The following is a 144,179-nucleotide window of genomic DNA, read 5'->3' as shown; positions in this document are numbered from 1 at the left end:
TACAAATGTAGAAGAATGGGTCACCCTGTTAGACACAAGTTCTTATCAAGTACAGCTCTTGAGATTGGGCAGTAGTTTACCTGGAGGTAAAAGCCTCACTGACTTCATGTTCAAGAAGAGCTGGTTAGATTGTTGCACTTATGCTCCCTCTGAGAATAATCTAAAATATTGAAAGAATGAAAGAAGAGAAAGAACTTGCATTTATATAGCACCTTTCACATCCTCAGGGCAGTCCAAAGTACTTCACAGCCAATGAAGTACTTTTGAAGTGTAGTCACTGTTGTAATGTAGACAAACTATCTAGGAAAAGAATGGCAAAAAATATCCAAAAATATAACAATTCGTGCTTTACAAATTTCCACTCTTGTGTCTTCAAGTAACCTGGGGTATACTTCATCCATCTGAAATATTTATTGATTTTCAAGATTGTTAGCTAATCGTCAATGCTTCACTGTCAATGTCCTGGAGCACACATGACATGTTTTTCATGTTGGATGGTATATTGTTAGTATCTCCCTGGTTAAAAACCACCAAGAAGCAGACGTTTAGCATGTTGAAGCCAGGCAGTGGTACTAAGGGGTACAACCTGGGAGTGGTGCTGATAGGATGGGGCACCTGGGAGATGGAAGAGGGGAACCAGTGATGGCGATAAAGGCTAGAAACTGCAATGAGGCAAGGTAGGGGGGAGGGAAGAAAGCCTGGGAGTAGTGCTGGATGTAGGGTGGTCAGGGGTTTTACTTAAGGGGTGGGGAGCCAGGAACAGCACTGACATGGGAGGAAGGAGAGATAAGAGTGCTAATGTGAGCTGTAGAAGAAAGAATAGTGACACCATGAATTGGGAGAGAGGGAGAAAAGTGCCAGAATGAACTTCGGGAAGGGGGTGGATGGAGAGACAGATCCTATGTGAACTGGAAAGTTTGGGGAGCAGTGAGTATCCAAACTGGGGGGATGTTGGAGGGAAAGAGTGTGACTGTGAATCGGCGATGATATCGGAAGGGAAAGTGTCTCTGAAATGTTGGGGGGGGGGGGCAGTGAATTTGAGGGATTTATAATGAAAGTGTAACCCTGGGAGGATTTGGAGGGGAAGGGTATCTCTGTGAGTTGTAGGGGGAGGGGTTGGAGGAGTAGATTGCATCTGTGAAAGGGAAGAGTAACTATTAAAGTAGCTTTTAGGGAAGTGATGATCTAGTTGGTGTGTCGAAACCCAACTCACACAATTTTTCCATTGTTATTCTACAAATAGCTTTGGGACGTCCTGAAACCATGAAAAGCGTTCTATAAATGCAAGTTCTTTACTTTAAATCTTTCCCTTTGTCACCACCATTGACATCAATATATAGTCCCATTCATACAAAGGCAAAATAGGCACACTATGGGAGACAGTGGACTGGAATTTGCTGGAAACTTGTGCCATATTAGTGAAGCATCAACAGCGTGTGCCATTACTCAAATGTAAAAGTTCCAGAAAATAACAGAATAAGTGTGTTATGCCATGAGTTACACTGTGCCACAATTTGCTTAGACATTTGTGTCACTCCACCGATATCCTCACCTAAACTGAGCAAAGTCCACTTTCAAAGCTCCGTCCACCATTGCCGTCAATGGCAATCGTGAATTTGCTGGATTTATGTCCGTTTTCGTGCAATGTTTTCTTCAGCAGAGACATGAAGCTGTTAAATTCATCAGCAGCCCACTTTGAAAAGATTGTTTCCCCCAGCAATGGTCTTTTATGATTTTAAATTGCCTTTAAATTACCTTAAATTGGGTTCTGCCCTGAGTAAACAAGCACATCTCAGCCTGAAATCACCTGACCACCCCCCAACATTGAATTAAAAGGACAGACAACTCTTTTTCAGCTCAAGCCTTTCTTTTAAAAAAACTGTTACAGAGATAGACAACTTTTGATTAATTTCTCTATTGCTTTTACTAAAATGCTGTTTTCTGAATTAAAGCTTACCTTGCTTATTGTGGTCAGGTCATTGCACTTCTTCCGGAACTGGTCGCCCGAGTGTGGAATTACCAACGTGGTGCTCGGGTTCTCGATCATCTTCCCCCACGTCACCTGGCTCACCTCGCGGGGGACACTCGCCCATGGTGTCCTCAGCAACCAGTCTCACTGAAGCTCCATCCAGCAGGTCCCCATCCTCAAAGTTTTGGGCTCATTTTTTCATGTCCTCTGGTGACATCTCAGTGGAAAAGGGGATGTGCAGACACTGGAAATGATTTTTTATTGCATTTTACAACATTTTTATAACTGAAATTAACTTTTAAAAATTGATTTAAAGTGATTTCAGAACACTTACCTCCCAGCCAAGCCTCACTCTGAGTTATGGCATCTCTTCTTAGCTTTTTATAGTGCCATGTAGTTGGTCAGTGGTGTCAGCCTTGGCTCAATTGGTAGCACTCATGCCTTGGAGTCAGAAGATCATGAGCTCAAGTCCCTCTCCAGAGACTTAAGCACAAAGCCTATGCTGGCACTTCAGTGCAGTACTGAGGGAGGACTGCACTGCGTACAGTTCTGGTGCCCTTATTTAAGGAAGGACATACTTGCATTGGAGGCAGTTCAGAGAAGGTTCACTAGGTTGATTCTGGGTATGGAAGGGTTGTCTTATGAGGAAAGATTGAACAGGTTGGGTCTATACTCTTTGGAGTTTAGAAGAATGAGAGGAGATCTTATTGAAACACACAAGTTTCTGAGGGGACTCGATAGGGTAGATGCTGAGAGGATGTTACCCCTCATGGGGGAATCTAAAACTAGGGGGCGTAGTCTCAGAATAAGGAGTCGTCTGCTTAAGACGGAAATGAGGAGGAATTTCTTCTCCCAGAGGGTCGTGAATCTTTGGAATTCTTTACCCCAAAAAGCTGTGGAGGCTGAGTCATTGATACATACAAGGCTGAGTTAGACAAATTTTTGATCAGCAAAGGAGTCAAAGGATATGGGGATCGGGTGGGAAAGTAGAGTTGAGGTTGAAGATCAGCCATGATTTGATTCATGATGTGGCGATGCCGGTGATGGACTGGGGTTGACAAATGTAAGGAATCTTACAACACCAGGTTATATTCCAACTGTTTTATTTGAAAATCACAAGCTTTCGGAGGCTTTCTCCTTCGTCAGGTGAAGTGTGGGATTCCTTGAACGTTACCGCATTTATAATCAGAGAACAATACCTGGTGATTACAGATAATCTTTCCAACTGCCCGTTGTCAAGGCAATCAAAGTGTTCAGACAGAGAGATGTTACCTACAGGACCACCGAATATACAAACGGCCAGAACAAAAGACAGAGAGAGAAAAACATCCGAAAGGAAGAGAAAGACAGAGAATGACCCGTTGTATTAAAAACAGATAACATTTGTTCGCTGGTGGGGTTACGTGTAGCGAGACATGAACCCAAGATCCCGGTTGAGGCCGTCCTCATGGGTGCGGAACTTGACTATCAATTTCTGCTCGACGATTTTGCATTGTCGTGTGTCTCGAAGGCCGTCTTGGAGAATGCTTACCCGAAGATCGGTGGCTGAATGTCCTTGACTGCTGAAGTGTTCCCCGACTGGGAGGGATCCCTCCTGTCTGGCGATTGTTGCGCGGTGTCCGTTCACAGTTCGCAGTGTCTGCATGGTCTCGCCAATGTACCATGCTCAGGGGCATCCTTTCCTGCAACGTATGATTTGATTCAATGGCGGAGCAGGCTCGAGGGGCCATGTGGCCTACTCCTGCTCCTATTTCTTACATTCTTATGTAGATGAACGAAGAGCGCAAATGGCCGATTGACAGTTTGGGTCGCACATTGCACAGCACCCATTCCAGCCTGTTTCAATCGCAGGTGCGTTAATTGTTAGTCAAGCTACAGTAAGTGACTCAAGATTACACATTCGAGTTTTTTTAAGCGAAACTGGGCAGGTAAATGTAGCAAAACCAGCACAGGAAACACACACTCATGTGACTGGATGAGTCACTGCACATACCTGCGGTGAACCGAGACTAACCAGGATCAACATTTAGAAACAGTCTGGGTGAGGAATCAAGAGTCAATTACTGCTTGCATTTGTGCTACTGCAGACTGCGAGGTAAGTGTATGCATTGTACCTATTGATCCAGCGATTTTAGTGCTAGTATATGAACAATTTGTGGACACTGTTTTCGTTACTTTCTTGGTGCCTGGACTTTCTCCCCTTACTCTGTTGGTCGGATTTTGGTGCGACAGTGTTTATGTGTATTCGCTGAATCTTTGGTAGTAGCTAGTGTGTTCACCGTATGTTTACACTTTATAATTCCTCGTTTATCCAAGTTTTATTTACTATTTCTTTATTTTAAATCATACGTTTGTGTCTCTGCTGGAAGTTATTTTTCTATGCCAAAATTTTTTGAAATTTGCAATTCATCAATAACCTACTGTAATATATATCGAGAGATTCCTGCGAAAGAGCCTCTGTTTTTCTTTAACATATCATTAGAAATGCTTTATTATTGAACAAAATGTATGTAAATATCTGAAGGAGCTACGATTTTGATCAGGGGATATTATTGTAAACGTGCAACGGGGTATTTGATCGATCTATATTTAAAATCGATGTTTCATTTCAAGGTTTAGATTGGTTTTGGTTCAATATCCAGTGTTTCTGCACGATTCCCTCCTCTCCGCTCCCCTTTCGTATTTACCTGTTTTATTGTCTCTTTTGTGGACTATTTTCAGGTTGTTTCCTTTTCGGAAACCTCGTTCTTTTTGAACTCTTAAAACGTTTAAGAAGCTTTTGTGGCTTTATTGTGTCAGACGTGTTTTCAGTGGTTGTTTATTGTGTCTGACTATTTGACTCCACACAGTCAGACACATCAGTTTATTTTTGTTTATTGGGCTATGCCATGGGTTGTCACATATTTTTGTTAAGTGTTTCTATGTCTCTATTTCTCCATAGTATCTATGAGTTGGGTGCGGTGTTCTCTGGCTCTGACGTAGATTCTACAACAGAAATTTATGGAGAAAGTTAGGGGTGGGGAAACGAAGTTGGTAAAATCCAGACCAACCTCGGGAGACAGACTGCTCTCTCGTTAATCTAGACTTTACCAAATCAGGAACCACCAGAGAACATTTTGGAGACACCGACACCAAACCGTGCGGGCTGAGAACGGTGAAACTGACTTTTTGTGTGTTTCTTGGCTCCATTATTGCAGGAGACGACTCTGTAAAGTAAACATTTCCGGGATCACAAGCTGGAAATCGACGAGAAGGTAAAAGGAATGCGAACTCTTGATCTCGGGGTTTTGACTTGGTGTCATTGCCTTTCTCCCTCCCTCCAGCCCAGAAAGGGGACCGGGTTAAAATCCCGTGCCTGTCCCGATGGGAGAGGGAGAAATTCCCACCCTGTGTTACTCAGCTGGACGTAGGGTGTGTGTTCTCCACCGGTGGGTCCTTGAGTTACTTCCGCTTGATGGATCAAGAAAGGAATTTTCCTCCACACATAACTGTAGATAGTTTTAAGATGATTTCTGTATGGATTTATTGTGCCTCTTAGTTTTGCCCAGGCGTGTCCCGCTGCTATTTCACTGCAGAAATCCGAATTTATTCTCGCCTTTACTTGCCCCTCCCAGCATTTAAAAACCCGTCGTTTAAATCCCCGAGTGTCGATTCTCCTGAACCCTCACTTCAACCTAACAGCGTGTCACCAGTTTAATGTTACACTACTTATTTTATAAAAACATTCGGATGCGTTTTATGCTGCCAAGCGGCTTTCACTCCTCTCTGGCGATAAACCTGTAGTGTGAATCTGGATTTAGGGCCTCACCTGACTCCGGAAGAAAGGAGTGAGACTCCCTGAGGGGGCAGTATCCACTGCTTTCGTTTTGCATGGAACGTAAATGGATGTGGTGTCAGACCCAGTTTACAAAGTGCTTACAGGGTCTCTGGGTCCTTAATCTACCTGATAAATGTTTAGAGACTGAGATTGCTGCCTCTGTACACTACTTAAATGTTAATTGCTGGAGGGGAGGAGCTATGGATGTGTGTAACCAGGTGCTGAGCTTTCTCCTAGATATCACCATTACTGTTCCAGACAAGAGCTAGGCAACTTAATCCAAGTACTGTCTGGGTGGAACTCGCACTGCAGCTACTACTGATCATTAGAAATGCAGCTTTAGTGCTTTAAAACCTCTGGTGTACAGCCTCTGGGCACATTTACACTGCAGGCTTTGCATTGGTGCAAAGCAGTTTCTGCTTCATAACTGTCACCCAAATTGTGCAGTGTGAATGTGGATTTAAGACCTGACCTGATTTCAGAGGGAAGCAGAGCAAGTCTCTCACTTCTATGGAGTCTTGCTCCAGTGTGCAGTAGGTCCCTGACTCTGGATTTAGGCTGCATTAACACTGTAATTATAAAATTGGCATGATGTGTAATTGCAACCTCAGAATATTAATTCCCAACTCAGTTCTCTTAGTGTGCAACAACAATTTTTTTTTGATCTAATGTGTTGCATGTTACACTGCACATTATTGTAAACAAAGAGCATTGAGACCGAACCTTGTTTTGTTTATCCAACCATCCTGTTTTGTGATTTCCTACAATTGGAATTGGTTAGTTTAAAACTGGTGGTGGAAATGCACTCAAACATGTGATTTATTGCCCTGATAAATGTAATTGTAAAAATCTATTTGTTTTTCACTGTGTATTCCTTGGATCAAATCAGTGAAATTAGCAAAACTGGATTGGATGGGAACTGCCCCTAGAACTAAAATGTCTAGCTGTGTGTTTGTAACACTAATTTATCACCTCAGTAGGTTAAAGCAGTGTTTCCACATCTTCACTTACAAATCAGTTTTGTTGAAATCACACCGTGAATCTTGTATTTCACAACATGACCATTTTATTTTTCTTCTTAAATAAGAAGAGTTCTTGTTTCAGATAATGGCGATACATCCACGCAGGGTGCGTCTGAAACCTTGGCTCGTGGCCCAAGTGGACAGTGGCCTTTTTTCAGGTCTAGTTTGGCTCCACCGGGAAAATAAACGATTCCAAATTCCTTGGAAACATGCAACTCGCCACAGTCCTCCTCAAGAGGAAGAAAGCACTATCTTTAAGGTGAAGCCATGGTTTTAACTCATTGTAATTGTATGGGATTTATGACTTAACTTCCGTAACATTGTTTTCCAAATCGTTCTTGTAAACAGACCCGCCACACTAAAGATAGCTGGTTAATTTTGAATGGAAAAGTTGGTTACCTTTAGCACATTTATACACCTTAAACAAACTTGCACTGTTTTATAGATAGGTTGTTTGCTTACATCCCATCACCGCCATTTATTCCTCAGATAACTTATAAAATTGTTTTAATTGGCTTGGAGCATTAATGTAAATCTTACATTTAGTAATATTGCATTTTTACAGCACCTTATCATATTAAAATGTCCTAAAGTACTTCATGGAATGAATTACTATAGAAGTGCCAGCAAACATGGCAGCTATTTTGCACCAGTAGTACCTCAGAAGTAATAATGAGATGAATGACCAATGTTTTCTGTGGTATTGGTTGAGGGAGGAATGTTGGGTAAAACAATAGTGCTCACAACATGACCGTGGCAATACATCCACACAGGGTGCGTCTGAAACCTTGGCTGTTGGCCCAAGTGGACAGTGGCCTTTTCCCAGGTCTGGTTTGATTTTTAATTACTGGAATATGCAGACGGGACCTCAGTCTAACATCTCACCTACAAGATAGCACTGGGACTTTAGCTTGGATTATGTGCTCAAGTTCTGGTTTGTAGTACGGGCCCTAATCTTCTGATCCAGTAGCAAACATGCTACTGACTGAGTGAAGCTGACCTTTGAGATTTAGATGTGTCAAATCTGTATTTGTTCAGAAAGGTAGCTGTGGGCAGAAGACTCAGTGGACTGATCCACTGAACGTAATGTCTCCTAAGTTGAGTTAAAAGATCAAAGATCAGTGGTAACAAGACTTTTCTGCTTGTAAATTTTCAGTCCATTTGTTAGGGTGGAAGTAGATTAACTAAAATGGTAACAAAACAGAGTTGCAAATTATAAATCAAGAATTGATAAAGGAAACAATCTGTTATTCTAATGAGTAATACAAACATAACTCCCACATTTGTAAATGTTTACCATTTATTGTATTTCCCTTAGCATCATAATGAGTGAGAATGGCAAAGTATCCTGTAACTAAAATCTGAAAAGGCAAAGATCGTGCAAAGAGATGAAAAATAATTGTTAGAGCTTTTAACTTTTTTTTTTACAACAGTCCCATAAACGCTAGCAACTGTTGGAAAGGTATGATGTGCACATTTGTACTTCTGATTGGAAACAGGCCCAAGTGCAGGAGCCTGTTAAATGAAAATAACTGATAAGGACCAAGTTATTATAAATGGGTATATTTTCCTCGGTGTAGTAAAGTAAATTTTATTTAACATTGCGTGCAGAAGAAACTATACTCCAGAGGATTTTTACATGGCAAAACTTTCAACTTCAGCTGGGGTATCCGATCGACTGCCTGTTGTACACCCTGTCTGGCTTTTCCTTTCTATTGATTCAATGGTAAGGAAAATCGGGTGGGGTGTATAACTGGGCTGAAGTTGAAAATTCTGGTGATAATTTTCTCTGTGGATAAAGTTAGAGTAAATTGGTTTATAATGACCATGGAAAGTTTTTTTAAAAAAAAATTATTTTATTGAACAGAAACAAAAAATATGCCCAAAAGTCTATGGGGAAATCTTGTATAGTTAATCACTACATGGAACAAGATTAGTCACTGCTCACTGAGTAACAATGGGATCAATTTTTTAATTTGCTGAAATCAGTGTTAATGACCTCAAAATGGGATCCATAGACTTGCCGTCCAGTTAATACCAATGCTGTGCCCGCTGCCAATTTCACGGGCCTACCACTGGGCAGCCAAAGTGCCTGCCAGATTCAGGTGGTAGGTCCCTTTCAATATGCAAATGAAGGTCCTACAACATCATATATTGGACCCCGATTGGCATTTTAGGACAGAAGTGGTCAGAGTGTGCGCCTTGTACTCGCCAACCAGTTTCACCGGCGATGCTGAAAAGGGTACGTTTTTTAAAAAAAATTATTTTTGTGGGACCAGTAGGAGTTGGAGTGGAAGGAGAAAGGAATGATTTGGTCTAAATCTACAAATCAGGGTCACTTAAAATATTAATACCAATGTATTTTATCTGCAGGCATGGGCAGTAGAAACTGGAAAGTATCAGGAAGGGATTGATGACCCAGATCCAGCCAAGTGGAAAGCACAGCTCCGATGTGCGCTTAATAAAAGTCGTGAATTTAACCTAATTTATGATGGAACCAAAGAGGTTCCAATGAATCCTCTTAAGATTTACGAAGTGTGTGATATCCCACAGAGCAATGGCACACACAGTAATCCAGGTAGGAAATTGCTTTGAGTTGTAACAGCTGGTACTGGCAAGGTTTTTTTTAAAAAAGGCCTAAGTGCTTAAAAACAGTTGTCATTTTGGAACTTTGCTGATGTAATTTTTGTTTATGCTTGCAAGTTGTAGCAGACTGGGAGCAGGAATCAGTAATTCAGTAGGTTTTGTATTGGGATAGGAGAAAAAAGCCAATTAAATCACAAGGGGTCAAATTACAATATACTGTAACCGTAAGATCAATTGTCATTGACACTAGGCCTGAGCTTTCAACTGATTGAAGAGCCAAATATTCTCGGGCCTAAAACAAGTAAATTATTTGTTTTCAGTTCAACGTTAGCCTTAAACAAAAAATAAAATCTAGTTATCTGTAAAGAAAGTACAACTTCACAAATTGTAAACAATTTTACAACACCAAGTTATAGTCCAACAAATTTATTTTAAATTCCACAAGCTTTCGGAGGCTTCCTCCGTCAGGTGAACGGTGTAGAAACCTGACGAAGGAGGAAGCCTCCGAAAGCTTGTGGAATTTAAAATAAATTTGTTGGACTATAACTTGGTGTTGTAAAATTGTTTACAATTGTCAACCCCAGTCCATCACCGGCATCTCCACATCACAACTTCACAAAGGCATGAGACTGCTGCCAGGAACCAAGATACACTGCACATATAGTAAATAATAGGTTTTACTTCAGTCATTGTAGAAAAGGCACGACTGAGGGCATTGATTTGCAATTAAATCTGACAACCCATTAGGTCTTTCAATTTATTATATAACAATATAATTTGTATTTTACAGGATCAGTACCTTGGGAAGAAAATGACATAGATTTGGAAGATGAAGAGGATGGTGACGTGAGCTCTTCTCAGCCTCAAGTTAAAGTGAGTGGACAAGCTTTGAAACAGGATTTTCGAGCATGATAAGGGTACTGTGGCAAATTCAAACTGGATGGCTTGGTAGGTGAAGTCACCATCAGGTGCAGAACCAAATCACACAATACAAAGTCCCCAGTTCAATTTGTGGCAAGTACAGCTGTAGGGTCACTACAGTTGCCCTTAGTGGCCGTAGGCTAGAGAGGAAAAAATCAGCCTGGATTCTTGCTCCTGATTGCTGTGTAAGGATCCCTACTGGAAAGTGGATGTGGGTGGAAATTTGTATCTGAACTTGAAATTATAGTCTTCAAATCACTCTTGTATATTTGCTGTTTTTGATGATCTATATTGTTTTCAGGGGTGGTTTATTGCACTTTTCCTGATGCTGGTTTTCACTGTGAATGCCAGCAGAAGCTGTGCTGTGTACCAGCTGATGTGTGGTGATTGTAAAATTTATGATGTAACCAATGCAGTTTTATCCAGTGACAAATCAACCCTTGATTGTCAGGAAATAATGGCATCAGCATATATTCTAAAGGAATTGATGCAGTCGGCCTATATTCTAATTAACACAGTTGGCATATACTCAAATTCTTCAACGATAGACCACTCCACATTTATGAAAATATTGGTCTTTGGTCATTTAGGTAATTTTAAAAGAAGGACTGCTCTCATATTTATGTTCATTTCCTCTCTTATATACAGATGCAAGAAAGCTTTCCATTTCTGAATTTAAATGGTAAGTGAACCCAGAGCTATTATCGGTGTGAATCTAATCTATTATTTTACTATTAGGATCTTGTAATAAAACATTAATGGTGAAGTGGAATAAAATACTTTTTAAAAAATCTCTAGAATCTGTGTTTGAAGTCAACCCAGTTGGTTCTCTGTTGACTATAAGCATCCAGAGTGAAATGGGTCTGGCATTTCCTAGCGCGTACAATTTGGCAGCCTCATGATGAGGACAGAATATTGCTGGTGTGTGAAATGGAGAAAATGATATTGGTGCAGTGGGAGTGCTCTTCTAAGGTCGAGGCAGAATGGAGGCAGCTTTACTGAAGGTGGTGCATCAGGATATGCTTAATGCTGAGACTTGGTCCGTAATTTAATGAACAGAACAAAATAAAAGTAATTAATTAGATTAATGCTTAGTAATCTCATTCAGCATACATTTTTAGATAGGATAAGATTCCTTGTGGGGACTTTTCCCATTTTGTTGTTTGATTTTAAAAATTGGTGCAGAACCAGAAATAATTTTGTTTCTACAAATTTGTTTTAAAATTCGTTCATGGGATGTGGGCGTCGCTGGCAAGGCCAGCATTTATTGCCCATCCCTAATTGCCCTTGAGAAGGTGGTGGTGAGTCCCCTACTTGAACCGCTGCAGTCCGTGTGATGAAGGTTCTCCCACAGTGCTGTTAGGTAGGGAGTTCCAGGATTTTGACCCAGTGACGAAGGAACGGTGAGATAGTTCCAAGTGCGGATGGTGTGTGACTTGGAGGGGAACGTGCAGGTGGTGTTGTTCCCATGTGCCTGCTGCCCTTGTCCTTCTAGGTGGTAGAGGTCGTGGGTTTGGGAGATGCTGTCGAAGAAGCCTTGGCAAGTTGCTGCAGTGCATCCTGTAGATGGTACACACTGCAGCCACGGTGGTGAAAGGAGTGAATGTTTAGGGTGGTGGACGGGATACCAATCAAGCGGGCTGCTTTGTTCTGGAAGGTGAGGAGCTTCTTGAGTGTTGTTGGAGCTGCACTTATCCAAGCAAGTGGAGAGTATTCCCTCACACTCCTGACTTGTGCCTTGTAGATGGTGGAAACGCTTTGGGGAGTCAGGAGGTGAGTCCCTGGCCGCAGAATACCCAGCCTCTGACCTGCTCTTGTAGTCACATTATTTATGTGGCTGGTCCAGTTAAGTTTCTGGTCAATGGTGACCTCCAGGATGTTGATGGTGGGAGATTCGGTGATGGTAATGCCGTTGAATGTCAAGGGGAGGTGGTTAGACTCTCTCTTGTTGGAGATGGTCATTGCCTGGCACTTGTCTGGCGCGGATGTTACTTGTCACTTATCAGCCCAAGCCTGGATGTTGTCCAGGTCTTGTTGCATGCAGGCACAGACTGCTTCATTATCTGAGGGGTTTTGAATGGAACTAAACACTGTGCAATCATCAGCGAACATCCCCATTTCTGACCTTATGATGGAGGGAAGGTCATTGATGAAGCAGCTGAAGATGGTTGGGCCTAGGACACTACCCTGAGAAACTACTGCAGCAATGTCCTGGGGCTGAGATGATTGGCCTTCAGCAGCACGACCATCTTCCTTTGTGCCAGGTATGACTCCAGCCACTGGAGAGTTTTCCCACTGATTCCCATTGACTTCAATTTGACTAGGGCTCCTTGGTGCCACGCTCGGTCAAATGCTGCTTTGATGTCAAAGGCAGTCACTCTCACCTCACCTCTGGAATTCAGCTCTTTTGTCCATGTTTGGACCAAGGCTACAATGAGGCCTGGAGCCGAGTGGTCCTGGTGTAACCCAAACTGAGCATTAGTGAGTAAGTGTCGCTTGATAGCACTGTCGACGACACCTTCCATCACTTTGCTGATGATTGAGAGTAGACTGATGGGGCGGTAATTGGCCGGATTGGATTTGTCCTGCTTTTTGTGGACAGGACATACCTGGGCAATTTTCCATATTGTCGGGTAGATGCCAGTGTTGTAACTGCACTGGAACAGTTTGGCTAGAGGCGCAGCTAGTTCTGGAGTACAAGTCTTCAGCACTACAGCCGTGATTTTTTCGGGGCCCATATCCTTTGTTGTATCCAGTGCACTTGGTCGTTTCTTGATATCATGTGGAGTGAATTGAATTGGCTGAAGACTGGCTTCTGCGATGGTGGGGATATCGGAAGGAGGCCGAGATGGATCATCCACTCGGCACTTCTGGCTGAAGATGGTTGCAAATGCTTCAGCCTTGTCGTTTGCACTCACGTGCTGGACTCTGCCATCATTGAGGATGGGGTTCACAGAGCCGCCTCCTCCTCCCGTTAGTTGTTTAATTGTCCACCACCATTCACGACTGGATATGGCAGGACTGCAGAGCTTTGATCTGATCCGTTGGTTGTGGAATTGCTTAGCTCTGTCTATAGCATGTTGCTTCTGCTGTTTAGCATGCATGTAGAGCTGTGTTGTAGCTTCACCAGGTTGGCACCTCATTTTTAGGTACACCTGGTGCTGCTCCTCATTGAACCAGAGTTGATCCCCTGGCTTGTTGGTAATGGTAGAGTGAGGAATATGCTGGGCCATGAGGTTACAGATTGTGCTGGAATACAATTCTGCTTCTGCTGATGGCCCACAGCGCCTCATGGATGCCCAGTTTTAAGCTGCTAGATCTGTTCTGAATCTATCCCATTTAGCACAGTGGTTTGTGGGTTTTGCTCCTCCCTCCCCATTATCTATACTTGTGGACAAAAGTGCAGGTTGGTACAGTATAGAAAAAAAGAACTTTCATTTATATAGCACCTTTCATGACCTCAGGATGTCCCAAAGCACTTTACAGCCAATGAAGTACTTTTGAAGTGCGGTCAGTGTTGTAATGTAGGAAACACGGCAGCCAATTTGCGCACAGCAAGTTTCCACAAACAGCAAAGTGATAATGACCAGATAATCTATTTTTAGGTATTGGTTGAGGGATAAATATTGGCCAGGACATCAAGGAGAACCCCCCTGCTCTTTGAATAGTGCCATGTGATCTTTTACATCTACATGAGAGGGCAGACGAGGCCTCGGTTTAATGTTGCATCTAAAAGATGGCATCTTTGACAGTGCAGCACTCCCTCAGTTCTGCACTGGTTTGTCATCCTAGATTTTCTGCTCCAGTCTCTGGAGTGGGACTTTAACATGCAACCTTCTGACTCAGCAGTGAGAAAGCTACCACTGAGCCACGACTGACACCAGTATGTGGATCTCTTCACAAGCTGTAGGAATACTACTTGTTTCAGATACTAGGCGACATTCTTGAGAGGCGAGACAAGTAACACCTTGGTGGCTGGTTTTTCCTCTATTCCCAGGTTCAACAGAAACTAGGACTTTGAAGTTGAACCTCCCAATTAAGAATCCAACATTCTGCACTGTAGCGATCACTCTGGCTGGGTTAATTATTTTCAAGAAATAATTGTTTCGCAAGATTAGGACTCATGGGGTTGGGGATAACATGTTAGCAAGGACTGAGGATTGGTTAACGGACAGAAAACAAGAGAGAAGGGATAAATGGGTCATTTTCAAGTTGGCAGGCTGTAACTAATGGGGTACTGCAAGGATCAATGCTTGGATCAGCTATTTACAATCTATATTATTGACTTGGATGAAGGGACTGAGTGTAATGTATCCAAGTTTGATACAAAGCTATGTGGGAAAGTAAGCTGTGAGGAGGACACTGGGTCAGTGAGTGGGCTAGAAGGTGGCAGATGTAGTATAATGTGGGGAAATGTGAGGTTCTTCACTTTGGTAGGAAGAATAGAAATATTAAAAATTTTTAAATGGTGAGAAACTATTAAATGTTGGTGTTCAGAGAGATTTGGGTGTCCTGGTACAGGAAACACAAAAAGTTAACATGCAAGTACAGCAGGCAATTAGGAAGGCAAATGGTATGTTGGCCTTTATTGCAAGGGGGTTGGAGTACAAGAGTAAGGAAGTCTTATTACAATTGTACAAGGCTTTGGTGAGACCTCACCTGGAATAGTGCGTACAGTTTTGGTGTCCTTATCTAAGGAAGGATATACTTGCCTTAGAGGTGGTGCAACGAAGGTTCACTAGATTAATTCCTGGGATGAGAGGGTTGTCCTATGAGGAGAGATTGAGTAGAATGGACCTATACTGTCTGGAGTTTAGAAGAATGGGAGGTGGTCTCATTGAAACATACAAGATTCTGAGGGGGTTCGACAGAGTAGATGTTGAGAGGTTGTTTCCCCTGGCTGGAGAGTCTAGAACTAGAGGGCATGGTCGCAGGATAAGGGGTCGGCCATTTAAGACTGAGATGAGGAATTTCTTTACTCCAGAGGGTTGTGAATCTTTGGAATTCTCTTCCCCAGAGGGCTAGGGATGCTCAGTTGTTGAGTATATTCAAGGCTGAGATAGATAGATTTTTGGTCTCTAGGGGAATCAAGGGATCTGGGGATCGGGCAGGAAAGTGAAGTTGAAGATCAGCCATGATCTGATTGAATGGTGGAGCAGGCTTGAGGGGCCATATGGCCTTCTCCTACTCCGATTTCTTATGTTCATATGTTTCTGTGTAAAATGCACTGTGTAGTAAACTTGTAAATTCTCTCAGCATTCTATTATAACTCAGGTACGATTTTGAATTTGAATAAATCCAGGCACCTTTATTTACAGCGTTAATACAACTTTAAGCTTAATCAAAACCTGTAGATGACTCTAATCCTCCTCTTCGAGATGATTCTTGATTCTCGCTGAAGTGGCCCAGCAAGCCTGTCAGATGTAACACAGTTGCTTCAAGCAGGCAGCTTATCAATGCCTTCTCGGGGCATCTAGGATGGGCAACAAATGTGGCCCTGGCAATGTTGCCCACATCCTGAAATCAAACTTTTTTTTTTAAAAAGCTGATCTAAATTACACAAAAATGAATGTAAATCGTGAATGATGTAATAAAGGATGGTACAAAAATTGTTTAGAAATCAAAGTTGATATTTTATTAAATGGCATCGATGATTACTCTTAATTGTGTAATTTGAACCTTGCAGACTCTCCTATGGCCCCTCCAAGTGTGACCAGCTGTTCTCCCAATGAGTGGATAAAGAACGAGCCAGAACAGATCCTGCAGGTTGATCCACATTTGCCAGCAGAGATATTCAGCACTCCAGAAACCTGGATCAGCTCATTGCCCAGTAAGCAAAAAACCTGTTGCTTGCCAAAACCGAATCCAAGATTGACCTGTCATTCTATATCCATACTGTTTCCCCTCCTGCCCTAATAAGTGAACTTCGTTGCAACCCTTCGCCTCATTCACAGTTAATTGCATTTTCTATCATCTTGCTTAAAAACATGCTAAATACTAATAGTCAACCTAGGTTTACCACAATATCCTTATTAGAAAGACTTGCTTTATATATATATAGCGCCTTATCACATCTTAGAAATCTCAACGAGCTGGATGTACAATGAATGACTTGAAGATGTGATGACTGTTATGTCAGAAAATGCAACAGACACTTTGTGCACAGTGAATTCCCACAAACAACAATGAGATAAATGACTTGTTAACCTGTTTTTAAGTTAGTGGTTACAGTTGAGGGAAGAATGTTATCCAAGATACCAAGAGAACTCCCTGCTCTTCTTTCCATATTGCCATGGGATCCTTAATACACCTGAACTGGCAGATGTGTTGGTTTAATATATAATCTGACAGACAGCACCACCCACAATGCAATTCTTCACACTACTGCCCTGGAATGTCACCCTAGATTATATCATCACATTCCTAAAGAGAGCCTTGAAGGCAGAATGTTCTGACTTTGAGCTGAGAACGTTGCTATCTGAGCCCAGCTGATTCCCCAGGAAATTATTAAGATGAAAGTATATTGGGGGAAAATATATTGGTGTAAAATGTGCAGTTTAATGGGAATTTTAAAGCAAGCTGTGAACGTTTGCATCTGACTGAGACAAAACGATAAACTGCGTACACATGTTAAGGTTAAAGAGCATAAATGAAGGTAGATTGACAACAAAAACCTGCAGTAAAGAGGAATCTGCTTTAAAAAATTTCAATTAAGTAAATGTATATTCACGCATTCACTGTGGGTGTGGATCTAATCATCTTTCAAATTATAAAAATATTGTGAAAGAGTTCTCTTGAATTTCATGAGCTTTAAAATATAGAACTCTTTGATTCATACTTTTTTCCCCCCAAATTCTGTATAGTGACAGACCTCGAAATCCAGTTCCAGTACCGAGGTAAAGAGTTGGGACCAACCTTAAACATCAGCAATCCACAGGGATGCCGTCTCTTTTATGGGGATTTGGGACCAATGCCAAACCAGGAGGAGTTGTTTGGTCCGGTTTCCCTTGAACAAGTGAAATTTCCTGGAACAGAGCATATCTCAAATGAAAAGCAACGTCTCTTCACAAACCGCCTACTGGATGTGATGGACCGAGGACTGATCCTGGAAGTGAGTGGTCATGCAATCTATGCCATTCGCCTGTGTCAGTGTAAGGTGTACTGGTCAGGACCCTGTGCAAATGGAACTGCTACCCCACATGTCATAGAAAGGCAGAAGAAAGTCAAACTCTTTTGTCTGGAAACCTTCTTAAGTGGTGAGTTGTTTAATTCTTCAGTAACATTCTATAAATTAAATAGGTTAAACAAAGTTAGTTTCATTTCTGTACTCTCCAAAGCAAGAAATTCCCTATTGCATTTGGTGTATGATGGTCCTGTCTTCTATCTCACACCCTGCCCCCCACCCCCACCCCCAAAAGTTATTTATCCCCTGTGTTGTTTTCCTTAGATGTGAAATAGTTCAACTTATAGTTGTTCTCTTTCCAGATGAGAGAAATTTGATTCCTTGGTTCTCCCATCGGCCAGCGGAAGCTGGACATGGGGATAAAAGGAGAATATGTGGGAGAGGGGGAAGGAAAAACAATTTTTGTGGTGTCTCTGATCTCATCCATTGATGCAGTGCTCTCCTCCAAGGGCTAGACTAATTATGAGGTTGATGCTGAAATTTGTTGCTTGCTGAGTGTCTCCAACATTGTTTTATTATTAACCATTAATAATATTACTGACCATGTCTGTAAATTGGAACTTTGTGACTTTACACATACAAATCAGCTAACATATTTTAATTTTTAATTGCAGATCTGATTGATCTTCAAAGGGGACAAAGTAATAAAGTACCATCATTTGAGATTTACATGTGCTTTGGGGAAGAGTGGCCAGATGGGAAGCCTAAAGAGAGAAAACTAATAATGGTGCAGGTAACAGACATCCTGGGTTTTGCATCAGTATAAATTATTGGTCATGTTTCCACGCAAAATGCACACTTTATTTGAAGTGTACAATTTTGCAAAGAGAATCTCGGTTTGTGAAATGTATCATCCAAGTTATAAATCTGACTTAATTGTCAATGTGTAACTTCAGATTTCTGCCATTATAAGTATGTAAGATATGTTGTGCATGTAGCTAGATTCTACATATGTACTTACTGTGTAAGTCAATAATAACCAAGTCCCCTATTTTTTTAAAATCTAAAATTGAGAACTGAAAAAACATTCCAAAACTCAGCTTTAATTCTTTAAAATGAATTTCAACAAAATGCATTACAGCTTTTATTGCTTATTTTTAGTAATCATATCCTTTAGTTGCCTCTTGCTTTACAACAGTTCATTTTAAGTGATATTTTCAAATCTAAATCCCCACTTTTTTTTAAAGTCGTAACTGAATTCAAGGTCAGGATGTTTAGCAGTAAAAACAATACTTTCATTTTTTTTGTTCTATTCCATTTGGTAAAAGTCCATTGCATCTAAGTATCTGGGGGCAGGGAACTGTTAAATTTCCTAATTTAAGAAAAAAAATAAACACAATGTATTAGTAGCAACCTGGCCGTACCACAGGGTATCTTTGGGAGTTGTATATTACTGGTATGGGACACGCACCCCATTTGAGCAGTTATCTAGACCAATTAATTCCAGCTCCAACATCATTAAAATTATCTGTTCAATTTTCCGAAACCAGCTCTGCTGTCATTGAGCCAATAGCTTACTCAGTTGACAGCATGCATTTATTTTATATTTGTTCTTGGGATGTGGGCAACACTGGCAAGGCCGCAATTAGTACCCATCCCTAGTTACCTTGAGGAGGTGGTGGTGGGCCTTCTTGAATCACTGCAGTCCTTGGTGATGGTGGTAGGAAGGAAATTCTGGGATATTGACCCAGTAGCAATGAAGGAACAACAAAAAATGTCCAAGTCAGGATGATGGGCGATGGTATTCCCACAACATTGCTGCTCTTATGCTTCACAGTGGTAGAGGTTGCGTGGGAGGGAGGTACAGGACATGCTGTGTTTTATAATAGTAGATTGCACATGACTATGTGGGGATGGGTTTGGGATTTTGAAGCTCGATGCAGCTACATGGTCTGTAGCAAACAGTAAACTGTTTTTTATTTTCCCTGCCTAATTAATAATGTTCTGATTTTATGTCCTGATCTTTCAGGTTGTACCAGTTGTTGCACGGATGATTTACGAGATGTTCAATGGTGAATTTACACGTTCTTTTGACAGTGGCAGCATCAGGCTGCAGATCTCAACCCCAGACATTAAAGATAACATTGTGACTCACCTGAAGCAGCTCTACCACCTCTTACAAACAAACCAAGGACATGAACCATGGCAAATTCAACCTCCGAACCTGCACATGGCACAACCCCTGCCAGCCCAGTAAAAAGACACTTCCTTCCCAATCATTAGAACTGTTAACTCTAGGTGAAAATTCCAAAAAGTGAATGTAAAATAATGATTACTTTTTAATTTATATGGTTAATATGCTTGTCCTACTAGTGATGATGGAATGTTACCATGTTGCAACTTATGAAGTTGACTTTTTTTTGGAAATTGAGCTCCTTAAAGTTTCTATTCTGTGTGGATTTTTTTCCCCATTTGCCCAGTCTCTGCCTATAGTTGTAATCAGGAAAATGTTGAATTCTCCAAGATCTGATATGGTTTATAGCAATTTAATCCCAATGTTCACAATGGGATCTAATTTTGGAATCAATTTCTGGGTTTGTATGAAGTCTTGGTACTCCCATTGTTCAGCTACTGAGACACTGAAGCTGTTCAACAAGGGCTGTTTTGTGCTGTAGACTCTTAATATATGTGACATTTTGAGAAAACATTGGGTGCCAGTGTCCCCAGACAAAGTTCTGTGTTCGGCCTTGGATTTTTGTAAGTCAGGAGTAGAACTTGGAATGTCCTGTGTCAGCTTCAATGGGCTTGGCTTTCAAAAAAAACCTGTCAACTGAAACCGTGTGATAAGATGAAGAGATTGCACTTAACAGAAATGTGTAACCAGAGACTAGGAGAGAGTATTTAATGAAAGGCATCATGGAGCTCTTTTAAAAGGTATATGAATGAACTAAAGTGATTTCAAAAGGCCTGTTAACATGACCCTCGTAGCTTCCAACAGAGTTTGCTCCCTGTTCTATCTTGGATGCAGCTAATTCATAATTGAAATACTTTTCTCATCAAGTTAACTTTTTTGTTTTTTTTAAAAAATATTTGCAAGTGAGATACAAGAATGAAATGGCAAAGAAGCAACAATCATTGTATACTTTGGATGCAAAATACTAAGTTAAGGATTTGCTAATTAATCTGTGTAACTGAAGGATGACACATACTATATAAGATTGCATGATTTAATTTTTTTTTCAGTACACACAGCTGTTAAAAATGCAATGAAACAGTGACTTTTATCATAACTACATTTTATTAATATCCTTTCAATCTAGTGATTAGCTTCTGATCTGCAACACACTCCAGTGTACATAATTCTATATAAAAATGATTTCTTGCTGTTTTTAATGGTGAGGATGTTATCTGGACATCAGAAATCTGCAAATTATGTAATTTGGTGAGCGGTGATGTGGTACCATGGGATTTCAGAAGATTAAAATCAGTTATTTACTGATATAAGGGAATAATCTTGGTTTCTGTGTATTTATAGCAACTTTGCTCATTATATTACAGGTCCATCAGAATTTAAATATTAGTGATATACAAAACGGCTATATACGATTAGCTGATTAACATTCATCTGCTTACTTGAAGTGAATATTCATGATTTGATCTATTTTGACTTTCATACTATACAATCAATGCAGTGTTTCACGCATGTCGTTAGAATGAGTGGTGATGGTCAAAGGTGGAAATATCCATAAATGATTGTCCTATTTCAGTTGCACATCATTTTATTTTTGATCAAACCTTTTATGAAAGCCAACAAAAAGCCTTTTCTATTATAGAAGCAACTTCAAAGAATATTCTGGTAATTCTGACATTTCATTTTCACAAAGCCTGTAACATGTGCCATTTTATATTGATGTATATTTGAGGACACTAAGTCCTGTGCCGTATTAAATAGTAATATAAATGTTTATAATCTTTAAATTATACTGTTTTTAAAAAAAAACGTATTTGAGCATTCATTCATTTGGCCTTATTTTGAATTTTTGTCTATCATGGGCATAGACAGGGGGCGTGTTCAAACACCCCCCAAAATTTGAGTGTTTTAAAAAAAAAATCAAACCACTACTCCTTTCGAAAGAACTTGCCTTAACGTGAACTTGATAGAACACAAAAACAGTGGATGTTCATCCAGAGCTAGTCAGTCCCATAATTCGACCAGTGAAAACTGATTAGTTGGGCTTACGCTTCTAAATGTAACTGGGATAATACGGTAATTAGTAGGGAAGTTATTGATAGACTAGCAACACATAATCAGCACTTGGACTTAGTGCTTTAGAGCTTTTGTCTGACGAGACTGTTCTGTCGTTTTTTGTTTTTTTTTCTTTTCATTTGTTCTATTTGTTTTATTAATTGAATAATGTTTCCATTTGAACATTATTGTGAATTCCCTATTTGAAACATAGGCCTTTTTAAAAAGTAGTTTTGTTTTGTCTGATAAGCTCATATTCAAATACTCCTCCCCCACCCCCCCCCAAAAAAAAATTCTGCCTCTGCCATTGTGGTTGATCTGTATTTTTCATCAATTGGTGAATTTTTCCTGTTTTCCTGTCGAAATTGGTTTAACAATATCTGAAGGGTTTTGGCTAATGTTCACATTAATGTACAAGGTATTAAAAGAAACAGTTACTGATTTCTTTTCCAATTCAGTGTTGTTCATGACCAATAATATTGAGTAATCATCAGTACTTTCACTTTTTGATGCATGTATGAATGGGGTCACAACTGCTTGCAACCATCCTAAAACGTGGGATAGCTGTTCAAAGGACCGAAGAAATAAATCACTTTTATGAATAGTAACCTTCTAGGTATGGTCGTTCTATAAGACTGCCAGATATTAACACTCACCAATATATCTTTTGTATTAGCCAAACTTTATTTCTTCAACCATCCTTCACAAGTGTTTCCTCATCAAACTGAATAGTCCTTTTAAAAAGCATCCCATGTGTCATATTTGTTCATCAATTAGACGAGACCAATTAATTAAAAAAGAATTGTAGTAAAAGCATTGTTTTTAAGACACTTAACGGTGGGGGAAGGAATGTAAATTAATTGAATTAGCAAAGGAATTTGGGGAAGTTCCATATATAATTATTTTTTTTGTGCACCCCTTCATGCATCGTTAGAGGCAAAGGCTTCAGTTGCTTTGGTCCTATTCTCTGAAACTCCCTCCCTCCCACTTCTTCAATTCACCATTTTTGATTTTGTTTAAAAACAGCTTCTCAAATTCCACCTCTTCAACCAAGCTTTGTCATCCCTTTTCTTCTATTATATCCCCTGCATTATCATATACCATTTTTATTCTCATTTTACTTGTTATCCATGGAACCCCAGCCTCTGACATTCCATTTACTCCTAATTGGAATGTATTTAACATGTATCCTACCCAGCTTGTAGGGTACAGGTTAAATACATACCAATTAGGAATCTGCCATTCCAATCAATTAATATGGGCTAGATCCCTTCCCTTTTGAATGAGCTACTTTCCAGTCCTATGACTCCTTTCCCCTTTATTTTCAGTAAAGGCTGGAGTACAAAGGGATGGAGATTATGCTACGGTCGTATAAAGCCCCGGTTAGACTGCATCTGGAGTACCGCATTCAGTTTTGGGCATCGCACCTTAGGAAGGATATATTGATGATGGAGGGGGTGTAGTGCAGATTCACCAGAATGATAGTGGGGATTTGAGGGTTAAATTATGAAAACAGGTTGCATGGACTAGGCTTGTATTCCCTTAAGTATGGAAGATTAAGGTGACCTAATTGAGGTGTTTTAAGATGTTTAAAGGATTTGATAGGGTAGATAGAAACTATTTCCTCTGGTGGGGAAGTGCAGAACAAGGTGGCATAGATGGCACCTCAGACAGTTTAGTGCTTAAATGAAACTTTTTTTGGTTTTAACGCCCTATAGATTGGAGGAGGAAGATTGAGCAACATATGGAGTTGCACAATTTTGACGCCCTAGGAAAGATGAGGTGGAGTAGGAGATCGTGTGACTGGTGATTCTTGATTTCAGCATAGTGCGTGGAGGAGGAAGTGCGTGTAGTGGTGTATTTGCTGCTTAGAAGGGACAAGAGGAGCACTGATGTTAGTAGCATTGATAAAGCCAAGAGTGACAAGATCGCAATAGCAAGAGAAAGAAGTTGAAAGCTAGAGGCGAGAGAGGTTCACTGATTAGTGGTTAGGCCCCAGTGGGAATATCGTGTCCAATTGTGGGCACCACACTTTAGGAAGGATGCTAAGGCCTTAGAGAGGGTGCAGAGGAGATTTACAAGAATGGTACCAGGGCTCTGGGACTTCAGTAATGTGGAGAGACTAGAGAAGGTTAAGGGGAAATTTAACAGGTGTTCAAAACCATGAAGGGTTTGATAGAATAAATAAGGAGAAACTGTTCCCAGTGGCAGAAGGGTTGGTAACCAGAGGACATTGGTAATTAAGGTAATTGGCGAAAGAACCAGAGGTGAGATGAGAAATTATTTTACGTAGTGAGTTGTTATGATTTGGAATGCACTGCCTGAGAAGGCGGTGGAAGCAAATTCAGTAATAACTTTCAAAAGGGAATCTGATAAATACTTGAAGGGGAAACGTTTACAGGGCTACGGGGAAAGGGCAGGGGAATGAGACCAATTGGATAGCTCTTTCAAAGAGCCGGCACAGGCATGATGGGCCAAATGGCCTCTGTCTGTGCTGTATCATTCTATTATTATATAACCTTAAAGTTAGAGCTAGCCATTTAGGGGTGATGTCAGGAAGCACTTCTTCACACAAAGGGTAGTGGAAATCTGGAACCGCCCCCCCCCGCTGCAAAAAAAGCTGTTGAGGCTGAGTCAATAGAAAATTTCAAAGTTGAGATTGATAGATTTTTTTTAAATGGAACCAAGGTGGGTAAATGGAATAAAGATGCAGATCAGCCATGATTTAATCGAATGTCTGAACAGGTGTGAGTGACTGGCCTACTCCTGTTCCTATGTTCAATGTGAACATAATAGAATCATAGAATGGTAACAGCACAGAAGGAGGCCATTCGGCCATCAAGCCCATGGCGGCTCTTTGTAAGAGCAATCCAGTTGGTCCTATTCCCCTGCTCTTTCCCCATAGCACTGCAAATTTTTTCACTTCAAATATTTAACTAATTTCTTTTTGAAAGCCACGATTGAATCTGCCTCCACCACCCTTTCAGGCAGCGCATTCTAAATCATAACTACTCGCTGCGTAAAATAGTTTTTTTCTCATGTCACCTTTGGTTCTTTTGCCAATCGTCTTAAATTTGTGTCCTCTGATTCTCGACCCTTCCGCCAATGAGAACAGTTTCTCTTTGTTTATTTTATCTAAACCCTTCATGATTTTGAACACTTCTATCAAATCTCCTATCAACCTTCTCTGCTCTAAGGAGAACAACCCCAGCTTCTCCAGTCTATCCACGTAACTGAAGTTCCTCATCCTTTGAACCGGTCTAGTAAATCTTTTCTGCACCCTCTCCAAGGACTTCACATCCTTCCTGAAGTGTGGTGCCCAAAATTGGACACAATACTCCAGTTGTGGCCAAAACCATGTTTTATAAAGGTTCAACATAACTTCCTTGCTTTTGTACTCTATGCTTCTACTTATAAAGCTGAGGATCCCATATGCTTTTTTAACCACTTTCTCAACATATCCTGCCACCGTCAAAGATTTATGCACATATACCCACAGGTCTCACTGTTCCTGCACCCCCTTTAGAATTGTACCATTTAGTTTGTATTGCCTCTCCTCATTCTTCCTGCCAAAACTTCGCACTTCTGTGTTAATTTTTATCTGCCATGTGTCCATCCATTCAGCTAGCCTGTCTATGTCCTCTTGAAGACTACCATTATCCTCCTCACTGTTTATTACACTTCCAAGTTTTGTGTCATCTCCAAATTTTGAAATTGTGCCCTGTACACCCAAGACCAAGTCATTAATATATATCAAAAAAAGCAGTGGTCCTAGTACTGACCCCTGGGGAACACCACTGTATACCTTCCTCCAGTCTGAAAAATACCTTTTACCTCTACTCTCTGTTTCCTGTCACTTAGCCAATTTCGTATCCATGCTGCCACTCCCTCTTTTTATTCCATGGGCTTCAATTTTGCTGGCCAGCCTATTATGTGACACTTTATTAAATGCCTTTTGAAAGTCCATATATACATCAACCGCATTGCCCTCATCAACCCTCTCTGTTACCACATCAAAAATATTAAATCAAATTAGCTAAACACGATTTGCCTTTAACAAATCCATGCTGGCTTTCCTTTTCTTAATCCATACTTGTCCAAGTGACTATTAATTTTGCACCGGAGATTAAACTGACTGATTTGTAGTTGCTGGGTTTATCCTTACACCCTTTTTTGAACAAGGGTGTAACATTTGCAATTCTCCAGTCCTCTGGCACCACCCCTGTATTTAAGGATTGAAATATTATGGCCAGTACCTCCACAATTTCTACCCTTACTTCCCTCAGCAACCTAGGATGCATCCCATCTGGACCAGGTGAATTTTCTACTTTAAGTACAGCCAGCTTTTCTAGAACTTCCTCTTTAGCAGTTTTTAGCCCATCCACTATCTCAGCTACCTCCTCTTTTACTGTGACTTTGGCAGCATCTTCTTAATCAATATGATCACTATTTCAAAAATATTGGGGGTGGAAATTCCCTTAGGTCCATTTACCGTGCATGGAGCGTGCACCCCACCAAAATTAGGCCCCGGGATGCATTAACATTATTTGGGCCTGCCCTGCCTCCACAGTCCTGGAAGCGGGGGAGGGTAGTAGAATGGGAGGGGAGCAGATCATGAGCTGTCAGCAGCCCTTGGGAATGTTGTGGAGCCGGGGTTAGCATTCCTGCTTCTCCTGGCTCCACGTCAAACCTTTTTGGTTGCAGTCGCTTGCCAGGCTACATCCACGCCTGGAAAACCTGGGCGGAGCAGGAATTCCTGATGAGTCCTACAACAGATGCTAGGCCATTTGCATTTGCTAATTAGGGGCCTGGCGCCTGTTTTGAGTGGCCGCTTCGGACACCTGACGAATTGCCCATCCCAATACCAGGTCGGATGACTTCCAGGTGTTCTTAGGGTGTAGGACATTGTTCCCTGAAATAGACCCTCATTGCACCAGTAAAATGGGTGCAACAAGGTCCAATTTCTATCCCACCATCTCTCCAGGTCAAGTACTTGTCCTGCTTCATTACCCAGACCCAGATCTAGCACTGCTCCCTTTCCTGTTAACATACTGATAAAAAGAACAGTCCTCTTTCATTCTAAGAATGCTTTCTTATTTTGACCATAAAGGTTTCTTATCCCAGTTCATCTTGGGATAGTTGAAATCCTGCATTATTACAGCTGTTACTACAGCAAATGTCTCTTAAATTGCCTGAAGAACTCATCCTCACCTTTCCCACTACTTTTTTTAAGTCAATGAATTTATCCCAACTTTTAAGAGAACATGAATTAGTGTTTGAGAGTTTTCCTATTGTAAAGTTTTCTGGAAAAAAATATAATGATGGGTCAGATTACTGTAAGCTTCATGTTAAGAAGCCATAATATAGGTAAGGTGCCAGAGCTCCAACATTTTGTGCCACAGAGTGGGACAGTGAGGCTCAGGTTCATCCTTAAGCTTTCTTATGAAGCAAGATTCCAATCCTGGGTGCTGAAGGCAGCCTGGGCTGCTCTCCTGCATCACCTGGTGGACAGTTATAGCATAAGATTGGTTGAAGCCTGGGATAATGCTTGGTGTAGAGAAGAGCAAAGCAAATTAATAAAAATATATGCTACAATCACATTCCATGTAGAAGACTAGTAATGATAATACGGAGCAATGTGAACAGTTGTCAGAACCCTAAGTGTTACTACCTTGTATGAACTCGGGCATCTATTCTGGGGCTTTGCCCTCTCAAGATTGCCATCCTCACCTAAAGCCACAAATGCAGCTTGAACTTTTTTACTTGTGTGTTATTTGGCCATTGCATCATCAGCTGAATGACTGCAGTTTCTGCATGTTTCTTTGTCCAGTTGATTTTTTTCTTCCATTGTAACCTGTATTTTGTTAGTACTGCAAGCATTTATTGCTGGTGAATATTTATCATGTGGCTTTGTATTACATGATAAAAGGAGGGGTGTTTGCAAACTTCTACCATGGAATGGTTTTACTGAGAAATAACACACTGTTTTACGGCAGTAGAACCCAGTACATATTCAAATAACGTGATATAGGTTCCATATGTTATGTGGTTTAAACCCTCTGGTTCCGCTGTGGTATGGCAGATACAAAGAACACTCAACCTAAACAGCTCCAATAGATAACTGTTGATCCATTCAGTAAGTTATATTTTGGTGTAGTGCAGTTGTATGCCGCACCGTACAATAAAATCACCCACATAATATGACAAAATAGTTTACTGATACCTGCAGTGTTGAAGATATTGCATCAGAGACGAAGTTTGGTGCATTTTTGTGCCAATGCAGCTTTAGAACATATCTTGTTATTTATTAACTAAAATATTGGAATGAGCAAAAACACCGGTTACATAAACAATGAAAGAGCAAACAGAGGAGGAGTGGAACCATCTCGTACAACTTTGGTCTTCACTGTCCCAGTGCTTATAAAAAAGGAAAGAGTTTGAATCTCAACCATGACGGTCATTTTCAAGAATGTAACAATCCTGTTGCTTTTCTATGGGTGCTGCCTGACAAATTCCTGTAAGTTTTATAATTAATAGTTTAATTGAGAGGGATTCTGAGGATCATGTTTCTGTATCAATACAATACATTAAAAGTATCAACTGCTAATTATTTTATAAGATAATTTATTAGAATTCTGACTTAGATGTAACTTTAATTCAGTACTAGAATGGTGGTTGGAGCACTATGGTATTTTATTACTAATCAACCAATAAGACTGAACCAGAAATGCCACAATTTCAGTGAAAGATTGGCTCGTTGAGGATTTTTTTAAGCTTATTTGTGAGCCATAGAAAAGGTCATGATCTTCGAGCACAGGATAACACGGGAATGCTCGTGTAATACCAAAAGTTAAATCGCTGTTAGGAAACTGAGAGTGGAGAGGTGGGATTAATGGATATTCAAAAAGATCTTTAAGACAAAACTTGCACTTGTATAATGTCTTTCACTTCCACAGGATGTCCCAAAGTGCTTCACAGCCATTGAAATACTTTCAAAGTTCAGTCATGTTGTAATGTAGGCAAATGAGGCAGCCAATTTGAGCACAGCAAGGTCCCACATACAGCAAGCGTTTGCAACCATCTTCAGCCAGAATTGCCGAGTGGATGATCCATCTCGGCCTCCTCCCGATATCCCCACCATCACGGAAGCCAGTCTTCAGCCAATTCGATTCACTCCACGTGATATCAAGAAACGGCTGAGTGCACTGGATACAGCAAAGGCTATGGGCCCCGACAACATCCCAGCTGTAGTGCTGAAGACTTGTGCTCCAGAACTAGCTGCGCCTCTAGCCAAGCTGTTCCAGTACAGCTACAACACTGGCATCCACCCGACAATGTGGAAAATTGCCCAGGTATGTCCTGTCCACAAAAAGCAGGACAAATCCAATCCGGCCAATTACCGCCCCATCAGTCTACTCTCAATCATCAGCAAAGTGATGGAAGGTGTCGTCGACAGTGCTATCAAGCGGCACTTACTCACCAATAACCTGCTCACCGATGCTCAGTTTGGGTTCCGCCAGGACCACTCGGCTCCAGACCTCATTACAGCCTTGGTCCAAACATGGACAAAAGAGCTGAATTCCAGAGGTGAGGTGAGAGTGACTGCCCTTGACATCAAGGCAGCATTTGACCGAGTGTGGCACCAAGGAGCCCTAGTCAAATTGAAGTCAACGAGAATCGGAGAGAAAACTTTCCAGTGGCTGGAGTCATACCTGGCACAAAGGAAGATGGTAGTGGTTGTTGGAGGCCAATCATCTCAGCCCCAGGACGTTGCTGCAGGAGTTCCTCAGGGCAGTGTCCTAGGCCCAACCATCTTCAGCTGCTTCATCAATGACCTTCCCTCCATCATAAGGTCAGAAATGGGGATGTTCGCTGATGACTGCACAGTGTTCAGTTCCATTCGCAACCCCTCAAATAATGAAGCAGTCCGAGCCCACATGCAGCAAGACCTGGGCAACATCCAGGCTTGGGCTCATAAGTGGCAAGTAACATTCGCGCCAGATAAGTGCCAGGCAATGACCATCTCCAACAAGAGAGAGTCTAACCACTTCCCCTTGACATTCAACGGCATTACCATCGCCGAATCCCCCACCATCAACATCCTGGGGGTCACCATTGACCAGAAACTTAACTGGACTAGCCATATAAATACTGTGGCTATGAGAGCAGGTCAGAGGCTGGGTATTCTGTGGCGAGTGACTCACCTCCTGACTCCCCAAAGCCTTTCCACCATCTACAAGGCACAAGTCAGGAGTGTGATGGAATACTCTCCACTTGCCTGGATGAGTGCAGCTCCAACAACACTCAAGAAGCTCGACACCATCCAAGATAAAGCAGCCCGCTTGATTGGCACCCCATCCACCATCCTAAACATTCACTCCCTTCTCCACCGGCGCACTGTGGCTGCAGTGTGTACCATCCACAGGATGCACTGCAGCAACTCGCCAAGGCTTCTTCGACAGCACCTCCCAAACCCGCGACCTCTACCACCTAGAAGGACAAGAGCAGCAGGTACATGGGAACAACACCTCCTGCACATTCCCCTCCAAGTCACACACCATCCCGACTTGGAAATATATCGCCGTTCCTTCATCGTCGCTGGGTCAAAATCCTGGAACTCCCTTCCTAACAGCACAGTGGGAGAACTGTCACCACACGGATTGCAGCGGTTCAAGAAGGCGGCTCACCACCACCTTCTCAAGGGGCAATTAGGGATGGGCAATAAATGCTGGCCTCGCCAGCGACACCCACATCCCATGAACGAATTAAAAAAAATTTTTAAATGGCCAGATTTTCTGCTCTTGGTGTTGTTGGTTCAGCCGTTCATCGCCAGATCTGGCTGGACCACATCAAGCACTATCGGGCACTGGTCTCCTTTGCCAAAAACTGTTTTCTACTCCAGGATCATCCTGGAATGCAAAGGCACTTTTCAGAGAGGAAGAAAAAAAGAAGATAAGTAGATAAAAGGAATAAAAGAGTGGATATCATGCCATGTTGCAAGAGTCAGGCGAGATATCCAAAAGTTTTGTCAAAAAGATGGGTTGTTAAAGGTGCAGAGAGAAGCAGAGGGGCAGAAGTATTTAGTAAGAGAATGCTAGAGAGCAGGATTGAGGTAGTTGAATGCTTTACCACCAGTGATGAGGCAAAGGGAGGGACGACGCACAAAAGGCCAGTGTTAGGTGAATGAAGGGTACGGGAGACGACATAATGTTGGAAGAGTCTGTAGAAGTAGGGTGAGATGAGGCTGTAGGGGGATTTGAAGTCAAGAATAAGGATTTTAATTTCAATGTGTTGGGAATAGGGAGCCATTGTAAGCCAGTGAGGATGGGCGTGATGGGCAAACGGGACAGGATATGGGCAGCCGAGTCCGAGGGGAGGGGAGAGGAGGTTTGCAAGGAGGATATCGGAGAAATTGAGGCTAGTTATTACAAAAGCATGGATAAGGGTTTCAGTGTCAGTTGTGGGGGGGGCGGGGGAGGTGAGGTATGGGTAGAGGTGAGCAATGTTGCAGTTTTGATGCCAGATAGGATGTGAGGTTTGAAACTCAGTGTTGGGTCAAACAGGAGACCATGGTTTTGCAAGGTTTAAATCAGCCTTAGAAAGTGGTCGGGGAAAGAGATGGAGTTTATGGTTGGGACCAAAAGGATGAATTCAGTCTTCTCAATGTTGAAGGCAACTTTGACTCATCCATGACTTGACATTGGACAAGCAGTCTGACAGCACAGGGGTGGTTATAGGGTTGATGAAGTGGGGGAGGGGTAGAGCTGGATGTCAGAGCTGTGCAGAAGAGTGCGAGAAGTTTAATGTCTGCAAACTGCAGGTCCAAAACACAAGCTATTCGAGTAAAATGGGGATGATAAGCATGCATAAGTATTTATGGTGAGATCTACAAAGTTTACTTACTCTTATTCAGGAGTTACTAAATCCTTGTGAAGTCTGTGTTTAGTGGCTTAACATCATGCATTCTCCATTTTCCTGTAAAATAAAATGAAGACAGAATCCACATCCTCTTCAGAGAGATACTGAGGAGTAAACTTGTCTTTATTGTTATTATTTAGTGTTTTTACAGAAATCAACGGCTTTTATGTTCCTGTCCTGGCCTTTCAGTACGTACCAGGAACCTAAGAAAGGGAATCTGGAAAGAAAGTGTATTGAAAATATTTGTTCCTTCGAGGAGGCCAGAGAGGTTTTTCAAAATAACAAAAACACAGTAAGGATTTAAAGTTTATTCAAATCTGGTTTGATCTAATTTTTTTCATTTGAAATGTTATTTTATACAGGTCAAGGAGACACTCTCTGGCATAGTTGGGGTGGGTTACAAATTGGTTCAGGATAATGTATTGGATGGACCAGCAGTTTGTCTCTGTCAGTACTGAGTAGAGATATAAGCCTGACAGCTGGAGACTGATGCATCCCAGCAAGGGAAAGTTCTAATTTTTTGTCATTGGTGCACAAAAATATTACCTGTTTACTGTAGGTAGAAACAATGGCACACGAGTGGCGGGAATAATTGGTTAAATTTTGTACCGGCAAGTGCACACAGTTCATGTCATCGCCACAGGTCATGGACCAACTGGTATCTAGTGAGTCCTGCTAATTGAAATATTATCCATGCATCCCTTGCATGAACTGAGCAATGTGCAGGTAACAGGGGCTGAGATCCCATCTACATATGCAGGCATGTGCCAGACGCAGGGAAGGGGCGGAGAACAAGGGTGTTTTGCCTTGCGTCTTGATTTTCACTAGCTGTGAGCTTTCCAGTGGGGCAATGCTGGGGGTGAAGGAGGCTTGTGCGGTTCCATGGTGCAAGCCTCATTAGTGCATTCATTTTGGAGCAAGTTAGGGGTGTGTCTTTACTGACCCTTGAATTCCAATGCTTTGCTCCTGTGGTGGGAGGCCTCCTCTGGGCATCTTTAAAAGTTGGAACAAAGTGCACTCTTGCAGGAAATATTTTTAGAACTATAAAGTTTTTGATGAGATTAGTCTTGTTCTTTTTGCCGTTTTTGGTTTCTGGGCATTGCACCATTGCTTGGTTCTTTGTTTTGGATTTTTATTTGCTCCCCTGACTTTTTCGCCTGATATAGGTTGTCCTCCCTGCCCCCTGCCATTAGCAGCATCCTGCCTCATCTCAACACAATGCACACTAGAAAATGCCCAGGTTTCAAACTTTGCCACCAACAGGGAGTGCAGGTCCTGTTTTAAGAAGCTGCATCGGCACATTTCTGCATCTGCCCAGGGAATCCCAACCTCTGCCTTTCCTATGTGTAATGTGAATTGCACTGGGAGCGCACCGGTTGCATTTAAGTGAGGGGACATTGGAAAACCTGGGGAAATCCTCTGTGAGCGAAAAGGGTGTTGGAGTGGGATATCTGAACAGCAGCACATTTAAAGGGCTGCAGTTGTGCCTTCAAGGATTGCTGACCAGTGTATAACCAATCTAGTATGCCGTAATTTATAATATGATGCAGCTAAGTGCTGAGTTGCAAGATTTGACAGAAGGGGGACATGGACTGAAGGAGTGCAAGTGACCAGGGCAGAGATACTGAGGGAGCTGCAGCGAAGGAGAGCTGTCACGTTTGGATCAAGGGGCACCCTCTTCAAAAGCGAGGCATGTGTGGGACAAAGTCACTGAGCAAGTCAATGTGGTGTCACTGGTGAGGAGGTCAGTCAGTCAGCTGTGCAAGAAATTTTCCACCCTCGGAAATTTTCAAAAATAGGTGCATTCCGAATTTGGTTGCATCAGATTAAATGTTATGGCATACTAGTAACAGGTACTTTCACCTCTAAGAGCTGCACCTGGACTTTGTATGTATATTTCTCATTTATGAAATCTAGCCTTAATCACACCATCACAAGGCACCCTATACTAACGTATGGCACACCTAACATCTTCCAAAGAAGCCATGTAATGTTGTAGCTCACCTATTAGAAAACATGGGGCTATTAATGTTTCCACAACTTGCACGCTACTTACTGGGGTCTCGGGTACGTTTTAAAAGGCAGAATGGCCACGTGCATTGCTATGTTGGGGCTTTTAACCCTTGTGGCACTTTGTTTATGACTACAGGAATAAGAAGCCAATAACAGATGAGAGTGTGCCTTTGCCTGTATATTCCAGTGTTGGGTCACTGGCGGGTAGGTTCTGAGTGTTTCAGGTTCAGTCCTACCTGCTGGGCATCCCTCTGTCAGTCTTCCTCCCAAAAAAAACAAAGACGTAAGAGAATTTCCAATGGAAAACCCATTATGGCATCATGGGAACGGACATAAAGGCAGCACCACAGCAATAGTTAGGAAGGCTCTACACAACAACTCATGGCAACAGGGAAAAAGACACAAGAGAAAAGCTTTAGCAATGGCCTGATAATGTTGCACTCTCACTACTGGTCTCTTTAAAACTGATATCATTTTGGAGGTCCACCAGGCCAAGCCTGAACATTCAGCTCACATGAGCAGATAAAGGAAATGACGTGAAATGGGAAGAAATGATGAAACTTGCATGAATCGCATCATGGTGCCATCATGCACTCTTTCATAAGCATCCGCCCACAAATTACTGAGGGCTTTCTACACTCTGTGTAATCCCAATTGAAGACACTAAAAGGGCAGCGATCTGGAGCAGCAGATCTCCACTCAGTTTTCCAATTTGCAGTGCCCAATTTACACCCAAAGAACAGGCCCAGTCATAAAATCTACCCTTATGGGTCTAATTAATATGCTAACCTATTTATTTTATATCAGGCTGGTAAACAGGAATGGGCAATAAAAAGACTGCACAGTGTTTAAGGGGTGATTATGTAATCCAGTGCTCTTAAGTGGGGAGCGAAGTTCACAGCGAGTGTATCTCACTAAATCATGGATGTGTGGCCCACTTAATTTTTACAGACAGAAAATCATGGGCTGCGATATCACTACAAGTGCCGCTCCCTGCTTGGAACACCAGATTGAAGGATCACTCTCTTTGGAATTTGCTCCCTGAACCCCTACACCTTTCCATCACCTCCTCCTTTAAGACCTTTCTTAAAACCCACCTCACTGACCAAGCTTTTGGTCATCCCTTCTAAAACCTATCTCCTTCTTTGACTTGACATCCATTTTGCTTACACTTCTGTGAAATTCCTTGAGATGTTTTTCTACCTTAAAGGAGCTATATAAATGTAATTTGTTATCATTGTTGATAAAGTCTTTGTAGGTATGTTTTTATTTGTGATTTACATTTCTTAAAGTTCTTGAAGTAAAATCTATCTCTTTCCTTTGTAGGAAGTCTTCTGGGAAGATTATATTCATGGAAGTATGTATGATTGATTCTTTTTTTGGTTCAGTAACTTAACAGAACTGGAGAAACATTGAATGTAAACAGGGTAAAGAAATTGTGTGATCCCCTAAATGTTTTTAATTTAGAAATAATTCCAGCATAATTTAGTTTAAAAAGTGTTGGTTAAATGAATCTTGCTTCCAAACAATACTTAACGATTGAGGAACGATTGAGACAGCAAAATCTTTGTGGCCAAAAAATTTCCAGTTTCCATTCACTGTAAACATGTTAACAAGCAAGCCTGTTAGCACAGATAATTTTATGAAGGTGCTTTTAATTTAAACAATGAGGTGATTGCTTGGTTCTAATATTTCAAATTTGATATATCAGATCCAAACAGTCTGCCAGTATTGACAAATTGTGAATCCTCTTGTGCCAGATTCATATCCCAGTTATAGGATAAGAAGGGTTTACCTTTCATAATAATAATTCCTAATTAGAATATTTACTTCATATGCTTTGGAGGCTTTTTAAGTAACTTAGTGGGGAGTGTAGAGCACTAAACTTATTCTCTGAACTTCCAACCAATGGAAGTACCTCAACCAATCAGAAGTTACTTTCTTGTCCCAGCTGATGATCAGGGTAAACACAGTCTTTTTATTCCTGAACACAGCTGAAGCCCTTGTTTGGATAGACAGGAATGAAGTGCATCAGCCACAATCAATTCTGGTCTAAATGGCATATGTGCACAATACATTTGTAGTGTAGCTCCATGGAACAGCAGTCTTGAAGATTGCAGGGACCTTCTTACTAAATTCATCATGGAACTAAAGCATCATAATCAATTCTATTTCCTAGACGTCATAGTTGCAAGAAAGGAAAATGGCTTCCTAGAAATTGGTGTTTAAAGAAAACCCATATATCTGAAATATTTTTTGTGATATGCATGCGAGATGTGTGCAATTATATAATGTGAACACATGCTCAGACTTAAAATAGAAAGTTGGAACAGTGGTGAGAACATATTTCAAGCATTATGAGCAAGATGCAATGGGTAGTACAGGGGTGTAAGGCAGTTGATATGGGGTAATTCATGTTGTCATCCCACTGCCAGTTTATACTTGTTTCTGAATCGTCACCACCATGAGAACCGTGTAAGATTAGTGTTTGTGCTTTTATGGTTTCAGCTTTGCGTAATATAGTTTATGAAGGTGGTCATCTGAGTCAGATGGTCTTCAAAGCACTCTGCAATAGCAGGAAACATAGGCTACAGCTTCTAATGGGCTAACAGTGATGAGTTGCATACTATAGATGGCATATGTCCCTGAACTACCAGGGTTGCAGTTTTGGTATGGGTCCATGCAGTTTTACTCTCAGTATCTGCATATACTGCTTTATTTCTACATCTATTCCTTTTACATCACAACTAGGTAACTGTCATTACAACAAAATGTAATTAAAACTTTATCACACCACTACTGTAAATCCATTCTAATGACAATTCTATAGTAACTATGCCCTTGGTCTGAGTAACAGTAATATTCTGATTCTATTTTCAGGGCATGCCTGTCTAGTTCCTCTTATGGCAACTGGAAAGAAAATTCTTAAAGAGCAAAAGAAAATCAATGAACTTAAAGAGCAGCTCACAGAAAAGAAACAGGAAATCAACACCTTGCAAAACAACCTATTTGCAAAGTTAGAAGATTGTGTTGACAGTGAATAATACTAAAGGCTTTTTATTGTCACTGTTGCAATCTTTTAAGATTGAATCAAACTATTAAATTTATGTTAATTTGTTCTGAAGAGTTTTATAGATCAATAAAACCTCAACCCACCTTGATCAATAAACGATACACATGGAATGTGTTTGGGCCTATTTCACTCGTGTCTTTGGAAGCTGTAGCTTTAGGTATCTGTGCAGTCTGAAGCTAAGACTTTATTGATGATGGAATTTTAAAAGATTCTGTATTGATGGAATTTTTAAAAATACCAACCAGAACATAATTCTTTATGCACTCTTTTCCTTGAGGATTCTAGGGTGCATCTCAGCTAGTCTGAGTGCCACATAAACAATTATTTATTTGTGCTTTTTCATAACATGTAATACTGACCTCTAGATTTCTGAATCAATTTGAGTGGAGATGGGATTTGTGCAACGACTTTATTTATGAAGTGAATATTTAACACATGTTCAGATCCTTCTTCCAGTATGATTTTCACCTACTCCCAAAGGCTCCACAATTATCTGTAAGATCAATGTTATCCAGTACAAATTAATTTAGAAAACACTTATTCTAGTCAATTGCCTTGCTCATTCCTTCATTAAGGTGTCAGCCTTGGCTCAGTGGTAGTACTGTCGCCTCTGAGTCAGAGGCTGTGGGTTCAACAACCACTCCAGAGACTTGAGCACATAATCTAATCTGACACTTCAGTGCAGTACTGAGGGAGTGCTGCACTGTCGGATGTGCCGTCTTTCAGATGAGACATTTAAGGGGAAGCTAGATAAACACATAAGGGAGAAAGGAATAGAAGGATGTGCTGATAGGGTTAGATGAAGTAGGGAGGGAGGAGGCTCGTGTGGAGCATAAACACCGGCATGGACCTATTGGGCCGAATGGCCTGTTTCTGTATTGTACATTCTATGTAAAACTGAGGCCTCGTTTGCCTTGGACATAAAAGATCCCATGACACTATTCAAAGAAGATCAGGGGAGTTCTCCCTAGTGCCCTGGCCAATATTTATCCCTCAACCAAGATCATTACAGCAGATTATCTGGTTATTATCTCATTGCTGTTTGTGGGACCTTTTGCTGTGCACAAATTGGCGGCCACGTTTCCTACATTACAACAGCAGATACACTTTAAAAGTAATTCATTGGTTGTAAAAGCGCTTTAGGACGTTCTGAGGTTGTGAAAGGCACTATATAAATGCAAGTCTTTCTTTTCATTACTCCAAGTGGCATTCATACATCTTCTTTAGCTTCCCACTTTGTAGTGATGCTAAAGATGATGTGCAAATAGGGTTGGTGGCAGATCAAATCAGTCTCCAAGCCTGACTCTGGAAGCCCCAGCTCCTGAACTGCAGATCTCAAACTGCAGTGTTACCTTGGTCTTCTGCAGTTTGGGTCCCAAAGGGAAAAGGTAAGCAGAGCTAGTGAGGAACACGTTTATAAAATGTCTAAAATCATTCTCCTCCTGGGAAAATAACGTTAAAATATTTTTAATGATTAACAAAACTTTTTGTATGCGTACAGCATGATGTCATCTTGCATATGTCATTATGTCAGGATTTCACTGTGCACCCGAACTCAGATCGGATTTTGGAGGTGCCAGTATGAAGCAGCCTTCCAAACCCAAAATAAGCTCAGGGCAATTCACTCCAAATGTGACTGCTGGCCTGTGAATATACTGGCAGATAGTACTGGAGGCAGCCAGATTATTTTAAGGACAAATGTTGCAATCTTGATCGTAAAACGTTTGGTACCAGAACCATTTACAGTTTAAGTTAACAAAAAGTTCATGGTTCTCGTGGTTTAACACACATTTACAGAGACTTAACAAAAGCTACAAAAGATACTGTGTCTGTGAATAGGTAAAGTCCAGCTCTGAGTAACCAAGTACAAACAACAGACAGCATATTTACAAGTTTAAACAATATCAAAGTCATGCAACCTACATTTTGTTTTAAGAAAAAAAAGATTTCTTCATTAACATGTTAAAATTACAGTTTTAAAAATGAATGATTTAGAAAATTATAGCATTGCACTGAATGGTGCCAAAACGCAGATATTGATCAAGTAAATATTTAGTAATATGTGCTGTTGACATTAATTCAATCTCCTCAGATCAATCCTAATATATTGCGTAAAATAGTACCCAAAAGTATAACACAACACTAAAGAATCTAAAATGATAGGAAAAGGGAAAATAAACCACCTTTCTAATTATGCCATTTATATAAAGATTACTTTCATCTCCTTTCTGCATCATTGCCATGTCTGGATCCTTCTACTCTTTACTTATCCAATTGGTTTCTGATAACTTAGCCAGTTGAATATGGATCCATGTGTTGCCCATACTTTGGAAATAGAAACTGATCACAGAACAGCTCTTGCGCATGAGCAGGGAAAACAGAAATCTGCACAACAAATTAAGACCTGTTTCTGATTGCTATGTAGCAATATCATAAAGACATTCAGAATGAAGATGTTTCTGCTCTTACTGTACAGAGTGATTACAGCAATTCTTTGTCCCCAAGTGCTGAGGGACAGAGAGGATTGACAACCCAGACAAGCTCCCCTCCAAGTCACACACCATCCCGACTTGGACATATATCACCGTTCCTTCATCATCGCGGGTCAGAATCCTGGAGCTCCCTACCTAACAGCACAGTGGGAGCACCTTCACACAACGGACTGCAGGGGTTCAAGAAGAAGGTCCACTACCACCTTCTCAGGGCAACTAGGGATGGGCAATAAATGCTGACCTTGCCAGCGACACCCATATCCCAAGAATGAATTTTAAAAACTCTCCATTGGAGAATAAATCAGGCGGGCTGTAAAATGGGCGGCCAACCCGAACCCAGCCATTTCCAGTCGATGGGTTAAGTTAAAAATTACCACCTGCATCTCAACTTTTCACACCATGATTACAACTGGCATGGGGCCTTTTAAAAATTCACTTTTAATGATATTAGAGTCGTGTCTTACAGGGACTTCACAAACACTATATTTAAAAATGTAACCAACATTTAGATGCCAGTGAGTGCACAAAGATATGTCATTTATCTATACAATGCTGCAATTGAAGGCAATGGCAGAGGTTACCATCCTCAAGATAAAACTCTTGTTGAAAAGATTTCATATGACTGGAGCACCCCATTCATGATCCAGGACAAGTATTTAATATTTTTATCAAACCAGGTTTGATATTCTCCACTCCCAATTTGGGGTTAAGTCTGGATTAGACCAGACAGGAACATTTGCCAAACGATCCAGGAGGATATGTTACCTGTGGCAGATAACAGCCAAAATCTGGATCCTCACCCAAACATTAGAGTGAAACCCAGCTGCGTGTGTATAATGACCTGGTTGCAGGATTGGGCCACACAACATTTTAAAAGACTGCATCTATTATAGTATTCCTAATTAGAGTACAACAATTCAGTAATAGTTCAAAAGGGGCGGTTGAGTGGTTAACGTGTTTCAGGAATCATTGATGAGCCTGAAAGAACCATGACTTTAATTGTCTTGATATGTTATATAAAGGGTACACAAAGTTAAGAATCAAAATCTTGAAGGATTTCACTAAAATCTAGTGTGACTAATATGTCAATTCTTTTACACTATCCAAAATGGCTACGGGTACTCGCCGAGCACATAGGTGGTGGAAAACCAGGATCTTTCACCTAGTGCCTGTTTTGCACTGATTTCTACCAGCTTTGGGTTTTACAATGGGGTTGTCCAGAATTTGGAGTGCCTATTCTTCAAAGCGAATCAAAAATCGATAGTTGCAAGGTCCCCTCCAATCTACATTTGTTCTCACCTGTTATGTCCCACCTTTTTCACTTAGCAGATACAAATGTACATCTGTTGGAACTTGGAAGACTGTGACAATGTCACCCCAATGCCCAGGCTATGTGTCAGCTTGAGTGAGTCCATGAACATGCTGCATGCAAATAGCTTGTGTCGGCAGTGTGCTTGTTGGTCCTAACTTGCAAGATTTATAGGTAACATTAGAAGCATGTTTCTGTACCAGCAACAAAGTGAACCATGCAGCAAAATGGGCATGCGTCAACCAGCTGAAAGGTTGCCAGATTGCTTTGCATGCTGCCTCAGTGAAGGAGCACCAAGGTGTGAATGAACTCTTACTGGCATTCATCTTGAGACCAAATATTAATTGTAGATAAAGTGTGGGTAACCTTCCCTTGCCAATCTTCAAGAGTCTACATTGGCACCCACAACCAAAGGACTTGGGAGACAACATTGACTCACTTTGCTATTTCCACAAGGTATTTTCGAGCTATGCTACTGAATGCTACCCTTCCTAACAGCATCTCCTGGAAAAAGAAAAAGAAAAAAAGAAAGAAAGAAATTGCATTTATGTAGTGCCTTTCATGATTTATGGGCCATAAGAACATAAGAAATAGGAACAGGCGTAGGCCATACAGCCCCTCGAGCCTGCTCCGCCATTCAATAAGATCATGGCTGATCTTCTACCTCAACTCTACTTTCCTGCCCTATCTCCATATCCCTTGATTCTCTTAGTGTCCAAAAAATCTGTCGATCTCAGTCTTGAATTTATTCAATGACTGAGCATCCACAGCCCTTTGGGGTAGAGAATTCTAAAGATTCACAACCCTAAGTGCTTTACAACCAATGAAGTACTTTTGAAGTGTAGTCACTGTTGTAATGTAGGAAACGCAGCAGCCAAATTGCACACAGCAAGCTCCCACAAACAGCAGTGAAATAATGACCAGATAATCTCCATAGCAGCATCTTCAAAAGGAACAGTAACGTGCCTCTCCCTCCTTGCTGCCATACATAAGTGTCAACAGGAAAACAAGAGTTTTTGAAAACATGCAAGTCACTTTTAATTGCAAACAGCAGCTCTTTAAGAACTACTGACTGACCAGATAACCCTCCCTCTAACCCGAGGACACTTCCTGCACATCTCCCAGTCTGCACAAGGAGACTATGGAAATTAATAAAATGAGTCAGCCTTGCAAAATGACACGAGTTGAGCTGTGCAAGCTACATGTGTGCTGTGTCTACAACGTGCAGCAGTCCCACCAGTATAGCGACAGGACTGTGTAATTGGTTACCACAATGTTGACTAGCTTTTCACTTTGCAGCCTCTTATTAAATACACATTGGTAAAATCAAATAAACTCCAAGTCAAATGCTTTAAAAACAAATTAAGAATCAATTGTTTTGCACAAACAGAACAGACTTCAGGATCAGTGTGCTATATTGTACCCTAGCCTTTATAATTCACAGCTCATGCAAAGATTAAGAACCATCAGCACAGCACTGCTCCTAACTCGTACGCTCAATTCACACAAGAAAAACAGGAAGTGGGTTGCTGACATCCCAATGTCCACAATATTGAAGAGGCTTTTACCAGAATTCGGGTTTTGTCAATTTTATGCCAAAGTGACCTTATAAGATACCTTGTTATTCATTAACTAGATATTTGCAGTAAGTAAAAACTGCGAGCTATATTGCAAATAATGAAAGAACAGTCATAATTGCGCAAAATCATCTTGAATAACACTGTTTCTTAGCTATTGGCAGACTTGGGAAAGCATTTTGAAATTAACATGAATGTCATTTTGAAGTACGGAAAAATCTTTTTGCTTCTCTTTTGGTCCTGTCAGGTGAACTGCTGTAAGTAATTATAATCGTGATTTATTAACACTTACGATTTTTTATGAGAGAAGGTTTCTGTAACTATACTTCTCACTTAAAAATCCTACTAATAATTGATTAGTTAAATGTATTGCTGAAAGTACTGGTCGTGATTTGTGGTGTCGCAGAAGTAGTATGTGAAATATCTAACAAATGTAACCCTTGCTCTCACTCACTTCATGTGGTCCTGGAGTACTTACAGTTCAGTCAGCAGGATAAAAATTGTAGGCCAGTTACACTGCACATTTTACTTTGGTGCAAGTACACCCCAGTCAAACTTAGGCAAGTGGCATGAAACCATCTTGAGGAAGTAATCATGGAATCTTACAGCACAGAAGGAGGCCATTTGTTTGTCGTGCCTGTGCTGGCTCTTTGAAAGAGCTATCCAATTTAGTCTCACGCCCCAGATTTTTCCCCATAGCCCTGCAAATTAGTCCCCTTCAAGTATGTATCCAATTGCCTTTTGAAAGTTCCTATGGAATCTGCTCCCACCATTCTTTCAGGTAGTGCGTTCCAGATCTTAACAACCCTCTGTGTGAAAAAAATTTCTCCTCATTTCCCCTCTAGTTCTTTTGCCAATTACCTCCTCTCTATCTATTTTTATCCTATCCAATACCTCTACTTCCTCCTCTGATTTTAAATCCATGACCTCTGGTTACCAACCTACTTGCCAGAGGAAATAATTTCTCCCTACTTGCTCTAACAAAACCCCATATAATTTTGAATACCTCTATTAGGTCTCCCCTTAACCTTCTCTGCTCTAAGGAGAACAATCCCAGCTTCTCCAATCTCTCCACATAACTGAAATCTCTCATCCCGGGTATCCTTCTGGTAAACCTCCCCGTCCCCTCTCCAAGGCCTTGACATCCTTCCTAAAAAGTGTGGTGCCCAGAATTGTACACAATACTCCATCTGAGGCCTAACCAGTGAGTTGTAAAGATATGGCATGACTTCCTTGTTTTTGTATTCAATGCCCCTATTTACAAAGCCAAGTGTCCCATACGCTTTCTTAATCACCTTATCAATTTGCCCTGCCACCTTCAAAGATTTGTGAATATGCACCCCCAGGTCCCTTTGCTCTTGCACCCCCCTCAAAATAGTACCATTTAGATTATACTGCCTCTCCATCTAGTTTCTCCCAAAGTGTATCACTTCATGCTTATCCACTTGTCTGCCCATTTCACCAGTCTGTCTATGTCCTCCTAAAGTCTGCTACTATCCTCCTCACTATTTATTATGTTGCCAAGTTTTGTATCATCTGCAAACTTCAAAATGGTATTTCCTATACTCAAGTCCAGGTAATTTATAGATAACAAAAAAAGCAATGGACTTAATACACACCCCTGGGGGACCCCACTGCATACATCTCTCCAGTCAGAAAAACATCCATTCACCACCACTCTTTGCCTCCAATCCCTTTGTCAATGAAGTACCCAAGTTACCACTGTCCTTTTAATCCCGTGCACTTCTATTTTCTGAATAATTCTGTTATGTGATACTTTACTAAATGCCTTTTGAAAGTCCATATATACAACATCCATGCTTCTCCAAGTGAGAATTAATTTTTTCCTTGACAATGGTCTCTAGTAATTTTCCCACCATTAACGTTAGACTGACTGGCCTGTAGTTACCAGGCTTATCCCTTGCCCCTTTCTTGAATAGGGGTGTAACATTTACAATCTTCCAGTCCTCTGGCACCATCCCATATTGAAGGAGGATTGAAAGATTGTGGTAGAACTTCTGCTATCTTCATCCTTGTTTCCCTCAGCAACCTAGGATGCATCCCACCTGGACAGGGTGACTTGTTAACTTTGAGTGATACCAACCTATTTAGCACCTCCTCTCTATCTATTTTTATCCTATCCAATATCTCTACTTTCTCCTCTTATACTGTGACATTAACTTCATCCTCTTCTTTTGTGAAGACAGATACAAAATATTTATTCAGTACCTCAGTCATGCCCTCTGCCGCCACAAAAAGATTATCTTTTTTGTCCCTAATCGGCCCCTTTGTCACACCATATTGGCTTCATACCAGTTGCAGTTATATTAAAGCTCAATGAGGTTTAAGAAGTTCTCAGGTGGTCCAAAGAACTTATTAATAGCAGAAAAAAAAGCCATCTTTCCTGTTGACTTTTTTAAACAGGTATTCAGCTCCATTTTCCATTATTGGAGAATAATGGGGAGCAACAGTATAATTTGGGTTTAACACCTTCCAATCTAAGTAGGTGCTGGTCTCAAACTGATACCTGTAGTATGACAACACCCTTATAAACCCTGGGTATCTGACCAGCATTTCAGTAAAAACTGAAGGTAAATTTAGTTGCTTGTTTATTTCCTGAAGCTTTATTATATGGAACAGCACCAAATATAATTATAAAATGACAATATTTATGAAGTTCATCCATCTGGCCAAGAATGGCAGAGCAGGCTCAAGGGGCTGTATGACCTACTCCTGCTCCTATTTCTTATGTTTCTTAAGCATCTTGGAAACCATCTCTTTTGGTGGGTCTCTGATGCTCTGAAGTCAGTAGTGGCATCTAATTTATTTGATAACAGGGCTGCCGTCAGTGACAGCGCAGTAAAGTGAATGTGCTATTATATACTCCATCATGGTATAGTAAGATTTGGGTATATGCCCACAATACCTCACATGGGGAGTTTCCTGTGTTGGCTGGCAAGGGAAGGTACGAAGGTGAAGGCACAAAGAGGGCAAATTGGTGGCTAATTGGTTCACTTCAAATTCCTCTTGTTCATCTCCTACTGGCCAGGTACATGGCTCATTCGAGTTCTGTGTATGGTTATTTTCACATTTATGTTTGTGCTAGAAACAGCAAAGAGAAGACATTTTCATGTATGTATTTACAATGTTGCTACATATTGCAACCTGAGGAATGCTCACCCCACTATGATTTAGTGTTTTTGCAGAAATCACTTGCCAGTACCTTCCTGACCCGGATCCGGAGAGCTAATGTTGGTCTGGAGGAGATAGTACAGAATAACCTGGAAAGAGAGTGCATGGAAGAAATGTGTTCCAAAGAAGAGGCTCGAGAATATTTTAGAGATGATCAGAAAACTGTAAGGATTGCCACTAAAAAGATTCTACGCAAATTGTCTGCTCCCTAAAGATTCGTCTCTAGCAGTGCTTTTAAAACATAAAACACAAGGGCCTAGAAATTGGGCCACGTACCGCCTGTTTTTCAGGTGCTACGCGGCCTGCTAAGGCCAAAAATGGCAGGCAGAAAGCGCCATCGCAGGCTGCACCCAGGGAAACCAGCCCTACCAAGAAGGTAAGTAACTTACCTGAATATGGAACCTGCGCCTGCCGACCCCACATTAAAAGACCTGATTGCAGCTCCCTTCTCCCTTCCCCCACCCCCCGCCCCCCCCACAAACATTGCCCAGACCCAACCCGCAAACCCATTTACCTGAGAGCCACTGCATCGGTAGCAGTGGCCCGATTTTTCCTTGAAATTCCTCCAGTCTTTGCTGGCTTTATGACAATGAAGTCAGAAGCCCAATATCTGGGAAGCTTCAGATCTCACCATTCTGATGCAGGGTGCTTACCCTTCGCTCCCCGAATGGGCACTCCTGAATTTCTAGGTCATGAACGAAGGAAGATGGAGAGATACCAGTAAGCATACTAATATTTCCATTCATAAAATTTAAGTCTAGAAATTAATGTTGGTGATATTAGTGAACAAATCCATGACATGTTTGTATAAAATCCCTTTCTATGTTATTTTGGCAGAGGCAAATAAATGGATTATTGCCTACATTGAAATAGTGGACAGAGGAATATGCCATTTGCCTGCTAACATCACTAATTGTAATATCTAGGATTTAATTACATGACAATTCATGGGAATACCCATAAACTTTATCATATTATCACTATATTTCCAATGTGCCCTCATGTCCTCATTTTTTTCAATATGTTCTGTTGTTGATGGGTTTCTTTTATTGCCATTTGTTTCAGGAGCTTCTAAATAATCTAGTGCTGGACCATTTTACCTCTTATAGCAAATTCATACATGGAGCCTGTTAATAAGAGGGGTCTATTGTGCATAAGGTGACCAATTTTATGAATGCAGGGAGCTACACCCACAGGCAGTGCATACTGGGAAACCGCGGATGGAAAATCATTGACAGTGCACGCGTAGTTTCCTGATATGTGGGACCAGTGAGCAAGGCTCCCCGACGATACTGCACGTTTGTAAGATCGCTCCTAAGATGTTTAGAAAAATGTTTCTGTCTGAGTGCTGCGCATATTAAATTAACATTTTCTTTTTGCAGGAACAGTTCTGGAAAACATATAAGGGTACGTGTGTTTTTCTGTTCTAATTCAGTGGATAGCTTAGACATTGAAGATATTTATTGTGTCATAATTTGCTGTAGCAGGGCATCTAACGGCATCTGCCATTGGTTAGACTTGCCCTTGCACATTTAGGTTTTTAATTTTTTTGCCCGGCACGTTGCTGTAAGTGCGAGCTGATAACGTCGCAGTGAGAGAAACCGGGCATCTGGGACCTGAGTGAACAGGGCAAGCAACTGGGTATCTCCTTAACCAATCAGATTGAAGGATTGTAAAATTAACAGTGCAATGACTGAGAAGGAAGTGTAAATTAAAGTGGGTGAATTCAATGTCAAATCAGGTACAGAAAGAGAAATAAAGAGGGAAAGATTGGATTATGAGAGAGAGAGAAAAAAGAGACAGAAAGAACAAGTAAAAAAAAGTTTTTAAATTTTAAATTTGACTTTTTAAAAATCTGCAACATCAATTAATACCTGAAGGAATGAGATTCCACACTTATAGTAGTTCATTTTCAGTGCCAGAGAGGTTGTTTGCAGTAATGAACAATTATCATGTCGTTAAAAGGGTGCTTGTGCTTGAAATGACAAGACTTAACTTTCTGTGGCGAAATTAGTTCGTATCTACCGTGCAAATACAGCAACTTCACGCCATTCAATGCATTTCAATGGTGAACCAGACGGCAAGATGCCATTTTTGCAAAGCGACGATTGAAGCAGACGGTGAGTCTGCAGCTTCGCTGGAGACCTGGCCAATTTTAACGGCCAGGCCTCATTTCCATAATGCTTCTGGGTTTCCCGGCCCACTGACGCATCTGCGGGTCTCCCGCCCACTCAGATGACACAATTTTCAGTCCAAGTACTGGCCATTATTTAAAGCGTCAGTCCATCTAATCAAGGGAGGCTACATTCAGTAAGGGCTTACATTAAAGCAATTGTACACCATTGATGCTAAGTTTGAAGATGGCTGTAAAGAGAGGAAAGGTGAACCTCAGGTTCTCTGATGCCTATCTGGAGGTCATTATGGCTGCCATGAGGGCAGGAGAGATGTACTGTTCTCCACAAGTGAGAAGAAGAAACCTGCTGCCACAACTAAGAAGTATGGCTTGAGATGGCTCAGGAAATCTGCAACTGGAGTGTGACGCCAAGGACCTGGATCCAGTGCAGAAAATGTTTCAATGACCTCACTAGGAGAAGAAAGGTCAATGCAGGTCCTTCTTTACCCATCTCCTGCAATGCACCTGCTTTCACTCCTTGTCCCTCCTACATCATTCACACCAATCCTTTCCCCACCACCAATCACGAGGCCACACTGTACCAACTCTCATCCTCACTCCTAACACATGCTCACCTATCACTTCCTCCTTTCACTGCTGCCACTTACGGCATTCTCATCTCATCTCCTCCAGGTTGCTCAACCTGCACCTCCTCTCAGCAAACCTTCTCAATTCACACTGTAGCCACTTACTGCAATCCCCACTCCCATAACATCTGCCTGATTTTCCCTTTCACCTTATGCATTGCATCCAGAAGAAGCACACATCCTGGCTAGTCACTTATAACGCTGCCCTACCCCTTTTGCAGCAGAAGAGAGCACAGAATACTAGGGAGAGGGCCAGGACCGTGGGAATATATGGAAGTTACCGTGGTGGAGGAGGAGTCACTGGAGATAAACAGTGTGTGTAAAGTACTCAGCATTGGCGATGGCACGGTTGGCAGCTCAGCAAAACAGGGTGACTGATCTCATCTTAGACCCTTTCATTTTCCACAAACAACTGCACCTTCAGTCAACTTCAGCGCCTCAACCAGTGTGGTCAAGTGATTCATGTTCAAATTTACTTTTTCTTATCACCATTACTAAATCTTCACTCTTTTTCCTTTCCTCTAGGTCCTTCACATGAAGAGCAAGAGCCCCCGTCTATAGAGGAGGAAAGGACATCGAAGGAACTCATCCCTCCTGAGGATGCACTGTCAAATGCTACACCCGTTGCAGTCACTAACGCAGAAACTGGCACATTGACTGGGCTTGTTAGTGAGGCAGCTAGTAAGTCTCACAGCACAAGTGAACGTGTGCAGACCGTGGTGGCAGGGACAGCCGAGGAGGGTGGCTAATTGCTTCATAGGAACCCGATTAGCATTTTCTTCATGAGCCTCTCACCTCTCTGCAGCGGGAGCCTTGTCGCTGCAATGAGTTGACGGGAACACGGCGGTTTGAAGCCAGGAGCTAGACTTCTAAAATTTTAACCCCTTGTACCGACCATTTCCTGCTCGTCAGTGGGGGGTGGGTAAAATCGAGGCCTGTAACTCTATCATAAGTATCTTTAAATACTGAGAAGCATATGATCATATCGATACTCAAAACCCCAAAATAACACTCAATTTACCCGTCAATAGCAATTTTTAGGCTTATAAATTGCAATCCTATATATATATTTAGAAGACAGAAGGTATGACTTATATCCTGCCAGAGAATCCCTTTAGAAATACCCCCTCCCAGCTGAAGAAATCAATGCTTAGTCCATCCCTTTTAGAGAGCATTGTAGTAATAGCAAGTAGTACATTTGTAGTAATGGATAATTAACAAATGTTTTCTGTTTAGTGGCTGTTACAATATTGATATTACCTCCTGAATCAATTCGTTTATTATCTTTTAACCATAGTGTTAAAATCTTCAAAAAGAGCAAACATTTATCTAAATCAAAGCACCAGCAAATGGATTTTTAGAGGTTAACTATTGAACAGGGGGCAGGTAATCAAATTGGCAGGATGTGACTAGTGGTGTCCCACAGGGATCTGTGTTGGGGCCTCAAATATTCACTGTATTTATTAACGACTTAGAGAGCCACATATCCAAGTTTGCCAATGGCACAATGATAGGCAGCATTGTAAGCAATGTAGATGGAAGCATAAAATTACAGGGAGATATTAATAGATTAAGTGATTGGTCAAAACTGTGGCAAAATGGATTTCAATGTAGGCAAGTGTGAGGTCATCCACTTTGGACCTAAAATGGATAGATCAGAGTACTTTCTAAATGGTAAGAAGTTCGAAACAGTAGTGGTCCAAAGAGACTTAGGAGTCCATGTACATAGATCATTAAAATGTCATGGACAGGTACAGAAAATAATCAAAAAGGTTAATGGAATGCTGGCCTTTATATTTAGAGGACTAGAATACAAGGAGGTAGAAGTTATGCTACAGCTATACAAAGCCCTGGTTAGACCACACCTGGGGAACTCTGTTCAGTTCTGGACACCGCACTGTAGCAAGAATATATTGGCCTTGAAGGGAGTGCAGCGTAGATTTACTAGAATGATACCTGGACTCCAAGGGTTACATTACGAGGCGAGATTACATAAACTAGGGTTGTATTCCCTGGAATTTAGAAGATTAAGGGGTGATTTGATCGAAGTATTCAAGATATCAAGGGGAACTGATAGGGCACATAAAGAGAAACTATTTCCACTGGTTGGCGAGTCTAGGACTAGGGGAAATAGCCTAAACATTACAGCCAGGACTTTCAGGAGTGAAGTTGGGAAACACTTCTATACACAAAGGGTGGTAGAAGTTTGGAGCTCCCTTCCGCAAATGGCAGTTGATGCTAGCTCAATTGTTAATTTTAAATCTGAGATTGATAGATTTTTGTTAACCAAAGGTACTAAGGGATACAGGGCTAAGGCCTATATGGAGTTAGGTCACAGATCAGCCATGATCTCATTGACTGGTGGAACAGGCTGAAGAGGCTAAATGGCCTACTCCTGTTCCTATCTTCCTATGTTTCGACATGGTTCAATAGAACAACAGCTGAATGGGAGTGTTAAGGAGGATTCTTCATTAATTTTGGGAGATATCCTGCAATAGTCACACGTTGCATGATGTTCTGCACTGAACAGATTTTCATGGCATGTTTTCATGACCAATGTTGTATTTTTTCAAGTTAAAGCAAAAAAAAAAGCTTTCTCAATAACTGCTATGACAATGTCCCTTTAATATGAAATGTCTTTTTTCTACAGCTAACGCTGAGCATCTCCCCTGTATCCTGAACCAAAGTAAGGTTACATTACGATTCATCAATCAGATCAATCTATTTCTTCGCAGGATGCAAGTCAAATCGAAATGCATTTCTACAAAAGGCTGCATTATTTTCATTAGGACGGAATTTGCAATAATACAGGTGGTTTCAGCTATTCAAATGACAGCAAGTAACTGCACAATTGGGCTGCTTCTGTAAAAGTGGTTATTATTAGGATTTCAACCTGCTGGCTTCAAAACACTAAATTAATGGAGAATTGTTCTTTTTTTTGGAGAGAGGATGAGCACAATAGCTGAGTAACATATGCATCACAATGACACAGTGTAACAGCAACTCAATTAAATCTTTGGCACAGTTACTACTTTTCAGGGAACATAGTGCCCCTTTAAATCTGAGTTTAAAAAAATGTAACTTTTAACATTGGACAACAAAAGAAAAATCCAAAATGTATTACAGTATATTAGTATTTTTGAAACAGTGGCATTTTAATAACAAAAATTAAAATGGTTTACAATATAGAAACCCAGCCAGAATGCATGGTGGGTTTGAAAGAATGAGCCTCTGATAGGGTATTGAGGTTTTTCAGCTTAGGTGCCTCTCAATTAGCATCCAGGACCAAACCAAAATACCAATTTGCATTACAACTTGCTGATTCACTCACTGATGGGCAACGTGCTCCCCCACTGAGATTGGAGCCCTGAAATAATAGGTCTTTTTCTAAGGGAAATAAATCTTAATTTGAAGTACCTTACACGAGATAAGGTTTCACTCCCCTCCACCTCCCACATGCCCCTGCACCTCCAGCCCCACTCCTCCCTCTTCCTCCACCCACACTCTTCCCTCCCCCAATTTTATTGGTCAATCTCTATCCCATTGATAATAAGTGAATAATCCTCAATGATGGCAGAGTCCAGCACGTGAGTGCAAAAGACAAGGCTGAAGCATTTGCAACCATCTTCAGCCAGAAGTGCCGAGTGTATGATCCATCTCGGCCTCCTCCCGATATCCCCACCATCACAGAAGCCAGTCTTCAGCCAATTCGATTCACCCCACATGATATCAAGAAACGGCTGAGTGCACTGGATACAGCAAAGGCTATGGGCCCCGACAATATCCCAGCTGTCGTGCTGAAGACTTGTGCTCCAGAACTAGCTGTGCCTCTAGCCAAGCTGTTCCAGTACAGCTACAACACTGGCATCTACCCGACAATGTGGAAAATTGCCCAGGTATGTCCTGTCCACAAAAAGCAGGACAAATCCAATCCGGCTAATTATCACCCCATCAATCTACTCTCAATCATCTGCAAAGTGATGGAAGGTGTCGTCGACAGTGCTATCAAGCGGCACTTACTCACCAATAACCTGTTCACCGATGCTCAGTTTGGGTTCCGCAGGACCACTTGGCTCCAGACCTCATTACAGCCTTGGTCCAAACATGGACAAAAGAGCTGAATTCCAGAGGTGAGGTGAGAGTGAGTGCCCTTAACATCAAGGCAGCTTTTGACCGAGTGTGGCACCAAGGAGCCCTAGTAAAATTGAAGTCCATGGGAATCAGTGGGAAAACTCTCCAGTGGCTGGAGTCATACCTAGCACAAAGGAAGATGGTAGTGGTTGTTGGAGGCTAATCATCTCAGCCCCAGTACATTGTTGCAGGAGTTCCTCGGGGCAGTGTCCTAAGCCCAACCATCTTCAGCTGCTTCATTAATGACCTTCCCTCCATCATAAGGTCAGAAATGGGGATGTGCGCTGATGATTGCACAGTGTTCAGTTCCATTCGCAACCCCTCAAATAATGAAGCAGTCCGAGCCCGCATGCAGCAAGACCTGGACAACATCCAGGCTTGGGCTCATAAGTGGCAAGTAACGTTCGCGCCAGACAAGTGCCAGGCAATGACCATCTCCAACAAGAGAGAGTCTAACCACCTCCCCTTGACATTCAACGGCATTACCATCGCCAAATCCCCCACCATCAACATCCTGGGGGTCACCATTGACCAGAAACTTAACTGGACCAGCCACATAAATACTTTGGCTACAAGAGCAGGTCAGAGGCTGGGTATTCTGTGGCAAGTGACTCACCTCCTGACTCCTCAAAGCCTTTCCACCATCTACAAGGCACAAGTCAGGAGTGTGATGGAATACTCTCCACTTGCCTGGATGAGTGCAGCTCCAACAACACTCAAGAAGCTCGACACCATCCAGGACAAAGCAGCCCGCTTGATTGGCACCCCATCCACCACCATAAACATTCACTCCCTCCACCACCGGCTCACAGTGGCTGCAGTGTGTACCATCCACAGGATGCACTGCAGCAACTCGCCAAGGCTTCTTCAACAGCACCTCCCAAACCCGCGACCTCTACCACCTGGAAGGACAAGAGCAGCAGGCACATGGCAACAACACCACCTGCACGTTCCCCTCCAAATCACACACCATCCCGATTTGGAAATATATCGCCGTTCCTTCGTCGTCGCTGGGTCAAAATCCTGGAACTCCCTTCCTAACAGCACTGTGGGAGAACCTTCACCACACGGACTGCAGTGGTTCAAGAAGGCGGCTCACCACCCCCTTCTCAAGGGCAATTAGGGATGGGCAATAAATGCCGGCCTCGCCAGAGACGCCCACATCCCATGAGCGAATAAAAAATAAATTGGGATATTTACAAGCAGGGAATAATATTTCCATATGAAGGAAAATGCAGCAAGGAATGTAGATGAAATATTACTTTAATATTGTGAACTCGAGTTAGCTTGAAATCTGCAGTATGTTCTAATCGTACACCCTGAATGGCACTTCTGTTCAAACTCTATTTTCTGACTGCAGCATTATCCTTAAGAGAGAACAACCTGAGAGATATCCTTATCATAGGAAGACAAATCCTTGAAAAGCAAAAGGAAGTTATTCGATTTCATCAGGACCTGATTAAACACAAACAGAAAGTTATCGCACTGGTAAAGATCATTCTTGAAGGAAAATGTTTACCCTGGGCCAGCGTAATGTAAGCATTAAAGGATTCCTATATTGTTTATTTTGAATGCAAACTTTAACAGACTGCTATCAGTTGGTGTATACTGAATAATTTTAGAAAACATCAAAACCTCCACCTTTGGAATGAAAAAGTGACATTTTGTCTGTAGAATCCTTGCACCTGCTGTAATGCTATGTCATGGGATTGCATCAATTGGCCCAACTGGTCCATGCCAGTGCTTATGCTCCATGCAAGTCTCCTCCCACCTTTCTTCATCTAACCCTATCAGCATTACCTCCTATTCCTTTCTACCTCATGTATTTAACTAGCTTTCCCTTAAACGCATCTATTCTATTTGCTTCAAGTACTCCCTGTGGTAGCGAGTTCCACATTCTAACCACTCTCTGGGTGAAGAAGTTCCTCCTGAATTCCCTAATGGATTTATTGGTGATTACCTTATAATATTGGCCCCTAGTTTGGACTCCCCCACAAGTGGAAACATTTTCTCTACATCTACCCTATCAAACCATTTCATACTCTTAAAGACCTCTATCAGTTTACCCTTCTCTTTTCTAGAGAAAAATGCCCCAGCCTGTTCAATCTTTCCTGATAGGTGTAACCTCTTAGTTCTGGTATCAACATTGTGAATCTTTTTTACACCTTCTCCAGTGCCTCTATATCCTTTTTATTATATGGAAACCCGAAATGTGCATCTAGAGGTGTCTTCAGGAGCCATCTAAAAAAAGTGCATTATAAAGGATGTGTGTTATGAGGAGGTGAATTATAAGATATGTTTTCTGTTATGATCAGGAGGTTGTGGTTTCAAGCCGCCAGTAGGACTTCAGCAGGTCAGTATTGAGAGAATGTTGTTTTCATAGTATCATAGTGGGTATTGCACAGGAGGAGGCCATTCGGCCCATCATGCCTGTGCTGGCTCTTTGACAGAGCTATCCAATTAGTCCCATTCATCTGCACTTTCCCTTTAGCCCGGTAAATTTTTTCCCTTCAAGTATTTATCCAATTCCCTTTTGAAAGTTACTACTGAATCTGCTTCCATCACCCTTTCAGGCAGTGCATTCCAGACCATTATAACTCGGGGCATAAAAAATTGTTTTCTCATGTTGCCTCTGGCTCTTTTACGGATCACCTTAAATCTATGTCCTCTGTTTACCAAACCTTCTGCCACTGGAAACAGTTTCTCCTTATTTACTCTGTCAAAACCATTCATGATTTTGAACACCTCTATCAATTCTCCCCTCAACCTTCTCTGTTCTAAAGAGAACGACCATAGCTTCAGCATATGAGCCTAGAAATTGGATGATGCCACACCCATTTTACAGGCGTTAAATGGCGTCAAAGTGCCCAATATGGTGAGCAGCGTGCACGCACTCATTCCGTGCTGGAAGTGTGCTGCTTGCCATATTGGTAAATATTCCTGCATAGGCATCCAGAGACATGCCTTAAACAGGCGTTAGGCCCTTTGCATATGCAAATAGGGGACATAACGCCTATTTGAGTCCCCCTTTTACCAAAATTTGATTACGACTGAACGCAATATTCTCAGGCGCTTGGCAGCCAAACCAGCAGTCCTTAATGCTCTCCTCCCGGTTCCACAGTAAATTCACGGGCCCCCGCCGGCCATCGCTTTGCTCCCCTCCCAATTGCCTCCCCTCCCCCTACTGTGCTTACAACCTTGGCTGGCGTCTGAGTGGGCAGATCTTGGTGCCTCCTGGAACCGGTGAGCTGTCTCTGAGGCCCTGACTGGCACCTGCAGATCACCGGTAATAAACAAGTGAGGCCAGAGGACCAATTTCCCGTGGTCCTGTCACCGGCCTCATTAGGTGCATGCAATGTGCCCAGGATTCAGGCGCCATCTGACATCTAGGCCATGACATCTGAAGCATTATAGACTCAAAACTTGTTATTAAAAATCTTGTGCAAGGCCTGCATTTAAGTATCACATTTGCTTTCTGTAACAATTATTTTCTACTTCACTGTTGAATTTTTCCATTTGGGTGAAATTTCCTATTTACTGAACACTGATTGAGTCTTCCTATCTGTGGCTCCAAGCTGTGGTAATTTTGCACAATGCTTACATGTGATTGGATAGTCTCCCCATGAGACTTAGAAATGTCCCCACAAACGTGTGTCTCAACTTCATTTTTTTTTCAGTAAACAGAATCCTTACTGTTCTCACTAAGCTAGGAATTTTGACAGTACCAGGAATTTTTCAAGCTTCCAAAGGCCAGAATTCTTTGATTTTTTTGGTGGCCAAAGGAGGGTAGTTCTGTCATAGCAGGTTAGATACGGCAGAGTTATGGCTGTTATAAAATACAAACCAAATTACAAACAAACTAAATTCCGGTGGCAGTGGATGCTGGCAGAAGATGCTTTGTTCGCATTACCCTGTCATTTGGATACATCTACCCAAGATAATGAGGGAAAACCTGCTTTCTCAGAAATTCTGCTGTTTATGCCAGAATTGCACCTGACTTAATTTAAGCCAGCAGAAGAGAGGGGTAAGTCACCTGCAGCACTTGTTAAACAGGAAGTTTACAGGTTTTGACTCTGAAATATCAGGGGAAAACTAGGCAGAACAGGAGTTAAAACCCAAGCTGTTTCTCCAATCTTCCGCTGAAGTTATGACCGGAAATTGGGATAACCCCAGTGGAAATTCTACCCCAGAAAACCAAAACAGGCATTAAAAAATGATCCTATGTACACTGTGCGATGCAGTTACAATGCATGGCTACATTAAAATGAAAGATGTGATATTCTTTAATGATATCAACAATACTAGCAATGTTTTTACTGGAATAAGTGCTCTGTCAACTCTTGTGATAACCTTTCAAAATGACTGGTTATTTATTAACTAAAGTACTTCAAAAATGGAAAAAAACACTGACTATATAAAACAGTGAAACGTCAATTCGAGTGAGGTAGAATTATCTTGTACAATACCGCACCTTACTTTTCCTGTAACGATAAATTTAAGCAGGCATTTTGAAAGTAACACGATGGCCATTTTGAACTATGGGATAATATCATTGCTTCTCTTTGGCTGTCAGGCAAATGACTGTAAGTATCAACTCTTTCCATGATAATTCTCGGAGAAATCTTCCCATGTTTTAACACGTATTTTCCCTGCCTCCCTCTATTCCTCCCACATGTGGTGGCTTGTCAATCCCTGGCTCAGAACAGATGGGTGATCTGATTCGTTCTCTGCCACTGTGACTCTTGTACCTACTGCCTGTCAAGGGGTGGCAATTAACCATTCTAAACTTTTCATTCCCTATCGTGAACTGTCTGAGCCTCTTCTTTGCACCATCACCCAATGCATAGTTGAGATCAAGGAACGGGATGACATTTTTATTTCTTAAAAATTCTAAATTTTTGTGTAAATACATTAATGACTTCAAACTTAGTTAATAACTCTTGCTGGCTTTATGTGATATAGAATAATGATATTTGGAATGTTTTCTATTACGGTAATTAAACAATTGGGAAAGTGTGTTTTGTGGATGGATCAATAATGATTTTAACCCTATCTCCCTGGTGGAAACTGGGTGGATCGGTGGCTTACCCAACCTGGAGCTGCCCGTATCCCACTGTCCACAACTTTGACTCAACAACAGCATCAACAGCTCGCATTTATATAGTGCCTTTAAAGTAGTAAAACATCCCAGGATGCTTCACAGGAGCGTTTTCAAACAAAATTTGACACCGAGCCACATAAGGAGATATTAGGACAGGTGAGACAAAAAGTTTAGTCAAAAAGTTAGGTTTTAAGGAGAATCTTAAAGGAGGAGAGAGAGGCAGAGAGGTTTGGGAAAGGAATTCCAGAGCTAAGGGCCTGGGTAACTGAAGGCACGGCCGCCAATGGTGCAGCGATTAAAATCAGGGATGCGCAAGAGGCCAGAATTGGAGGAGTGCAGAGATCTCGGTGGGTTGTAAAGCTGGACGAAGTTACTGAGATAGGGAGGAGCGAGGCCATGGAGGGATTTTAAAACCGAGGCGTTGCCGGATCAGGAGCCAATGTAGGTCAGCGAGCACAGGGGTGATGGGTGAACAGGACTTGGTGCGAGTTAGGATACTGGCAGCAGAGTTTTGGATGAGCTCAAGTTTATGGACGGTGTAAGATGGGAAACTGGCCTGGAGAGCATTTGAATAGTCAAGTCTAGAGGTAACAAACGCATGGATGAGGGTTTCAGAAGCAGATGAGCTGAGGCAGGAGCGGGGACAGGCGATGAAATGGAGGTGGAAGTAGACGGTCTCGATGATGGAGTGGATATGGGGTCCAAAGCTCATCTCAGGTTCAAATAGGACGCCAAGGTTGCGAATGGTCTGGTTCAGTCTCAGACAGTGGCCAGGCTTCTGGACAGGTAGCTAAGCAGCCCGCGCAAAGCAGACAGAGTCTGCGTTGACATATGTAGATCAGGGTCCAATGACCTCATCTGGCTCCGACTGCTATTTTAATGCGGCTTTTCCGTCTGGTAAAGTCAAGCGAGAAGACAGGCCAAAACCCATCTTGATCATAGCGCAGTGTGCAGGAGCCAAAGCATTTAGTGTGTTAAAATAGATTATATGTTAAAGTGAAAATTTCATAACATACTGCAGCATAAAAGTTAACATGAAAAGGTAACAAACCAAGGTTTGTAACAATGCTCGTGTTATAACTGAGCAGATGATAGTGGGCGTGGGTATATTTGACGCTCAGGTAATATGATTGTAGGGAAGTTGGTTACTTGGATCTCTTTTGATTTTAAACTGTCTCTGCTACTAACCAAAGCTGAATAAATAAATAACTACCGGTTTAGTCATTTTGTTGATTTAACCTTTTGAGGGAATAGTATTTCAGCACTAAAATCATTTTGAAAAGTACTTGATCACAATTTTTCCAACAATATTTTGAGAGATTCCATATCACATCCCTAGATCCTGTTAGATTTACACCACAGTCTCATATCCAGTGAAACTCCAACCTAGATTCCTGACTTTTGGCATAATTTAAAGAAAAGAAAGAACTTGCATTTGTATAGTACCTTTCACAACCTCAGGATGTCTCAAAGCACTTCACAGCCGATAGTATTACAATGATACAATATAACGAAATGACATTATATGCATATAGGCACAAGATTTTTAATAATATGGATGCATTATTGAGTATTCTTACAGAAATCAGCTGCTGACCGGTTCCTGTCCCGCTTCCGCAGAGCTAACAGTTTTGCAGAGGAGATTAAAGGAGGGAATATGGAAAGAGAGTGTTGGGAAGAAACCTGTAGCAAAGAAGAGGTCCGAGAGATTTTTGAAGACGATGGGAAAACAGTAAGACTAAGTTTCAAGGTTCAATTTAACCACTTTGTCCCCTCTTTGTTTTATTCTCTTACTGCTCTCTTCTCATTTTCATTCTTTGCCTGCTCAGATTACTGGTAAGATCTCAGGTGCTCAGAATAATGAGATGGCTGAAATCTGAAACTTGCTGTTTACACTGTTTGTTACAAGCTGTAACTGTCTCCTCTTACCTTGGCTAACTTGGTGAGGTCACTGAACTTCTTATGGCACTGAGCTGCCATATGGGGGTTGGAAGAGATGGCATTGACTGCCAAGGTCACCTCCTTTTACTGTGCTTGGACCATTGCTTTGGTTGGCTTCCTTCCCTCGCTGCAGGTAGCTGCTCCCTCCTTCCCTTATTTGGGCTAATAAAACCTCTACATAGGAGTATAAAAACTTGTTCGTTCTGTGCTCTGTTGCAGCGCTCTCAGATCTACTTCTTTGGGTCTCAGTTAATTATATTGTTGCTCGCAGTTTTTAAAATCGCTGGCCTGCCCCTTTAATCTGCTGAAGCAAGCTCCCAATAGTAGTGCTGGGAGCCCGCCCTACATTTGATAATGAGCCCCAACCCAGGAAAATGTGATGGGGTCATGGCAAGGTCTCACTGGTGGCCAGAAGTGCTGTCTGGATGCGCTTCTGATAGGAAAATCTAGGCCTAAATGTTCCTACCTTCTGACCAGAGAAATAACTGGCATGAGATTGAACAGGAACTTATTCAACTTTATACAAGGAACACAATCACTCTCAGAGAAAGGTCTAAATTTATAGATTTCAACTTCAGTGGGGCTGGAAAAAGCATGATTAGTTGTTGCTGGGGTTATGCAGACTGGGCTCTGGTGTGATTAATGCCACTTAAATAAGGTACAAGAGGCTGTCTAGTGCCTGAAACAGTGTTTTTAGCATGCACAGACATTGCAATTGGTCACAAATGCAAAACAATCTTAAAAAGTGCTTGCTAATTCTGAGCTGTAGCCTGAAACTGAGAAGCAAATTCCAATCTGCAAAGTTCCCTGACCAAGCAACAATTAAACTTCAAATCTAAAGCAAAATACTGCAGATGCTGGACATCTGAAATAAAAACAGAAAATGCTGGAAATACTCAGCAAGTCAGGCAGCATCTGTGGAGAAAGAAACAGAGTTAACATTTCAGGTCAATGACCGGAACTAGAAGATGTTAAAGATTTAACAGTTTTTAAGCAAGTACAGCCAGGCAAAGGTGGGGGGGGGGGGGGGAGAAGGGGGAGGAGAGGAGAGGAGGAGGAAGAGGAGAAGGGGGGAAAGAACAGAAGGGAAGGTCTGTGCTAGGGTGGAGGGCAGGAGTGATTAAATGACAAAAGGGATGATGGTGCAAGGCAAGGAGGGTGGTGATGGGACAAGTACAGAAACAAAAGATGAGTCTAGAGAAGCTGTAAATGGTAACAGTAGAACCATTACCAGCACCTGCTGTCTGAAAAAATGGGAGCAGTGGTTATGAACTGAAGTTATTGAAATCAATGTTGAGTCTGGAAGGTTGTAAAGTGCCTAATAAAAAGATGAGGTTCTGTTCCTTGAGCTTCAATTGAGCTTCATTGGAACAGGCCGAGGACAGAGAGGTCAAAGTGGGAGTGGGACGGAGAATTAAAATGATAAGCGACTGGAAGGTCAGGGTCACGTTTGCGAACTAAACGCAGGTGTTTAGCAAAGCGATCACCCAATCTGCGTTTGGTCTCCCCGATGTAGAGGAGACCATGTATCCTGCCGAATCAAATAACTAGGGCTGTAGATAGGGCTTTAAAATGAAAAAGCGGGGGAGGGTTCAGGTGAGGGGAAATTTAGAAATCTAAAGAGAAAAGTCAAGGCATTAGAGCAGTGTAGCGATTCGGGTAAAGATAAGCTGAATGTGACAGGAAGGGACAGAGAGTTTAACGATAATAGTGCTTCAGCAAATAAGGTCAATTCAAAGAAAAATGGTTAAAAAGTTAAAATTAAGTGCCCTTGAGAAGGTGGTGGTGAGCCGCCTTTTTGAACCACAGCAGTCGGTGTGGTGAAGGTTCTCCCACAGTGCTATTGGGTAGGGAGTTCCAGGAGCCAGCTATGATGAAGGAACGTCAATCTATTTCCAAGTCAGGATCATGTGTGACATAGAGGGGAACGTGCGGGTGGTGGTGTTCCCATGTGCCTGCTGCCCTTGTCTTTCTAGGTGGCAGTGGTCGCAGGTTTCGGAGGTGCTGTCGAAGAAGCCTTGGCGAGTTGTTGCAGTGCATCTTGTAGATGGTACATATTGCAGCCGATGGCGGAGGGAATGAATGTTTAAGGTGGTGGATGGGGTGCCAATCAAGTGGGCTGCTTTGTCCTGGATGGTGTCTAGCTTCTTGAGTGTTGTTGGAGCTGCACTCATCCAGGCAAGTGGAAAGAATTCCATCACACTCCTGACTTGTACCCTGTAGGTGGTGGAAAGGCTTTGGGGAGTCAGGAGGTGAGTCACTTACCGCAGAATACCCAGCCTCTGACCGCTCTTGTAGGCATAGGGGGAAAAATTGTTCTCTGCTGATGCTGAGAGACCTTGGTGCAAGAGGTGGACAGAAGGAGGGAAATCCTACATCCGCAGGGATGGGGGTGGGAGGCATGAGGCCCTCCAGACATATATCCAAAAGGTAGTGGGAGGCAGAGCGGACGGAGTCAATGCCAGGTGCACAGCATCATGAACATGGAAGAAGTTCACTGCTTTGACATGAGTGGTCAAGGTGAGTCTCCTACCAATTGCACCATGCACGACACCCCCCATCACCTACATACCTACAAACTCTTTCCATCAGTACTCAACTCTTCCAATCAGAGGCTTCCTCTCACCCTTACACATTACCACTGTTTCAAGCCACCCACCCACAACTCACAGGCCACACATACTGGCAGCTATTCAACCATGATAGGCACATCACCCAGACACACGTCCCGCTTTCTTGCAGGAGAAGGTGGCGCATATCAGAAGGCAGCACCTTCCATCACTTTTCTGATGATTGAGGGTAGACTGATGGGGCGGTAATTGGCTGGATTGGATTTGTCCTGCTTTTTGTCGACAGGACATACCCGGGCAACTTCCCACCTAGTTGGTTAAATGCCAGTGTTGTAGCTGTACTGGAACAGCTTGGTTAGAGGCGTGGCTAGTTCTGGAGCACAAGTCTTCAGAACTACAGCTGGGATTCCTAGAACAATACGTTGTGGAACCAACCAGGGAACAGGTTATTTTAGATCTTATCTTGTGTACTAAGACATGGTTTATTAGTGATCTCATAGTAAGAGATCCCCTGGGGAAGAGTGATCATAATATGATAGAATTTCACTGAGTTTGAGAGTGACGTACTTATGTCAGAAACTAGAGTCTTAATCTTAAATAAAGGCAACTACATAGGTATGAGGGGCAAGTTGGCTAAGGTAGATTGGGAAATTAGATTAAAAGGTATGACAGTAGATAAGCAATGGCAAACATTTAGAGAAATATTTTATAATTCTCAATGAACATACATTCCATTGAGAAATAAAAACTCCAGGGGAAAAGTAATCCATCCATGACTAACTAAAGAAGTTATGGATAGTATTGAAAGATGAGGTTTATAATGTTGCCAAGAACAGTAGTGAGCCTGAGGATTGGGAGAGTTTTAGAAACCAGCAAAGGATGACCAAAAAATTGATAAAGAGGGAGATAATAGAATGAGAGTAAACTAGCAAGAAATAAAAAAAACTGATTGTGACAGCTTCTACAAGTATGTAAAAAGGAAGAGAGTAGCAGTAGTAAACATGAGTCCCTTAGAGGCTGAGGCAGGAAAAATATAATGGAGAATAAGGAAATGGCAGAGATGTTATCAAATATTTTGAATCTGTTTTCACAGTAGAAGTTACAAAAAGCATACCAAAAATAATGAGGAACCAAGGGTTTAATGAGAGTGAGGAACTTAAAGTAATTATTATTAGTAAAGAAAAAGTACTGGAGAAATTAAGGGGACTAAAAGCTGACAAATCCCTTGGACCTGATGGGCTACATTCTAGGTTTCGAAAAGAAGTGGCTGCAGAGGTGGAGGATGCATTGTTTGTGATCTTCCAAAATTCCCTAGATTCTAGAATGGTCCCAGTGGATTGGAAGGCAGCAAATGTAACCCCGCTATTCAAGAAAGGAAGGAGAGAGAAAACAAGGAACTACAGGCCAGTTAGCTTGACATCAGTCATTGGGAAAATGCTGGAATCCATTATTAAGGAAGTGGCAACAGGGCACTTAGAAAATCATTATGTGATAAGGCAGAGTTAACTTGGTTTTATGAAAGGGAAATCGTGTTTGACAAATCTATTAGAGTTTTTTGAGGATGTAACTAGCAGGGTAGATAAAGGGGAACCAGTGGTATATTTGGATTTCCAAAAGGCACTTGAAGGGGCTTGATCGGGTGGATGCGGTGAAGATGTTCCCGAGGATGTTCCCAAGGATGGGTGAAACTAGAACTAGGGGGCATAATCTTAGAATAAGGGGCTGCTCCTTCAAAACTGAGATGAGGGGAAACTTCTTCGCTCAGAGGGTGGTAGGTCTGTGGAATTTGCTGCCCCAGGAAGCTGTGGAAGCTACATCATTGAATAAATTTAAAACAGAAATAGACAGTTTCCTAGAAGTAAAGGGAATTAGGGGTTACGGGGAGCGGGCAGGAAATTGGACATGAATTTAGATTTGAGGTTAGGATCAGATCAGCCATGATCTTATTAAATGGCGGAGCAGGCTCGAAGGGCCGATTGGCCTACTCCTGCTCCTATTTTATATTTTCTTATGTTCTTATAAGGTGCCACATAAAAGGTTGTTAAATAAGATAGCTCAGGGGGTTGGGGGTAATATACCAGCATGGATAGAGGATCAGTTAAAGGACAGAAAACAGAGAGTAGGGATAAATGTGTCATTTTCAGGTTGGCAGGCTGTAACTAGTGGAGTGCAGCAAAGATCAGTGCTTAGGCCTCAGCTATTTATAATCTATATTAATAACTTAGATGAAGGGACTGTGTGTATTCTATCCAAGTTTGCTGACAATACAAAGCTAGGTGAGAAAGTAGGCTGTGAGGAGGACACAAAGAGTCTGCAAAGGGATATAGACAGGTTAAGTGAGTGGGCAAGAAGGTGACAGACGGAGTATAATGTAGGGAAATGTGAGGTTATTTACTTTGGTAGGAAGAATAGAAAAACAGAATATTTTTTAAATGGTGAGAAACTATTAAATGTTGGTGTTCAGAGAAATTTGGGTGTCCTTGCCCACAAAACACAAAAAGTTCACATGCAGGTACAGCAAGCAATTAGGAAGGTAAATAGTATGTTGGCCTTTGTTGCAAGAGGGTTGGAGTACAATAGTAACAATGTTTTGCTACAGTTGTACAGGGCTTTGGTGAGACCACACCTGGAGTACTGTGTACAGTTTTGGTGTCCTTACCTAAGGAAGGATATACTTGCCTTAGAGGGGGTGCAACAAAGGTTCACTAGATTGATTCCTGGATGAGAGGATTGTTCTATGAGGAGAGATTGACAAGAATGGGCCTATATCCTCTGGAGTTTAGAAGAATGAGAGATGATCTCATTGAAATGTATAAAATTCTTAGAGGGCTTGACAGGATAGATGCGGAGAGGCAGTTTCCCCTGGCTGGAGAGTCTAGAACTAGGGAGGCAGAGTCTCAGAATAAGGGGTGGGCGATTTACGACTGAGATGAAGAGGAATTTCTTCACTCAGACAGTGGTGAATCTTTGGAATTCTCTACCCTAGAGGGCTGAGGATGCTCAGTCGTTGAGCAGATTCAAGACTGAGATCAATAGATTTTTGGCCTCTAAGTGGATCAAGGGATTTGGGGATTGGGTGGGAAAGTGCAGATGAGGTCGAAGATCAGCCATGATCTTATTAAATGGCGGAGCAGGCTCGAGGGGCTGTATGGCCTACTTCTGCTCCGATTTCTTATGAGACTGAATTGTGAGCAGCGAATGCAGTATACTAAATTGAAAGAAGTACAAGTAAACCGCTGTTTCACCTGGAAGGAGTGTTTGGGGCCCGGGACGGTGGGGAGGAAGGAGGTGAATGGGCGGGTGTTGCATCTCCAGTGCTTGCACGGGAAGGTGTCATGGGAAGTGGAGCAGGTGTTGATGGCGATGGAAGAGTGGACCAGGATGTCGCAGAGGGAACAATCTGTTCGGAATTCTGAAAGGGGAGGGGATGGTGTATTTAATGGTGGTATCAGCTGGTGGTGCCTGAGCCTATGTTCAATTAGGATCAATTGTCTTGTGCCCTTAAAAGTGCACAGCTATTAAAGTGATTTTTTTTTCTCTCTTCAAGGAATTATTCTGGGATTACTACACAGGTATGCCTTCTCTGATTTATCACACAACCTAAGTAGCTAGAACCTTTATCTAACAGAATCACAAAAAAAGCAAATTTCCCGTTTACGTAATTATTTGAAAATAAAGCAATAAGTAAATATTAATTTAAATTTAAAAAGGGAGCAAAGGTCATATCATTCCAGCTACGTGTGTAAACTGATTAGCATGTATGAGCTCCCAGAGGCATAGAGAATTATCTTTCCTGGATTCTAATTATATTACTTGGCCTACCAAATCAGGACAGCCTTTCTCCTGGGAGGGAATCAAAGCTCCAGCCTGGCAATACTGTGATGGATATCTGGCTGAAGTGTTTAGCTAGTTCTTTCTCCTAATAGGAAAACTACCTAAAGCCGGCAGGAACTTGGTGTTTGACATTTTAAAGCAGACCTATAGAATACCATTAATATATGGAGAAAGTGGTTTAATTGAGGTATTAACGTGTGTAACTTCAACACTTGACAAAATAATTGACTTTTAGTCCTCTTAACTGTAAAATTTAGTGGCAAAATGTAAAAGGGAACAGGTGGACAAGGGTTAAGAAATATTAGACTATCAATTACTGTTGCCGAGATCAGTGGACAAATGCACAACCCATTCAAATCAATTCACCTATCTACTACTTTAGCGGAGGAGTTATATCTGCTGATATTGACAGCAGACATTTCTAAGCTTTTCAGGTGGCTCTGTGCAGAGAAAACTATCCTGATAAAGTGTCCAAATAATGTGTGCTAAATGTAGAAAATGCCTTACTGCACTTGATGTCAGATAGAAGTAAAAACTCATCAACTTCATTTTCCTTTCTCAGGACGGGATCTTTGTGAAACATCTCCCTGTAAAAATAATGGTACTTGTGTGAATGACTTAGGTGAACTTTCCTGCTACTGTCCTGGAGGATTTAATGGAATATTCTGTCAAATAGGTCAGAGAATTTTCATTACAAATTTTTATTTTCATTGACAGGAAAGGCTACAGTGCAGTTACTTGCAACAGGGCTGAATACGTTTCGGGATCCCTATGGGGTGCCCAACAGACACATCATACATCAATGGTGTGACTGCACCTGTGAGAGGAAGAGTGCCCTCAATATTCCCGTCCTGGGCTATTTGCATGGGTCGAGTGCACTTCTGGTATAGGCCTAAACCCTCATAGGGTAATGATTTGGGATCGGGGAGGTGGGAGGCGGGAGCACTAACAGGAGGCAGCTGTGCAGCTCCTGGTCACTGGCATTGGGGCCATCTGGCTGCTGCTGGAGAGCAGCAGCAAAACGTGGTGAGTCTATAAGATCATCAGAAAAGAAGGGAAGAAGGGATTTGTAAAATAAATGGCTGAACTTTCCTCTTGAATCATGAGACCTCTGCAGATCCTCCTGTCCATGGCGCAAGCCCCACTGCCCAGTTTCTTCGGGCACCCCTCCATTGGAGTGCAGCAAGGCCAGATGAAGAGGAAAATTAGGCAGAAAGGCTTGAAACACCTCCTTTTCCCCTCATTACAATGCTTACTCTGGGCTTGTCCAGGTGCAGGTCGAGTGAATTTGGGGAAGCCCCACGAAATTCTGGGATCGCGCCATGATAGCAGAGACCTGATTCATTGGTCTTCTGCCCCTCCCCCATTTCCTCTTTGCTGTGCCTGAGATCTGAGTGTTTCCCAGGCTCAACAAAGAGGAAAATCTCCCCTAACGACTCTTCCATATTTTCAGTACAATTCATAATATAAAAAAGCACTGCAATATAATACAATCTTGCACCTGTTTCAGTCCTGCGTTTCTGCCACACTCCGAGAGGAACTACTAGATTGTTAATGGTTTCTGCTACAAATCTGTACAAGCTTTGTGGGTTATTAACTAACATGGCAGTATGGGGCAGATAATCTGATAAGTGCACAGTGCTACCATTGGTATCCAGGCCCTGCATGGTCTGCACAAAAATGAGTTGACCTCGCCATTTAAAAAAAAAATTCTGGCATTTTGGGCACGTCACTCATGATGTGTTGGAAATGCCAGGGGCAGAATGATGGGTTCTAGCAGCCAGTAAAGGTTTGCTGGTTGCTTCATTTTCACCAGGCAGTTTTTCCATAAGGGGGCTAGTGGCACTGGGCACAGGGTAAGGAGCAGATGGGGGATATAGGGGCCACCAGGCATGAAGCAGGGGTGCGGGGGACAACTGGCAAGAGTACCAGGGATTTTTTAAATGATGAAGTCCCACCTCACGTTAAACGCCCATTTCTTACGGGCTGCTCCAGCCACTAATGAGCCTAGAGCACGCCTTGTGTGTAGGCTCCCAGCCCTCTTTGTGCTTGCTACTTGCACTGGGGAGTTCTGGGCACCTTACACATTGTAGGCCTCAGGACTCTATGCCCAATAATACAAGAAATGAGACTCCAACGTGTGGAAACACATCAGCTGCCTGCCATTAAATTATCTGCCCAAAGGTCTCCAACACTTCCATCTTCATGGATGGCATAGATGCTGACCCAGTCATATAAGCCTGATATCTATGGTAACTGAAAGTGGTAATTCATACATGTACCCAACAAAAATGACAATCACCAGAAGAAGTTGTAGTTGGCTACCAACATGATATCATTTCTTTTTGAGTAAATGTTTTTGTACTCATTGAAATGAGGGGTGTTAGTGCAGGGGAATGGAACACTTTCCAATTCAGGAACCCAGGTTAGGTATAGCATGCCTAGGTGCAGAGTAAAGCTCTCTCTGTTCCACTGCAACTGTCTCACCCTCAACACAAAGAGAGCATCCTATACTGCACCAGTGTATAATTTTGTCCATTTCCCACACATGTCATCCTGTGGCCATTATGAGTGAAGCAGATTTTGTGCTGTTGGCATATGTCCACCAGGAACTGGATTTAGCTTTCTCAAAGAGCCGGCCTAGGCACGATAGGCCAATGGCCTCCTTCTATGCTGTATGATTCCATGAAGCCTACTCAAAGGGTCCCGACAGCCAGCAGAGACTTTTATTCTGATCTTTCTGGATTTGAATCCAGCTCACAGAGGTTAAGGGCCAGTGTCTAAACCACTGCACCATCCACTTCTGCTCAAAAGGGTAAAATGTTATTACAGAAACAGTAAATAATGTGGTTCACAATCAACACATGTTCATATTATTTCAGATATCGATGAGTGCGAGCTCATGCACCCTTGCCCACCAGGAACTACGTGTGTAGATGGAATCAATAAGTTCACCTGCAATTGTCCAGTTGATGGGTGCAATGCAGAAATGATGGCAGACACCTCTGCATCTCTCCATCCCCTCTCTGAATCTCTGAAAAGCAGGATTTCAATTAAACATACAGATGAGCTTGGAGTCAATGAAAATTAGACATTTATTTCCTAATTGGCAAAGTCAAACATTGCTTGTGATTACTGATCTCTTCTAATGCTGGTGATTACAGGTGATAATATTATGCCTGTGATCAGTACAGTAGTATGATACTTGTCAGTGCAATAAGCTTTAATATTGTTCCCAGAATAAGGCTTTCTATACAACCCGCTTCATATTAATAATCAGTATCAACACTTTATATCTTCCGTGTTCCTGATTTAAGTAACATAAGTTCGGTTTAAAATGTAGCACAATGTGAAGGGCCTTTGTTGTTCTACCATATTCTAGAAAAATGATTGCTTATTATACGCTGAAAATTGTTGTGCTTCACATCTATAATTTCATCTACCTCAGGAGATTAAATAAATTGAGTAGAATCCACGATAATGCAAATTGTAATTGGTCTGTTAGTAAAAACCTGCTTTGACTTCTTTCATGTATTTTAAATACATTTTCAGTTCCATTCACAGGACAACACTAAGTTGGGGGTGGGTTGGGGTGGTTGGGGGCATTGGGGTGGGTGGGGGTGTGAAGTGGGTGGGGAGGTGGGTTAGGGGGGTGTGGGTGTGGAGGGTTTTGCGGGGGTATGGGTTGGAGTTAAGAAAGGAAGGCTTAACACTTACAATGTCCAGTCGCTGTGTAGCAGAGGAACTGCTGGAGTCTTTTAAGAAAAATCAGAAGAAAATGTGTGCTATGACTGGGATATTTATGCAGGATCCCTTTCAATAGCCCCATCAGTTTACTGTTGGTTTAACTCAGCTACAGTCTTTTCATGGGACTACAGAAAATTCCTGGGCATTATAAAGGAAGCGGACTCGAGACAGGTGGACGATACTGCAGCCCACTTGGCATCTGAGGGGTGATTTCCCACTCCAGCACGCTGGGCGCATGCCGGGAATGGACTACGAAAAATTGCACACCTCCAGCCCATGATTTTCTATCCATTAAAATGAAACCAAAAAGCCCCTGTTTTAATTTAGTTGGAACTAGGAGCAGTGAGCCTAGCTCTGTAATACTTCCAAATCATAGTACAATGCAAGCTGGTGTGTGGTTGGATAACATTAGTGTGGTCTACTATATCAGCAAATGAGGAGGAAATCATCCCCTGCCCCTTTGTTAAGATGTGATCCTAACAGTACACTAGTGCATGGGTCATGAGATTACCCATTTAGCTCAACATTTAGCTGGAGTAGACAACATAACAATAGATCTCGTCTCACAGTTCAAGAGTACGATAGAGGCTGGAAATTCTGCGATGAGTGGCTCAGCTCCTGACCCCTCCAAAGCTGTCCAAGGGTTGTCAGGAGCGTGATGAGACATTCACCATTCTGCTGGATGGGTGCAGCTGCAACACTCAAGAAGCTCGACACCATCCAGGACAGAGCATTTACTTAATTGGCACCCCTGCCTCTGGACTCAATATACACCCCCTCCACCACTGGCACATTGTGGCTGCAGTATGCACCACCTACAGGGTGCATTGCAGAAACTCGCCGAGCTTATTTCAACAGCAGCTCTCTTCCCTTGTGACATTTAACTCTGAGAAAGACAAGAGCAACAATGATGTTGGGACACCATCAATTCCCCTCCAAGTCAACCATTCTAACTTGGACATATGTTACTGTTCCTTCATCATCACTGAGTCAATATTGTGGAAATCACTACCGAACACAATTATGAGGGCACCATCAACACAAGGGCTGTAGTGGTTCAAGGAAAAGTCCTATCACCACCTTCTCAGGGTATCTAGGTATGGACAAACAATGGAGTTTTGCCCGCATTGCCCACATCCAAGAACAAAACTTTAAAAATTAATTTACATGAGTGGAAGATGCGCTCAGACATAATACAGGATATTTACAGGTGTTGGAGATGCCCAGAGATAGCCTCATTTGTCTCTTAGGACAACCATCGCCTCCTGTGTGTTTCCGAAGAACTGAAGTCATGTCCTCTGCTTTTCCTGAATGTGAAAGCTTTTGTGTGCGTTTCATCCATTTTGCTTGATCCCATGAGTTCAAAAGATCCAATCATGCAGAGTAAAAGTTAGTGTCAGCTGTGGCTCAGTGGTAGGTTGTGGGATCAAGCCCCAGTCCAGAATCTAGGTTGACACTTCAGTGCAGTACTGAGGGAGTGCTGTCTTTCAAAGATGACATTGGGCCCGATATTACCAGGGCGGCGGGGGGTCGATTGGGCGCGAGCGTAACGCGCCCGGTGAAATCAGTCTGCTCCGCACGCAATCGCAGGCTAATTGGATCCACTTACCTGTTGTTCCGGGTTCCCTGCTGCTAAGCTGCGCAGCGGGCGGACTGCGCATGCGCAGTAAGGTCTGTCAGCTGGAGGAGCCCTATTTAAAGGGGCAGTCCTCCACTGACTGATGCTGCAGGAAATAGGAAAAATTACAGCATGGAGCAGCCCAGGGGGAAGGCTGCTCCCAGGTTTAATGATGCCTCACTCCAGCTCTTAATGGATGGGGTGAAGAGGAGGGGGAGGACAGAGATCTTCCCCCCCGGCGGGCGGGAGGAAGCGGCCTGCCTCTGCCACCGAGAAGGCCTGGCTCGAGGTGGCAGAGGAGGTCACCTGCACCACCAACATATCGCGCACCTGCATACAGTGCAGGAGGCGCTGCAATGACCTAAGTAGGTCAGCCAAAGTGAGTACACTTATTCATTCCCCTACACTCTGTCTGCCACATCACAGCTCCCACCCCACATCTCCTTCTGCACTGCCAACACTACTCTGTCACATCACTCCTCACACCCACTCAAAGCTCATCCTCATCTTACCTGCACTTACTCACCTCGCCACTACTCATCCCGCCACTACCACTCAACCCAATCCTCATACAATCTCATGGCTCTATCTCATACTCACCCTCTCATGCATCTCTTTCACGGTCAGCCTCACTCAACCTGCCACTACCTGTGCTGCAGCCACAGGGCATGTATCACATATGTGCAGTAGGAAGCGTAAGGCAAACGTGTCGTGAGCATGAAGGGGATGCACAAGGGTGTTTGAGGGTTTGTCATGGTTATTACTTCTATTTAATTTCTGATCAACTCACATTACATAATATATTGGCACCACTACTGCCACGTCTTTGCGAATCTTGTCTGGTTTGTGCAATAATGCCCTTTCCTGAGGATCACAATGAAGACCCACAACTGATGCCACCCATTGTGTCACTGCAGAGTGGGTGTAGGTGTATTTGCAGGGCTCTTTTGTGCAGACGACTGAGAGACGTCAGCGATGTCCCCGGTGGCACCCTGAAAGGATGCGAAGGAGAAGTTGTTGAGGGCGGTGGTGACTTTGACAGCGACAGGTAAGAAGATGGTGCTCAGGCCAGCTGGGAGCAGCTCGGCATGAAGGAAGCTGCAGATGTCCACGACTACATGTCGACTGACTCTGAGCCTCCGTGTGCACTGCTGCTCAGAGAGGTCCAGGAAGCTGAGCCTCGGTCTGTGGACCCTGTGGCAAGAGTAGTGCCCTCTGCGACGCATCTCTCTCTCTGGTTGCCCTCCCTCCTGCTATGCAGGTGGAAGTGTCACAGTACTATGTTGTGGAGCTCCACGTGTCAGAGATGGACGGCGTGGCCGGCGAGGCTGGTGATGCTGTTCGCCCTCCGAGGAGGTCATGACTGCAGCTATGGCAGCCCCCATCCGGAAGATGTACATCTGAGGGGGTCCGCAAGGTAGGCAAATGTGACTGGACACCGGGGTAAGTGTGCAATTGGTGAATTTTGTTGTTAGGAGCATGGTGGTGGAGGCCAAACTTTGTCCAAAGTGACAGAGTGGCCTCCTGCAATGAGTGAGGGTCTCCCCCCACTGTCAAATGGACCTTTGCAGCTGCCACAGGCTGATGGTTGCAACACGTCCATTTGAACTGGGAGTGTTTCCCCCAGTACGAGAAACAGTCTCAGTCAGTTGCAAAATCCGATCCCTGCTAAAATAACAGGTCAATCAGGTCTGTAAACAACCTGAAGTACCTGTTCAAGTACTTTAAGTGGCACCCCGCCGACTTTAATTGCCGGTAGGAGTCCCACATGCAGGGGCTGTGCGCGCATGTCAGCGCGTCAGTGTGGAAACCCGGAAGTGGGCGTGTTGGAGCCGGGCTCCAGACCCACCCCGGGAATCCCCGATTTTCGCAGCCCCCCCCCGCCACGAACGCACCCGATCGCGGGTGCAAAAATCGAGCCCATTAAATCAAAGCCTTGTCTGCCCTTTTTAAAATTATGCCCCTTAAAAAAAGAGGGGGGGGGGAGGTGTTAAGTATAAAAGTGTCTCTTTATTGATGACACTGGGGTAATCCATGCCATCTTGGTAACTCAATTACTAAAACCAATTAAATAGTTGGTATTATCAGCGTCTATTGTGCACTGGCAGACACCAGTGCCCACCGGTCGCGGAAAGCCTCAAGCGTACCGGCAGACACCAAGTGCTCCTTCTCCAAATGTAGAAATAATTCTTCAACATATTGAAAACATGGTCTGTGATAGATTACATTTCATCCATCACTATTATGTGCAGTATTCACATTAGGGAGACAACAGGACCAGGCGTAGATCATGCCAGGTGCTCCCTTGTCCTCCAGGGGGCGCTCTCGACCCACAATGCCTAGGGGTAGAGTTTCCAAGATGGCTGCGGTGAAAGTGGCCGATGTGAAACGAGGGAGGCGGGAAATTTACCCGCGCGGTCCCGAGTTGGTAAACTGTCCTTAAAAGCGATTTAGAGCAATGGAAAAATCAGAGAGATACGATATAATAATGAGATGCACCGCCGCAGTATTCTTGCGTTCAGTTTTGTTTTTTTTCCCCTGAATCGGTATTTGTGTGTGAATTGACGGGAGAGTTCGACAGTACGAAATAACGGTGAGTTCCCGTTTGAAATCGGGGTTAAATTGTCGACTATTTGTTGCCTAAATGACCCACTTACTTGTGAATGATTGAATTTTGAGCCGCTTCCGGTCGCGCGTGCGTGCGGTTGCCATGGAGACCCTGGGACAGGTTGCCTTCTCCATTCACCTCAACACTGCACCACACACCTGGGGTTACCAACCCTCCAGGGATTAAAGGTTAATCTGGACACTGCTTGCCGGCCCAGGAGAAAAATCATTGGGGTATTAAAATAATTTATGTGTTTTATTTTCATTTTCTTTGAACATTTTTGTTTATTGGTTCTAAAAATCAGAGATTGGTGGAGGGTGGGGAGAAAGCTGTTTGACTGGAGTTTGGGGGGGTGGTGGTTGGAGGTCATGTGATGAAACCTCCAGGATTACATCCAACCAGAGTTGGCAACCCTACCTTAGGGTTAAATCTTGGATTGCATCTGGTATAAAAAAAGCACAGGTTTTATTTGCAACCGTTTCATTTTGTAACGCCAGAAATAATGTTGGGGATGTTGTAAGGGGTCATAGCTGTCTAGCAGCATTTTTAAAAAATATTAAAATCGTACCTAAAATCTGGTATGAGTAATCATTTATAATTAGTAGGTAAGTGTACCTCATTCTGTGACATTGAACCCACAAACCAGGAAGGTCCTACTTTCAGCCACTGGCTTCTGAGTTGATGGGGGTGCCACAATGGCTACAGGAGGGAACAATTGGCTGCTGTGAAGTCAGGAAGGATAGCATTGGGCCAAACAGTAATGCCCCACTATCAAATGTTCTGCTGGTGGTCACTGTTTAGGTTCACACTTGAAGAATACGCTCTTGGCTGAGGTTCCAGAGAGCTGCCAGCGCCCATGGAATTGCATCCCTGTGTAAATCACTGCCTTCAGATCGGAGTAGTTAAGGGAGAAAAATTACAGACTTTTGAATATTGGAGTACCGGAGGGAAAGTTAACATGGGACATCAGGAGAAAACTTAATTGCCCCTCAGTCCTGCGAGATATGTGTCCAAAATTTCAGTGAAATGTTTTCCCGTATCTCACTGCTTCCCTTGCTAGTAGTGCTGTATGGTTATGAAGGAGAGGAGACACCAACAGTGGGCTTCAGTGGATCTCCATTCTCCCTAAAAAGCCCAGTGGAGGAATACCAGAGTATAATTGCACAGCACCAGTGGAGAATACCAGAGTATAATTGAACATCAATTTCAGAAGGTTCAGGCAGTTATTGGTACCACTACTGAGATTACTCATTCAGTCACTCACCACAATGACCTGCATTAGATATTTTCTCAGAAAAGAAATAAAATTTCTACTTGTGTGGTTCCTATCAGTTGCTAGAATTATTTTTCCATTTTGTTTACTTATTTTTAAACGTGTTTTGTGTTTCAGTATGATTGTTACCATAATGGAGGCTGCACAGAAGGAGCAACTGATCTTTGCTGCACAGAAAACTTTAAGGATAAAGCAAAAGAAAAATTTCTCCGAATCACGTTGCTTGAATCTCTCTGCTGAAATCCTAGCTGTAGATTTAGAATTAAAACCCACCTTTCTGTTTGATTACAGTCTAGCAAAAGCAGAACAGATCCAGAAATATGTCCAGGAGATACAGAAAACTGGGCTTCTCTCGCAAGATTTACACATCCTCAACATTGAGGACAATGTACTAATAATAAACTTAAACAAAACCATCAGACACTTGGAAAGAGCACTGCAAGAAAATGGGGTTCCAGTCATTGATGTTTCGGTGCATAGAGCCAGCCCAAGACTAGCTGAGGCACGGGTTACTAAACAAGTGAAGGCCCAGATGGACCTTATTTTGAAGCACTTGCAATCCCAGGTAATTCAAAGAGGGAGGAGTGAATCAGGTTTTGTTAGTGCCAGTGAAATTTTCTCTTCAGAGTGGAACCTGTGTACAGTGTTTGGATTTCTCCTTGGGTTCCCAGTTTCATACTGGTTTGATATTAATAAGAGTTTTGAGAATTGTTTGAGCATGACTGAGCTTCGGGTTTTCTCCGTCTCTACGTTTTGTCCCAGAATCGCTAAAAACCTCAAATATCGAATGTACTCGTTCAGTGTCCCGGAAATCCTCTACTTGGATTTACAGAGCAGCATAGAGACTTGGAACAGGGATCTGCAGTCAGACTTTAACAAGCAGTCGACTTTCTCAGAACTCAGTATTTCCACAGAGACCGTCTGTCAGCCTGCAATTACACTATAAATAGTGTGTAAATGGAATATTGTGTAATTTGAGAAGTGTCTATTTAACTGCAAGAAGCAAAATACTGCAGATGCTGGAAATCTGAAATGATAAAATAAAAAGCAATACTGGTAACACTCAGCAGATCAGACAGCATCTGTGGAGTTCTGATGAAATGTCATAAAACCTGAAACATTAACTCTACCTTCCTCTCTCCACAGAGTTAAATATTTCTATTTAACTGCACTTCATTTACTTGGAAATGCAGCACTGCTTTATACCAGTCACTAAGGTACAATTGCAATGGTTGTGTGTCTTCTATGAAGTCAGGGGGACCCTGTGAAATTTATTAATGTCTCCTAAAATCAATTAAAAACACTATTATAAAATCAACCAATGAATTTCATAAGGGTCCCTGACTTTATGGATTCAGCTCAACCTGTGCAACTAATGCAAAACATACAACCTTACTGATAATTAGTAAATGCAATAAAACAGGTTAAAGAGCATTACCATATCTCTGTTTTTGGTGCCATTTACTAGTATTGCTCTAAATATATTTCTTATTAAATTTGGTTACATGTTTTCACAAAATAAATTACAGATGAGGGAGGCTATTCAGTCCATGTTAGCTCATCCATCCAGAAAAAAAAATACCTGATGTCCTCTCATCATGTCATCTCACTGGATCTTGAATGATTCTAACGTTTTTGCATCCACTGAACTACTTGGAAGAGCATTCCAAGTGTTGATCGCTTGAACCACTGCACTTCTCAAGTGGTTCACTGGGTTTAACTTATTTTTTATCATTTAATAGCGTATGTACTTCTGCGAGGACCCTTCAGCTACTTTCTTTCAAGGTTTTCAGCAGGCTCATTCATGGAAAGGTCAGGAGGAGGCCACTTCAGAAACTCTCATTTAATGCTGCCATGTTGATGGATATTTTCTCTGCAGCACAACATGTACAATGTGATTTCTTAGTTAAATTTTATTTAAAATAAAAGAGGCGTCCCATTCCAGGATGTCATGACACTCATTGTTCTACCAATCACTCCGTTGTTCTGTTTGTGGGTGTGGTAACTTCTCTATTGAGAAACCAAAGCCACTAGTGCAAGTACTATCAAAATTAAAAAAGTAAAATATAAGACAAGTTAAATCAAAAAATAGTGATTATATCATTATCAAGCTTGCATCTCCTACATGTAATGTATTCTTTACATAATGGTGGGAATTTGATTGGGAGACTGCAATCAATTTTGACTTCATAATGGGAATGTTGGGAGGAGACAGCATCTGTAGGACTGTCTATTTGAAGCTTTTGCAACAAAACAGGGAAGTTCAGAGGAGCACTTACTATTGTATTGATAAAATAGAGAAGAATAAGAAAGGTTGCAACAGAGAGAGGAGAGTGATTGTATATTGGACAACAGACCCTTTTGTGTAAATTCACAACATATTTGTAATATAAATATATTCAGAACAAATTATCATTTAGCAAAAAACAGATAATTACTGATACCTCAGTTTAGATCTTCGGTTACCCGTACAAATATAATATAACCTATTTAATATTGAGTAAGAGGAGAACTGGACCACAACAATTATACTATTGAGTTTCCTCAGTTGTAACCATGCATGTAATAATTCATTATTGTTGTATAAAAACTTTAAAAGTTTATATTTTACACAGTCCAGTGTTGTTGGAGGATGTGTGGGCTATAGGAAATCTGGGGCATGCCTGTTGATATCCCACTACAATGTGAACGAATGATTTTGTGTCCAGCAAATCTCCAGGGTCCACTTAATCTCTTGGTACAGTTACCTCTGGCCGCATCATATTGTACTGGATTTGATTTGATTTTTTTATAGAGGAATGGAAAACTGCTAAAAAAAATTAAAACATTTTGTAGATTTGCCTGTGTCTGGTTATCTTTATCAATTTCTGTATTTTTGACATCTGTAGCAAAGTATGTTTTTAACAAAAACAGTTTTAGAGGCATTCATTACAAGGGTTAAAACTTCTGTACAATACTGCTACTTTGGTTGTGTTTATTTTGCTGCTGTGGTATAGAGTTACTCTGTTTCCTGTCTGCAGTAGGGCTGGGATTTCACAATCCACTCCTGCAGAGATGAGCAAAGATATTGTAATAGGAGGGTTACAACGACCACCACTGACAGCATGCTGATAATAAATAGGCATTGTGCGTATAATGAAAAAAAGACTTGCATTCATATAACGCCTTTCACAACCTCAGGACGTCTCAAAGTGCTTTACAACCAATGGAGTACTTTTTTGAAGTGGTCACTGTTATAATGTAGGAAATGGTCCAACAACAGCATAAAAGCAAGAACTTGGAGCTATATTGATGACCACTGTGGCTGCCTTTATTTTTAAGCACCACGTATTGACCAAGGAGAGAATCTCGCCTCCAATAAGACAAAAGTATAGAAATGGATTTGTGGCATTTGATGCACTATTTCCATACATTCTGATTAACTGTGCTATTAGAGTGTAGGTGAATTAGCCCAGGATTTGCTGATGTTAAACACTATGGTGTTTATTGTCATCTTCAGCCCTGCTACCCAGAACCCATTAATCTCCTCCTGTTTTTTTAACTATGAGGAGCACAATTCAATTAATTTAATTAAATTAAATCTGGAATTAAAAAAAACTAGTATCAGTAATGGTGGCCATGAAACTCCCGGATTGTCATAAAAACTAATGTCCTTTAGGGAAGGAAACCTGCCGTCCTTACCCGGTCTGGCCTATATGTGACTCCAGACCCACAGCAATGTGGTTGATTCTTAATTGCCCTCTGAAATAGCCTAGCAAGCCACTCAGTTGTACAATCTTGCTTAAAAAATAGTCATAAGAATAAAACCGGACGGACCACCCGGCATCAGACCACCCAGCATTGGACCACTAGGCACCGGACACGACAACGGCAAACCAAGCCCAGTCGACGCTAAAAAGTCCTCCTCACTAACATCTGGGGACTTGTGCCAAAATTGGGAGAGCTGTCCCACAGACCAGTCAAGCAACAGCCTGACATAGCCATACTCACAGAATCATACCTTTCAGCCAACGTTGCAGACTCTTCCATCACCATCCCTGGGTATGTCCTGTCTCACCGGCAGGATAGACCGACCAGAGGTGGCGGTACAGTGATATACAGTCAGGAGGGAGTGGCCCTGGGAGTCCTCAACATTGACTCCGGACCCCATGAAATCTCATGGCATCAGGTCAAACATGGGCAAGGAAACCTCCTGCTGATTAACACCTACCACCCTCCCTCAGCTGATGAATCAGTCCTCCTCCATGTTGAGCACCACTTGGAGGAAGCACTGAGAGTAGCAAGGGCACAGAATGTACTCTGGGTGGGGGACTTCAATGTCCATCACCAGGAGTGGCTCGGTAGCACCACCACTGACCGAGCTGGCCGAGTCCTGAAGGACATAGCTGCCAGACTGGGCCTGCGGCAGGTGGTAAGCGAACCAACACGAGGGAAAAACCTACTTGACCTCGTCCTCACCAATCTATCTGTCGCAGTTGCATCTGTCCATGACAGTATTGGTAGGAGTGACCACCGCACAGTCCTTGTAGAGACGAAGTCCCATCTTTGCACTGAGAACACCATCCAATGTGATGTATGGCACTATCACCGTGCTAAATGGGATAGATTCAGAACAGATCGAGCAGCTCAAAACTGGGCATCCATGAGGCGCTGTGGGCCATCAGCAGCAGCAGAATCTGAAACCTCATGGCCCGGCATATTCCTCACTCTACCATTACCAACAAGCCAGGGGATCAACCCTGGTTCAATGAAGAGTGTAGAAGAGCATGCCAGGAGCAGTACCAGGCATACCTAAAAATGAGGTGCCAACCTGGTGAAGCTACAACACAGGACTACATGCATGCTAAACAGTGGAAGCAACATGCTATAGACAGAGCTAAGCAATTCCACAACCAACGGATCAGATCAAAGTTCTGCAGTCCTGCCACATCCAGTTGTGAATGGTGGTGGACAATTAAACAACTAACGGTAGGAGGAGGCTCCGTAAACATCCTCATCCTCAATAATGGCGGAGTCCAGCACGTGAGTGCAAAAGAAAAGGCTGAAGCATTTGCAACCATGTTCAGCCAGAATTACCGAGTGGATGATCCATCTTGGCCTCCTCCCGATATCCCCACCATCACGGAAGCCAGTCTTCAGCCAATTCAATTCACTCCATGTGATATCAAGAAATGGCTGAGTGCACTGGATACAGCAAAGGCTATGGGCCCCGACAACATCCCAGCTGTAGTGCTGAAGACTTGTGCTCCAGAACTAGCTGCACCTCTAGCCAAACTGTTCCAGTACAGCTGCAACACTGGCATCTACCCGACAATGTGGAAAATTGCCCAGGCATGTCCTGTCCACAAAAAGCAGGACAAATCCAATCCGGCCAATTACCGCCCCATCAGTCTACTCTCAATCATCAGCAAAGTGATGGAAGGTGTCGTCGACAGTGCTATCAAGCGGCACTTACTCACCAATAACCTGCTCACCGATGCTCAGTTTGCGTTCCGCCAGGACCACTCGGCTCCAGACCTCATTACAGCCTTGGTCCAAACATGGACAAAAGAGCTGAATTCCAGAGGTGAGATGAGAGTTACTGCCCTTGACATCAAGGCAGCATTTGATCGAGTATGGCACCAAGGAGCCCTAGTAAAATTGAAGTCAATGGGAATCAGGGGGAAAACTCTCCAGTGGTTGGAGTCATACCTAGCACAAAGGAAGATGGTAGTGGTTGTTGGAGGCCAATCATCTCAGCCCCAGGACATTGCTGCAGGAGTTCCTCAAGGCAGTGTCCTAGGCCCAACCATCTTCAGCTGCTTCATCAATGACCTTCCCTCCATCATAAGGTCAGAAATGGGGATGTTCGCTGATGATTGCACAGTGTTCAGTTCCATTCACAACCCCTCAGATAATGAAGCAGTCTGTGCCCGCATGCAGCAAGACCTGGTTAATATCCAGGCTTGGGCTGATAAGTGGCAAGTAACTTGTGTGCCAGGCAATGACCATCTCCAACAAGAGAGCGTCTAACCACCGCCCCTTGACATTCAACGGCATTACCATCGCCGAAACCCCCACCATCAACATCCTGGGGGTCACCATTGACCAGAAACTTAACTGGACCAGCCACATAAATACTGTGGCTACAAGAGCAGGTCAGAGGCTGTGTATTCTGCGGTGAGTGACTCACCTCCTGACTCCCTAAAGCCTTTCCACCATCTACAAGGCACAAGTCAGGAGTGTGATGGAATACTCTCCATTTGCCTGGACGAGTGCAGCTCCAACAACACTCAAGAAGCTCGACACCATCCAGGACAAAGCAGCACGCTTGATTGGCACCCCATCCACCACCCTAAGCATTCACTCCCTTCACCACCGGCGCACCATGGCTGCAGTGTGTACCATCCACAGGATGCACTGCAGCAATTAGCCAAGGCTACTTCGACAGTACCATCCAAACCTGCGACCTATACCACCTAGAAGGACAAGAGCAGCAAGCACATGGTAACAACACCACCTGCACGTTCCCCTCCAAGTCACATACCATCCCGACTTGGAAATATATCGCCGTTCCTTCATCGTCGCTGGGTCAAAATCCTGGAACTCCCTTCCTAACAACACTGTGGGAGAACCTTCACCAAACGGACTGCAGCGGTTCAAGAAGGCGGCTCACCACCACCTTCTCGAGGGCAATTAGGGATGGGCAATAAATGCTGGCCTCGCCAGTGACGCCCACATCCCATGAACGAATGAAAAAAATCATTTTCTGCCCATTTAAATGAGCAGATGGAAAATCATGGGACGCATGCGCCTGAATTCCTGATATGTCCAGAGGTTAGTTTTGTCTAATGCATATTAAAATGTTATTGGAAGTATTACTGAATTTAGTTGGACCTGAAATGCTACAGATGCTTATCAATTCACTCAGGCACACATTTGTAAATAAGAGCTCGTGAGAAGCATGTGAAAGATGAGATTTTTTAGTAGGACAGGGATTTATTCATATGATACTTTTCTGGTTTACTCTTGAACGTTCCCCAGGTGTCTTATTATTGGATTGTCCAAGTGCAACTGGACCCCATAATCTACTCTTTCTTTTAAGGTCAGAAGTGTTTATATCATCTTCCATGTCTTTCTCTTCATTGGTCGTTCACAAGTAATTTTGATAGATTGGAGTGTGGGTCAAAGATAGCACTATAATATTCGGACTGATTTTGCAACCCATGATCCCCAATAGCGAGGCTCCATGCTGGAATCCTCGCTTTGCAAAATGACCCCTTGTACTTATGTACCCTTTGAAAAATCCACAAAAAAGACATAATAGTTGTATCCTACTCCAGAGAATTTATTTTTCATAGCTGTACAATGTCTTTACAACAGCAATGACCATAATATTTTACACATTGTATGTTGTATCCATATATCTTCACTTAAAAAAATACAATTATTTTCAAGAAGGTAAAGTTAATAAGACTGTAAATAAAAATCAAGATAAGGTTCATAATAAACATTTATTTTGTACTTGTTGATTTCACATCAAGTACTTATCAAGCTAGTTCAAGTAAGGTTTGTATAGAGGAATATTCCTATGTATTAAATTATGAGCACAGTGTTTGTGTTCTTGGGATTAACAGCAATTCACAACATAGCGAATACCAGTTTAGTTTGGTGTACAAATTTTTACAGGTTTATTTTGACCATGTGTCCAAGTTCTTTGAAATCTCAACTTGCCACCTTCTTGGCTTGTTTTACAATATTTCAGCTATGTGGGTTAGCAGTGCTAGCTGTTATCATGTACACACAAAGACAGGCCCATTGTCATTGTGAGTGTAAATTAACCTCACTTGGAAGGCATGTGCCATTCCCATCTTCAGCACAAGTTAAAATTGCTTTAGCTTCCACCTTTCTGGCTTATTCTTTTTGAAGGTACATACCTGTTACCGCCCCCTCCCCCTCCCAGTTTTCTTCCCTTACTTGTCCCTTCTGGGTCATTCATCTCCTACAGCTGAGAGAATGGTGCAGGCAACCTTCTTCCAGGCCACTCTCAGTGCCTTTGTCGGCCTGCAGCCAGGATGTGCATGATAGAGGTCCGGTGAAGGCTCCATCTGATTCCCCCTCCCCCCTTTTCTACAACAGCATGGTCAAGATTGGGACCCCAGCAGAGTGTGGAATTGAACAGTGATCCCATCGTCCCAATGTGATGCTCTACCATTCTGTGCCCCCTACACCAGCAGGTTTGCGTACAATTTTAAATATTTATGAAAAAAATAAACATATCTGGAGACTAATCATCTTCTAATTATAATGACCCCATGCAAAGAAAATTACTGTAATTTTCAGCTGCCATTTTTGAAGTCAGTAAACAATACTTAATGTGAATACATTTTTCACTCTGCTTTATGCCTTAACAATGAATATGATGACGTAATTTAGTGGGAGTTTTAACCAAATACGTTGTAAAGTGGATTGTACAGAAATAAAATTTGTTGTCCATGGTTCATCTCATCGTCACTTGTCCTAAATAGTAGTTTAAAAATAGCACACTCAAAATAGAAGTCAAACCATAGACAAGAAATCTGATTTACTGCCTTTGAAGGGAACAAAGTATTTTTGACATACAGATCACAAAGCTCATATGGCACCAGAGCACTTCCTGTTAACTGCATCAGTCGCTCATCAATTGAGTTTGTTGGACTACCTTATTGGATAGTTATGTAAATAATGTATTCGTCTGGTAATCTCATCAGAATGGGCTGTTGAGAATGACTTAAAAGAAAGCTGCATTTAGATTAAAGTGGAATCGTGGGCTTAAATATTACAGAACTGTCAATTTTAGTTCATCTTGCCATGTCACCTGCAGGTGAAACATATATTCTAATAAACATGGTATTCTGTTTTCACTGAGGAACAAGGTTGTTTATTTCTTTCTGAGAAATACATCATCTCAAATTTCTATAAGTAGAATACAAAGGGACTTGCCTGAGTGGTTTGTTTGATGAACTCCTTGTGAACTGGTTTCAGACTTCTGCTTCTATAATGAGCTATTCAAAATCTCACCAATTGCTTTCAGCTTTAAAATAACTCTATTCATGAATAAACCTGTTTAATAATTTACCCTGCTATGAAAAATGTCTGTCATGGCTGATATTATGTGTCTTCCGAAGTGACATAAGATGTATCTGAATCCTACATACTAAGTGTAAACAAAAGAAACCAAAGCCATTTATCTCAATGGTTGTAAAGTGGGCCAATTGACTATGTAGACTTCATTATTGTAATAAAACAAAGAGCTGTGACAGAGAATTAATATTTGACTACGGTGGTATTATATGAGTATTTTGAAGCAAGTTCTCACATTAGCATCAATGCAAAGTGGTAAAACATTATCCTGGAACAGCTGAATGAAAGTAATACATTGGCCTGGATTTTCCTCTGAGCAGGGTATGAACAGCACCCACTGCTCGTTAGACTTGTAGTTGCCTATAAACTGTTCTTGTTTTTTTTCACGGCAAGTCCCTCTCATGGGGCGCTGAATCCAAAACGGCGCCCTCTCCTGGGCACCTGGTCTGTGTGAACGGGGCAGGGAACTATCTATTCCCCATACCAATCAGATTAAAGCATCTGAAGAACAGCAGAGGGTCAGAAGCAGGAAGTGTAAGTTAGAATAGTGAATTCAATGTCAGATCAGGTACAGAAAGCAAAATAAAGAGAAGGTAAAAAAGACTGAATTAAGAGACAGAGATAAAAGAGACAAAGAAAAAGGAAAAACATTAAACAAAAATTTTTTTTTTTAAATGTCCAACAACAATTAAAATCTGAAGGAATGTGACTGCACAGTTTTAATTTTCACTGCTAGAGGGGTTGTTTGGCAGTCATTAAGACTTACCACGCCATTAAAAGTGTGCTTAGACTTAAATGACCTGACGTACCTATTTTGTTGAGACTAGTTCGTATCCATCAGGTCAATGCAACAACTTCATGCCGTCCATTCATTTGAATGGTGAGTCAGCCGGCAAGATGTCGTTCTCGCAAAGTTTACAGAGGAGGGGCGCATCTGGTACAGCAACTTCCAGATTTCCACATTTGACTGCACATGTGCGGCCGCTGGAAGTTGCTGTGCCAGATGCACAGAAATAACGGGAGCCCTGTTAGCCTCGCCGTTATTTTCAGAGGAAAATCCGGTCCAACATCAACTCATCACTTAAAATTGGGCGGACCCTGCTAAGTTTGTCTTTGTAGGTTTTGTGGTGCACCCCTGTTAAACAAGTGGGTGGGTCACAACTTCACTAGACACTTTCAAATTGTCATTTGAAATGTAAATGTTTGTTCCCACTGGAGAAAAATACTGATCATGGACAATCGACCTGTACAGAGATTAGTGAGCTTCTGTTCAATTAATCACATTAATTCCATCAATCAACAGAATGATCTTATAGGGAACAAAATATCTGTGAAATCAGTTATAGCAGAACTAACTCCACATTATTTGATCCTCCAGTGTAAATGTGCTCTGCATTCAAAATGGTGATTCACAGAATTATGCTGTATGTTCCTCAATAAAATCCACCATTCTCTCCCAAAACATTGACACTATTTTTGTTATTGATTCTTAACTGTTCATCAGTAAGCAGTTTCATCGGCCTGAGTTTGATTCATTATACTTAAGGCATTTGGGCAGCCCCAATTCACTGTGCAAATTCCTGACCCTTCACTAATAGGGGCTCCCGTATTTAATATTCAAACAGATTTCTAATTGCTCTGCTCCCAACCCATTATCAAATCCTGATTTTGAAACTCTAGTATAAGGGGGAAGTTCCTGTGGAAATTTTCAAGTGCTAAAGTTTCAAGGTTAGCCAGGCTTTGAATATGGATGGAAAGATCAAAGTCTGTTTAAATGTATTTGATTGATACAGATTTTGTATTTGTTCACAAGTCGGCAGATTCTCTGCACATACAATAAAATATGATGCAACCATTGTTCCCTCTTGTTACTTCTCCCGTTTTAAGGTATCCTCCATTCCCTTTTGCCAAGCATTATCACTGCGGCTAAAGATCAGTCAGGAAAGCTGCCCCATAATCTCTGCCCACACTACTCTGTAACCAGCATATAAGAGGTGCATGAAAGCAATCTGAGGTAAAAAAAAATCTCTTATTCATTTTGTTTTCTCCTACCGAAGAAGTGGTGAACCTCTGCTTTGGGCTACCATTTGATAACTGAAATACATCACATGGCTAAGTATCCAGAATTCCACACATGATAAGTTACTGACCTCAGTCAGGTTGGAAAGGGCAAGCAACAAGCTTCTGTTCTGTGAACCTATGCATCTGTCTAATTCTATTTTATAATATTCAACATGTACAGTAAATTATTTTTGCAAATGTTTAAAGATAAAAAAATGTTTTTTTTGGAAGAACGTTCAGTGTTCAAAGGCTTAAGCAAGTTTATGCTGGTGACAAAATGGGGCAGAAATTGCTCCCAAAATAACAGAGGAGCTCAACAGCGTTCTCTGTTTTCTATGGCGAATCGAAGGAGCAAGTTCCCACGTCTGCACATGTGCACTAAAACCCGGAAATCGTGAACTTGCTCCTATTGGTTCGCTAGCAATTTGACAGCTGCGAATTAAAGGGACATCGCATGCTACAATCATAGAAATCACTGAAAAATCGCAAACTTGCTTATCTGCTCAATTGGAACGTAACTAATTACAGGTGTGCTGAAAAATACCTGGTCTAAACTAAGTTTTAAAAGCACGATAACTCTTTATGACTGCCAAACAACTAAAAATTAAATTTTAAAAATGTGGAGTCTCATATTACTCCTGATTTTAATAGTTTTTGGTCCTTAAAAAAAATTAAAAATTTTTATTTTTATTTTTCCCTTCGGTCTCTTTAATTTAATTCAAGTATTTCTTTGGCTTTTTGTAAAAAAAAATTAAATTTTTGTTTACAATGACTTCCAGAATTCTAACTTTAAATGAATGAAGTCTGCTTGCCTATTTGTGGGCGTGACTTCTCCTGACAGATTTTGTGGGCGTGTCTTCTATTCTCACAGACATTTCCATGTGAATCAACTTACGCAATTCAGAGGCTGAGTTGATAGCGCACAATTCTTTAAAAGTTCAAGATCACGCAAGTCGACACCACAGAGCTTGCAGTAAGTACGTTCGTAAACTTATTTTGCAGGAGCCGCAGTGATCGTTGCCATGCCACTCTGCGCCAATTCTGGCCCAATGTGTTTAATCCAACTTCTTAGAAAGGGATATTGTCCAGATTTGCCCAAAGTACAGCAAGCCCTGCCGCTGCTGCAGCCAGCAGGAAGAAGGCCACACATCGACAGCATCGCCTCTGGAAGAGAGAAAAAACATTCAGTGAATTAATTATCTCCTAGAATCACCCAAAAATCTACCTGAATATCTGCGTGTGCTAACTCCCCCACTTACTGGGCCCTGATCGCTGCTTGGAAACACTCATTAACCAGGTGGCAGCTTCAGATTTCATCATTTGTTAGGAGACATTCATAATTTTCATGAATACAATGAGCTGGCTTTTGCTTACTATCTCCTTAATCTGTACATATGGTGAAAATTGATAATTCATGTATGGGCATTACTCCTGTTCTCCCCAAATATTCTTCTCATGCTTTGAAAAATTATGGATATTCTTTATTTTGTCTGTACTTTAAATATGCGTGTGATATTATGTAGCATAACATATTGGCAGCTTTGGTGTGATGCTGTACATCTATGTGATGTCAGGCAGTATGGTGAATTCTAGGTGAATAATAGAATGACTTTTCTAGATGAATGACATGTTCCACCATGATATATTCTAGATTAATCAAATACTAGGCAGCTGACATAGTGCAAATCAAAGTGATATCATGCAGCACATTATACTGCTCTACATCTATGTGATAACGTTAAGAATAAAGAAAGAACATGTGGGAATATTTAGTGCATCGTTTTGTCCCGGTTGAAGCTAAGTTTCTGTCAAATCAATGGCTTCCAAAGCATTTCATCTGGCTTCTGGCTGTTCAGGAGGTCACGTTACGATGTGAGTGAATAATATATATTTATAATGTTTAATGCAACACCTTACATTTTGCTAGTGCTTGCCTAACATACTTACATTTCACCGATGATACAAAGATTGGTGGCGTAGTAAGTAGTGTATACGGGAGCATAAAATTACAAAGAGACTTTGATCGACTAAGTGAGTGGGCAAAACGGTGGCAGATGGATTTCAATGCAGTTAAGTGTGGGGTCACCCATTTTGGACTAAAAAAGGATAGTTCCGAGTAGTTTTAAGTGGTGAAAAGCTAGGAACAGTGACTGTCCAAAGAGATTTAGGGGTCTGTGTACACAGATCACTAAAATGTAGTAGTCAGGTACAAAAAATAATCAAAAAGGCTAAAGGAATGTTAATCTTTATAACTAGAGGGCTAGAATATAAAGGGGAGGAAGTTTTGCTACAGCTATACAAAGACCTGGTTAGATCACATCTAGAGTATTGTGTACTGTTCTGGGCACCGCACCTCAGAAAGGATATATTCGCCTTGGAAGGAGTGCAGTGCAGATTCACCAGAATGTTAACAGGGCTCCAAGGGTTAGATTATGAGGAATGATTACATAAACTAGGCTTTTATTCCCTGGAATATAGAAGGTTAATGGGTGATTTGTTGAGTTTTTAGAATTTTGAAAGGAATTGATAGGGTAGATAGGGAAAAACTTTTTCAGTTGGTGGGGGAGTCTAGGACAAGGGGACATAACCTTGAAATCAGAGCCAGGTCATTCAGGAGAGAAGCTAGGAAACAATTTTTCACACAAAGGGTGGTAGAAGTGCGGAACTGTCTCCCACAAAAAGCAGTAGTCGTTTGCTCAATTAATAATTTTAAATCGGAGATCGATAGATTTTTGCCAGCCAAGGAAATTAAGGGATATGGAGCCAAGGCGGGTAGATGGAGTTAGGATACAGATCAGCCATGATCTGAATGAATGGCGGAACAGGCTCGAGGGGCTGAATGGCCTACTCATGTTTCGATATTATCCTGGCTTTCCTGTCTGCCTTACCTACTGCACTGCAGCTTCTTTCCCTCACTGACCTGCTGCACAGGGCACTATCCTGGATTTTCTCCCTCTTGACTTATGGGTCACAAATACCTTTCCTCATCATTTCCCTCTTTTAGCACCACTATAATTTTCTGTGCTCGCTAATATTGGTCACAGTCTCTATCTTTCTTCACCTCATGGTAATGAGCTGTTTCTTCCTGATTGGTCAGTTGAACGTGACCAAGATGGAGCTAGTTAACAATTTCTCCCTCTCTCATTCCTTCAAATCCATCACTGTTCTCTCCCTTTTAACTAGCTACTGAGAAGCTTCCATTTAACATACTGAATATATATCAGCTTTCTCTCATGTTCCTTAAAACCTACCTCTTTGACCAAGCTTTTGGTCACTTGTGGCTCAGTGTCAAATTTGTTTGTTAACGCTCCTGTGAAGCGCCTTGGGACATTTTACTATGTTAAAAGGTGCTATATAAATGCAAGTTGTTGTTCCTGAACCATAAAGACACTTTCTGATTACTCCACTGTGAAACTCCTTAGGAAGTTTTTCTATATTAAAGGCGCTATATAAATGCAAGTTGTTGTCATTGTGTTGCAGTGAACTATTACACCAGTCCACTAACTGCAATCCATCTCACTCTCACGTAATCAAGTTTCCTGTAAACAAACATTTTACTATTAAAATACAAATATTAATGATTATGTTAATTTATTGACACCATTAGAGTTTAAATGCGATGCCTCGTAGCAACCAATGGATTACCAAAAAATAAAAACACCGGGGTAGATTTTGACTTTGTGCAATAGTGTAAGTGAAAGCAAGTTGATAACCTGTTTCACATCTCCACCAATTGAAATCAATGCAACTAAAAATTGGAAGAGATGTAAAACGGGCAGCAGACTCGCTATCACCCGATTTACACCATCGTACAAAGTCAAGATCTACCCCACCTTGTGAAATTGTGCCTAATGACCCATTCACTCTTAGAGTATCAGTTATTCAACCCAACACTGCATGTCATATCATGTAGCCTATGCAAGAATAAATATATAAGCAAGTGTGGCACCCTAAATACCAGAGATGACAAAGATAGTACCTTTAAAGCTGTATAATGTTTTATTTTACTGGGGCAGAACTTGCTGCAGCTCCTGTGAAATAAATTTATGAATGAACTTACTGCGGGCTCTGTGGCGTCGACTTGCGTGATTTTGAACTTTTAAAGAAATGTGCGCAATCAACCCAGCCTCTGAACAGCGTAAGTTGATTCGCATGGAAATGTCTGTGAGAATAGAAGACATGCCCACAAAATCTGACAGGAAGAGAAGTCACGCCCACAAGCAGGCAAGCAGACTTCATTCATTTAAAGTTAGTATTCTGGAAGTCATTGTAAACAAAAATATTTTTTTTACAAAAAGCCAAAGAAATAATTGAATTAAATTAAAGAGTCAGAAAGGAAAAGAAAAAAAGTTATTAAATTTTTAAATGTTTAATTTTTTTTATGGACCAGAAACTATTAAAATAAGGAATAACATGAGACTCCACATTTTTAAAATTTAATTTTTAGTTGTTTGGCAGTCATAAAGAATTATTACGCTTTTAAAACTTAGATTAGGCCTGGTATTTTCAAGCGTACCTTTTGATGGCATAATTAGTTATGTTCCAGCTGGGCAGATGAGCAAATTTGTGATTTTTCCGTGATTTCTATGATTGTAGTGTGCAATGGCCCTTTAATTCGCAGCTGTCAAATCGTCAGCGAGCCGATTGGAGCAAGTTCACGACTTCTGCATTTTACTGCGGAAATGTGCAAATGCGCATGTGCAAATGCGGCAACTTGCTCCTTCGATTCGTCATAAAAAACGGAGCGCTGTTGAGCTCTCCATTATTTCGAGAGCAAGTTCTGCCCCATTGTTTACTTCAGGACGTACCCATCAAAAAAGCTTCTAAAATGACAACAGAAAGTGGTTTAATCTGATCATATAAGATTTTTCCAGTAATAAAATGCAATCATGTTTCACTCATGGGTTGACTGATTTTTCCCTTGTTCTGGACACACAAAAAAAGGATTGACTTTATAATCAGGATTTCAACATCAAAAATATTACTTAGTATAAAATTTATCTGTCCCATCATATAAAACTATAGTGAAAGGTGTTAAAATAGCTTTGCAATGTTGCAGATAAAGGTTTTGTCATTGCTAAAGGTAATGGCTGTGCTTAGGATGTAGAGAATGGAAATGAAACCTGTTTGACTTTGTTGACTTTTAAAGCTGGGCTCTTAAAACCAGCCTTCAACAGATCCCTTTGGCTTGAAATTACACTGTGGGATACTGATGTATGAAGGCCCTCTGCTATTTTAACTGATACGTTAAACCATTTATTTTGAACAGGGTTTAACCTCCACTAAAATAATGGAGAGAGAAAGATTTCAAATGAACACAATTTCAAGCCTCTTGGCATTTTCGTCGATACTCTGATTAGTGCACTCAATTAACAAGTGTTGATCTAAAACTTTAAAAACCAATGGAATGTGGCTTTCAGGGAAAATGGATAAACTCATGGAATAACATCCCTAAAACACTGATAAAAATGCCAGATTCCCATGTAATAAAATGGGTTTGATTTATTTTCTGACCATATACCAATTGCTCTAATTACAAACAGGCTGAATTGTATGTAATTCGATGCCCAATCACCAGTAAAGAAAAAAAAATGAAAGATCTTGCATTTCTATAACATCTTTTATGACCTCAGGATGTCCCAAAGTGCCTTACAGCCAATGAAATACTTTTGAAGTGTAGTCACAGTTCCAATGTAGGAAATGTGGCTGACAATTTGCTGATAAATATTGGCCAGGACACTGGGGAGAACTCCCCTGCTCTTCTGTGAATAGTGCCATGGGATCTTTTACATCCGCCTGAGAGGGCAGAGGGGACGTCAGCTAATGTCTCATTCGAAGGATGACACCTCCGACCGTGCAGCACCCTCTCAGTACTGCACTGGATTGTCAGGCTAGAATCCTAGTCCCAGAATCCTAGGAATTTCCTTTTTTCAGCCACAGTAAACCAATGCACCTAAAAATTAAGCTGCTTTTATGTTGTCCTTTTAATTCAGATGTTCTGGGAGTCCAGCGCTTGTTTTACCCAGCTTTATCCGAGCCTACAAATCTGCTGCCGGTTGACACAAAATGGATTTAACAGAAAGAATGTCGGAGCCGGCTCATAGAAGCTAGGATCGGAATTAAAAGAATAGTGTAAAACTTTAGCTTCTCTCACACTGCGATAGGGCAATCTGCATTAAGTAGGCCAAGAATAAAAACTAATCTGTGTTTAAGATTCTTGCATTACCTCGTCAACAATTTGAAGAGATTATTGGAATAGGAGCATGGAAATAAAAAGTAAAATGGATGGACTGATACAGGTTTAAAGGGAAACTATCCACTAAGCTGTTTTGCTAAATTAATCTACCCAGAGACAGCACAGTCTCACGCAGATACTAGTCGCTGGCGCTATTTACCACAATTGTGCCTGTCACCTGCTTGTTTCTTCACACTATGTCCCAAAATTTGTCTGAAGGGACTGCCAAAATGTTTGGCTTACATAGATTGCCTTATTTGTCACCTTTTTTTGTCTTTACCAATTTTCTGTCAAGATGTCTAATGATAAAGCTTTTTAAAAAAAAAAGTGACTTTGGAGAATCTAGGGATAGAGGTGGCAGTAGGATTAGTTTTAGATTGCTCTAGCAAAGAGCTGCCACAGACACGATGAGTCGAACGGCCTCTTTTGTGCAGTAAACGTCTTTGGGTCTTAGTCTTTTCAAGTTAGTGTTATCAAATTAATTCAAAGGGCATCACCAAACATTGTCACATAATTTACCAGCTTTGATGTGATTAAAATGGTAATTGATGACACTTACAAACAAATCATCAAATTAGTCTTTAAATTTGACAACCAATTCGACATAGGAAATGTAGTTTAGTGAATTCATGAAAAGGGAGCTCTTGTGTTTAATTTCAGGCCTTGAAATAAAACCTGGTGATTTGTGGCCTGTTAACTGTTAAACTCTGGTATTTGTTTGGCCGTTTCTCACCTTGTGTTGTGACTGCAGATGCTTTCAGAACCTCACCTGGGCAGGTTTCTTCTGAAACCTCTTTGGCTCATCCTGGGGATGCTGCAGATTTTTTAAACAGGCACCATGCTCATTTTTCAGAATCGTGAGATTTGACTGAAGTTCAGTGCACTACAGGGTTAATGAGGAAGAGGAGATTACACAAATGAGGAAAACAAAAGGGCTCATAAACAGAATCGAGAGGCAGCAGCTTTTACCAATGGTCTCCAAGACAGATGAAATCTCCATTAGCTAACAGAGAGTTCCACCTCCAATAAGGAGCAACATGTACCATCTTGACCTGCATACAGAAATTGAATGGCCCAAGGACTGTGCTGTTCATGCACTGCGCTATGGTTCTGTGGTATATTCCAGAATTACATTACACAGTGACTATGGAACGAGGCATCAGGATGGACTTTCTTTAGCTGTAAACTGAAAATGCCTTTTACTCACTTAACATACCTAGAATGAACAAAGCCATGTTTGGTATTTATGCATTAAATATGAATCCTTTATTTATTCTGGAATTCCATTATTCTTTACGTTGCAATAATGAGCTGTAATTGAAATCTCTGTATCTGAGCATGTCATTTCATGCCATTATAGTCGAACATTAAACAAACAACCATTGGAATGAGCAGCTCAGTTTCTGAGAGGAAGGTGAAACCAGTTTTTGATGTGATGTGAAACTTCTCATCAATAGCTTCATTTTTAATTGAATTTAATTTAAAACTCCTGCCGTGCAAAACATATCTGTCTTACAGGTACCAGAAGTGTTATTTCAAAATCGGTCAGCCTAACGTCTGGAGACTGAGCACTGCAAGGAGTGAAAGATACTTCTCTTTATTTCAGTATTGGATAGGTATGAAATACTTCTGAAGATTAATCTAAAATTGTAATGCCAAATACAATCCTACTGTGTTATTAGTATTACAGAAAAGGCACCTCTTTACTAGCTGTATTTCTGAATAAATTGAAAAAATTGAGCCAAAGATTTCCAATCTAGATATTATTTTAGCTTCTAAAAGGAAGCCTCAGCATTAATGGTCTTTTTAAAAAAAAATTCTTACGAAGAATTATTATAAATCAACACTTTGTGTTCCCATAGTTTTTGGTTTCTATTTTTGAGTATTTGCGATTGTTGACATAATATTCATATTTAACGTTCAGAGTGGTGTCTTGTACCGCGTGAACAAATGAAAGTTTTCTCACCTCCTTCTCTTTCATGTGGAGCTGGGCCGATTGCCTTTCCAATTGGTCTGTAAGGTCCCTGATTTCCAGCTGAAGTGCCTGCTGACGGTGCTCGGTCGTGACGCTAAAAACGTCTAGAATGAACCAAACCCAAGTTTGACGTTGATACTCAAAGAATAAAACCTTGAATTATTCTGGAGTTACTGTGATCTCTCTACTAACCATTCCGCTGTATCACTTTCTCTTGCGCCGTAGTCTGGATGTTTTTCTTCTGTAGCAAGTCTGCAATTTGAAGGAAAAGTGAAAAGTATAAAGGAGAATTACCTTCAGGCACATAGTCAGTGCCCCACCTTGGCTGAATTCCATATCTACTCAAAAAAAAACTACATTGGTTCACAAAGAACAATTATTAGTTCTTTCCATAACTTTTGAATTACTGAAACTTATTTTAGTTCTATGATATACATATATAGAAGTAATGTTTGTAAGTTCTATTGCAGGTTGTAGATTTAGAGAAGTGTACAGCACCGCACGTATTCAAATTCCAGCCCCCTTTTACAAACTAAAACAATCTCCTTTAAATGTGATGTGGAGATGCCGGTGATGGACTAGGGTGGACAAATGTAAGGAATCTTACAACACCAGGTTATAGTCCAACAATTTTATTTTAAAATCACAAGCTTTCGGAGATTATCCCCTTCGTACACGAAGGGGATAATCTCCGAAAGCTTGTGATTTTAAAATAAAATTGTTGGACTATAACCTGGTGTTGTAAGATTCCTTACATTTGTCCTTTAAATGTGTAATTGACTTCTGGTCACCCCTTAGAATTTGTGCTATTTGAAATTCAACCAGAATTGAAGGAGGGAATTTTAACCCCTCAGGATGGGCGGGGGGGTTAAAAATTCAAAAATGGGAAACCCCCCCTCAACCCACCTCCAATGCACCCACTTCCAGTTTTAATGGAGGCGGGTTGGAGGGCGGGCGAGTAACCTGCTCTCCAGGATCAGGTCCCTAATTGAAATATTTTAATGAGGCTGCATGCCTCAGATTTTAGCCCTTTTAAATTTAATGCCGGCCGGATTTCCCAGGACTTGCTGGAGGAAGGCGAAAATGGCTGGATCCAACAGTTAAGTGCTTTTCCAGCTCTGCTTGTGGGCTAGGAGGAGCAGGCATGCTTCTCCCAGCCCCTCAATCTAAACAGTTAACCTCCCCGCAATCAGACCCCCGCGACCGGACCCCTCCCCACACAATCGGCTGCAACCCCCCCCCCACACCTCGTGACCTCTCCGGCCCCCAACCCACCTCTCTGACCCCCGACTGAACTCTCTGGGTCCCCCCCGACCCACGATCTCTCCCTCCCTCCTCTCTGCTTCCCAGCTGCGGCCTGGCGCTGCAGGCCTTCCCGCCCAATAGCCAGCCAACCTCTCAATCTGACTGCAGCCGGGAAACGGAGCCAAAAGTTTAAATCATGTCCTGCCATTAAATTCGGCAGGACCTCTGGGAAAACCGTATCTCCGGGATTCCTGGACGCTACGAACCCCCACCCCCCGCCACCCATTCCCTCCCCGCCTCCCCGTAAACATCGGGGCCGATGGATCCAAAAACGACAGACATTAATTTATACCATTCCAGTGCACTGACCTTAAGGAAACCTACCAATGCATCGGACGCAGAAGTGACTATAACCCAGATTTTAACCGCACCCATCTGACGGGAACGGGGAGGACGGGATATTAAAATAGAGGTAGAGTACTTAGCGTTGCGTTCCTGAGGTACTTGCGTTTGCCACCATTTTAACCACGTACTTTTCGGAGGCGGCTGTGATGCCCACCACAGTCAGTGGGGGTGGGGGGAAGGTCTTGTGAATATATTAAAATTAGAGTCCTATGATGCAATTAAGAACCTGATGCAAATTTAATTAAAAATCACCGCAGTCCCGCCCAATGCTAGTAACACCTGGCAGCAAGTGGATCCAGGGCCAGCAGAGGCTCAGAATATTAAGTCATTTAAAAAAATGTTGTTTCCTTTTGGGCCAGGAGGAGCAGGAGTGTTCCTCCAGGTCCTACAAGGAAGCTTTGGGCCTCCCCTGTGCCGGGCTCCCCCCTCCCCCTCCTCACCACCCGCCTCTTAAGCGTTTACACGATGGCCTGGGATCGTTCCTTCAGGCCCCCGGCGACGGCCTCCTGCTGCCCAAAATCCCGCTCCCGCCCAGAGGACAACTACCACTTCCCGCCGGGTGACTGATGGGGCTCATGCAGATGAGGCCTGGGAGTTAAAATCTTCCGGGCCTCTTGCTGCGAAGGGCCGGACAGTTTCCTGTCCTTCTCGACCCCCACCCGCACTACTCCCGCCAGGAGTTAAAATCTGGGCTTATGTCTACTAAATTTCAGTAGTATTCTGGTGGATTCCATTATTGCCTCAATTTAAACTTGAAAACACCCTTTGCTCGTTGATACTTCATGGAGTATATTTTCTTCAGTGCATAACATTGGAAAAAATATTTTATTAAACTCTCGGTTTATAGTGATAATTTAATAAAAAGAAATTCCCTTTAAATTTACACACAGGAGAAAAATTCCCCCATGGAGTGATAGCAATCATTCATCCCTGAGACCAACCATCCTGGCTTTTGATGGATTCCTGAAGTAACATCCTAACCTTTGAATTGTTTTCAGAGAGTGTTGAACTATCCTGGCCTTTCATGTAATGGATCAGTAATATAATGGAATGGTTTAACTGGGATTCAAATTTGGTGCACAACAGGGATTAGAGTAGACAGGGCTGATGGCCGGCGCGGACACGATGGGCCGAAGGGCCTCTATCCGTGCTGTATGACTCTATGACTCTATAACAGGAGGCATTCTCATTCATATCCAAACTTTTTCATCAGATCGAACATGTGGTATAATTTAATAAAATAAAGAGGAAACAATATTGTCTATAGTAGGTGTACGCACTGCAATGTTTATTTAATTGGGCTGTGTTTTCCTATTCAGGTCAATCACATTTTCCAATGCATCACAAGTCTACAGTGACACCAACAGTATAGAAGAAGGTCAGACACTTACCCTGTAGGCCATTGATTGTAGATGCCATCATCTGTTTCTGCTGCTCTGCACTTTGTAGTTTAGCTGGTAGAAAAGTAATCTACAGTTATTTTCTAGCTCGCAACATAGCTGTACTTGGTGAAAGTTTGAAACCCTCTCAGAGGTCAGATAGCATGTAACCCGAGCAGAAACATTGGGTGGCTCTATATTATCTGACTGTACAATTTAACCCTCAGCTTCAGAAGATTATCCTTGAATAATGCTGTAGGCAGCAAAATAAAAATGTACACACTTTTCTCAAATGCTGCTCTCCCTCCCACTGGTACATACCTTTCCAGAAGGGTCAGGGCCTTGTGCCCCCATAAAACTTTGAATATTTACATTTAAAATTGTGCTTCATTTTGTACTTCACAAATGATAGATTTTTAATCTAAATAAATTATAGGAAAAATAACTGGCATTCGAATTTAGTCATGTCCAACAGACCAATTTCCCCATCACTTCCTCAAAGGCTAGCACAACAATCATTATCCCCCTTCAAAGAGGCATCCTCTCCTTCCAACCTTCTCTCCCCAGATCACAGAGAAAATAAAAGAAAGAGCTGCATTCATATAGCCTCTTTCACATCCTCAGGGCGTCCTAAAGTGCTTCACAGCCAATGAATTACTTTTGAAGTGTAGTCACTGTTGTAATGTAGGGAAATGCGACCATCAATTTGCACACAGCAAGATCCCACACACAGCAAAATTGCATAAATGACCGGATAATCTGTTTTAGTGCTATTGGTTGAGGACACAAGGTGAATTTCCCTGCTCTTCTTTAAATAGTGCCATGGGATCTTATACGTGCACCTGAGAGGATAGACAGTCCTCAGCTTAACCTCTCATCTGAAACACATTACCTCCAACAATGCAGCACTCCCTTAATACTGCACTGAAGTGTCAGCCTAGATTATATACTCAAGTCTCTGGAGTGGAGCTTGAGCATACCGCCTTCTGACTTAGAGGCAAGAATGCTACACTAAATCAAGGCTAACAGAGGTAATCTCCATCTCCAAATTCAAGTCGCCCAATTCACAGTGACATTCCTTGATGTATTCTGCTTTGCCAGTCCTGGCTGCAGCTCCTACCAGAGGCTTCTGCTTTATTCCAAGTTCTCTGCTTCACACAAGACAGTGTTGTGCCATCTCCTGAACAATGAGCTGCACACCACATCTGGGTCAGTGACCACTTTCCCCGTAGAAGTAAAGGTTCTCAAAGTATGACGCTTTCATGGCACCACCAGGCCAGGAGATGTGCCACATCAGGTAATCTGCAGTGCACATGTGTATCAGGGAAGTGACAACTGCTTTGCAAGGGGCAACATCTTCATCATTTTCCCCATGGAAAGGAGGCATCAGCTGGGCAGGACACACAGGATTCACCAGGATTCCTTCGAGTGCAGTGTCAGACATGATAGCTATGTGGGCATCAGGTCTCTTCAGCCAGGGGAAACAACCTCTCAGCATCTACCCTGTCAAGCCCCCTCAGAATCTTATATGTTTCAAAGAGATCACCTCTCATTCTTCTAAACTCCAGAGAGTATAGGTCCACTCTACTCAATCTCTCCTCATAGGACAACCCTCTCATCCCAGGAATCAATCTAATGAACCTTTGTTGCACCGCCTGCAAGGCAAGTATAATCTTTCCTTAGATAAGGAGACCAAAACTGTACAGAATACTCCAGGAGGTCTCACCAAAGCCCTGTACAATTGTAGTAAGACTTCCTTACTCTTGTACTCCAACCTCTTGTAATAAAGGCCAACATGCCATTTGCCTTCCTAATTGCTTGCTGTATCTGCATGTGAACTTTCTGTGTTTCTTGTACGAGGGCACCTAAATTTTTCTGAACACCAACATATAATAGTTTCTCACCATTTAAAAAATATTCTGTTTTTCTATCCTTCCTACCCTGGGGAGCAGTTGTTCACACCCTGCAGTCTGCTCTAGCACAAGGACAGTACAGACATTGTGTTCTTGCAAATCCTGTTTTCTCTCAATGACACTGATGGCATTGGAGAAGAATAGTTTTGCGATCGAAGACATTGTGCTGCGCATAGAAATCTAGATTATCAAATAAGCGAGATGAATAATATTGAACTTAAAAGGTTGTCAGGCTTTTAAAACACATAGGCTTTTGGAAACACAAGCTTTTCAACACAGCAGGGGTAATGTAAGAGATGGCAACAAGGGCATACATCAAAGGCTTCGGATCGGGAAAGCAATGGTGGGGGTGAAAAGGTATGGGCCTCTCATTCCTATCTGGTAATCTGTTCAAAGAACTGGGATTTTTAAAACATCAAATAATGTTGCATCCAGCATATGGTCAAATGGTATAAGAATGGATTTGAAACCAGTGAAGCAATCAAAATTGGAGACGTCAGGACCACTAAGGATGTCTCTGTATAGTAATGAAAGGGGCTATCTCTAAATGAAAGGCCGTAAACAGAGAAAGTAAAGGGGCATTTTACATTCCATGGTTTGAGCATATGGTCTTTTCTACATCAAAGGGTCTCCAGTCACATGATCAAAGCCTAAACTGTCAATCATTGAGGTATGTTAATGATTGAGACATAGCAGCAGGGAGCGATTAGACATAAAGATTGACACTCCCCAATCCTACGTCCTGCTGGTAAAAACAATATAAAAAAAGACTTTGAGAGAAGGACAGTCTCTTCACCACATGACAGTCACAAGGAACGCACACTGCAGTCGATCATCACGCAAGAAGAAAAGGACCTCGAGACACAAGAAGCTGATCACTTCTGAGCTGCCTTGATGAGCAAAAGCCTTGGTTTAAAGGTTGTGTACATTACATGATTTGCTTGATGTGTGTATGAATTGTTAAGTCATTACATAATAACGTTGCGAATTATTAAACATATAATGGGATTTTATGGAGGAAAGTCATATATATGGTTTGATTTTGCTTCATGAATGCTCGTATGAATTATAACATCATTAAATAATAACTTTTGATTAACAAAACTACTATGAGTGAGGGTGACTTTCTTTGCTTGACTATTCATCCAGTTCTAAGAATCACAGGAAATATGGAATACCCTACACAAGTTCAACATTACCATCTTGCTTTTGTATTCTATGGGGTAGATTTTGACTGTGCGATAGTGTAAAATGGGTGATAGTGAATTGGCAGCCCGTTTTACATCTCTCCCAATTTTTATTTCCAGTGAAGTATGCCTCTGGATACAAAACCTAGGATCGTGTTTGCCTTTTTTATGACATTTCATCTCTTTGCTATTTGACTTTCTATGAGTAAAATGCCTGCCGTGTTCATTTACAAAGCAACAGGGACAACACTTCAAAAAGTAACTCATTGAATGTAAAATGCCTTAGGGTGTCTTGAGTGATGGAATATGGGGCTACTGAAATTCAAAGTTCTTTCTGATCATACAGAATGGATTTTGATTGATACAATTTTAAGACAAGAAAATTAGGATGTTCAAACATCCAGAAATTGGGAGATTGAAACATTAGATTATTTTGTTTTAAATTCAGGAGACCTTGATTCAATCTAAAAGATTGTATATATCATAGTACATCAGATTGACTTAGGGTTGCCAACCCTCCAGAATTGCCCTGGAGTCTCCAGGAATTAAAGACTAATCTCCAGGACGCTGCTGTGAGCAACCCGGGAGAAAAATCATTGGGGCAATAAAAAATTGTGTTTTAAAACATCTTTTCGTTGAACACGTTTGTTTATTAGTTATAAAAATATCGGACATGGGAATAAAGGCTGTTGGCTGACAGTGAAGAATCATCCGATCGGGTAATGAAGAGTCTATTCACTTTCTGATTGGTGGTGGGCACCATGAGGATGGACATGTCGGGCGACCAATGGTGGGACTGTGGTGGCGGGGCAGTTGGAGGCAGGAAGTCATGTGATGAAACCTCCAGGAATATGTCCAACCAGAGCTGGCAACCCTAGACTGACTAGATTATAATAGCTTTTCCATAAGTGTTTTCAACAGTAAGTAACACAGTTGTGTCACTCAGTTCCAATTTGTTTTTGGGCTAAATTATCAGATAAAAGCACTTAGCTGCATTATTGTTTCCCAATTAAATATACAGAATTTAATTGTAAATCACATAAAATTATTAACTGCTAAACAAATGCCAACTCCCTCCCTCCCTGGCCCTTGTCCAGATGGAAGCCGTACCGTTGCTGATTAGGAGCTGCTTTTGCTTGAGTTCATTGTCTTCTTTTATTACATCAATTTGATCCAAGAGTTTCTGTGTCTCACTTTCTACAACTTCCAATTTGGTCTGTAAATTTCTGAGCACCACATCTTCATTTTCTGCTCTCTGACAAAAGACAAGATAAAGGGATGGAAGCAGAAAGCACAAGAGTGACAGAAAGAGGGTAAAAAATAAATTATATTATGAAAAAGGGTGGCACAACATTTTTATTGAGATAAAGTATCTCGTTGAGCTAAATATTAAGGACTTCCTTTTATTAGCTCAATTTTCAAATACTTTCAATTTCAAGGAAATGCTGCTTTGCATTTTCAACCAACAGAACAGGAACCAATCTGTTCCAAATTCCATTGAAACCCTCATTAAAACAATTAATTGTGCACATTACACCCTCTATAAATAGCCACTACATGGAATACATCATCTGTAATAAGCCAATATATTGGCTCTTAACCAACTAATGTATGAGATACTCTCTATAACCTGCCAGTTTGTGGGGTACTCCTCCATAACTAACCAATGTGTGGGTTACTGCCTCTGTAATCAATCAATTGTATGGATTACTCCCTCTGTATCCAGTCAATATGTGGGTTACTCCCTTTATAACCAGTCAATGTGTGGGCTACTCTCTATAATCAACCAATGTGGGGGGTACTCCCTTTGTAACCAACCAATGTATGGGTTACTCCCTCTGTAATGAACCAATGTATGGGTTACTCCTTCTGTATCCAACCAATGTGTGGGTACTCCTTCTGTATCCAATCAATGTGTGGGTTACTCCTGTAACCAGTCAATGTGTGAATTACTCCCTCTGTAACCAACCAGTAAGTGTGGAGAGTCAGCAAGAGGCAACTCTACTGTCCAAGTTCCCTGTCTCCCTTACAGGACATCCATGGCTTTGCTTGTCCTATCTCCCACACCTTCAGTTGAAAATGGGAACTGACAGTGAAGAGACACTCAAGCATAAATGCAACTCTCCACCTTCATGGTTCAATGTGTTAATGCACCAACCTGGTGTGCCTGTTTGCAAAATACTGAACTATTTAATAAGGGAAAAGACAAGTCAAATTGATGCACATTCATGAACAAAAGTAGTAGGTGCATTCTTAGATGTGTGAATATGTATTTTATTCATGTCTAAATCGATATGATTATGAATCTATTTTCTCTTTATGAGTTCCCAATCATCATTAGACAGTCTGTGGAAGGAGGAAAAATTGGAGGAAAGACAACTTGTGTCACTGTGTGCACGTCCGGGTGGTCTGGTTCTGAGGGTTGTTAGCAGAGTACTGGGACTATTCGTTTACCTAATTTCCTCCGTCAGAGAATAGCATGCTGCAGGGAGAGACGGGAATTACTCTACAATTTGAGATTATTTTACAGCTCATTATTGGATAGTTAAAAGACTTAGAACTGTCTTGATTTTCATCTGTTGCGGTTTCATTGCCAGAGGTGGGTTGGGGTGATACTTCCACCATTGCCCCGGCCTTGACATGACTCTGACCCATTTACCTGGGTCAAAAGTCGTTACATATGTAGGGCGGGCTCCTGGTGGCATGTTTGCTATATGAAGGGACCCCACCACTGCTAGTAAGGGAAATACAGTGGGACACTTGCTATATCACCAGAAGAGGGAGGAACCAAGATTAAAGGGGGAAGGCAACCCTGGAAGATTAAAGTTTTACTCACCCCAAGTGGCTTGAAGGAGCCAAAATAGCAGAATCATCCAGAATGATTACATAGAAGAGGGAGAAGTGGCTACTGTAGGTCCTTTCCCTATTCTGTGCAATTGGCACCCTTCCCACTGCTGCCCACTTCTGGCCTTACTTGAGAAAGGCAGGAAAATTGGCCTGTTTTTCTAGCCCCACCATCGTTCAAATACAATGGAGCAGGGTGGGGTGGCAAAGGGACTGGTGGCCAAGATCCCAGATGGGAGCTTTCAGTTAGGTTCAGAAACTGAAGCAATGTCACAAAACCCTGCTACCGCAGTACTATATTGGGCACCTTGGCTAGTTTGTGCTGAAACAGATATTGAAGCTGCTCCAGCTTGAACTTTTACATTGTTTCTCTTAAGTGATTTTTAGCTTTTCTCCCTTTCCTCATTTAAGGTATACCCTTGCTAAGAGGGTGAGTAAGATGCTCCTAATTTCCTGGCAACGTTACATGGTAACCAGCTGTTAAGAGGTGTATAGGAGTGACTGGAGTGACTTAACCTCTGACTTCCTTCCCTCTCTGTGGTCTTGACTTCCACTCAGGACTTCTCCTCGTTGTTACAGCTGAGGCCGGAAGCTCACCAGTTGGGCAGCCACGGATGTGCAGCAACAGCATATTACTCCGTGGCATAGAACATCTGCACTTCATCACGCAGTGCAATTTTATCAATTATAATTTGTGTTGCTTTTTAAAATTAAGCCAATGCTTTAAACATACTTACACTTTTAAAATAAATAAGTCAATGTGCATTGACCTTATGACACTAAGTTACCTGCAGTTTGCTCTGGGCTATGTGTAGTTGATCTGTGGTCTCCAAGTGTCTGGTTGTCAGTTCAGCACAATCTGCCTGCGCTCCGTTATATGATTCTCTCCAGTGAGCACACTCCTGCTGTGCTACACTCAGTGATCTCTGCAAACACAAACATTTAGGATTTATGCATCTTCACAAATCGGCCGTTTTGTAGAGACATTACGGGGGATGATTTGCTAAGTACTGATAGATTCTGTCTCTCTCCCCTACAGGTCGACCTTGTTACTCTCTCCTCTTGCACCTTGCTGATTTGAAGTTGTACAAGAACCAAGCGAACATATTATCCTGTACTAATAAGCTGCCTATAAATCTTTGGCCTTAATAATAATTTTTATTTTAATTAAAATGATCTGAAAATTAAAGGCAGGAGAATCATTGAACTATGCACGACGTTAACTAACCTAACATATAGTAGCAGGATATCTTTCAAAAAGAAAACCATTTCCGATCACAACTGTGGCAAATCCAATCTTACACTGTACTCAGACCTGTTCGAGATTTGGAGGAGAACTCATTCATTTTGGTTTAGAAATGTAAGCTATTTTGATACTTTACACAAATGAACACAGCTCCATGTATTATTACCTTGTGTACTGCCTCACCCTTTTTCATCATAACTCTCACTCCTGGCGTTTCCCTATCATTGACAGTTGTGGCTGAACACTCAGTTGCTCCGAACTTTGCTTATTCATCTCTTACCTGGACACTGGCCAAAATTTGTTCAGCTGCAGTTTTCTCCTTGATTGCTCTCTGGAGTGACTCCTTAGCAACAAGCTCATACTTGAGTTTCTGCTCCTGCATTTCAATCATGCTATCCTTCACACTGTCTCGCGAGTGATTCTATGGAACAAATAACATGGACTGGTGTTTCCTGTTTCACGCAACAGTCTGAATGTCAGTATTAATGACCAGAGAGGGTACATCTATCAATAATCTGACAGCTGTGCAGAATTATTGGCAACTTCATTTGCTTACTATTAAAAATTCAAATCTATTCATTAATTTTTTGTTCTCTGGATCAGTATATTAATTTACCTTTGATCATAAAGAAAGGAGAGATAACTGTACGGACCGGGGAGCCTGCCTTTTCAAACCTTCGCAAGAGTTTTTTTTTCTCCTTTCTGCTGCAACTTTGGAATATAATTGTTTAAGAATACTTAAGAATATTTGTTGTTTTGTGGACAATTGTTAAATGGCTGATTTAAATAATTAATCTGTTACAAATTGCATTGGAATACACTGTTCTAGAATGAAATATCATTAAGAGGTCCTACGTTAAATGATAGATTATAAGAATGAGTAAATGAGTAATGATTAACAAATCATTGGGGGAGGATTTCATGTGGGCAGGGGATGGGACAAGTGCAAAATGCACTCAAAGGCCTAACTTTCAGGCCTAACTTTAACTCCCAAACTGCACATATATGCCACGAGTCCACTTTCTGCTCAAAACGGATGGGAAAAGGGTGCAAGAGCGGCAGCAGCTGGGGAAGATTGGACGGCCCTTGACCACCTGCCAACAAGTGGTGGGAAGGGAGTTTTGGGAGGGTCTTGCGGGAGGGAAGGGGGGCGCGAAGTCTGGAGCAGAAGTGGCTACGACGTTCCTTATGGGGCCCGAAGGAGCACTCCTGCTCCTCTTGGCCACACAAAGGATATTTTTCACTTACCTAGAGGGCCTCCTCTTCCTTCCCACCAGACGCCGACCTGCTTCAATCTGGCGGGGAAGCCATGTTGGTTTCTCCGCTCAGGCCCCAGTTAAAATAGCATTGGGGTCCTGTTAACATCATAGGACCCTGAATAGCCCGAGTCCAGTGGGCGCCTCATCTGCCGCCAAAACTAGCAGCGGTAAAATCGGAGATCAGAGGGAATGGAGCGGAAAATGGAGCCACTCCATTTAACTGCTCACCAGCTCCGTTCCCTCTGAATGGGGAGAGTTAAAACTCTCTCCATTGTATTCGGATCAAAACAATTTGAGTGGATCTCTGAGCACTTTCCAGTTCTGCAATTTTTGACCTTCGTTTTGCTGAGGTTTACTAACAAATGTACAAACATACAAAAACAAAAGAAAGGAAAATACAATCTGATCTATCCAGCCGGTTTCATGCTTTTGTGGGATAACTTCTGCACAACATGACCCCCATCCGCATCTCCACCCTTCACTCAGCTTTCTGAATAAGTAGTACTTCACATTTTCGGCGTTAAATTGCATTCATTAATAATGTCACACTGTGCAACTTCAAAGCCTTAATCTTAATGGTACTTTTACTTTTAAACATACACTAAAGACATTTTTAACTCAATAATTTGTAGGAATTAGCTCAGTTAAGAATTTATTTCTCCAAATATGTCTTTTTTTCTGTTACCTGTGCCCAGGTGTGTAACTGAATCTCAAGTGACTGCAGTTTACTACGTAGTGAGTCATCATCCAATTGCACCTAAAATATCAGAAATAAAGATTCAACTCATAGTCAACAGCAGATAAGGATAGTCCATATGATGCAGTGTGCAACATCGGGCTACAATGTGTTCAACCTTACGAAACTAACTTTAACTGTAGGCAGGTGAGGGCCTCATTTAAATTTTAACGTTGTGGTCCAATGACATCATTGGTGCCCTGGCGGTATTTTAACTTCCGCATTCGAGGGACCCGCACCGGTCCAACCCCGACACCTCAACCGTGGTAGGAGTCCGGGGAGTGGCCAGAAGAGGCCACGGTAAGTTTGAATAAATAACTTTTATGTCGAATCCTTGTGGGCCAGGAGAAGCAGGTATGCGCCTCCTGGACTCACAAGGATACCTTGGGCCATTTTGTGTTACCAGCCTTTTTTGAAGCTAATGGGTCATCTTTTGCTAGTTTTCTAGGTTACCATGTATCTGCCTTCTCGGTTAGGGAGCTGCGTTGTGTGAAAAAATGTTTTAAAAAAATGGGAGGGCAGGGGGAATGGAACCTAAATAAGACAACTCCAAGGACTAGCCAGTTTTATCATATCTCCCTGTGTTAGTGTCACGTCAGCATAGGCTATCCTTAGATTGAATTGGAGCATGGAAAGAGTATTTAATGCTTCTATAACAAAACTGCCGCAGGAAATAAGATTTTGAGGCTATTAATATAAATTGTACCTTTTCTAATTAACACAGGGAGGAATGCCTGGGGTGACCTCTGGACCTTATTAGTTAAAGAGTCACCATCCTACTGCACCTATCTCGCTATTAAAATGTTATCAATAGCTATTTACCGTAACCAAAAACAACACAAATGAAGCTTTGTGGTATAATTGTACAGCAAATTCTTCTTTTAGTGTAATTGGTATAAATAAGATTAACACTAATCATAAAAATAGAACATATTGTACCTTAAAATAAGTACTGACGCAAATTGAAAATATTGAATTTTCTTGAACACGTATGATTAAAGAAAGTACTACTTCGTGCTAGGACCTGGGTTAAAGTCAACACACTGATGTTCTATAAGATTAAATCCAGCCCTGGATTCTTTTCACTTCCATTCTAGGAAATTTGCTCAGCTGGATGTATTTGATCGTAGAGTATAGTCCCCGCTAACTAAATAAAACCCGCAAATAAATATGGATATAACTTGCATACCATTGTCTCTTCAGGACAATGGAACAATGACATTCTGCTCATCAAAAAGTGAACATCAGCACACACCACCCTGATTTGGACAGATTCCACCGTTCCTTCATTGTCGAAATTCTGAAATTCCCTACCAACGTGGGAGCACCATGACAAAAAGGATTGCAGTAGTTCAAGAAGGCCACTACCTTCTCAGGGCAACTAGGGATGGACAATGAATACCTGCCTTGCCAGCATTGCCAACATACAAAAAAGGAAAAGATTTAGGATTCAATAACCAGTAGTAATTGGTAGCAGATTGCCCACTCCCTTCGTACCTTCCATGATTTCTCTGCTGCCTGCAGGACTGTTGCAAGAAGCTGCTGGAGAATTGCAAGCTTCTGCTTCAGCATCAGCTCGCGATGCAGTGCTTCCTACAAGAGAAATATGCTTTCAGTGTCAGTGTCAATCAAAATTCTACACAATCTGATAAAGTCACATTTTTGCTTGGTTATTAAAATGACATTAAATCAGCAATAAAACTACACATATTTGATTATATTTATCTACGTTTTAAAGGTGCAAATCTTAAAGTAGACATATATAAAATGCTAGAACCCATCTCCTTTGGTGAGTTTGAATTGTATTTTTTATGTGACTCTGCATCTAAATTTTCTTTGCTGTCTACAAATAAGGAATAGTGGGGTATTACCTTTAGATATTCAGAGAGCTGCTGGATCTCCTGCAAAACAGGAATTACAAGTCATTTTTTTTAATGCGACAAAATTAAGTATAGGTGAAGGCTATTCACTTCATCAAGCTCATCCTTCCATAAAAATCTCAACCCCTCCACCATTGTGTCCAAATGCCTCTTGAATGACTCCACAGATTTTGCTTCCAATATTCTATACTACCCTACCCAGAAGATCATTCCAGATATTAATCATCTTTTGTGTGGTGTTTCCTGATATCAGTTCTGAGCTTGCCTTTTACCAGTTATATTTTATGTCACCTTGAGCTGCAATCATGAAATAGTGTCCAAGATCAACTTTTTCTATTCTACTGAGTATTTTAAATACCTCTAGCACGTTCCCTCTCATTCATCTCCTTTCAACGCTGAGGAGTCGAAGCGTTTCTAGCCTTTCCTCATTACTCAGTCTTCGGAAACAAGGGATTAACCTCGTTGCTCTTATTTGTTCCACTTTTAGGGCTTGGATATTTCTATTGTACTTTGATGACCAGAACTAAATGAGGCATTCAAGATGTGGCTTGACCAGAGCACCATTCAGCATCAGCACAACTCCTTCATACTTAAATGCTACTGATAACTGAGAACTCTGTTGGCTTTGTTAATTGTTGCTCTATAATGACTGAACATAGTCAGTGTAGAGTTTGCTATCATTTCAGATCTCTTTCAGCCTCTCCTCTAGCTAGTTCAACACCATTCATTAGGTATGAATGTTCTGACGAAAGGTCTTTGTCCTGCAACGTTAACTCTGTTTCTTTCTCCACAGATGCTGCCTGACTTGCTGAGTATTTCCAGCATTTTCTCTTTTTATTTATTCATTAGGTATGCTCCCCATTTTTTTCCCTAATGTGTAAAAGAGGTCAAGGTTGCAAATACTGATGTCAGATAATTGTTGCTACACAAGTTATCATTCGGTTTCTTAGGTGATTGAAATGTTCTTAATGTCAGACTTTGTGATTATTGTTCTAACGCTGCTAATTGTTTGTCATCAGTGACACCCGAGTAAGAATGACTGCATTGTGAAAAGACTGAAAGACAGAGCATGAAAAGTAGACCTTCAATATATTATTATTTTACCTTATCTAGAACAGCTACACCGCATCTGTAAAGAAAAATATGAAAATAAATTCATTAGAAACATTCATTGAGCAACGGGCTCCAGCTAAAATGATGTGTTTCTTCCATGTAAGTGCTATACTGCTCCTATAGGACATGTATATCAAAGACATGTGATCCATCTACCAATGTCCATTATCATTCGGCATGAATTGCATGTAGTGCTTTATATTGGGACAGTTTCACGAGGCAGCAGGCTGGGCAAAAGTAGGTACAATTGCCCAGATCACCCTCTCCCTCCCATACAGTAGTTTTTTTTTCACCTGTCTTGATCACCGGGCAGGAACTAGATAAAGAATAATGGTTTTAAAAAAAAAATTAAACAAAATAATAAGCACTAGGCAAGGAATTAGACAGTTGAGTACTGATAGGAATCAAGTCTCAGTATAAAAGCTCAAGTGATGGTAGGTCTGTACATACTCTGTTTGCTGACTTGCTTCTTTCCTGATCAATTGATCGATTTCACCCTTAGCGCCTGAAGGCATCTGTGTGGCTGTTCAAAAAAATGAGAAACTTTAGTTGCATGAATACAGTGACCTCTGACCTCAGTGATGACAAAGAAAACCTCTCCCACATGCACCAATACAATAGTGAACAGCTTAATCAATATCCAAATATTGAATTCTAAATCTGTTGATTTTTTCTGGTGTTATTTTATTCTCCCAAGGTGAAATAACTCAATGTTGGAGCATGAACCACTATTTTTCCATTTCGGGCACAAAGTGTCAGCATCAGATATTCCCAGGTCATGCACAGCATAGCCAGAGATAAGGGCAAATCTTCTGATTGCACATTCCTGGTGTAGAGACTCCCGTCTAGAAGCAAATCGAGAAATCATGCATATGCAGCCCACAATTTTCTGTACATTCATTGCCATGGATAGAAAATCATTGACTGCGCAGGTAAAATTCCTCAATATTACCCTCCCAGTGGGCAAGGCTCTAATGAATTAGTGTGTAATAGAAAATTTTACTCTGTCTTGTTCTTCCACTCTGCTTCAATAATGTACCTTACCCTAACCTCAGAACAGCCACCGCTACTTGCACCAGTATGACGTTTTCTTACTTTAAACACCAACCATTCCAATGTTGTCAATGAGCAATGCTGCTAATTTAGTACCGAACTGTACCAAATTAAGGGCAATGTTGTGGTGTGGGCCCATTCCCACCAGTATCTCTACAGAGACTACTCAAACTCAATTCACGTAGCCCCTTACAGGCAGCAGAGAGAGGAGACTTGTCTGGACAGCATTCAAACCCAGGCTCCAAGAGTTGAAAAGACTGCGTGCTAACTCACTGCATCAGCAAGGATCCCCCTTTCCCTACACATTTCATATTACTCTTTGGGAAGAATTTTGCAGTTCAGTATTTTGTACAGCTCTAGGTAGCAGATTTAGAGTTCCAAGGCTCCAGAGAATAATTGGGTTGGAATTCTTTGTTATAAGGAGGACAACAAATGAAGAAGCTAAATTCCCAACTTTGGTGGGGTTTGTTCATTGCCCAAATATTGTCATTTTTCATTTATGAATCACCCAACCCATCATCCCCATTTTACATTAATGTGCTTTTAAGGATATCAGTTCTTTTGTCTCCAACTTAGCCTGAGTGTTAACCATGTCTGACATTCTTGTTTGTTTTGTTATTTTGTATTTCCTCCCCTTCTTTCAAGTCTGGCCATGTCACACACTATTTGTACAACCTCAATGCAGGTACAGCAAACGCCTACCCTCATGCCCACATATTCACACTTATCCAATTGTGAGCCGATTAACGAATGCCAGCATGGTAAATTCTAACTAAGCTCACCATCGCTTAATTTTTTAGGTTGGTTTAAGTGGAAACAATATAACTTACGGGGCAATTTTTTTGCCCCCCAGAGGTGAGATATAGAACACCTTTTTCCATTATGGGCACAAAGTATCAACATCAAGCATTCCTAGCTTGAGAACAACCAAATAAATAGCCAGGCAGCCTCTGCTGAGGTCTCAGCTAATATTCTTCTGTAATTGGCTGCCAGGAGCTGCATGACATTTGTCCTTTATGACTCACCCTCAGTTTTCCCTCTGTTCACCCTTCCCAACCCGAGGGAAGTCCTTGACCTCCATTCCATTTCTATCTCTGACAGAATGCCTGAGATCAGGAGCTAAATATAATTCAAAGAGCAACTATCCGATATGTACAGTCAGGGCTGGTGGGCTAAAATTACCCCATAGCCTCAGGACAATCAGAGTTTAACTGTTGTTTGGTCAGGGAACTTTGCAGATTGGGGTGTTCTCATCTGTTTCAGGCTGCAGCTCAGAAGCAACTAGTATCTTAAAATTGTCTTGTGTCTGTAACAAAGCGTGACATCTGGATTGCAACATCTGCCTCTATCATTTAGATAGATATTATACATATGTAAGTAACAGAATATATATTATACATTAAAAATTATATACTTATCCCAGACCCAGAAATTAGATAATTTTATTTAAATTTATCTCTCTATATTAGCAGAGCCATGTGGTATGTTACAGGACAACAGAAACCATCAAACACAAATATGAATATTTAGAAAATGTAATTGTTCCAAACCATAAGAAAAATGAATCACAGGATACCATAATAACCCAAAATCGACATATGATGCCAAATTAATTTAAAAGTTTAATCTCCAGCTTGTTTGTAACCTCTGTCAAAGGCTCATATGGCATGATGTAACCCTCAGAGCGTGGCAGTCAGTAAGGACACGCATTTCATGCAATCTAGTTTCAGCTCCAGGGAATCCTGAATCATTCTTAATAAATCTAATGTAAGGGCCTAAATACACCCTACCAATGTAAACAATCCAATTTACCATGATTAAACTGCAACTATATTATAACCAGAGCTTTAGACTATTATTCTACTCGAGTGTAAACTCTCACCTTTATCCCTTTTAGAAATCTTCTTGATGGCTGTGTCATATTGGAGTGGTGCATTGGTGCAGAAACTGAAATTTGAATCCTTCGCTCCCCAGTGAGAGGGCTTGTTAGTTAATGGGGTGCCATTGCTGTACAATATGAACTGTGGGGACATCTGTAAACGGGAAAAGAGAGCTCATTGAAGAATATCAATTAACAACAAAGCACTCTTCTAAGGGTCTGACCTACACAGGGCTTGAACAATGAAGACACAAAACTTGGAAGGGTAGTAAACAATGAGGAGGATAATGATGGACTTCAAGAGGATATAGACAGGCTGGTGGAATAGGCAGACACATGGCAGATGAAATTTAATTCAGAAAAATGCGAAGTGATCATTTCGGTAGGAAGTATGAGGAGGGGCAATATAAACTAGAGGGCACAACTCCAAAAGGGGTACAGGAACAGAGAGATCTGGGGTATATGTGCACAAGTCATTGAAGGTGGCAAGGCAGGTTGAGAAAGTGGTTAATAAAGCACACAGGATCCTGGGCTTTATAAATAGAGGCATGGAGTACAAAAGTATGGAAGTCATGATGAACCTTTATAAAACATTGGTTCAGCCACAACTGGAGTATTGTGTCCAGTTCTGGGCACCACACTTTAGGAAAGATGTGAAGGCCTTAGAGAGGGTGGAGAAGAGATTTACTAGAAATTATTCCAGGGATGAGGGACTTTAGCTACGTGCATAGACTGGAGAAGCTGGGGTTGATCTCCATGGAACAGAAAAGGTTGCGATTTGATAGAGGTATTCAAAATCATGAAGGGTCTAGACAGAGTAGGTAGAGAGAAACTGTTCCCATTGGCGGAAGGGTCAAGGACCAGAGGACATAAATTTAAGGTGATTGGCAAAAGAACCAAAGGTGACACGAGGAAAAACTTTTTTACACAGCGAGTGGTTAGGATCCGGAATGCACTGCCCAAGGGGGTGGTGGAGGCAGATTCAACCATGGCCTTCAAAAGGGAACTGGATAAGTGCTTGAAAGGAAAAAATTTGCTGGGCTACTGGGATAGAGCGAGGGAGTCGGACTAGCTGGATTGCTCTTGCACAGAGCTGGCACGGACTCGATGGGCCGAATGGCCTCCTTCCGTGCTGTAACCTTTCTATGATTCTATGATTCTTGTACACCAAAAATAGAAATCTTTCTTCTCTGCAACTGTAAGCAGTTAGAGTTGGCACAATATTTATATTAACAGGGCACATTCTCTGGAGGACCCGGCTTTGTTGGATACATACCAATGCTACAGATTGAAAGGATTTTTAAATGCAACTCAGTAGTAAATTAGTCTTGTTTTTGGTTTGAGGAAGTGACTTTCTGGTTTTTAATATCTCTTGATAAGAATCTGTATACAGATAATAAGTGAACCATGGACAATCTAATGAATCTTCCAATTGGTAAAAAATTCCAGTTTAACTTGTTTTTGTCAGTTATTAAGCAATGGTAAATATCACTGATGTTGAAAGTTATGAGGTACTCTTAATCTTAATTTTATTAGTAAATGCCTTTCACCTGCTTTATTAGCTGCACTATTTGAATGAACATATTGTTCAAAATTTTAACTTAAGATTTAAAAAAAACTTTTTTTTTGCAAATCTGGAAACTAGTGCTGCTTCAGAAAAAAAGCATTATCACTTTGTGCCATTTTCAGTAAAATGGCGTATCTTTATTAAAAGATGATTCATCTTCAGATTAAGAAACAAAAACATCACAAATCCTGCAGAGCAGTGGAATTTTTGTGAAATGCCTCCATTTCTTGCTTTGTAAAAACAACTCTACAGATAAAAATCACCACATCAAAGGTCTGGTGAATCAAACTGAAATAGTCTGTTCATTCTAATGGACAATTCTAGACTAATTTACAGCCCAGCTCCTACCTCCACTGCATTGAGAGATGAGTGAGTACAATCATTTACAAATGCTGGCTGCAGTGGAGGTCTTTAGTGATAAACTATTGTTCCAAAGATTAAAAAGTTTATAATAGTGTGTTTTGTAATTCATAGATTGAAGATGTGTGGTGTGATAAAACACTGAGACTCACTTCCACTTTACTAACTATAGCCTGAACATTGCTGTCAATATTTTTGCGATGATGGCCCAGAATTTCCTCAAACCCATTTACACTGGTTTCTGCGCCGATCTTGCTGATGGGAACTTACGCCCAAATTTCCAGCGGAGCTCCTTTACCTATGCCGGCACTTAAAAACCAGCATAAAACAAGTGCAAGTGGAGTGCCACGAGAAGTAATAACGAGTGGGCTGCTGTTTTCTGCCATGGTGCCTCACTCTCAGAATCTCTTGCCTCAGCTGCCCCTCTTCCTCTTCCATTATTATGCAGAACAGGGGGATGCCCATTGGGAAGGCCATTCCAGCTGTTTGGTCCTTCTGAACGTGGGTGTGTTGAGGGGGGGGGCGGGATCAGAAAAGTTTCATGAGCACTGAGTCTGATAGCACTTTTGGTTAAGTATAGTGCAGGTCTCATTAAGAATTTTTTAAAAAAATTTCTAAGAATATTGCTATCAAACTCCAGAAATCTCAGTTACGCTAACATCAGGTGACTTTGAACCATGGTGCGCCTACATTTTTGGTCATAAATCCATACCAGTGCAATACTGGCATAAATGCAGAAAACTCGTGCGAACTGGTCTTTTGCGTGGGGGCGGAGCTATGTAAATGAGCGGCAGAGGGTTTCTGCAGACATATCTCAGAAGCGGCACAAACCATTGAGTAAATTCATGCAAACCGATGTTTCAACGTAAAATTGGCGGAAATCAGTTAAGTGCAAATGTGCTCACAAAAAAAATGGTGGTACTTACGCCATAGTTACAGCGAAAAGTTCCAGGAAATTCTGGGCCAATATATAATGGCTGTGTAAACTTCCCATATCACAGAAACAACCATTTCCCTGTACTATTGGCATTTCCTGACATGCAGCATGATATTTTTTGTTCAAAAAACTATTGTACCACTCCCCCCACTCTGTCACATGATATAACAAACATCTTCAGAAAACTGTCAGCATGAATTCGGGGCACTGCAACACCAGTAAGGTTTATAACATCATAGCAGCTCATAAATATCAAAGATCACAGCAGATCTGTAATTTGTAAGTACAGATTAGGGACTGAGGATGGAGTTTAGAATATGGTCCTTTCACCTCTGGGACCTCAGTTCAAATGGAGTACAAACTAATAGAATGAAACCCTATTAGTTTTCTTTGCTAGCACTTTTAGGCATCTATATGAAATACATTTGGGCAATCTGACCTTTTAGTTTTACTAGCTGTGGGCTGATGGTACAAAACTACTTATAATCTTACACAAGTTCATAAACTTAGAGGGGTCATAGGATGTGGTAAATGAAAAGCCTCACAGTGCTGTGAAGAAGCTGCTCTTTGAGGATGACATTAAGGCACATTGTGGGGGGAAAATAGAGGGAGTATATGTAAAGAGAAAAGACATGTTAACAATTCAAAATGTAGACTTTTGTCAGAACAAATCATTAAACTGTATTTTTCCCTTTACAAATGCTGTTGGACCTGCTGTGTTTTGCAGCAATGATTGCTTTGTCCGAGGATCATGCTTTAGGTCTATTTTAAAGACAGTGATTAAATTAACTTTTGAATCCTCTAATTCCACACTTGTGTCCAATGAGTTTCACAGAATCATTGCCCCACAATTTGTATTGCGATTCGTTTCCCTCTGTACTTTAAGATGCATTGCAATTCTGTATCATGCTAGATGAATGTTCAGCTACTCAAGTTCTTTCATGATTATTCCACTGTTGACCATTCATTTCTGTATAAATGTGGATGCACCCCCATTAATTTAGTTGCCTCCATTGGAATACAAATCTTCTGTGATGAATGTTAGCATGAAAATGTATTCCGATGTATTCAGAATTTCAGCAATATTTTTAGTCTAACAAATATCTCACAAAGTTTTCAAGATATTAAGGAGAACTGATAGAGAGAAACTATTTCCACTGGTTGGGGAGTCTAGGAGTAGGGGACATAGCCTAAAAATTAGAGCCAGGACTTTCAGGAGTGAAGTTAGGAAACACTTCTACACGCAAAGGGTGGTAGAAGTTTGGAACTCTCTTCCGCAAACGGCAATTGATGCTAGCTCAATTGTTAATTTTAAATCTGAGATTGATAGATTTTTGTTAACCAAAGGTATTACGGGGTATGGGGCTAATGGGTATATGGGGTTAGGTCACAGATCAGCCATCATCTCACTGAATGGCGGAACAGGCTCGAGGGGCTAAATGGCCTACTCCTGTTCCTATGTTCCTATGTTTGTCCTTGAGAGTTACCATTTATTTTTATACACTTTGCTTATTACAAATATACCCTAAAAATCTGTTTTAATTTCTTACTATGTTTGCTTATTTTGTCCATTTTATTTCCTTTTGCTCCTAATTATCATGAATATTTCTTACTTTGCTTTTATATATTTTCCAATATTTCTCCTTAAATTATTCAAAGTACTAATTGATCTCCCATGGCATTGTACATGGGACTTCAAGACAAAGTGCAGTCTTCAGGTGAAGTTGTGTGTTAGAATGCCAGAGATAATACTTCCTCCATCTCTAAAATTAACCATTTTGGTCTAGGTTTTGGTGTCTTCCTAGTTCTATGTAGTCTTTCCAATTTTTCATTAAAAAAATATTCAATTTTTGTTTATTATTTTCACCTCCCAGTTTTATTTCCCAGTTTATTGGCTAAAAATCACCCTTTTGAAATATTGCCCCACATTTTATTCGATTTTGTTCCAGCTGATGCTGCTGGGTCAAATTTAATGACATTATTACAATCATTGCCACTCAATTGCTCCTCAACCTCTAAATGTTCCACCACCTCAGATTAATCACTGAGTGTTAGATCAAGTATGTCCCCTTTTCTGGGACAGCATTCACTTGTTTTGTGCCCCACATGCATTAATTTTCTGGTGCACGAAGCAGAGGGTAAGAAAATGTCGTCAACAGATCTGATATGCTAGGTCTCTGCTCCCTTGCACTTCATGTTCATTTCGGGGGCTATCCCCAAGTGTGGGTGGAGAATCCCTGCCTGAAACAGTTGGAACATTTAAAAATGATGCAAATGATGTGAGATAGAATCATAGAATTGTGACAGCACAGAAGGAAACCATTTGGCCCATCGAGCCTGTGCCAGCTCTTTTAAGGGCAATCCAGTTAGTCCCATGCTCCCGCTCTTTCCCCGTAGCCCTGCAAATTATTTTCCTTCAAATATTTATCCAATTCCTTTTTGAAAGCCACGATTGAATCTGCTTCCACCACCCTTTCAGGCAACGCATTCCAGATCATAACTACTCGCTGCATAAAAAAGTTTTTCCTCATGTTGCCTTTGGTTCTTTTGCCAATCACCTTAAATCTGTATCCTCTGATTCTCGACCCTTCTGCCAATGGGAACAGTTTCTCTTTATTTACTTTATCTAAACCCGTCATGATTTTGAACACTTCTATCAAATCTCCTATCAACCTTCTCTGCTCTAAGAAGAACAACCCCAGCTTCTCCAGTCTATTTACATAACTGAAGTCCCTCATCCTTGGAGCCATTCTAGTAAATCTTTTCTGTACCCTCTCTAAGGCCTTCACATCCTTCCTGAAGTGCAGTGCCCAGAATTGGACACAATACTCCAGTTGTGGCCAAACCAATGTTTTATAAAGGTTCAACATAACTTCCTTGATTTTGGACTCTATGCCTCTATTTATAAAGCCCAGGATCCCATATGCTTTTTTAACCACTTTCTCAACCTGTCCTGCCACTTTCAAAGATTTATACACATATACCCACAGGTCTCTCTGTTCCTGCACCCCCTTTAGAATTGTACCATTTAGTTTATATTGCCTCTCCTCATTCTTCCTGCCAAAATGTATCACTTCGGAATTTTCAGCATTAAATTTCATCTGCCATGTGTCCACCCATTCCACCAGCCTGTCGATGTCCTCTTGAAGTCTATTACTATCCTCCTCACTGTTTATTACACTTCCAAGTTTTGTGTCATCTCCAAATTTTGAAGTTGTGCCCTGTACACCCAAGTCCAAGTCATCAATAGTTATCAAAAAAGCAGTGATCCTAGATTGATGTCAAAGCTTCTTGGCTCACATGAAAACTAGCTACTTGGGGAAGGTGCTGTAGACTGGCCAGTAGTCATATCGCAGCACCTTCAGTGAGGGGGGAGGGAAGTTAGAGGATGATGTGAAAACAATTTGATTGGAAAAAGATTCAGTTGCGTTGATAATTGCTGTTTCTTGACTCAGACTTGTATGATATAACTGTTTGAACAGTTCTAATCTTTGAGAGACACTATTGGGGTAATTTTGCAAGGCTTCGCTCTCAGCATGAAGCCTCGTTAGCAGTAAGTATAGATCAGAAAACTGGCATTACCATCCTGTAGCCCCCATTCTGCTGTATTGTTCACCACTAGCCAAGGCTCTATGCCAGGGACCATGCTGATAGTTGCAAAAATATGATGCTGAAAAGTGTTTAATTTCCCTATATTAACATCTCAACTTGAAGAGCATAAACGTAATGCAAAAATGCAATAATTATTGCTGTAATCATGATTCAGTAACAAAATGCTGTGATGTATTAATGTTTCATGTATCAAAAATCATCATAATTTTGAACATATATTGGTCACCAGTTTTAGATAGCAGTAGCACAGGCAAGAAAATGAATCAAAAGGCAAACAGCAAGAACACTCGGCACCAGATAGTGCATCAGCCATTGGTTAGTTTGGAAGAGCAAAGAGACATTGAGGAAAATAATTCAGTCTGGCTTGGTCCGACAAGCTATTATTTTCAAGTGTGCTTTTTTTTATATAATGCAGAAAAGTAGAATTTTATTTTCGGAATCAATTGCTGTTTGAACAGCTGCACTGAATTTGCTTAATACTGTACATCTTTAACTTTTAGCAGACAGCAGTTACTGTGTTCTCACATCTATTAAAGCAGATGGTCTTACCTGACTGAATGCAGTTAAATTCTGTTGTGATGGTTTCAAACCCACTTCCGGGGCTGCAGTAACAGATGCTGCAGTAGTGGCTGCTGCTGTTGTCCTTTCCACTCTGCGGCGTGTTACGTTGGAAGACTTTGGTGTAATCTCTTCTTCATCTATTGTTAAATTCCTTCGTTTCAGAAACTGTTCTTGCCTTGAGCTCTGCTCCACGTTCCGCTCCCTTGGCGAACTGCGGCAGGTTGTGATATTATTTCGGCCAATGAGACTCAGACGGTTTTCATGTCTCCGCTCGAGTTTCTCATCATAGCTTTCAGCAAAGAGTCTCCTTTTCTTGGATGAGTCGGATCCCCCTGGGCTTGAACCTCGCTTTGGACTGCTCCCCACCATTCTGAAGCAAGTTGTACCACTGGACATTTTTTGTGCTATTTGCAGACCACTTGTAGGAACAAAAAGTTTGACCTGCTTGTACCTCAGCGATTGATAGTGGGGACGGAAACACTAACACAGCTTTCACAAGATCTTCTAAAGTCCTTACAGTTTAATTTAGGCCTGATAGTTGCAAAATACAATAAAGATGGTAAAATCCCCCAAGAATATTTCAGGTTACTTGGACTCATAAGTTAGCTCAATAAGCAAGCTGTATTCATGTCTAAAATAATAAAAATTCTGATTAAGAACTGTTTTATAACATAAATATATGCAAAAAATAAGAGTTCAATCAGGCCAATGTGATCACTTACTCTTTGGAACTGTTTCTTTTTCCACTTGCATATTTTACGGTGTTCTTGATGAATAAAGCATCATTCAATTTTCTGTTGTGTTTGATTCCAGACTTTTTCTGTATTTCCTAACAGACTGGCGCAGAGTTTAACTCTCTGGACACACTTGCCACAACCAGAGGAGATGCAGGCGTTCACCCAGCAAGTAAAAGGTCAACTAGGCCTCACCATGCACATTCTAAACATTGTTTGTTATCCATATATAAAATAGATCCTGAACGTAATAAGCCAGAGACTGAGAGAGACACATAGGTAATGTGAACAGTCACAGAGAATGTTAGTCCTTGGGTGCTGCTTACAGCCTGGGTGGCAGCAGGTGTTTCAGCTTCACCTCTTGATTCCCATAAACTCCAATTTCAGCAAAGTTCGTCCACATTATCAATCTTCACTTCATACTGGCAGGAAAGTTACTCTTGAGAGTGATATTTATGGCTAGTTTGAGCCAGTCATTTACTTCCACTGTACTCACGCTTCTTTGAAATTTAAAACAGGAAATAATTTTTTTAAATAAACCCACGTCGCTTCTAACCTTCTTCCTGCCTCTCACACTCAACTCAGAATGTGTGGTTTCTTCACGGTTATGTCATTTAGCTTGCTCTGTTAACTGTTTTACAAAAGGTTGCTTAGTTTATCTGCACACCTGGGAAGCAACTTTGCACCATGCTAAGTACCTGTTGTATTATAAGAGGCTGTGTCTGCCTGTGTTCACTACGCAAGGTCCAACTTTGTACTGTGCTGTGCTGTGTTCAGTTTCTTCTTCCTTCTTGCTCTCTAATTCTGTGACAGCCTGCCTGCTGACTGACTGTATCTCAGCGGCACACTGACTGAGATAACCCAATCTCACAGGATATGGTGTGTTTTAGGCTCCGAGCTCTAACAGATGTTTATCAGTTTTTTTGGGAGGGGGAAAAAGAGTTTTGTGGGAGAGAAATTATTTGAAACATACCCACAATTGAAAAAAAACACACTGCTGTTCATTTTTTTCCTACAATGCCACTGATAGAATATATACATCAAAGTGTAAATTGTTCCTGCTGCGCTAGAAAATTTTATTTTTAATTGCACCCTTCAGGGGCTGACCTGGTTTCACATCTTAAAATGTGCAGCTTCTTGCAAAATCGGTTTAAAAAAAACTTTTTTTAAAAAAAGGTGGCGATGTGTGATATCATCTCCTATTAAAGAGGAACTTGACATGAATTATATTTGTGAGTCAGATGATCTGGTACCTCTAGTGGTAGAATATTGCAGCTCATCATTCTTGTACCACCCTGATTTACCACCGAAAAACAGTTGCAATTATTTATAAATTCAATTCCTTGCATCATACACTGTGAGGTTTTTTTTTTAGCAAGATTTCACAACTGAGTGGCTTGCTAGGCCATTTCAGACGGCAATTAAGGATCAACCACATTGCTGTGGATCTGGAGTCACATATAGGCCAGACCAGGTAAAGACAGCAGGTTTCCTTCACCTAAAGGACATTAGTGAACCAGATGGGTTTTTACGACAATCCAGTAGTTTCATGGCTACCATTACTGATACTAGTATTTTAATTTAAATTCCCCAGCTGCTGTGGTGGGATGTGAACTCATGACTCCAGATTATTAGTCCAGGCCTAAACTAGATTACTAGTCCAGTAACATAACCACTATGCTACCGTACCCAAGGCTTCTTCAACAGCACTTCCCAAACCCGCGACCCCTACCACCTAGAAGGACGAGACCAGCAGGTACATGGGAACAACACCACCTGCACGTTCCCCTCCAAGTCACACACCATCCCGACTTGGAAATATATCGCCGTTCCTTCATCGTCGCTGGGTCAAAATCCTGGTACTCCCTAACAGCACTGTGGGAGAACCTTCACCACACAGACTGTAGCGGTTCAAGAAGGCGGCTCACCACCACCTTCTCAAGGGCAATTAGAAATGGGCAATAAATGCTGGCCTCGCCAGCGATGCCCACTTCCCATGAACGAATAAAAAAAAAGGTTTGTTTCCTTCTGGTCACTAACTTGAGTGAGAAAGTCAGAGCCGAGTACATTTGTTTAAAACTCACCCTGACTTTTTGCTCACATTAGCAAACAGAAAAGAAAATATCCAAATCAAACCAGCCACTTACGTACCCCTGACATTCTACAGAGGATTGCATGATCGTTTACCAAAGGATTGTAACAGCTCACAGAATGCTACTTCACATATTTTTTCTCCAATTTCCAAGCAAGACGCTAGGCCTACTTTTGAGCACCTTTGACTAGGTCATTGAATCCCACAACATAAAACCACCAGTTCAAATGCATGCTAGTCTTCGTGAAGCCAGGTGGACTGCTTCAACTGTCAGCAGTAATGTGCCATCAGATACCAGGGAAAATTGCCACCGGTATTGTTTAAAATGTAAAATCAGGTGGATTCGTGTCTCAAACCAATGGTCAACACAAATCAGAAATAGAAGACTTACTGCAAAATGCTCAGCAAATCCAAATTACTTTGCAGGGCAGGGGAGCATCGTAGTACTTGCAATTTTTGCAGAAGTATAGTCCATTCATCCAATTTATACTGAAGCTTTACAGGGATTAAAACTGTGAATTCATTTTTTTTGCAGAGTCACGTATTGGACAGGACTAATGGTAAATCTCACATTAAAATTACAAAGTTTATTTCAAATCTTTTGTTTCAAATGGGGGGAGGGGTGGTGAGCGGGTTGAAAATATTTGAGTCCTCTATTTTCTTTCCACTTCTTGGTGTCACTGCCTCATATGTGTCCATTGGTCCTGAGGGCAAGCAAGCAAAGAACTTGCTCCCAGGCCTCTACCAATGATACTCTTAAGCTGGCTGCCAGAAGGATCTAGGGTTGCCAACTCTCCAGGATTGTCCTGGAATCTTTTGCACACTACTGCAAGCAACCCAGGAGAAAAATCACTGGGGCATTACATTTTTTTTTTAAAATTAAAATTTTCTGCGGGATTTCAGGCGACAGAAGGCCACCACTGGGGATTGAAAGGAAAAGTTCACAGGAGTCCAGTATATGCTTAGGAGGTGGGGGTCGGGAAGGCCTTGCAGTCAGGGGTGGGGGAGGGAATCCCAGGGCAGAGGCCCCAAATTGCCTTGTGGGGACCCGAACGAGCACTCCTGCTCATCCTGGTCTACAAGGAAACAAAAAATTAAAAGTAACTTACTCTTCTAGCCCCAGGTTGCTGCCAGGTTGGCCTGGCAGGGAAGCCACGACAGCTTCTCCACTCAGGCCTAGGGTTAAAATTGCCGTCAGTAGTCAATGACATCTTCGGAGCCCAATCTGCATATTTAAAGTAGGACTGCAAAACAGCAGGTTAAAATCGCAAACCATGGGAAGGCAGCTGGATCGGAGAAGAATAAGTAGCTGCGGCCATCTTCACTGACTGCCTACCAGACCGGCAGGGTTAAAATCAGCTCTTCTATCTTTTTAATCCCAATTCCATACCGTTTCTTTACATCACTTAATACCCTTACTTACAAATAAGTATCTACCTCCCTTTTAAACACCTCAATCAATACTACATCAATGGCCTTCTGAGATAGTGTATCCCACATTCTCGCAACATTTTTGGTGAAGAAACTTTTCATGGATTTGTTTTTAACCAGTTTAGTTCTAATCTTAAAATGTTGTTCTGGATTCCTGCATTAGAGGGAAGAGTTATCTACCTTGTCAGTTCCCTTGATTATTTTACACACCGGAGTCAGGTCATCCCTTAACCGTCTCGTCTCCAAGGAATATTGCCCAAATTTCCCAGTCTGTCATCAGAGCTAAATCCCTTCATCCCAGCAATCATCCTGGGGGATCATCCCTGGACTTCCTCAAATGGATACTTAAGTTGTTGACGTCTTTATATTGTCACTTCTATTTCACCTTGAGGCCTCTTGTTGTCTCTGCAATATAGTGAAAGCTCAATTATCTGCCATAATGGTGGAGACCACCCTTCCAGTAGATGACGGGAATTGGCCAATTATGGGGACTCCCTAAATTTGTGTCTTAAAAGTATGGTGGAGCAACACAGGAATGAAGGCAGCGCACTATAAATAATAAAAGAAAATCCTGTGGTTTTATTCACAAGAAAAGGAGATGTACAAGGTTTTTTTCCTGTGAAAATTCTGGGGGATGATATGAATGTGGATATTGAAGGTTTCACTCTTCCATAATCCTCAAAACGTGAAGAGAAATAAAACTCACAAATTCTATTTTTTAAAGAAACTAAATTAAAGATACTTGTAATGGCTGCAGGAACCATTTTAATTACTTATTGACATCTATGTGGTTACCAAGGAAACATATGTTGAAGCTAAAAGGGAAAATAATGTTGAGTCTGGAAGGTTGTAAAGTGCCTAAGCGAAAGATGAGGTGCTGTTCCTCAAGCTTACTTTGAGCTTCATTGGAACAGTGTAACAGGCTGAGGACAGAGAGGTCAGAGTAGGAGTGGGAAGGGGAATTAAAATGGCAAGTGACCGGCCTCAAACCTCATAGTACCCCAAACTCGCACAGCTCGCTTCTACCTCCTTCCCAAGATCCACAATCAGGACTGCCCAGGTAGACCCATCGTTTCAGCCTGTTCTTGCCCCACGGAACTTATTTCCTCCTATCTTGACTCTATTTTTTCTCCCCTTGTCCAGTCTCTTCCAACCTACATCCACGACTCTCCTGACGCCCTCCGCCGCTTTAACAGTTTCCAGTTCTAGAGAAAAGAGCCCCAGCCTGTTCAATCTTTCCTGATAGCTATAACATCTCAGTTCTGACATCATCCTAGTAAAGCTTTTTTGCACCTTCTTCAGTGCCTCTATATCCTTTTTATAATATGGAAACCAGAACTGTTCACAGTACTCCAAGTACGGTCTAACGAAGGTTCTATACAAGTTTAACATAACTTCACTGCTTTTCAATTCTGTCCCTCTAGAAATGAACCCCAGTGCTTTGTCTGATTTTTTATGGCCTTATTAACCTGCGTTGCTACATTTAGTGATTTGTGTATCTGTACCCCCAGATCCCTCTGCTCCTCTACCCCATTTAGACTCTTATTTTCCAAGCGGTATGTGGCCTCGTTATTATTTCTACCAAAATGTACCACCTCATACTTAGAACATAATAACATAAGAAATAGGAGCAGAAATAGGCCATACAGCCTCCTTACTCTTATACTCCAACCCCCTTGCGATAAAGTCTAACATACCATTTGCCTTCCTAATTGCTTGCTGTACCTGCATTCTGTATTCTTTCTGTATTCAAGTACAGGACACTCAAATCCTTCTGAATACCAACATTTCTCAGTCTCTCACCTTTTAAAAAATATTCTGCTTTTCTATTCTTCCTACCAAAGTGGATAATTTCACATTTCACAACATTATACTCCATCTGCCACCTTCTCGCCCACTCATTTAACCTGTCTATATCCCTTTGCACACTCTTTGCATCCCCCTCACAGCTTACTTTCCCACCTAGCTTTGTATCATCAGCAAACTTGAATACATTACACTCAGTCCCCTCATCTAAGTCATTGATATATATTGTAAACAGCTGAGGCCCAAGCACTGATCCTTGCAGCACCTCACTAGTTACAACCTGCTAACCCAAAAATGACCCATTTATTCCTACTCTCTGTTTTCTGACTGTTAACCAATCCACAATCCAAGCTAATATATTAACCCCAATCCCATGAGTCCTAATCTTGTGTAATAACCTCTTGTGTGGCACCTTATCGAATGCCTTTTAAAAATCTAAATATACTACATCCATATTATCCAAATATACTACACATATCCACTTATCTATATTGAAATTAATTTGCCAATATAAGCCCATTCTGCAAGTTTATTAATGTCTTCTTGTATGTTGTCGCAGTCCTCTTCAATATTAACTCTACCTCCCAATTTGGTGTCATCCACAAATTTTGAAATTGTGTTTCCGATTCAAGTCCAAATCGTTTATATATTTGGTGAACAACAGTGGTCCCGGCATCGATTCTTGTGGAACACTACTTCCCACCTTTTGCCAGTCTGAGTGACTACCTTTAACTCCTATTCTCTGTTTTCAGTTTCGTAGCCAGCTTGCTCTCCATTTTGCTACTTGTCCCCTGACTCCATGTGCTCTGATCTTAGTCATGAGTCTACTATGTGGTACCTTATCGAAGGCCATTTGGAAATCCAAATATATTACATCTACTACTTTATCCTTGTCTACCCTTTATGTTACTTCTTCAGAGAATTCAATAAGGTTGGTCAAGCATGACCTCCCTTTTTCAAATCCGTGCTGTCTATTCTTTATTATATTTTCAGTTTCTAGATGTTTTTCTATTACATCTTTGTGTAAGAATTCCATTATCTTTCCCATCACTGACGTTAAGCTAATTTGTCTATAGTTCCCTGGATTTGTACTATCTCCCTTTTTAAATATAGGAATCACATTAGCTGTCCCTCAGTCCTCTGGCATTATTCCCTTACATCAAGTCTACAGCACAGAAACAGACCATTCGGCCCAACTGGTCTATGCCGCCGTTTATGCTCTAGACGAGCCTCTTCCCTCCCCACTTCATCTAACCCGATCAGCATACCCTTCTGTTTATTTCTCCCTCATGTGCTTATTTACCTTCCCCTTAAATGCATATATGCTATTAGCCTCATCTATCCCTTGTGGTAGCGTGTTCCACATTCTAACCATTCTTTGGGTAAAGAAGATTCTCCTGAATTCCCTATTGCATTGATTAGTGACTATCTTATATTGATGACCTCTAGTTTTGGACTCCCCTACATGTGGAAACATCTTCTCTATGTCTACCCTATCAAACCCTATCAAACCCTTTCATTATCTTAAAGACCTCTATCAGGTTACTGCTCAGCCTTCTCTTTTCTAGAGAAAAGAGCCCCAGCCTGCTTAGTCTTTCCTGATAAGGATATCCCTTTAGTTCTGGTATCATCCTTGTGAATCTTTTTTGCACCTTCTCCAGTGCCTCTATATCCTTTATATAATATGGAGACCAGGGGCATGATTTTAGATCAGAGCCGGGAACCAACTGCGTGTGTAGATATTCATGTGGGGAACCCATAATTCAAGTGAGTGCATCGCAATCTGCATTCAATTGAAGGTAAATATTTGTGCTTCCGGGTTTCCCCGCGCGAGGCCGCCAGATTAATAGGCTGGAGGCCTGTCAGAAGGGAAAGGAGCCGCGAATCGGAGAGGAGGGAGAGAGAGATAGAAGACCTTGGAGAAGATTGGGGAGGGGGGGCTGTACACACTTGAGGGATGGGCACCATTGCGGGTGGGGATTGGCCGATTGCGGGGGTCCGATTGCACCAGGTGAGCTTGTTGGGCCTGGATGAAGCACTCCTGCTCCTTCTGGCCCACAAGCAGTGCAATGAAGGCACTCACCTCACGATGTGAATCTGAAGCAATGGGAAATCCGAACAAGTAAGGTTAAATTCGTTTGACATTTCTAAAGCACAAAAAATTAAGTGCCTAAACTATCGCAATGAGTTATATTGCCCCTTTAAACATCGGCCCGCCGGCTTTAAGTGGGGGCCAGACTTCTGGGTTTCTGTTGTGCGCGTGCATCCAAACGCATCTGGGTTAAACCCTGAGATGGACATGTTGGAGCCAGGATGCGGTCCTGGTCCAAAAACAAACTATTCTTACTGCCCACATGACTCCAGCCCACCCGTTCTTGGGGGTTAAAATTAACCACCCAAAATTGTGCACATTGTCTGAACTGTGGGGAATGTTAGCACTGTGCATTGTCTGAACTGTGGGGAATGTTAGCACTGTGCATTGTCTGAACTGTGGGGAATGTTAGCACTGTGCATTGCCTGAACTGTGAGGAGTGCTAGCACTGTGCAATGTTTAATCTCAGTACTATCCCATCAGACTTGCCTCAAACACCTTTCTCAGCCTTCCTTGCATTCTCATGGGCGCCTAGTCCTTCTCTCCTGCCCCATTCCACTCGTGCGCCAAATCCACTTAAACCACGTTGTCTGTGGCCCCACTCCTTCCAAGCTCCGTGAAAGGAAGATATTTACTTCAGGCTTCTGGGCTTGCTCCCTGCTGGCAGATTGCGTAAAATAAATTTGTTTCTTTGGGCCTGCAGCCCTGCTCACTGATTTTTTTGTGCAGCTGGCCCCAGCTCTGCATTTCTCCAGTCTCTCCCAACAGTAGCTCCCTCCCTGGATCACCTGACGCCTCTTTCTGCCAACTGGTTTAGCTTCACTCTCAGGCCTGCCTCACTGGCCCTCCCCAAAAAAAATTTTGTGCCTGATTGCTTAGCTAGTTCCAGGTAAGGTTTGTTTTTACATAGTATTGCATGGTATTTACAGCACAGAAACAGACCATTCAACCCAACAGGTCTATGCAAGTGTTTATGCTCCACCCAAGCCTGCTCCCACCTTATATGATCTCACCTTATCAACCTGTCTCTCCTTTTAAATTAAAAATAAAATTTAATTAGAAATAATTGAAATTTTAAATGACAAGTGATAGAGAAAAACAGCAACACAAACACGACAGGAGTAGATCGTACCTTTGACTAAGAATAATAGAATGAGAAAGCGCAGCAGGAGGCCGTTCGGCCCATCGTGCCAGTGCCGGCTCTTTGAAACAGCTATGCAATTAGTCCCATTCCCCTGCTCTTTCCCCATAACCCAGCAAATTTTACCCCTTCAAGTATTTAGCCAATTCGCTTTTGAAAGTTATTATTGAATCTGCTTTCACCGCCCTTTCAGGCAGTGCATTCCAGATCATAACAACACGCTGTGTAAAACATTTTTTCTTCATGTCGCCTCTGCTTCTTTTACCAATTACCTTAAATCCGTGTGCTCTGGTTACTGACCCTTGTGACACTGGAAACAGTTTCTCCCAGTCCAACATCTCTCCCAGTCCTTCCTCCCTAAAATCAGCAGCATCTGCTCAAAGACCAAAATTGATATTCATGTCAACTAACATTGTAGAGTCACCAACTACTACATGAACACTCTCTACATACAAAGATTTCAAACAGCATTGTGGTTTTACTGGCTTACTGAAAGGCCTACAAACTATTTTGCATCCTGATGTGAGCCTCTAGTGCCTGTCTGAAGTGTTCTTTAACCTACTCTCGTGCTTCTACAAGGTGCTCCCCCAGTGACTGCAACGTGAAGGAAGGGAGCCTGCGGTGGCTCATTCAAAGGCTCATGGGGTACTTGTAGTCGGTAATCTTTAGGAGATTGGGCCCAAGAGGACCCAGATGCGGACTGTAACAACTAGGGGGTCTGTCACTGTAGTCCGGTCCAGCTGGCTTTCTGCCATCAGGGCGGGCATTGGTTCAAGGGGTTGCAAAGGTACAGAAGTGTGGTCCTCATGAGAGACAGCATCATGTTCCATTCTCATATCATGGTACCAGGCTATGGCTCAGCACATCTACTGACCTGTAAGAGACCATACCATCGGAGATCAGTGATCTGAGTGATGCCCCTGTGCGCAGGAGATAGTTGAGCCGAAAACCTGCATGGCTCCATAATGAGCATCCCTGAGAAACTATTACTGGTGTCACAGATTCCTGCAGGGTGGCTCAGTGGCAACAGCCATTGAGGTGACTACACGGTCCGTGGTTGACTGCAGAGTGTTGACGCCATTTGTGGAAATGACACATAAGTTGGTAGTGGATTCTACCATACTATTCAACATGTTTTGAAAGCTCCCTGGCAGACCGTCCAATGCACTCAGGAATTGCTAGTACATAGGTACCCAGTCATATTGAAGGATACTCACCTGTATTAGAAAATTCACATATTTGTGGCGAGGACAAAGTAAATGTAGGAAATATCACAGCCTTTTAGCGAATGGCCATTTGTGATATAAGTAGGCTTTCTATTCCAGGTGAGGTCCTTCCCACACACCAAGCTACCTCTGGGAGCTCGTGCACATTTAGGGCTGCAGCAGCTGTTTAAAGTGCTCCCATGTGAAAAGAGAAGGGGATTGAAGCTGTGGATTATTGCTATACGACAAGGGGTTCCAGACACCCACAACTACATTTGCAGATGTCATGATTAAAGTGCTGCTACATGACTAAGGAGGGTTGCCTTGTTGACACTTTAGGGCACTATCCCCAGCGAAGTGTTATCCAAAACATCTGGGAGAAGAAAGTTGGCAAAGGGAATGATCTCTACAACACCCAGAGGACTTGTTTGCAAATGTGGAAGAAGATAGCAGGCCTGAGGAAAATGCAAAAGTAATGCCGCCCAGCGGGTTCTTAAAGCAAGTAAATTCCTCAGGTATGCATGCAGCTTTACACCCCTTTGAATGCTTGGCATGCAAAGCCATTCAGCAGCATGGAACACATATAGGCTATAACTTACCCCTGAAACCGGTGTCACACTGAAATCTTCAAAGGGGCTTCACACAGCACATCCTTCCAACACACCATAGCTGCACAATGCATGTTCAGCTGCTGAAACACAGGATGGGCTGTAAATTATGCAAATACCTGTCACTGTACGTTCTTCTTAAACTCACAACATCACAAGACTACTTTTCTGATTGCACATAATAAGGAGCAGAAGCGAAGCACAGAAAAGCCTAGAAATGTCAAGCCTTTGCCTCCCTTGGCGACCACTATGGTCATTCTTGGCTAGGAGATCAGAAGGTGTAAGGGAAAATAAAGCCAGAGAACCTTTGCTATGCCCAGTGCTAGTAGTCTCATGCTCTAATCAATCACTCACACATACAACCATAAAAATACCACACAGTGTATTTCAATGCAAGTGCTGTTTGAAAATGTCCCCTAGAAACAATAAAACAATTGCAATCAAATCAGTAAACAATCTTTTCTAAATCTGCTACTGGGGTGACAAGGGTGCACTATCAGAAATAACGTCATTGCAATAAGATGTTAAACAACTTTTGAAGGTAAATGACTGGGATGAAATACTTTTGACATTGCCACACAGAAGACTGGCCCACAAATTGGGAAGGCAGGGAATATGGGGTTGGGGCAGGGAAACCCCTAGAGTGGACCAGAAATTGACTTAGAGCAAACCAAGAGTAGTTCCACATAAAGCAGCATTGGAATGGAAAAAAGTGATCAACAGGGTCCTGTAGGGGGTCAGCTCTCGTGCCACTATGGTTTATATAGTACAGAAATGATTTGGAAGTGGGGACGGAAATTAAACTGCCTAAATTTGCTGATGACGCAAAATTGGAGGGTACAAATAACAGGGGACAAACTAACAAATACGGAGGGATCTGGATAGATTGGTGATTTGGAGTGACAAGTGGCAGATGTTGTTTAATGTTGGCGGGTGCAAGGTGATATGACAAAGAGGGACATAAACAGTGGGGAAAATCAAACAAATAGCGGTAGTTTGAAGGACACAACACAAAAGAAGGATCTGTGCTGACTGGTTGATAGCTTTTTGATACCATCAGTGGAGTGCAAAACAATTGTAAAGATGGCAGAGATCTTAGGATTTACATAGATAGCTCACATGCCGCGCATCAAAGTCCGCTGCTGTAAGCAAGCTCTCTGTGCCCACAATGTGGAATATGGCTTTATGTACACTATCTACTGATGTAGAATTGACTAGGGTTCAACCATATACCCTTCTTGCTGTGTTTTGCTTACTTCGTAAGACACAAATCCTCTTGTGATCTCTTAGTGCTTATTCTTCTGCTTCCCAGAGTCTATCAGATTGTTCAATTTAAGCTATAAAATATGTAACAGGTTTATTAACAGAAAGGCAGTTGCAACAGACAGCACAATCGATTACTGTAGTTATAGAACTTTACATATAGTCCTCGATAGAAAAATAACACAATGCAAGCCTTTGTTAGTTGTTTCAGTAACACTGGACTTAGATCGGTGTTTGTAACAGAACTTATGCATTGGGTTATGACAGCTCCATGGAGTCTCCAGCCCATGAGCCTCGCCAGTATTGGGGGCATGCTTCCTGAGATATACTCTCTGTATCCTTCGAAATTCAGATCTGGGAGGCAGGGCATCAACAAAGGTGTTGTACCCAGATCACATGGCTATCCCTCATCAGAGATCTTGGAGACTACAACTTTCCAGAAGTCGTCTCCAAATGAATAACCCTGTGACTTGCTGCATTCAACAGACTGATAATTATGTACGCAGGAAATATTTCTGACAGCAGGCCGCAGCCTATTTAATTGCTTCTGTACAAATCCATTTGTCTCCTAATTATACATCTCATTGGCCTCTCCACAGAACAAAGTAAGCAGGTAGGCAAGGTTGCAATTAAAAGATTAATATATTAACTCATGTAACAGACAGCTCTGCTCATTGCCCTGATGCTGTTGTGTACTTAGCCAGACTGGCTTTCCAGTAAGCCAAATTTAGAGAGACAATCCCGTTCTCAGAGATTACATCATAAAAATATGTGGAGACTTCCTTGCCCAAAATGTGATGACAGTTTCTATTTGTCACACAAGAGATTAGGCACGTGTTTTTAAAATTCATTCATGGGATGTGGGCGTCACTGGCAAGGCCAGCATTTATTGTCCATTCCTAATTGCCCTTGAGAAGGTGGTGGTGAGCCGCCTTCTTCAACCGCTGCAGTCCATGTGGTGAAGGTTCTCCCACAGTGCTGTTAGGTAGGGAGTTCCAGGATTTTGATTCAGCGACGATGAAGGAACGGCGATATATTTCCCATTCAGGATGGTGTGTGACTTGGAGGGGAATGTGCAGGTGGTGGTGTTCCCATGTGCCTGCTGCCCTTGTCCTTCCAGGTGGTAGAGGTTACGGGTTTGGGAGGTGCTGTCAAAGAAGCCTTGGCGAGTTGCTGCAGTGCATCCTGTAGATGGTACACACTGCAGCCATGGTGTGACGATGGTGGAGGGAGAGACTATTTAAGGTGGCAGATGGGGTGCCAATCAAGTGGGTTGCTTTGTCCTGGATGGTTTCAAGCTTTTTGAGTGTTGTTGGAGCTGCACTCATCCAGGCAAGTGGAGAGTAGTCCATCACACTCCTGACTTGTGCCTTATAGATGGTGGAAAGGTTTTGAGGAGCCAAGAAGTGAGTCACTCGCCGCAGAATACCCAGCCTCTGACCTGCTCTTGTAGCCACAGTATTTATATGGCTGGTCCAGTTAAGTTTCTGGTCAATGGTGACCCCCAGGATGTTGATGGTGGGGGATTCGATGATGGTAATGCCGTTGAATATCAAGGGGAGGTGGTTAGACTCTCTCTTGTTGAAGATGGTCATTGCCTGGCACTTGTCTGGCACGAATGTTACTTGCCACTTATCAGTCCAAGCCTGCATGTTGTCCAGGTCTTGCTGCATGCAGGCACAGACTGCTTCATTATCTGAGGAGTTGCAAAAGGAAATGAACACTGTGCAATCATCAGCGAACATTCCCATTTCTGACCTTATGATGGAGGGAAGGTCAATGATGAAGCAGCTGAAGATGGTTGGGCCTAGGACACTGCCTTGAGGAACTCCTTCAGTGATGTCTGGAGTGAGATATTTGGCCTCCAACAACCACTACCATCTTCATTTGTGCTAGGCATGACTCTAACCAATGGAGAGCTTCCCTCCTGATTCCCATTGACTTCAATTTTACTAGAGTTCCTTGGTGCCACACTCGGTCAAATGCTGCCTTGATGTCAAGGGCAGTCACTCTCACTTCACCTTTGGAATTCAGCTCTTTTGTCCATGTTTGGACCAAGGCTGTAATGAGGTCTGGAGCCAAGTGGTCCTGGCAGAACCCAAACTGAGCATTGGTGAGCAGGTTCTTGGTGAGTAAGTGCCACTTAATAGCACTGTCGACGATGCTTTCCATCACTTTGCTGATGATTGAGAGTAGACTGATGGGGCAGTAATTGGCCGGATTGGATTTGTCCTGCTTTTTGTGGACAGGACATACCTGGGCAATTTTCCACTTTGTTGGGTAAAGAACTATGAAGAGAGTCAGAAAGAGGTGGGTATTGTTTACACTGGCAAAAATGTGGTTCGGGGAGATTTTAGCAATATTTTCAAGGTCCTAAGGGAAAGTGAGATAAACAGAGGCTAACAAAAAGTTTGAGATAACCATAAACTCTGTAACCACGGGTACTAACTTCAATTTAGAACACAGAGATGAACAGACACGTTAGATTTAACTATTTTATGCAACGGTTGCTGAATATGTAGAACAGACTGTTGGGCAGACAGTGGAGCTGGATAGTGTCGGATGATGCAAGAGAGCTGGGTAGTTTTCTTAGCAAAAGAAACGATTGAAGATATAAGAGATAGAGTACCGTATGGTATATTTTAAGCCTTAGGAGTAATCATATTAATGGCAATGGTCTTTTCCAGTCTTGTACATCCCTGTGTTTCTATTTTAAAAAGCAAACAAAACGTGCATAACTAAAATTATCCTAGAATTCCATGGGGGTAAAATTGGTTAACCCCTGAAAATGGGCGCTGGGATGGCGGTGCACAATTAACCCATGCCTAGTCATTGAGATGCAGGCAGCACGTAACAATCGTGCTGCCTGGTGATTGCAGTGATTGCTGCATGCAGGCAGCGCTACCTGTGCTGTTGATTGGCTGCACGCACTAGCAGGGAGCCCTGATATCAGGAGTGGCCAGCACTACTTAACGCAGTCTGCACCTCTTAAAGGGGAGGTGCACTGTGGCTGCAGGGAGTCCTGGAATTGGTGTGGCAACTAACTCTATGGTGGAATATACTGAAGATTGGCTGGGCCTGCGAGACAGTGTGCACCAAGGTTCTCGGACAATGCACTAGAGGCCTTGGTGCAAGAGGTGGACGCATGGAGGGGCATCCTTTATCCGCAGGGGGGCAGGTGGCCCTCCAGACACATGATAAAGAGACAGTGGGAGGAAGTCACGCACAAAGTGAATGCCAGGGGCATTGCGCCATGCATATGGATGCAGTGCAGGAAGAAGTTCAATGGTTTGACACGAGTGGTCAAGGTGAGTGACTTCAACTGCCGAGTGGCATATCCTTCCAACTGCACCACTAGCCTCATCCACTGCTCCACGCACTACACCCCCCAACAACCAGCTACCAACAAACTCTTGGTCTTCGCCATGGAGGAATCAGTGCTGTTGATCATTGGGCGGGCCGTCGCTGTGGCCGTGGCCACTGGCAGTGCTGGAAGTATTGATGATGAGGGTCTCTGCATACCTAATCCTCCTTCTCGCTCCCCACTTCTCCATCATCCCACAATCTTTTATGACTCACGTGCTGGAGATGGTGTGAGCACGCACGTCTTGCTTTCTCCTCTCCCTACACCACAACTCAAGCCATGTACCTTTGTCATTGCAGATACCCAAGAATTGGAACCGGCACCATCAGAGGAGGCAGAGGAAGATGACAGTGATGATGTAGGCACACCGTCTTGATCTTACACTCGCAGCCACCAGCTCAGAGACTGACACTGTGCGTACTTGAGAGGCTAGGATAGATGAGGGACCTGCACATGGTGAGACACCGGGCACAAATGCACAGGAGCCAGGGCAGAGGGAACGGATACCGTAGGTGCCAGCTCGCCGGAGGGCAAGATCACATACTAGTTCTGCTGCAGAGGAGTCAGATGATGATTTTGATGAGCTAGGCTACAGAAGGAGGCTGATGGGCATACACCACCATATGCTTGGTGCATTGGAAACCCTGCCAGAAAGCCTGTGCGAAATGTCACGGGGCAGGGAGGCGTCCAGCTCCAACTTGGCACAGGGCTTTGCGCAGAGCTTGGAGCCCATCCTTTCCCTCGTGGAATGGGTGGTCACCTCCATCAGCATACCTGTGGAACCCACCATGATGCAGGGTCTGATGACCGATGTCACAGCTTATGTTGCAGCAAAAACATCTGCCATCCAAGGTCTGAATGCTGCCTTGGAAGTTCAGACTGCTGCTATCGTGGTTTTGGGTTCCACTGTGGAACGGGGCTTCAAGGGCGTCACAGCAGTCCAGCAATCTGTTCTCCAGCAGATCACCAGGATTGCTAAGTCGCCGCCCTGGGACAGTGGCAGTGGCGCCATGGAAGACAAAACTGCTGTCCTCTCAGGATCACAGCATTCCTGCTCCCATTCCTGCCACTCCGCCAGTGCCCATGCTGTTACCTGTCAGATAGCCAGGCCAGACTGCTGCAGCCCAGGCCGAGATGGTGCAGTTTGAAGCCGGGCCATCCCATCCCAAAGCTGCTCGAGGTCGTCCTCCAAGGCCATCTGCATGCTCCTCAATTGAGGGTCAGCAGCCATCCACCACCCATGCTCCAGCCACTGGGGATGCACCCAGTAGGAGCACTAGGAAAGGTAAAGGCACACGAACAACAGGCACTAAGGTAATGCGCAAGGGTGAATATCTCACGTTGTTTCAATCATTTCATGTGTTAATTTATAAATTTGGATTCGAATTTGCATTTGGTGGTGGTTTTAATTTCTGCGATGAGCTGAGGGAGGAAACAATGTGTAATTATAAGGAGGACGATTTGATGGTCATGTGGGAGAGGAAAGGTAAGGAGTGTGGGACTGTTGGTGAATGGGAAGGTGTTGTTGAGGTTACTGGTATCTCTCATCAATAATCTGATCGTGCAGAGCCCTGGCAGACAGGGCCTGTCTACTTTGTTGCCTCCCTGCCTCTTCCTCACTTCCTGCTGCACTTCTTCCTCCCCCACTTCCACCTCCATCTCTTCCTCCTCCTCCTCTGATTCACCTTCCTCTTCCTCTGCTTCTGGTTCAGGTTCTCACCTGATAGGCGGTGGTAAGGGCTGTTCCCTCATAATGGTGAGGTTGTGCAGCATGCAGCATACAACAAATCTTGGTACCTGCTCAGCTGAGTACTGCAGGTCTCCTCCAGAGCGGTCCAATCAGCAGAAGCGTTGCTTGAGGATGCCTATGATGTGCTCGATGATATTCCGTGTGGCAGCATGACTCTTGTACGCCTACTCTGCACGTGTGCCTGCCTTCCTGACCCGAGTCATGAGCCACTTCATGAGGGGATAACCCTTGTCGCCCAGTAGCCAGCCTTTGACTTGCCGTGCCGGTTGAAATATAGGTGGCACGTTGAACTGCCGCAGAATGAAGGAGTCATGACTGCTGCCAGGATAGCGGGCATTAACCTGCGTTATGCTCTGCGTTTGGTCGCACACCAGCTGCACATTGAGGGAGTGGAATCCCTTTCTGTTCATGAATATGGTCGAGTTCAGATGTGGAGCACACATGGTAATATGCATGCAGTCAATGGTACCCTGCACCATGGGGAAGCCTGCAATGCGAGCAAACCCTTGTGCCCACTCATGCTGCTTGTCTCTGTCAAGAGGGAATGTGATGAATCTGTTTCTAAGTGCGTATAGAGCCTCCATGACCTCCGTTATACAGCAGTGCACTGAAAACTGCGAGATGCTGCTTATATCATCAGCAGCAGCCTGAAAAGAACTAGAGCCGTAAAAATTTAGCTCCACAATTACCTTGACAGCCACAGGCAATGTTGTTCTTGCCCTCCTCTGAGGCTGCAGTTGTGGCTGCAGCAGTTGACAAATCTCAGTCAGGACCTCTTTCATGAACAGCAGCTGTCGGATGCACTGATCGTCACTGAAGTTGAGGTAAGAGAATTGGTCCCGTAAGGCCCTTGTTGGATAGGGCCTCCTGCTGAGTGCCCTGAGCCGCCTCCTCCTCCTCCCTCCTCTTCTCGAAACTTGTCCTGCTCAGAGTGGCCTCTCTGCATGCTCCCAGTCATGTTCAATTCCCAGAGGAAGCCCTAGCAGGCCATCCACATCTGGCAGCAACCTTGTTCAGCACACTATTTTAAATGCCACTGACAGTGCTGCCCGACCAGCCTGACCACTCTCTATATAATATTGCAACTTTCTCCAAAAACACCCACAATTGAATCAGCAGCCAGGATAACTAATCCAGCAACTAACCTGTAACTCCTGCATGCTCCCTTTAAATAGTGCTGATGTGGGGTGGCAGGGGCGGGGGGGTCTTTCATGCCCTTTAACTCCTGTTCAGCTGTCCGAGGTTAGAACAGTGTGCTGGCTGGGCTGAAAAGAAATCTGAAAGCGAACTATCAAAAAATTTTTAAGAGTTTAACAACACCTTCCAGACTCGACCTTTTGACCTGTCGCAATTGAAGGAGTGAAGAAGGTTCATGTGTAATGAGAACAGGGCAGTATTTACTGAAACTTCTGCTGTAGAAGTGCTGCCCATTATGTTGAGGTGGATATTTGTTCTCAACATCTATAAACTTCTCACAACTCATTGTAAGATTCTCAAAATTCACAGATTCCCCCAATAAACTCAGAGAAAAACCCAAAAGAAATTCACCTTTTCCCTGAGTATGGAAAAACTGTGGACCCTGACTAAAATCCTAAGATGGAAGGATAGGTGAGAGGTCACCAGACGAAATCAACAACACACACACCGTGGAGCTTCATACATGTCTCTGTTTTAATGCAAAACGGACAGCAGGGGTTCGACAATCACCCCCATTGAAAGAGGTAACTGTTTCAGACATCGTGGGGCCACCAAGCATTGTTCTGTGAATTATAAATGCGATTTCATTTCGAAGAATAAGAATAATTAGAAATTAACTATGCCATTTTAATATGGAACAGGGTGTTTATAATTGCATTGTTAAATATGTTGATAACACAAATCTATGTAATTAGCAAGGAGGTGAATGTCTTCAAAAAAGCTTGGACGACTTATGTAAATGAACTGAGATATGGAAGCTAGATTTAATGTGGATAAATGTAGTGCATTTAGAAATAGTAAATATTTACATGAACAATTCCAATTTTGCAGTACGCTGATGGATTATGGGAACAGTAAAGGGCCCTATTTTGTAGTAGACCAGTGGAGATGCAAGATTGGAGAAAGTTCAGCCTCCTAGGGATACATCAATTGCCTTCCCCAATAGGAGGAGATTGCTAAATGCTCAGGGAGGGTTGGCCCACATAAATTGCCTTTTAAATCTAAATAACAAGTTTAAATTGAAATAATAAGGTCATGGAATATAAAATAAAATACTCCATGCAGCACTCACTAGTCAATCCATTGGCAAAGGATGAAAAGGAACCAGGTTTTCGGAGTGATCACTGTTTGGACCCCGAGTATATTTGGCCAGTGTGATCCAGTTATCAATAAAGCAAATGTACTGGGAGCACTATAGCGCATAGGATTATAGCAATTTATAATAAGATTGCCTGGATCAATGGTAATGCCAGTTCTGTTCTGGAGCACGGCAAGTGATTTTGGTCACCCTAACTCAAAAATGATTTAGATATATTAGAAAGGGTTCAGAGAAGAGTGGTCAGATAATTCCAAGCCCTTTTGGGTCAACTTTTGAAGAAAGTCCAAGCAACTGGAGAAAAAAAATGACTGAGCGGAGAGATGATACAGGTTTTCAAAAAAATGAGAAGATATTGATAAAGTTGAAGTAAGCAAGCTATTTAACTTCAACAATAAGCACAGGACTGAATGGCAAAAATACAAAATTCACAAATCTCAGGCAAGGTTGGCGATTGGGGAAAAATTTTCCCACCCAACAAGATGATGGACAAGTGGAACTGACCCCCAGAGAAGGTAGTTCAACAAACACCTTTAAAAGGATCTGTTAAAAGGGAGATTGAGGGTTAAAGAGATTAACAGCTTGAACAGCATCCGTAGAGAAAGAAATGGAGTTAACGTTTCAGATCAATGACCTTTCGTGAGAACTGGAAGAAGCTGAAGATTAAACAGATGTTAAACAAGTACAAAGCCAGGCAAAGGGGGCGGGGAAGAAGGGGAGGGGAGGGGAGGAAAGAACAAAAGAGAACGTCTCTGATAAGGTGGAGGGCAGGAGTGATTAAATGGCAAAAAAGGTGCAAGGCGAGGAGGGTAGTAATGGGACAAGTAAAAAAACAAAAGATGGGTCTAGAGGAGCTATAAATGGCAACAACAGAACCATTACCAGCATCTGCTATCAGAAAAAATGGGAGCAGTGGTTATGATCAGAAGTTATTGAAATCAATGTTGAGTCCAGAAGGTGGTAAGGTGCCTAATAAAAAGATGAGGTGCTGCTCCTCGAGCTTCTGTGAACAGCACCTCATCATTCGATTAGGCACTTCAACCTTCTCGACTCAACATTGATTTCAATAACTTCAGATCATAACAACTGCACCGATTTTTTCTGATAGCAGGTGCTGGTAATGGTTCTGCTGTTGCCATTTACAGCTCCTCTAGACTCATCTTTTGTTTCTTTACTTGTTCTATTACCACCCGCCCTGTCTTGCACCATCACTCCTGCCCTCCACCCTATCAGAGACCTTCCCTTTTGTTCTTTCCTCCCCTGCCCTTCCTCCCCCCCTCCTTTTGCCTGGCTCTGTGCTTGCTTAAAAACTGTTCAATCTTCAACTTCTTTCAGTTCTGACGAAAGGTTTCTTTCTCCACAGATGCTGCCTGACTTGCTGAATATTTCCAGCTTTTTCTGTTAGAATAACCATGGATTGGGATTGATAGGCTGAATGGCCCTATCTCGCCAAGGTATTTTCAAGATCATAACTATTTCGAATGATGTAGTCCAAAACATCAGGCATCAAGTCTCTTATCAGCAATGCGGGTTTTATAAAATCATATTTGTAATAGATCTCTCGCTTCCTCAGTGCTCCTCCTTTAATGATCTCCAACGCACATTCTTCTTTTGGGGCCGGTGGAGTCTTAATGACAGCAGAAAGGAGTTGCAGTGCATTGTCTGTGTGGTACAAAGAAATATGTGTCAGAGTATAAGGAGAGGCAATCTATTTCATAGAGATAGAGCTAGGGCCAGCTTTATTCAAGGTTTGAAATAAAATAATGCAAAACAATTAACATTAGTCAGATGTTGATTTTCTTAAAACCACTGAACCACTATTTACAACTGCATAGGTATTTCCTTCAACCCAGGTACAGATAATTGTACAGATTCACCAGGAAAGGGGAAAAGCTCCTCCTGTATCAGGTCCAGTTAACAAGCTATCTCACGGACTTGCTTTTGTGTGTAGGACCAGAAGATTCCCACCTAAAAACTTATGGAATAAATTTTTACACCCTTCTGTTGCACTCCTGCAAAAGAGATCAGCAAATCCCTCCTTCGCTGCCAGTCTGAACCAATGGAACAATTCCAATATCCTCAACCCTGGAGCTGGTTAACCTCAAAGTCATTTATTAACAGGGCCTCCCTTCTTGATGGATGGAGAGTAATTATTCTGCTGTGTAACATACACCATTGTTTCATAGCAACCCAACAGTGAGCACACTATTCCAGCTTTAACAGCGCTATACTTGAACACATTTACAGTTTAGCAGTGCATTGTATTGAAGACTGTTCAATACAAAATGGGGTGGAATTTCCTCTGGCCTTCTCCGGTTTCATTGCCGCTACTTCATTAGAACCCCTTTTATGTGCATCAGGAATAAGCCTGGAGGAAATTTATCCCTCATGAAATAAACTAAATAAACATTGCTAACGTAGAAGGCATTAGCCCTGCCTTACAACAGCACATGGGTTTAAAATAGATTACATTTTCGATATAAATACCACACCCATCAGAAATGAATTCCATCAGATCTGGGATTTTGAATCTGCTGTTCCCCCTCTCCCCTGACCAAAATTTTTGTGCATTCCTTCCATAATCAGTTGTTGAATCAGGACCGGCTATCCGGACATTTAGGATTTCAAATAACCAAGCAGAAGATCAGAAAGAAAGAACTTGCATTTAAATAGGGCCTTTCACGACCTCAGGATGTCCCAAAGCGCTGAACAGCCTAAGAAATACTTTTTAAAGTGTAGTCAGGTAGCTGGATTCTGGAGGTCTGCCATGGTTCAGTGGGTAGCACTCTCACCTCTGAGTCAGAAGGTTGTGGATTCAAATCCAAATCCAGAGGCATAAGCACAAAATCCAGGCTGACACTCCAGTGCAGTACTGAGGGAGTGCTGTCTTTCAGATGAGATGTTAAACCAAGGCCCTGTCTGCTCTCTCAGATGAACATAAAAGATCACATGGCACTATTCGAAGAAGAGCAGGGTAATTCTCCCCGGTGTCCTGGTCAATATTTATCCATCAACCAACATCACAAACTAATTATCTGGTCATTATCACATTGCTGTATGTGGGAGCTTGCTGTTTTCAAATTGGCTGCCACGTTTCCTACAGTACAACAGTGACTACACTTTAAAAAGTATTTCTTAGGCTGTTCAGCGCTTTGGGACATCCTGAGGTCGTGAAAGGCCCTATTTAAATGCAAGTTCTTTCTTTCTGATCTTCTGCTTGGTTATTTGAAATCCTAAATGTCCGGATAGCCGGTCCTGATTCAACAACTGATTATGGAAGGAATGCACAAAAATATCTAAAATTTCACTATTTCACTGTATCTTCAGTGCCATTTACTCATCATATTCAAGACAATAGAGGACATCCTATTAACCTCAGGTAAAAGGAATTGTTGCTCAGGCACTAATTCATTACATTCTAATGGAAAGTAGCTGGTTAATAAGAACAATTAAACCAAGGTCGCTGTCCAAGGAAGCACTTACCAGTGTCAATATAGCTAATGACACACAGTGTGATCGACACATTATGATTCAGCAGGAACAGTTCTTGCCGCAGTGAGCTGAAGAATCCATCCAGGGCAAATTTGATAGCAGAATAAGAAACAACAAAGGGGGTTCCAATTTTCCCTACAAATATGAATCATTACAACTGAATATTACTGTCCTAAGGAGAAACTTATCATTATCCACATTATCTAGAGCATTATCCACACCCCAAGCCAACTCCCTCTCCTCCTCTCCCAAAACCTCCAACTCTTATTAGAGTAACTTTCCACTGGCCCTGGTGGCCCATTGTTACCTTGCCATACTGGTCATTCTTCTATTTGTCTATGAGAGGCATCACAACCAAGCTTTATCCAGCCCTCACCTAATTACCACACAAATATGCACTTTCCAGCAGGGGTGACAGGAATATCAATGAGGAGTGGCTACCCTGCCTGATTGATTTCTCCCCCCCACCACCATTTGCCCCATTAACCCAGGAATACGGAGTTCAATTGAACAACCCAACTACTGCCTCAGATGAGACCAGCTACCTCAGCGTAAGTCATGTAACAAACTTGTGACCTTCCTGTTCTGTATGGCCAAGTATCATGCTAACAGGTGCATTACCCCAATGAGCTATTTAAAAGTGTGAGTACTACTGGAGAATGTGCTGCTGTCTGAGTAAAATATAACATTTTAAAAAAAGACTGACCTGCAAAGGAAGAGACAACCACCACACTTCCATTACTTTTCCTGAGCATTGACATGGCCTCAGTGGTCATTGCCACATAACTTAGGAAGTTTATTTCCAGTAGTTTTCGAATATGATCCACATTCCCATCAAAATATCCAAAATATTTGAAGCTAACGTGATTAAGGATCAGCATGTCCAGGCCTCCTACAGTCAAAGGAAACAAAGGAAAACAGAATAATAGTCAGCTTGCATAGTCAGTGTCTTGGCCAACATTTACCCCTCAACCAACATCATTCAAACAGATTATCTGGTCATTATCACACTGTTGTTTATGGGACCTTGCTGTGCACAAATTGGCTGCAGGAGAGGGATAAAGCACAGAGTGGTCAGAGTGGATCGTGAACAGAGTGGGGACTTGAGAATTTGGTGAGAGTGGGACTCTGGTAAAGTAGTGGGTGAACTGAAATTAAAATTTAGTTTAAAATTTAACTTAGAACTTTAAAACTTTAAAAGAAACTGCAAGTTAGTTAATGGTTAACAGAAATTGCAAGTCAATGGCTGTTAACAATTAACAATCATTCAGCTGTAAGTGATTGCTTGAATAGAGGGTAATTACTCTGAGCTGGAAGCTGATTGAGCAGTTGTAACTAATGGTCTCAACAGGTATATAAATTAAAAGATTATCTACTGTAGCACAGAATGAACAGTGAACTTGAAAATTTGGTGTAGAATGTCCTAATTTTTTTTTAAAAAAGCAAAAATAAAACCAAAACAGACTAAAAAGTAATTTTCTATTTAAAAAAATCTACTAAGATATGGCAGAGCATGTT

The 144,179-nt window shown here is 42.0% G+C and overlaps 6 protein-coding genes across 11 annotated transcripts in view; 4 read left to right on the top strand and 2 right to left on the bottom strand.

Annotated features, from left to right (window-relative positions):
- The first annotated feature begins 3,956 nt into the window (after positions 1 to 3,956).
- irf6 (interferon regulatory factor 6) lies at positions 3,957 to 22,125 on the top strand. 3 transcript variants are annotated; one of them, XM_068007529.1, is made up of 10 exons: positions 3,957 to 4,064; positions 5,167 to 5,223; positions 6,891 to 7,067; positions 9,182 to 9,386; positions 10,185 to 10,267; positions 10,964 to 10,997; positions 16,002 to 16,145; positions 17,179 to 17,571; positions 18,113 to 18,231; positions 19,468 to 22,125. In XM_068007529.1, exons 3-10 carry the CDS (start codon positions 6,894 to 6,896, stop codon positions 19,693 to 19,695), a joined length of 1,380 nt encoding a protein of 459 aa, XP_067863630.1. In that variant the 5' UTR covers positions 3,957 to 4,064; positions 5,167 to 5,223; positions 6,891 to 6,893; the 3' UTR covers positions 19,696 to 22,125. The 3 variants fall into 3 exon arrangements, with proteins under 3 accessions (XP_067863630.1, XP_067863629.1, XP_067863631.1); XM_068007528.1 differs by having other exon boundaries at positions 6,874 to 7,067; XM_068007530.1 differs by lacking the exon at positions 3,957 to 4,064 and having other exon boundaries at positions 4,948 to 5,223; positions 6,874 to 7,067.
- A 5,915-nt stretch (positions 22,126 to 28,040) lies between these two features.
- On the top strand, positions 28,041 to 36,909 carry LOC137344715 (coagulation factor IX-like). Its single transcript, XM_068007845.1, has 4 exons — positions 28,041 to 28,201; positions 31,743 to 31,894; positions 34,942 to 34,972; positions 36,496 to 36,909. The coding sequence occupies exons 1-4, from the start codon at positions 28,135 to 28,137 to the stop codon at positions 36,657 to 36,659; spliced, it is 414 nt and encodes a 137-aa protein (XP_067863946.1). The 5' UTR covers positions 28,041 to 28,134; the 3' UTR covers positions 36,660 to 36,909.
- Positions 36,910 to 42,198: 5,289 nt separating this feature from the next.
- Positions 42,199 to 69,066, top strand: LOC137344714 (uncharacterized). 2 transcript variants are annotated; one of them, XM_068007844.1, is made up of 10 exons: positions 42,199 to 42,323; positions 45,262 to 45,422; positions 46,641 to 46,665; positions 48,544 to 48,699; positions 50,669 to 50,704; positions 53,510 to 53,637; positions 58,833 to 58,982; positions 65,309 to 65,333; positions 66,158 to 66,271; positions 68,478 to 69,066. In XM_068007844.1, the coding sequence occupies exons 1-10, from the start codon at positions 42,257 to 42,259 to the stop codon at positions 68,684 to 68,686; spliced, it is 1,071 nt and encodes a 356-aa protein (XP_067863945.1). In that variant the 5' UTR covers positions 42,199 to 42,256; the 3' UTR covers positions 68,687 to 69,066. The 2 variants fall into 2 exon arrangements, with proteins under 2 accessions (XP_067863945.1, XP_067863944.1); XM_068007843.1 differs by having other exon boundaries at positions 53,510 to 53,684; positions 58,871 to 58,982.
- A 4,243-nt stretch (positions 69,067 to 73,309) lies between these two features.
- c27h1orf74 (chromosome 27 C1orf74 homolog) lies at positions 73,310 to 77,677 on the top strand. Its single transcript, XM_068007842.1, has 2 exons — positions 73,310 to 73,553; positions 74,959 to 77,677. Exon 2 carries the CDS (start codon positions 74,960 to 74,962, stop codon positions 75,785 to 75,787), a length of 828 nt encoding a protein of 275 aa, XP_067863943.1. The 5' UTR covers positions 73,310 to 73,553; position 74,959; the 3' UTR covers positions 75,788 to 77,677.
- Positions 77,678 to 82,315: 4,638 nt separating this feature from the next.
- traf3ip3 (TRAF3 interacting protein 3) lies at positions 82,316 to 120,938 on the bottom strand. Of its 2 annotated transcripts, none has more exons than XM_068007526.1 (15): positions 119,379 to 120,938; positions 112,357 to 112,507; positions 109,872 to 109,944; positions 109,413 to 109,437; positions 108,300 to 108,329; positions 107,926 to 108,021; positions 106,378 to 106,449; positions 104,714 to 104,854; positions 103,976 to 104,113; positions 101,454 to 101,598; positions 97,256 to 97,318; positions 94,407 to 94,466; positions 94,206 to 94,318; positions 93,009 to 93,122; positions 82,316 to 87,168 (listed from the first exon to the last, which is right to left on the bottom strand). In XM_068007526.1, the coding sequence occupies exons 1-15, from the start codon at positions 119,784 to 119,786 to the stop codon at positions 87,073 to 87,075; spliced, it is 1,725 nt and encodes a 574-aa protein (XP_067863627.1). In that variant the 5' UTR covers positions 119,787 to 120,938; the 3' UTR covers positions 82,316 to 87,072. The 2 variants fall into 2 exon arrangements, with proteins under 2 accessions (XP_067863627.1, XP_067863628.1); XM_068007527.1 differs by having other exon boundaries at positions 87,087 to 87,168; positions 92,973 to 93,122.
- A 19,549-nt stretch (positions 120,939 to 140,487) lies between these two features.
- The window catches only part of LOC137344711 (11-beta-hydroxysteroid dehydrogenase 1-like), an 18,006-nt gene continuing 14,314 nt past the window's right edge, over positions 140,488 to 144,179 (bottom strand). For both annotated transcript variants that reach the window (XM_068007840.1, XM_068007841.1), the window contains exons 4-6: positions 143,368 to 143,553; positions 142,653 to 142,796; positions 140,488 to 140,831 (exon numbers count right to left, since the gene is read on the bottom strand). In XM_068007840.1, coding sequence (XP_067863941.1) covers positions 140,611 to 140,831; positions 142,653 to 142,796; positions 143,368 to 143,553 — 551 coding nt within the window. In that variant the 3' untranslated portion in view covers positions 140,488 to 140,610. The remainder of the gene's footprint in view (positions 140,832 to 142,652; positions 142,797 to 143,367; positions 143,554 to 144,179) is intronic.

The sequence above is a fragment of the Heptranchias perlo genome, chromosome 27, assembly GCF_035084215.1.
Source record: "Heptranchias perlo isolate sHepPer1 chromosome 27, sHepPer1.hap1, whole genome shotgun sequence".
NCBI classification, from domain to species: domain Eukaryota; kingdom Metazoa; phylum Chordata; class Chondrichthyes; order Hexanchiformes; family Hexanchidae; genus Heptranchias; species Heptranchias perlo.
Note: the sequence above shows the minus strand (reverse complement) of the source record. Positions and strands in the feature narration are given on the sequence as shown.

Excerpts from the sequence above, each read along its gene's own strand:
- irf6 (XM_068007529.1), top strand. The coding sequence starts at position 6,894 with ATGGCGATACATCCACGCAGGGTGCGTCTGAAACCTTGGCTCGTGGCC. Across the intron at positions 9,387-10,184 it reads TGGCACACACAGTAATCCAG|GATCAGTACCTTGGGAAGAA; the intron begins GTAGGAAATTGC and ends TGTATTTTACAG. Across the intron at positions 18,232-19,467 it reads GAAAACTAATAATGGTGCAG|GTTGTACCAGTTGTTGCACG; the intron begins GTAACAGACATC and ends CTGATCTTTCAG.
- LOC137344715 (XM_068007845.1), top strand. The coding sequence starts at position 28,135 with ATGACGGTCATTTTCAAGAATGTAACAATCCTGTTGCTTTTCTATGGG. Across the intron at positions 28,202-31,742 it reads GTGCTGCCTGACAAATTCCT|TGTTTTTACAGAAATCAACG; the intron begins GTAAGTTTTATA and ends GTTATTATTTAG. Across the intron at positions 34,973-36,495 it reads GGAAGATTATATTCATGGAA|GGCATGCCTGTCTAGTTCCT; the intron begins GTATGTATGATT and ends TTCTATTTTCAG.
- LOC137344714 (XM_068007843.1), top strand. The coding sequence starts at position 42,257 with ATGAATGTCATTTTGAAGTACGGAAAAATCTTTTTGCTTCTCTTTTGG. Across the intron at positions 42,324-45,261 it reads GTCCTGTCAGGTGAACTGCT|TGTTTTTGCAGAAATCACTT; the intron begins GTAAGTAATTAT and ends ACTATGATTTAG. Across the intron at positions 53,685-58,870 it reads TTACCCTGGGCCAGCGTAAT|AGCTAACAGTTTTGCAGAGG; the intron begins GTAAGCATTAAA and ends CCGCTTCCGCAG.
- c27h1orf74 (XM_068007842.1), top strand. The coding sequence starts at position 74,960 with ATGATTGTTACCATAATGGAGGCTGCACAGAAGGAGCAACTGATCTTT.
- traf3ip3 (XM_068007526.1), bottom strand. The coding sequence starts at position 119,786 with ATGTCCAGTGGTACAACTTGCTTCAGAATGGTGGGGAGCAGTCCAAAG. Across the intron at positions 104,114-104,713 it reads AAATTTTGGCCAGTGTCCAG|AGATCACTGAGTGTAGCACA; the intron begins GTAAGAGATGAA and ends TTGTGTTTGCAG. Across the intron at positions 94,467-97,255 it reads TACAATCAATGGCCTACAGG|ACTTGCTACAGAAGAAAAAC; the intron begins GTAAGTGTCTGA and ends TTCAAATTGCAG.